Genomic DNA, 121,383 nt, shown 5'->3' with positions numbered 1-121,383 from the left:
TAGGCACTTACACTCACACAGACACTGACACACAGTCACTGACACTCACACAGACACTGACGCTCACACAAACACTGACACTCACACTGACACTCACACTGACACACACAGACACTCACACAGGCACTGACACACACATAGGCACTGACACTCACACATACACTGATGCTCACACAGACACTAACACACCGACACAGACACTCACACAGGCACTGACACACACACAGGCACTGACACTCACACAGACACTGACACTCACACAGACACTAACACTGACACTTACACAGACACTGACACTCACACAGACACTGACACTCACACAGACACTAACACTGACACTTACACAGACACTGACACTCACACAGACACTGACACTCACAGTCACTGACACCGACACTCACGCTGACACTCACATAGGCACTGACACTCACATAGGCACTGACACTCACACAGACACTGACACTCCCACAGACACTGACACACCGACACAGACACTCACACAGGCACTGACACTCACACAGACACTGACACTCCCATCGACACTGACACTGATGCTCACACCAACACAGGCACTCACATAGGCACTGGCACTCACACAGACACTGACACAGACACTGACAAACCGACACAGGCACTCACATAGACACTGACACTCACACAGACACTGACACTTACACTGACACAGACACTGATGCTCACACCAACACAGGCACTCACATAGGCACTGACACTCACACAGACACTGACACTTACACTGACACAGACACTGATGCTCACACTGACACAGGCACTCACATAGGCACTGGCACTCACACAGACACTGACACTTACACTGACACAGACACTGATGCTCACACTGACACAGGCACTCACATAGGCACTGGCACTCACACAGACACTGACACACCGACACAGGCACTCACATAGACACTGGCACTCACACAGACACTGACACACCGACACAGGCACTCACATAGACACTGACAGTTACACTGACACAGACACTGATGCTCACACCAACACAGGCACTCACATAGGCACTGACACTCACACAGACACTGACACTTACACTGACACAGACACTGATGCTCACACACAGGCACTCACATAGGCACTGACACTCACACAGACACTGACACTCACACCAACACAGACACTCACAAATGAACTGACACTCACATGGACATTAACACAGACACTGACACTCACAAAGACACTGAAACTCACACTGACACAGGGACTGACACAGACACTAACACTCACACAGACACAGGAACTGACACTGACAGACACATACACTTACATAGACACTGACACTCACACAGACACTCATACAGACACTCACACCAACACAGACACTCACACAGGCACTGACACTCACACTGACACTCATACCGACACAGACACACCAACACTGACACAGACACTGGAGACTCCTTCCATAAATAAACATATCCTTAAACTAAACAAATCAGAAAAACCTTCCAGATGCAACTTTCTGATGACTTTCTCATAGAATATTCCAGATGCTTCATATGGGTGAACGAGTTCAGGTAACATAATGAACTGAGATGTTATGACTGAGGACTGGAAAAGGATATTTCTAAAAAGAGATGCACTCTGATATAAGAATAATATATTTTATTGATTAGATTTGAAGATTTATTTGAAGCGTAGTTATGAGAATGCTGGGGAGAGAAAAAGTTCTAAGATTGATTAAAATGTCTTTTCTTTACATAGAGTAAGAATTAGACTGTGAGGAAATGTAAAATTTATCCACAACCAAAAGCCTGACTTTTTTTTTTTTTTGTGATGTGATGCGAATAGACAGCCTTAGTTTGGACGGCACGCTCATGCTCTAGGTGGGAGGTGACAGCTTTTGGCCAACAGTGTGACCTCGTCTCTCTCTCTCTCTCTCTCTCTCTCTCTCTCTCTCTCTCCCTCGTATTCTCTGTCCATCCCTGAAATGTACATGGTGGCCTTTTTTCCCTCTGCGGCTTTGAGTCATGCCTCACTCCAGCGTGCCCCAGTGGAGCAAAACCTTTCTAGGAACTAGGCTCTAACTCTGCTTGCCCTGGTAATGAATGTGCCGTGTGTTCGTGAGAGAGCCGAGAGAGCTCATTCCTCCACGGTCAGCCAGACCGACATGGACAAAAACTCAGCCGAGCAGCCAGACAAAGCATCCATCACTCACGCGCAGATGATCCCATGCAAATAAATACTTTTTTCTGTAAGCCCTTTTTCGGGTGCACCTCACATTCAGAGAAGAGAAGAGAAGAGAAGAGAAGAAAAGAGAAGAGAAGAGAAGCGTTTAGGTGAATACCTACATCTCCACCGTTGCATTACCACCTTCACTTTCACCTTCGCTGTGGCGAATTACCATCAACGGTGTTCTCACGGGGTACTGACTCTGAAGAACCAAACTGTACTTCAACAAATCTTTTTGGAGCTTTGGTTAGAGAAAAGCTTTAAAGGTACATCAGCTGTGTACCTTATAAAGGTGTAAAAAAAAATACATGGATCATACTAAAGGAAACAGCACGTGCAATCTTGATGGTTCCATACGCTCGTACTGTACCATAGGCTACAGTTGTACAGTTTGCTAGCTTTATTTATTTATGTATTTATTTATTTATTCATTTATTTATTTTGAAGAGGAACTACACTGAAGCTGTAGAAACAGTCTAAGTGTTCATTCAAAGCCCGAGTGCGAAAATATAAAGCGCGTAAAACAGGTCGAGAATAAACAGACGCGTAAAAACGCACGTCGCGTGACTGTTCAAAACACACACACACACACACACACACACACACACACACACACACACACACAGTGTTTCGTGTGGCACCGTCAAATCCCAAGAAGAGGAAGAAGAATCGAGCGGGATCTTTGGACAGATCAAAATTCAGTCCTGTTCTAAGAAACGGGGAACGGGGGAGGGATGACGTAATTTGAAATCGGGCCCAAAAATCCTCAGCGAATAACTTAGCACACACGAGGTAGCGGGCGAGTGCTGCCCCAGCTGTTTCCTGTTGAAAATGTCTCCGTAATGTAGATAAATGTGAGGGATTTTCTCCACTAAATCCGTCTCCTGTCCGCTAAATCTCACGTCTCCGAATCGAGCCTGCGCAATGGAACAAAGTCGGAATATCGAGACGTGACACCGGCACCGCGTTTCCTCCTCGCAGCTTCTTTTATTGCAGCTTTAAAAAATATATACATATATACATATATACATATATATATTTAATTTTACTTATATTATTTTTATTTTAATGACTTTGGGACAAGTGTTTTCTCCGGACAAACGCTGGGATGTCTAAAGGACATTTGGGTAATGTCCTAAAGGTAACTTCATTTTTTTTAACTATAACAAATTCTTTGCAAACTGATCACTGAAATTTAAAGCACATATCTGTTTGACTGTATTTAGAAAGGATGCTCGAGCACAAGAGCAATGCAGAAACCCACATGGCAGAGTGTTAAATGTTTTTTTTTCTTTGTGTTCATGCACAAATTAAACGTTGCGTGCTGACAAACTTTGGGCACGTTTATTTTTTTTTTAATTATTTTAGGGTAAATAATGATAGTGTTGTAAAAGGCGCATTCGCATGAACGCACAAGTTCTGCTGGAACCCGTATTGCTGAGTGTGCATGATATTAGAAACGCTGTTGAATCCGTAAACGCGCACAAACGTCGATGCGTAAATTACAAGTCTGTTCGTTTGCAGTTTCCTGAGTGTAGGTTTGGGTAATTATTTTATAAACTGAAGCTAATGAAAGAAAGAAAGAAAGAAAGAAAGAAAGAAAGAAAGAAAGAAAGAAAGAAAGAAAGAAGACCAAGGTCAGGTTTTTTTAAATTATTTTTATTTGCCTGTCGGCTGTTTGCAGACATCACGTTTAATACTCTAAACGACTGCGCGTCGTTTTGACACCGAAACTGGTGGATGCACGTGCCAGCATCTTTAAGGTGGGGCGAACAAATAAATAAATAAACAAACAAACAAATAAATACAAACTTTTTCATTGCTATATAACATTTCTGATTTTTCCTCAGTCACTTGTTATGACGCACGAGTCATGAACATTTACAGGGAACATGATTGAGTACATGTGATAACTGAGTGTTAAACAGCGTGTTGTCTGGGGCTGGGTTTCAGTTTGAAGGCTTTCCAAATCAATCTCTCTCACTCTCGTCCCTCTCTCATTCTCTCCCGCTTCCTCTCTCTCTCTCTTTCTCTCCCTCTCTCGTCCCTCTCTCATTCTCTCCCGCTTCCTCTCTCTCTCTCTTTCTCTCCCTCTCTCGTCCCTCTCTCATTCTCTCTTTCTTTCTCTCTCTCTCATTCTCTCCCTCTATCTCTCTCTCTCATTCTATCCCTCTTCCCCTCTCTCTCTCTCTCTTTCTCTCCCTCTCTCGTCCCTCTCTCATTCTCTCACTCTTTCTCTCTCTCTCTCTCTCTCTCTCTCTCTCTCTCTCTCTCTCTCTCTCTCTCTCTTTCTCTCCCTCTCTCGTCCCTCTCTCATTCTCTCACTCTTTCTCTCTCTCTCATTCTAATCCTCTCTCTCTCTCTCTCTCTCTCTCTCTTCTCTCCCTCTCTCGTCCCTCTCTCAATCTCTACACCCTCTCTCTCTCTCTCTCTCTCTCTCTCTCTCTCTCTCTCTCTCTCTCTCTCTCTCTCTTTCTCTCCCTCTCTCGTCCCTCTCTCAATCTCTACACCTCTCTCTCTCTCTCTCTCTCTCTCTCTCTCTCTCTCTCTCTCTCTCTCTCTCTCTCTCTCTCCCTTCCTCTCTCTTTCTGATGCAGTGGACCATGCGCTGTGTGTCTCGGGGCCGCGCGCTCTCCCGGCTGCTGCTGCTGTGCGCGCTCGCGCTGACGCCGGTGGAGTCGAGGGCGGGTCCTGAGACCCTTTGCGGGGCGGAGCTGGTGGACACGCTGCAGTTTGTGTGCGGCGACCGGGGCTTTTATTTCAGTAAGTGCAACTATTTTATTTATTCATAAAGATTTCCTTTGCTGCTGTTCCTGCGTCCGCTGCTGCTGCTCTTCTTCTTCTTCTTCTTCTTCTTCTTCTTCTTCTTCTTCTTCTTCTTCTTCTTCTTCTTCTTCTTCCTCACCTTGCTGCCAGAAGTGCTAATGTGCTGCTCATAAATAAATTAAAATAAAAGAAATGCAAGCTATTGCTTTTCGCTTCAGTTGTGTTTTGTTTTTTTCTCCCTACACAAAGGCTTACAGCTTTCTCCAGGGTTGTTACAGTACTGTCGACTCTGATGCTCTGATACCGGTACCATGTTGTATCACAATATCTGATATCAAAATAACCAAATAGATAAACAAATATGAATGAATAATTAAATAAATAAATAACCCTCAGTAAATAATCTAATATTTATTTATTTATTTATTTATTTATTTATGTATGTATGTATTTATTTATTTAATTATAAACAATATATAGGTGGAGGATCCCAGGTTCGATCCTGGGATGTGTGAGTAAACGAGTGAGTGAATGAGTGAATGAATGACTACATGTGTGAGTGTGTGACTAAATCAGTGTGTAAATGAGTCATCTTTCCTTGGTGCAGTGTTTCCTCTGGGTTGGCTGAATTCCTCGAAGCTCCCAAGAAACAAGCATGAGTATTGAATGAGAATGAATGAGTAAATGAATGTTTGAGTGCATGAATGAATGTGTGGAAATGGTGAGTGAATGAATCTGAGTGTGAGTAAGTGAATGCATGAATGAGTACATGTGTGAATGAATAAGTGTGTGTGAATAAATGAGAATAACTGAATGAATGACAACGTTTGTGAATGAGTGTGTGAGTGAATGAATAAGTGTCTGAGTGAATGATTGTGTGTGAGTGAATGAGTGTGTGAGTGGATGAATGAGTGCATGTGTGAATGAGTGAGTGAATTAATAAATGTGTGAGTGAAGTATTAAATGTGTAAGTGGATGAGTGTGTGAGTGAATGAATAAGTGTCTGAGTGAATGATTGTGTGTGAGTGAATGAGTGCGTGACTGGATGAATGAGTGCATGTGTGAATGAGTGAGTGAATTATTAAATGTGTGAGTGAATGTGTGTGAGTGAATGAATAAGTGTCTGAGTGAATGATTGTGTGTGAGTGGATGAATGAGTGCATGTGTGAATGAGTGAGTGAATTAATAAATGTGTGAGCGAAGTATTAAATGTGTAAGTGGATGAGTGTGTGAGTGAATGAATAAGTGTCTGAGTGAATGATTGTGTGTGAGTGAATGAGTGCGTGACTGGATGAATGAGTGCATGTGTGAATGAGTGAGTGAATTATTAAATGTGTGAGTGAATGTGTGTGAGTGAATGAATAAGTGTCTGAGTGAATGATTGTGTGTGAGTGGATGAATGAGTGCATGTGTGAATGAGTGAGTGAATTAATAAATGTGTGAGCGAAGTATTAAATGCGTAAGTGGATGAGTGTGTGAGTGAATGAATAAGTGTCTGAGTGAATGATTGTGTGTGAGTGAATGAGTGTGTGAGTGGATGAATGAGTGCATGTGTGAATGAGTGAGTGAATTATTAAATGTGTGAGTGAATGAATAAGTGTCTAAGTGAATGATTGTGTGTGAGTGAATGAGTGTGTGAGTGAATGAATGAGTGAATTATTAAATGTGTGAGCGAATTATTAAATGTGTGAGTGAATCAGTGTGTAAGTGAATTAATGTGTATGAGTGAATGACTCAGTGATTGGTCTGGTCTCAGGGTTCTTAATAAATTATCTGGATCCCTCAGATAACAGAATAAAGCATTTACTGAAGAAAAAAAAAACATAAATAAATCCTCATGTATTCTCCACCAGTTGTGTTCAGAGACCAAAGCCAATAAATGTGTGACTTCATCCCTAATGTGTTGTGTAACGTCGAAGGTCATTAAGTCATAGTGTCATTAATCTCAAAAATTATAAGCAGGCTACATAGCAACTAGGGTATATGTAATGAGTCTACTGTATAGAAGCGTGACTATAGTTGTGATTTTGCACTATAACAATATCACGATGTTAGAATTGTACTGCATCTATATACGTATCTATTCCATCTAACTCACCTATAATAATAAAACTCCACTGTAGCATGAGTCTATTTAAATATTTTGGTTTGGATGATGTAGCTGGAGCACTGCGAATGAGAGAAAGGAGGGAGGAACCTAACAGAGAACATGGAGCACCCCTGTAATTTCTCTTCCATCCTGATGCTTAATTCATGTGCTGAAACCAACCCCTCAAGTGTTTTTATGTGGAGAACAAGGTGTTCTCTGACTTGAAGAGATGCTCTTCGTTCGTTAAGTAAGATGCCTTAAATAATTTGTGTGCTGGGGAGACGTGAGTCCGACTAGGGGAAACGTGCCTTGCTGTCTAGCAGAGTACAGGAGGAAAATCCAAATCTACAGTCATGATGAGAAATGAGTGAAATGTTTAAAAAGCTAATCAAGTTCAGTACTTCTGTAAAATCGAGTTTGTCACTCGAAGTCTTACTCAGGATGCAGTCGAGATACAGTAGTTATTTACTCATAATCCTGCTATGTGACGTTAACTTAGCAGTGTTATGCTGATGAACAGATGATCAGAATTTATTCTTTATTTTTGTCCCCCCACAAAGGAGCGGCTTGGGAATCAACTCGCTGTCGAAATTGCAAATATATTAAACTAAGCAATAATATGTTAAGCAAACAAAGCCGTTGTAAATGCTCGTGAATCTACATACAGTATGGGGTTCATGTTAGCAAGCAAGAAAAGGTATTTATTTTCAATGTATGTCCAGTCCACATAAACATCAAAGCGAAATTTAATCTAGTTTAAATTAGCCATTTAATCCTGTTTTTCTATGCAAATTAGGTGTGATGTGCTAAAACGAGGAAAATGCAACCAACCGCCTCTTTGACTAATCCCATGTGTTATCCTTCATTTCTTCAAGAACATAGAAGCCTTTATTTGTATATCCTCACTTGGTGCCATGATGCTGTAACGCCGGGAAACAGAGCGGACCCAAACGCAGGATAGCATAAATCATAATAGGGTTTAATAACTGAAAACATGAAACAGGACGCAGACTAGACAGGACAAATCACAGTAGATGCCGCGCTGCACGAAGCAACGCGGCACAGTTAAATACAAGAAGACAATGACACAATAAGGATCAGGTGTGATGACGGGGAGGAGCAGACGAAGGCGGGGCAGACACGTGACGAGAAACATAAACAGATGCACGTGGCCAGAGTCCGGGCAGAGTCCTTACAGATGCAGCATCCTGGAGCAGTGAGGTTTAAGGGCCTTGCTCAAGGGCCCAGCAGTGGTTGCTTGCTGGTGCCAGAGCTTGAACCTTGATCCTTAACCCGGAGCCTTAAGCTTTGATTGGTTGCAAGGCATGGGTACTTGGTAAGGTGTGGCACTTGCCTATTTCAGGAGAGGCCATTTTACGCTCTCTTAATCACGCAAACTTTACATCAGTTCACATTTAGAGTCGGGACGAATTACTTACAACCCTGTATTCATCTCGTCACTAAATGCGTCCAGAGACATAGCGATGAAAAATAAACCGTTCCTGGAAGCAGCAGATATCGACGTTGCCTCCAGTGAGAGTATTCTTAGCTAGTCTGCCAATGAAGCTATTACTACATCACTTGCTATGAAGCTATTACTACATCATATTACTACATCATCAAACAATCAGGTTTCACACAGCCACGTTTATACGTAATCACAAGTTAATAGTCTAGAGTACTACACCCAGGGGGTGCTGTATGAAGCAGAAAATCTAGAACAAATCTCTCTTTTTTTAATATGCCTTGGAAACAGAAATCAAAATAAAAATATTTTGTTTAATAATTGTATATAATTGTATATAAATAATAATTGTTTTTAGTAGATTTGCTGCGATTTTACAGATCAGAGACAATACACAGGCATTTGCTTTTGTAATTTTCGTTATTCCATGATCAAAGACCAAAATCAAGGTCTTGACAAGATAAAGATAGTTGTATGGAACTGTAATAATCGGCTAATACACGCTTTTAAAGTTGATCCTTGTATAATCAAATATTTACAAATTTTCACAATTTTTTTTCTTTAAATCATCTGTAAACCCTCACAGTTAGCAGGTCAATAATAAAAACAATCATTAAAGGTTTCCTGAGTAGTCGGTCGTCACCGATGAGACTGAATGATCTGAGAAGGTGTAAAAGTCTCAGTCTCGGGTCGGCGCACTTAAAGTACACGCCTTCGGCTTTGCGTCCTGACAAGTGGATGTATGCCGGCATGAAAAAGATTCGTTTCACACACGTTGTGTAAAAAGCCGAACCTGAGTGAAGCTCAAACTGAGAACGGAAAGTTACTTTTCCTGTCAACAGCCACGAGGCTGTTCAGTGGTCAAAAAAAGAGGAGTTGGCCAGATCCTTTATAGCCTTTCGGTGACCGAGGGTTTGTTTTTTCTCAGAGCCACATCCAAAGCAAACACATTTACGGTAATTTGAACTTTCTGTGAAACTGTTGCATCATTACCGCATGCTGAAAGGGGAACAGTACTGGCCGGGTACAGCGCCTAAACCCAGAGGTTTGAGTTGTTAAGTGGAAATTATTAGGACTCAATGTTGAGTTTATTACACAGGAAAGATTATTTTAGTAATCAGCTAATCTCGACAGTAGATTATAGATTCTTTCAGCAGAGGGATTTTTCCAAAGCAAGAATATCAAAGGAGGATTTCTGGCAGTGGTGGGATTTGAACTCACAACATTCTGGTCGCGGCCACAGAGCCTTAAACATCACCACAAATCAGTCGGCCTGCCACGTCACCACTAACGACTCAAGATATCGGATTTTTCTTTTCGTTGGAGCTAATGTTGTTCATCCAGCCTTTACCTTTAGGTCGTTTTCATACTTTCGTGTTTTGTGGCCAAGACTTCGGTTTGTTTGATGAAGTGTGAAAGCTGTTTTCGAGCTTGGGTGAGCTCCAGAGGTCATGTTTCTTTTGAAGATGGTGGTCTGGTGCCTGCTATAACCGAACCAAGACACGTGCTGCGTAGCATGTGAAACGTCTGCGTGGTCTACACTGCATGTGGAGTAACGTGATGTGATTGATTCATTTTGTCACAGTACTTCCTGTATTAGCTTTAATGTGGTGTATAGACTTACAATATGGACTGCAAGTGTGCAATCGAGCCACGCTTAAATATAAATGCAAACCAGTGATTATGAGTCCTGCCCACAAACAAGCCACGAATCACTCTGGAGTGTAGACTTGAGTAATCAGAACAACACTCTTAAATATAAATGTTCCCAGAAGAACCAAAAAGGGTTTTTGCATTAACGATATAGAAGAACCATTTTTGGATCCATAAAGAACTTTTTGGTAAATGGTTCTTAGAAGAATCCCTTGTTTCTGAGTGGCTAAAAGCATTTAAAGTACCTTTTCTGTCAATGGTAAATGCTCCAGTGGTGTTCGGAACCACAAACCCTGACAAAGGACCATTTAAGAACCTTTAAAAGAGTGTAGAAATATAAAGCATGTGAAGAACCATTTTGGGTTCTATACAGATCCATTACTTTTTAAAAGTAACAAAAACTGAGAAAGAACTTAAAAGAACCTTTTTGTAACCTTTTATAGTTCAGAACCCCAGAACACCAGAATCTTATTTTTAAGAGCGAGGTGTGGAAACATCTGGTAGCTGATTAAAGGGAAAGGACAATGCTTTTTGTTTTGACTTAACAACATAATGAAATTTAAAGAGCTCTTTGGTTGCACCTCTGGAGGAACCCTTAAACCGCTGGTACTAGATTGTTTTCTTTGGTACTTCTGCCCTTATAGGAAACCGTTAAACATACCTTTGAAAAATTTACCAAGTTCTCGAGAAAGTTAAATATAACTATTACACCTTGTATTTACAGCTAAACAGAAGATGCCTTATGAAATTAGTGAATTAGTGACGTGACATACGGCTATGTATTATGACCCATACTCAGAATTTGTTCCCTACATTTAACCCATCCAAAGTGCACACACACACACACCGTGAACACACACCCGGAGCAGTGGGCAGCCATTTATGCTGTGGCGCCCGGGGAGCAGTTGGGGGGTTCGGTGCCTTGCTCAAGGGCACCTCAGTCGTGGTATAGCCGGCCCGAGACTCGAACCCACAACCTTAGGGTTAGGAGTCAAACTCTCTAACCATTAGGCCACGACTTCCCCTGTAGATACCATGTAGAACCCCAAAACAGAGATACTCTTAAAAAACATGAACCTTGAAATGTTTGTTTCAAATATGCCCTGTGTTAATACCTGCACTTGTAGATACTTTAATGGTTATTTAAGGGTTTAACGGTTATTAACATCCAAAAAAGTGTTATGCTTGGGAACCATATCTAAAGGGACAACTGACAAACCCTTAAATGTAGATTTTGAAACTGGCCATGACTAAATTAAGACAGAGAGAACATTTACAGCATTTAGCACACACGCTTATCCAGAGTGACTTATATATTTTTATTCCAGCTTATACACCTGAGCAATTGAGGGTTAAGGACCTTGCTCAGGGGAGACTAGCTGGGATTCGAACCACTGACCTTCCAATCAGTAGTTGAACACCTTAACCACTGAGCTACCACATCCCACAATTGAGCAGCACTTGTAGAAGGACCAAGACCAAGAAGAAGGTCATTATCAGAGTTTCTACTGACCACAAGCATTCTTCAAGGGTTCTATTAAGAATCATTGGATAATTAAGGGGGGGGCACGGTGGCTTAGTGGTTAGCACGTTCGCCTCACACCTCCAGGGTTGGGGGATCGATTACCGCCTCCAACTTGTGTGTGCGGCGTTTGCATGTTCTCCCCATGCCTCGGGGGTTTCCTCCGGGTTCTCCGGTTTCCTCCCCCGGTCCAAAGACATGCATGGTAGGTTCATTGGCATCTCTGGAAAATTGTCTGTAGTCTGTAGTGTGTGAGTGTGTGAGTGAGTGAATGAGTGTGTGTGTGTGTGTGTGTGCCCTGTGATGGGTTGGCACTCCGTCCAGGGTGTATCCTGCCTTGATGCCCGATGACGCCTGAGATAGGCACAGGCTCCCAGTGACCCGAGGTAGTTCGGATAAGCTGGAGAGAGTGAGTGGATAATTAAGGGCTCTTAGCATAAAAAAGAGACTGATGTTGGAAACACTCTGTTATGTTATTGTGTTATGGGTTTGTTATGGGAGCTGATCTCACCCTCTATCAATTTCCCCTTGATGGCTAACAGCTGACTGTCACTGGCTGTCCTCAAATGATGGGTGAAGACTTACCACTTCCTGAAACACTTACACTAGTGCTTATGTATTATTACAAAAAACATGTGAAACCTAGTGAAACAGTGTTGATGTATTCATTGACAGAGAGTTCATAGCACCTTTGTACATCGCTCTGGATAAGGGCGTCGCCAAATACTGTAAATGTAAATGTAAATTAGGCTGTGAACTCTTCCAGAAACTTAGAAAACTTAGACAGTTAACCCTTTAGCAAGGGCTTATTGGGTAATTAAGGATCTCTAGCTCCAGAAAAAACTAAAGGGAACCGTTTTTGATAGTGAAACAATGTTATATGGTTCTACAGAGAACCTTTAACGGTTCTGCCAGAGGGACAATCAGAGAACCCTAAAACATTCTACATTTTAAAGAGTCTATAACCTGAAACTATATCGACCGAATATAGGACAAAAACAAGGTTATGTTAGTATTAGCTACCGTAGATCCTAGAGTGCTAGATAAAGTGCTAGATAAAAGCTCCTGGCTGTTTGCTTCTTTGCCAAGACAGTAATAACGAAGTAAACTCAGAAATTCCATTTCAGTTCTCAAGTCTGAAATGTTTCCTGCGAAAGGAAACGTATTTGTAATGCATAATACATGCATGAGAGTTTTCTCAGTGAGCTTATTATACACAGCTAACGATGCTTTCCAATTTTTTCCAGAATTGTATTAATGTGTGTGGAAATTCCATCTTTGCCATAAAGGATATTATTTTCTTTATCTGGGAAGAAAAAAAAGTTGAGATGAAAAGGGAACGTAATAGAAAAAGTAGGTAGTGATGTGTAGCGTTGCTTTATTTGAGGCTTGCATGTTAATTGTTGGAAGCAACCGTAGGAACAGCAAATCAACAACAAACACGCACACACACACATGCATTCACACTCGCTCAGATTTGACTTGGATCCCTGAGCAGCGAAGGATTATGAGGGATTACAGGATGATTAGGATGTTCTTCTTCGGATGGATGCATGCAGATTGCGCACATAACAGCCTCCTGGGTGCATTTTAGTGCCATGATGACAGGTGTTGATTTTTTATTAATGAATGAGATGAAGAGTAAACACTTCAAGTGGTCACCAGACATGACATAAGCCCAGGAGATCACCCAGTTTGTAGAAAATGATAAATGACGTTTTTTCACAGATTTGAACTGAGATGTGCCATGCGACATCGTAACACCCAGTCCTGTGCTTGTAATTTCAACAATATAAATCAAAAAACAAAACAAAAACAATCAAACAAAAAAAGAAAAAAATATGCGAGCATTTTTTGCCGCAATGATCACAAAATAAAAAAACTGTGAAATCCTGGAGGAACTTAGTTATACACGATGCACAATAGTGGCATCTGGTGTTCAGAAACGGAACTGCAGCCATTATTCCACTCTTATCTTGGTACTGTTCTATTAGTCTTGTCAGAATTTTGTTGTAGGTGAATGAATTATGTTGAATAGTTTTCATAAACCAAGCCACAGAGGGTGTTCTAGTGCCACTGAAATACCAATGGGTGTTTTAGAGCTTTTATACCTGCCTCTGTATGTTTTGGACCCCAATATAATACAATAATAAGATGAATTATATCTATGCATCACTGTTTTAAATGCTCTCTCAAGGATATATCGTCGCTGTCAGGCGGAATCCTCGTATCTCCAAAACCGTTATTTTTCAGGAAATTAAAAAAACGCCGTACCTTATCTGCAGTGCACAGGGTTTAGTCCGCGTTGCAGTGGATTGTCTTGCGCTAAATTCCTGTCCTCAGACGAGCACCAGGACTAGCGGGGGTCAAGATTTTTTTTTCTTTCAGCCCAGTGTTTTGAAGACATTTACCTCAGAAGACGTGTTGATTCGTTGCGACTCTTCTTGAGGAGAAATATGCCGTGAAGCTCTCACACGGAGTGAGGAAGAGGTGGACAGTTGAAGTGTCCAATGGAGTTATGAGATTTGCGCTCAAGCTATTTTCAAGACTTTAGATTGGTTAATAACTTGTAAAAATAACAGACCCACGTGGGGACTGACCAATAGCATCGATATGTGAAAAAATATGAAATTGACCAAATTTGGACATATGAGGTTTCCGCCCGACAGCGACGATATATATGTTACACACTCCAAGGCTGTGTCTTTCTCTACAGGTGCCCAGTAATGCTTTTCCCCATATTCAACTAGCTAGCTAGGCTACTTCCAGATTTCAGTGAGGGATGTAGAGGTGTGCTCTAGCTAACAGCTTTTGTGTCTCACAAAAGGAAAGATGTCAAAGTACATAGTCAACTCACAGCTAACAAGTCACAGCATGATGACTGTTATCAGTGGTGTTCTTGGATTTTCTGGGAAGCTTCCCGTCTTCTTCGCCATGTTGAGTGGTACTTTAAAAGTGTCCCTATAAAACTGCATAATGAAAGCTCAATCCAAAAGAAAGTGCAAAGAATTTGGTTTGGCTCTAGGTGTTTGTCATGATAGTGATGAGGTTGTTTCCAGGGCTCAAGCTGCTTTTGTGGTCCCCAATGCTCCGTAAACAATCTGTGTTCTATTGACTGCTCCTGGAGTCTAGAACATGTTTTTTTTTGTAATAACCACAACGAGGCAGTAAAAGTCAGTCCCAAAAGTGCCACTCTAGACGATGTTGCTCTTTGCCGAGCTCCTTGGAGCAGAGGGAGTCTTGCACAGTCAGCTGAACAAGCAGGCTACTGCACATTGGCCACCAGCCGTTATTAGGAGAGTGAAATGTTTCTATCTGAGAAATGATCATCTGAAATGTTTTGGCCGTGAAAAAAATTTCACAAATCATACAGAAAACGCTTTCCCGAGTTCAACCGGAGCCAAATCCCATTTGTAGGTCGGCTGCAGGCGAGCACCACAAATCTGGAAGACTGGAAGATTGCACATATCTTCTCAAGCTGCTCAGTGTTCTTGGAGACCACCTCAGTAACAGATGCCCTTGATTGACTGCTGCACTGGTTACAATGAATCAGCAAACCCTACGCCATACAACACATCTGAAACAACAGTGTGGATCTCAGTGGTGGTGTTCCAGCTCTGATCATCGACGCCAGTGTTTCATCTACAGCATTGTCACATTTTAGTGTTGTCCGTGATCCCAACTCACCTGATTCAACTCTTCAGCAGGACTAAACTGGATGAGTTACACCGAACTCCTGGAGTCGAGTTGAGATTTTTTTGGACAAATGAAAAGAAAGCCAGACTTACTCTGAGGGATGCTGAAAACCAAGCTTCCACATCAGAATCCAGAATTCACCAGAGTTGTTTAAAGTTCTATATCTCTCATCCTGGTGAGTATACACTTAAGGGGGCTTCGTTTGTCCCTCTGGTGGACACTAAGAACCGTTAATTATCCAATGAACCCTTAAAGAATCCTTGTAGATTTCACCAAATACCAAGAATGTTAGATAAATATTATCTGTTCTAGTGTACCTTTAAAGATAACCATAAAACCAAAATACCATGTAGAAGCCCAAAAGAAAGTGTTTCCTGATCTCTATCTCCAAGCAGAAGACATTTAGAAGTTTTGAACCCATAAACCGGGGGCACGGTGGCTTAGTGGTTAGCACGTTAGCCTCACACCTCCAGGGTTGGGGGTTCGATTCCCGCCTCCGCCTTGTGTGTGCGGCGTTTGCATGTTCTCCCCGTGCCTCGGGGGTTTCCTCCGGGTTCTCCGGTTTCCTCCCCCGGTCCAAAGACATGCATAGTAGATTCATTGGCATCTCTGGAAAATTGTCTGTAGTCTGTAGTGTGTGATTGTGTGAGTGAATGAGTGTGTGTGTGCCCTGTGATGGGTTGGCACTCCGTCCAGGGTGTATCCTGCCTTGATGCCCGATGACGCCTGAGATAGGCACAGGCTCCCCGTGACCCGAGGTAGTTCGGATAAGCTGGAGAGAGTGAGTGGATAATTAAGGGCTCTTAGCATAAAAAAGAGACTGATGTTGGAAACACTCTGTTATATTATTGTGTTATGGGTTTGTTATGGGAGCTGATCTCACCCTCTATCAATTTCCCCTTGATGGCTAACAGCTGACTGTCACTGGCTGTCCTCAAATGATGGGTGAAGACTTACCACTTCCTGAAACACTTACACTAGTGCTTATGTATTATTACAAAAAACATGTGAAACCTAGTGAAACAGTGTTGATGTATTCATTGACAGAGAGTTCATAGCACCTTTGTACATCGCTCTGGATAAGGGCGTCGCCAAATACTGTAAATGTAAATGTAAATTAGGCTGTGAACTCTTCCAGAAACTTAGAAAACTTAGACAGTTAACCCTTTAGCAAGGGCTTATTGGGTAATTAAGGATCTCTAGCTCCAGAAAAAACTAAAGGGAACCGTTTTTGATAGTGAAACAATGTTATATGGTTCTACAGAGAACCTTTAACGGTTCTGCCAGAGGGACAATCAGAGAACCCTAAAACATTCTACATTTTAAAGAGTCTATAACCTGAAACTATATCGACCGAATATAGGACAAAAACAAGGTTATGTTAGTATTAGCTACCGTAGATCCTAGAGTGCTAGATAAAGTGCTAGATAAAAGCTCCTGGCTGTTTGCTTCTTTGCCAAGACAGTGCCTCGGGGGTTTCCTCCGGGTACTCCGGTTTCCTCCCCCAGTCCAAAGACATGCATGGTAGGTTGATTGGCATCTCTGGAAAATTGTCCGTAGTGTGTGATTGTGTGAGTGAATGAGAGTGTGTGTGTGCCCTGCGATGGGTTGGCACTCCGTCCAGGTTGTATCCTGCCTTGACGCCTGAGATGACGCCGAGGTAGTTCGGATAAGCGGTAGAAGATGAAAGAATGAACCCATAAACCTTTAAATAAACTTTGAAGAACCTTTGGAGTTTGTTTCAAGTATTCACCCTGGTAATATCTACACATTGGGTACTTCAATGGGTTTTTAAGGGTTTATTATCTAATTAAGGTTTCTTAGCATCCAAGTAAGGGTTCTCAGCTGGTAGCATGTCTGACACTTGAAAGCACTTTCAAAGGAACAACTGAAGAACCCTTAAATGTAGGTTCTGAAATTAGCCATGACTAAATGAAGAGAAAATAGAACCAAGCTTGTTAGAATTAGTTAGAGAAAGCACCCTGTTTTTGCTCAGCATTTAGGCTCTAACAGGTCAGAAAGTGATCTACAGAACATTTGCAATGTTTCACGTCTCTGAGTTCACTTCCCAGCCTTATTCAATCAAGCAGCATGCAATCCATACTAGGATACTCCTAATAAAAAAAACAAAACAAAAAAAAAACACACACAAGTGAAAGGAACACACACAAAAGAAATCTAATGTGACCCACATGTCGGCAACTGAAAACAAGAAAAACATCAAAACAGCTCCATCCAACCATATTGTGTGTCATTACTTCAATTGACTATGATTATAAGCATAAAAGGTTGTTTACTCCTTTTTGTTTATGATGCTTCGGCAATGGCAGGGAAAAACAGCGGATGTTAATTTGGGAGGCCTTTCTTTCTTTTTTTCTTTCTTTCTTTTTTTTTTTTTTTAAATGTTTGGAAAATCATCCAGAAAGCAAATCTGCTGTCTTCTGACAACCTGAGCGAATATGTAATCACAAACTTGGGCTTAAAGTCTCCTTCTTTCGCACGCAAGCAACATCTTCAGTGAGAACAGAGAACTTTGATTTCTAATTCTCAAGCATACGTTAGTGTGAAAGAGCACGTCTGGAGCAGACAACTGGAACGCTTCGGGGATGTTAAGGCAGACGGGACGGCTGTATGATTTTTATGATCTCTGCTGCTTTAGGTCAAACGCACAAAGATCCAGCTAATTATAGGGAGATCCGTTCTTTATACGCGACTGAAGAAACTGAGGAAAATGGAAACGCAGCTACGTACTGCGAGTAAACACAGAGACAAAACAAACTCATGGGAAAGAACAAAAAAGAACAAATGACTACAAATAGCAAGGGGGTGGGGCCAGGGCAGAGGACCAACCAGAAGAGGATGAGCTAGGATTGTTATTTTGCGAAATAAACTACTTACAATTTAAAGACCTGTTTTACATGGACAGTTTCTTTAAAGATTTTTTTTAGAAATTTACTGAACAGTTTTTGAATTTTTATTTATTATTCATTCATTCATTCATTCATCTTCTACCGCTTATCCGAACTACCTCAGGTCACAGGGAGCCTGTGCCTATCTCAGGCGTCATCGGGCATCAAGGCAGGATACACCCTGGATGGAGTGCCAACCCATCGCAGGGCACACACACACTCTCATTCACTCACACACTACGGACAATTTTCCAGAGATGCCAATCAACCTACCATGCATGTCTTTGGACCGGGGGAGGAAACCGGAGTACCTGGAGGAAACCCCCGAGGCACTGGGAGAACATGCAAACTCCACACACACAAGGTGGAGGCGGGAATCGAACCCCGACCCTGGAGGTGTGAGGCGAACGTGCTTTATTTATTAAAGATGTCTTATTTATTTTAGCTACATAGATAGCGGGTTCCCACCATCATCTACATTACAGCAGCTTTGAAATGCACACAAAAAATGCTTGTTACTGAGATGCTGCAAAGAGCAACATCGGTCCTGTAGACTTTAAAGAAGTTACGGCTTTATCTCTGACATGTACAATGGCTTAAAATGGTGACTCCTTCCATGAATGTCTCCTTTCATAGAGCTGCACAATAATAACCTGCTCAGGTTGACAGAGCTGCTGTTATGGAGAAATGGAGAATAAATCAACATCATCTGACCAACCAGAATCATGAGAATAACTCATAACAATGGTGTTATTACACTTAAAAAGCCATTTAGATCTCATTAGGAAACTTTTCAATTAATAATATATCTACACACAATGTAACCATTGTTGTTATTTTCTTGGCGGTTTATAACGTTCTTCTCAAGGGTGCACAAACTTTTGCACTCAACTATGAGTTTTTTCTCAACAGCGTTTTTTATTCAAACCAAGACATTTGAAACAATTTAAGTATCTTCATGGGCAGATTTGTGGAATGGTCTTGTGGCATAACATGTCGCACCCATGGGCTCGGAGGTCTGCAGGGACACATGTGTTTCCTAATGAGATCCCCTCTCTTCCCAAAGCACCGTTGTCAGTGTGGAGAAAATCCAGAGCAGAAGTTAATGCACTCTGTCAGCACTGGCAACCTGGTGAGCCAAGAGCTATTAACTCTGAAAGGGAAAGGCATTTCCTTCTTGTAAATGCCATATTAAATTATTATTATTTTATTTGGTAACAGGGAAAAGCCTATCAGAGCTGTGTTGCTCTAGGTGAGTAAGGAATTGTTAGTGGAGACTAGGAGATGTTATAAACACCACCCAATTTGGGAGATTGGAATTCAGTGTGTGTTGGAAAGAGCCGACTGGAAAAGAAATGGCTACTGCGTCACTCGGGTGCCATAAGGGACCACATACATAAAGCCAATTAACAGATCTGTGTACTATTACAACCGTTTCTAGGAAGTCTGCACAAAAATCTGATAACTTGATGACTGCCACCTTGTAACTCGACGCCCTTGTAAATTTGATAGCCATGAATATTTAATGACAGCTCTTTCAAGTTAATAGAGAGTGTATCATGATGCATGTAACGATAGCACCTGATACAAAGCCAGATCGTTATTAGATGTTTTCTCAGAAGATGTTAGCACAGATCTGGATGCATGAAAGAAGAAGCCTTTATTTGTCACATATACATTATATAAATAAATATTTCAGCTTTGGAAGTTGGGGTCTGAGTGCAGGGTCAATTATGATACAGCAACTGAGGAGAAGGGTTAAGGGCCGTGCTCGAGGGCCCACACTGGCAGTTTGGCAGTGCTGTGGTTTGAGCCTTTGACCTTCCACTCAACAACCCAGAGCTTTAACCATTTTAGCCACCACTAATACAGGAGAAGGAATCAAGGTTGAAGGGAACCTGGAGTCTATCCCAAGGGACTCTGGGCACAAACCAGTTGCAAACCCAGTCACACACTACAGAAAATTTTGAGATGTCTGTCAGGCTTCAACTTGTCTTTGAACTGGGGTGGAGGAACTCGCAGAACCCAGAGGAACCCCCTGAAGCATATAGGAATCTGTAATGCATACTTGTCACAAATCATGATGTCATCATTTTGCACCAATGACCTTTTGTAAAACCTGGAAAGAAGAAGCTTGTAAAGAGAAAGTAGCATACATAGGATGTTCTTTAATTTAAAACAAACGCATAAAAACTATTCATGATTAACCAACACTACTGATGGTTTATTTCTACTCTAACATCAAGTCTTGTAGTCCTAAGATAAGCAGTATCGCAGTAACATGACATTAAGAAAACATTCAAAGTGTTTAGTTCCCTAGCCAAAAATGAGTTGTGTACATATTTTCTTTGATGGCACTTTACCACGCTTTCACTAACTTCCTCTCTAGTGTCCCAGTTATTATCCAGGAATGTGGAAGTTTCCAACGGTGTTGGTTTCAACAAAAGAAGCCCTCAGGATCTGGACAACAAACTGACCATCCGTTTAATCACATAGTCTTTGATTCAGTCATTTGGTCCTCATTTGTTTTTGTTTTTTTTTCTTCATGCACAACAGGCAAGCCAACAGGCTACGGCCCCAATTCACGGCGCTTGCACAACCGCGGCATTGTAGATGAATGCTGTTTCCAGAGCTGTGAGCTAAAACGACTCGAGATGTACTGCGCACCAGCCAAGTCTGGTAAAGCTCCAAGATCCGTACGAGAGCAGCGGCACACAGACACGTCCAAAACACCAAAGGTGAGCTTCAGTTCTACTGCTTCCTGAAATCAAATATAACAAATGGCCGTGTTTTTAATTACTATAACAATTGGTTATAAATTATACACATGTTAAGCCATAATATTAAAACCACTGACAGGGAGAGCGAACATTGGTTTATTTGGTTACACTGGCACCTGTCAGAGGGTGGGATAGATTATACAGCAAGTTGATCTGCTGCAAGCAAGAAAAATGGGCAAGTGCAAGAACTTGGACACGGGTCAGATTGTGATGGTCTATACGACTGGATCAGGGCATCTCCACAACAGCAGGTCTTGTGTGGTGTTCCTGGTGTGTAGTGGTTAGTACCTACTAAAAGTGCTCCAAGGAAGGACAAGCAGTGACCCGGCAACAGGGTCATGGACTCCCAAGGCCCCATCCGATTCCACAGAAGAGCTACTGTAGCACAAACTGGTGAAAAAGTGAATGCTGGCTCTGATAGAAAAGATTCCGTTCACACAGAGCAGCTGTATATGTATGGAGCTGTGTAGCTGCATAGTGTCAGAGTGACCATGCTGACTCCTTTTCACCACTGAAAGACCCTACAATGGTCACGTGACATCAGAACCGGACCACGGCCTAATGGAAGAAGGTCTGGTCTGATGGATCATGGGTGTCACTTACCTGGGGAAGAGATGGCACCTGGATGCACTGAGTGAATAAAGTGAGCTGAAGGAGGCAGTGTGATGCTCTGGACAATGTTCTGCTAGGAAACCTTGAGTCCTGCATTAATGAGGATGATTTGTTGACACATATCATGTACCTAAACATTGTTGCAGACCAAATCCACCTCTTTGTGGTAACAAACCAAGTCAGATCTATGGAAGTTCCACCTAACAACTTACCAGTTACCACAGCACTCTATGCATTGACCCATCAACGCTGTTTTTGGCAGAGCTGTACAATACTGAGCAGGTGGTTTTAATGTTATGGCTGATTGTTATATATCCTTAAGATCAATCAATTCTCATGTGACATCACTGGATCCAGATGTTTGTAATTTTCTTTGCTTTTTACAGAAACCTATATCTGGCCACAGCCAAACATCCTGTAAGGTATGTATTTTAAATTTTTATTATTGTTATTATTACTATTACTATTATGTGGGAAAAGTTTAAAGAGTATTACATAATCACAGAACTGAAATATTAAATATTCATGTTCGCATTCAATAACCAAAATTCAGGAAGTTATTTGATTTATTTCTGGTGCAATTTACCAGTGAAGCTTCACATGACTTCTGCAGCTTATGTTTAATCTTGCTAGTCATCAAAGAAAGGGGGGCACGGTGGCTTAGTGGTTAGCACGTTCGCCTCACACCTCCAGGGTTGGGGGTTCGATTCCCGCCTCCACCTTGTGTGTGTGGAGTTTGCATGTTCTCCCCGTGCCTCTGGGGTTTCCTCCGGGTACTCCGGTTTCCTCCCCCGGTCCAAAGACATGCATGGTAGGTTGATTGGCATCTCTGGAAAATTGTCCGTAGTGTGTGATTGTGTGAGTGAATGAGAGTGTGTGTGCCCTGTGATGGGTTGGCACTCCGTCCAGGTTGTATCCTGTATCCTACCGCTTATCCGAACTACCTCGGGTCACGGGGAGCCTGTGCCTATCTCAGGCGTCATCGGGCATCAAGGCAGGATACACCCTGGACGGAGTGCCAACCCATCGCAGGGCACACACACACTCTCATTCACTCACACAATCAGTGAGTGAGTCATCAAAGAATGTAATGAAATGTAAAGACCCCATGTATGTACCTTACTGCCACCTTATGGACATATTGGCAACGTGTGAAATCAGCAATCGTTAGTTAGGATTCTTTAGAAAAGCTAGCTCTCTCTTCGTCTAGAGATCGAGTTTTTGGAATTAATTGACCTTCCTGATTCTTCCCTGTATTTGACAAGTAAGAAGTAAGATGTTTCTTACAATGTTTATGTTCTTACAATTTTGCTGTACAAACAACTTGGATTTGTCTAGATCAGTGGCGGTTCTAGGATTTTCCTGTAACAGGGGCCATTAAGGGGCGACATGTTACATTCAGGGGCCAAGTACAGGGTACATTCAAGCACACGAAATAATTTATTCAGTACGGTGCAAATACATTTCGGCAGTCGTTCCTTTTTCAAACGCTCGAGTGCCGCCAATTGTTTGGGGGTGGAATTGCATCTGTGATCGTTGTGAAAAATTCTCTGGTTGCTCTTCTCGTCGACGATTGATGGAACGGGGGCCAATCAGATTTCAGCAGGGGCCAGGGCCCCTGTGGCCCCGCCTCTAGAACTGCCCCTGGTCTAGATAATGTACAAAACTTGGATTTTCATGCCACCAGCATTAACACAAAGTGACACAACAAAGACGTCTTTCGTTTTAAATCAAAGCTGGTGATCTACAGCAGGAGGAGGAGGAACGACCCTTAGCTAGCGATATGGATTTATGCAAAAGATCAAACATCAATAGTTCTGAAACTTTTGTTCTGCTGTGAAGCACTGTGCATTTTTGTTATTATTATTATTTTTATTTTTTTTATTCCACAATTTGGTTCCTATCTGCGGTGTCAGAACCATTGTGATTTGTAGCGCTGGTGTGTCGGCTAAGTGCTTGAAGTGTTTCCTTAAATAATAGCCAAATAATAAAGCGGTGAATTCAATCCAAACTCCTCCAGGTTTTTTGTTTTCAATTCATTCTGATGGATATAATTTATACGCAATAAGAGTTTTTGGATTTGTGGAGCAGTATGTAGGAGTGGGATGCTGGTGGGGCAAGGTACAGTAACGTTTTCGTCTCATACCTCAGGGCTTGAGGTTCGATCTCGAGCTTGAGTTAGCTTGTGTCGGTTTCTTCCGGTTTCATGTGTGTGAATATTCCTATTCCCTTGTTCCCAGGAAAGCCATAGTAACCACTACTGAAAAATATTATACAAGGGAGAAAAGGCTTAAGATCTCAGATCCCTTGTTCATCATAATGACATCATCAATAATTTTATATATTTTATTTTTCTAAAGGACAGACTTCCCCTTTAAATGTTTAAAAGTGCATTTTAGTGCCCTATATAAAAAAAAGAAACCATTAGCAGGAGACATGTCTAAGTGGTTTTCGTGGTAGACCTACAGGCTCTCTCTCTCTCTCTCTCTCTCTCTCTCTCTCTCTCTCTGTATCCTGTTCCCATATGTCATATACAGGGATCTCACCAATGTCTGCACGATCCTCACATGCTGGCCTCCTCTTCATAAATTTTACATCCTACTCTCTCAGTTCTGAGTCGATACAGTACAGAAGGAGGTCGCGTTTCTAATCTCCCGTATGACGAAACATCCGTCTGTAACTCGTTTGTTAAAAACGTGCATCACGTGTACAACATTAAACTGTAGTGCTGTTGATTTCTCAAGCCAGAACGAAACATCAAACAGAAAATTGTTGCTGTTAAACAAAGAAAAATGTTTAGCGTTTGACATGGCGAAGTTTTGCGTAAGGGGATGTTTACTTATGTCATATTTCTAGAAGGAGTCTCCAGATTCAGTGCTTGCTTTGTAAAAACTTTACACTTTGTAATTTGACTGTAACGTGACAGGCTGCGTTTTCTTGTCTTCAAGAGAGAGAAAAAAAAGAGGATGGTGAGGGAACATCTGTTAATAGCTGCTAAAACGTAAGTGATAACAGGAACTGACTTTGGTGGATGTTCCACAAATATGCAATGTAACTATAAATGGATAAAAATAAGTATGATGTATCATTTTTTCTTTTTTTTTATCATTTTAAAATTGCTGCGAAGAGGAATAAAACACTTTGGGATGTAGCGTTGTTTTAAAAAAAAAAGAGCTTCGGAGTGCCACTCCGTCGTTCCTAGAAGAGCATGCGCCCCCCCGAGGTGGTTTATTCCTCTGAAGCTTACGTTGCTGTGTTTTTGCATTTCAGGAGGTTCATCAGAAGAACTCAAGCCGAGGGAACACCGGGGGGAGGAACTACCGGATGTAGTTAAGTGAAGGATCGGAGTGGAAATATCGGACAGTGCGACATCGAAAAGCGACGGAAGAGAAAGTAGAACCTTACCTGGTCTTCAAGAGGAAAACAAAACAAACAAACAAAAAAAAAGCAAAACAAAACAAAAAAAAGGAGAATGGACCAGTTCAATGTACATACACCCGAGTCACGACTGACTGTTTTTCGACACTGCACCATTCCACACTGGGGAGGGACAACATCTGTCCAAACAGCAAAATTAATATAGCTGCTAAAATGTGTAATATAATAGCGGCTGCTCCATATTACGGCAGTGGGAAACCTCCTGTATGTATAAGAGAGCCACTGGAAACTTTAATGGACCCAAACTCTTTCACTTCCTGATGGGTGGGATAGAGCCAGTGGGTCACTGGAGGAGAGGTGAAGGTTTTTCTATGCTAATGGGTGAAGTGAACGCTTGCAACGGTCCCTCCCACATATACATCCACACACACACACACACACACACACACACACACACACACACACACATGCCTTCACAATTAATTCCAGATTGCTGCAACCCAGTGCAAAATTCAAGCTGGCAGCATTTCACCACCATTTCTGATTAAGCTTTAGTGGAAAGACAGTACACAAGCTCAAGCACTGATGAGGAATATCTTTGTTTTTTGTTTTGTTTTTTTTTTTCGTACAAAGAAAAAGAAAAAAGAGCTTCATCGGAACGCCATTTAGACAGAACGCTCGTTCAAAACAGACGCTTCACTTTCAGGACGACGAACACGGCTAAAGCAGGAGGACGTCTTATTGTCCATACGTTAAAAGAGGAACAGAAAGTGTCAGGAAAGGGTTTATAAAATGGGCAACCGTGTCTAACGAAGACAGACGAGCTCAACTTCAGAAAGCGTCGCTGCTTTGATGATAATGACATCAGACTGCATGATTGGTTTTGAGAAAAAAAAAAAAAAAGCCAATATTTTTACCAAAGCATGTACATCACATACAACAGTAAGCGTTTTCACCAAAGCCTGGCAATATTATACAATCCCATTAAAACTTTTCACACAACCAACATCTCTGAGAAATACAGGGATGGACAAATTACTAACCTTGAATTGATGTCTGAGGTTTTAAGTTTTTAATTTGTAGTTGCTAAAGAACAAAAAAAATTGCGCATCTGATTCATTTTTAATTTGATACGTAGCTCTTTTTAGATATAACGTACCTCAGTGCTGTCACTATAACACAAGCTTCCGAATACCACCTGCTGCACTACATACATCAGTCAAAGCACCATGTAGCTGTTGGTAGAACGAAACACAATCGTTAGCAGCGTAGCTAAGACTTTTCATCGAGAGGTGCGAACACAAACGTTGCTAGCAGACGATAATAAAAAACTTTGTACGTTACTCTTACTGTGCATTCAAGTCCAACCGGGAAGCTCGTATTTAATATTTACAACTTGGGAAGACGTAATTATGACATCCATGGAATTCGAGTCAAACAATATGAAGGTGTAAAAATACAGCAAGGTTTTAAACGTCTGATTTTAGAAAGCCAAAAATTGTTCATTAGTGTTTTCCTATTTGATGTTTTTAATCAATTCAAGAAGCGACAGTAAATTTTAACGTTGCATATTATATCAAAATCGAACCACTTCTCTTCCACCGTTGGTCAATTTACTTGCTTTTCATTTACTCACCTCATAAACCCCAAATAACTGAAATCAGCTTGAGACGAGTCAACGTTCAATTCCGACAACAGTGATTTCTGACTAACTCGTAAACTGTGAGCTCAAAGAAATTCCCACTCGTAATTCGGAATTTGTGGTGCGTTCAACTAGCTAACACTCCGTGTATCTCAAGCTACATTTTTGCATTATCTTAGCTAACAATATCCCACAACTGGGCTAAACACGGGATTGGGAAGCTTGTTAATGAATTCTCTGATTTGTCCATCCCTTAATAATAACCATAAAATTCCCACAAGATCACCACCTCTGAGGAAACAGGCTGCACATGGAGCCCGATGTTCTTCCGGAGCTTTCTTCTAATCCAGTGGACTGCTTTTGGAAATCCAGACTGTGATGTTAAATGTTTTTTTGCCTAGTTAGAGAATCTTCTATCCAAAGTCCAAAATTTACACCATCACACTGTCCTCTGTCTAGCCGTCTCTGTACTCAATAATCATATTTATGTTAACCATCTCATTTCCTTATTGTTTTTTTTTTTTGTTCATTACTTTATGTGATTTACCATACATGCTGTCATATAACAGAACAATATAAGAATTCTACCCACTATATAATGGTGCTATTTTGTAGTATAGTGTAGTAGTAAGGGTTGGTGAAACGTGATCTGGCCTGGGCGAGGGAGGGATTGGGCTTGCCAGGAATGTGAACTGAAATTTTGGAGGTTTGGATATGGAGGTCTTCCCTTTTTTTTTTGCACAGCCTTGTAGGCACCAGTCTAATAATGCTCTTTTTTAAAAATTTTTAGCTAATGATGTATTCTAGCTAATGTATTTGTGTAACATCTGTAAGCAAATCGAAGAAACACGTTGCGAACCCGAGAATTAGTCTAGGATATTTTATCCAATTTAAGTTATTGATAGTTAGATTTACTCGAGATCCCTATGCCAAATAAGTAAAGAGAAAACACTGTGAACTACAAACTTTTGGTTCTGTTAAAGTTCTAAACAGCAGCTATGTTTACATGCAAGTTTTCCACTTAGTGCGAATGAGTTCAGATTCCGGGTGAACTGTTTATATGTAGCCTAAATAGGGTGGGGCTTTTGTTTATATGCATGTAATATTTTGATCCAAAATTCTGCACATGCGAGGAGGTTGTAGGATAAGTGTCAGCGTTACTATAACAACAAAGTGCATGGGAGTTCAGTCACTTCAGGTTTTTATTTTTTATCATTTTTTCATCTATTCTCTCCCTAATTTCCTCACATTCTAAGTCCCACCCACCAGCCAACTCTCCATCATAAGACAGCTACTGTTCGAGGAGAGTGAAGACTACCATGTGGTTCCTCCAAGACCCGTGAATCCATCCAAGACCCGTGAATCCATCCATCCATCCAAATTTTTTTTTTGAATTGCTGCGTCACAGGGCGACTTAACAAACTCGGAGCAAAGCGCTACAGTATCTGCCCTCTTCCACATATATGTGTGCACAGACATGCACGATTTGCTAGGGTCACTGTGATTGACAGGGGAGGGGAAAGTATGCCACTCCTCCCATCCACTTTCACAATAGATGCTTGGGGAATTCAAGCACACAATCTCCAGATGATGGAGCGAATGCTTTTCTAGTGCGTCACTTGAAAAATGACTTTTTAATGAGTTTGAAATCATTTCCGTCTCTAAAAACGTGGACGGGAGAATTCGGGTTTGTTGTCAAATCCGAGACCAGAATTAGCCGAGATCAAATCAATATAGAATCTTAATGGGGTCAAAGTCAAGTCAAGACCAAGTCCAACAACTGCCATATCTTTATTCATGCATTGCTCTAATGATTAGTTTATTTTTATTTTTTTAGAAAAAAAAAGACATCACACTCTCATTCAGCCTCTTGGCTGAGACCAGGACCCTGTTTTGTGCCCAGGCCCTGAGGCAATTAGGATTGTCAGTATTATTCTAAACTGGAAAACAGATTATTAGACTGCATGTAAACATAGCTAGTGTAGCTTTCCCTTCACTACATTACGCTACATTTCAGAGGTTAAGATTTAAGACTTGCAATAAGAATAATTTTACTATCCAAGCAGCTGAATGTAAGCTATGACATACAGGGACCTTACCCTGTTACTGGGGGATTAATTCTCAGTTCTGGTCCCAAGTCCAGATAAAATGGAAGGTCATCTTGTGTAAAACCTTGTGCCAAATCAAATATGTGGACCAGATGATCTGCTGTGGTGACCCTGAACAGGGAGCAGCTAAAAGAACAACAATGATATTTAAATAATCTCCATGGTTTTTAAACAAAGGTTATCCAGTTCTGGTCCGGTTCTGGTGTTGCTACAGCGCATTATTCTGTCAGATTTTATTTTTGATTCAGCACAGGTTTTTTGCTGGATGACCTTCCTAACACAACCCTCTCATTTTATCTGCGATTGGGTTGCTTCAATGCCTGGGAATCAAATCCCAGGATGTTAAACCCCTTGATGCAGGCTCCTAAGCTGCTGGACCATCAGGGATCAAAATGTTATATAGCTGATGGATAAATTAGCTGCACTTGGCATGCTGTTCTGGTTTGTTACAATGATAAATTACGGTAATTATGCTAGCACAGATAAAATGCTCTATTTAATTCAGCCACAATATCTATATCCATATCCACATCTTGCATACAAATACGTAAATATTTGTCAAAACTTTTGTATAGCCAAATACAAATTCTTAACATTCCAAAGATTTTAAAACGCTACTTGTTTGTTATAAAAAATTTTTATTTCATTCCAGTTTCTGTAATGTTTTTAATGTGTTGTAAACATTGAAGTGAAGATATTTCTCAAGCTGTATGACTCAGATACGATGAAATGTTACGTTGAAGATCAATCCGACGGAAATGAAGAGTTCACAATGATGGAGCTGCTCCAAATTGTACAGTACATTGATATTGTCATCCTCATGCTTTAACACGTCTCACATAAACGTTTTTAGAAAAATACAGAATGGCACAATTGTGGTTTCTTTTTGGGTCCCATTTGATATTCGGTGTCTATTAGCTACAGTATGTAGTTCCACAATCACCATATAAGGCACTGTAATGTAAAATGTAAGTGCTGAGATTGTAATACTACATGTACAAGTGTGACACAGAACTTCAGCAACTGCGCAATATTTCAATTGAGATTTCCTCAATTCTATGCAAATTATCTAAGACAATTTGAACTATACAATTGGCTTGAATCATTCCTCGCATGATTCAACGTTTCATTTTCCTGCTCGCAACTTTAGTTCTTTAGACCTTCAGTTTGTTCTGTTTTACTGCCTCAAAATGGAATTAAAGACTGTGGTTTCATCTTATCTGGTCATATATGAGCTCTCATTAAATGTATAAATACATTATAAATATAATTAATGTTTGGGAGAAACTAGCAGAGATTGTTGTTGCTGCCGGTGAGCTTACGTACTGTAACTAGTGCTTTGCTAATCTGCCAAATGAGCTAGTAAGCAAGGCAAGGACATAAAATATTAATGTAAAAAGAAATAATAATTCTTTATGGTGCTTTTTATTGGATAGCTGTAGGCTGTACATTTGGTCTACTATGTTTTTTTCCCACTGGAATGTGAGAACAGGCCACGCCTCCAAAATGACTTGTACATTTATTCATTGTATGCTGACACTTAAAACGTTATTTTATTGGATTTTCCATCATTTCCAAGCTATAATTAATGTTTATAACATACTTAGCTACCAAAATACCAATTATTATGCTAACAACCCCACCATCAACACTCCTGCTACTTCCTGTTAAGATCTAAATTGGTACAGTGTGTGTATATAAATCTTTTTACTTCGGTAACACTATCGATATCATTGCGAGTTGCCTGTATAGTTTATGTCCAACTCCACAGATAAAATAGATTTAGCGCTAGCGTTAAACTGTTGAAAAATCATTTTCACATGGAGAACTTTTGTAATGAGGCTTCAAGACTGGGGATTTGATGTCTTCTCTAGACAGTATGAAAATAACTGACAGATTGTTCACCATTTCTGCTGAATAAAACACTTGTCAATATTCAAAATTCTCAGTGATTGAGTTACTATCGCGGTGGACGAAAACCAAACAAAAAGGTTTTTAGTGCATCTCAGTTCTCTCTTTAAAATATGCTGCCTGTAAAATAAGAAATAAAAGAAATGAGTTTACCTTCCTTTTTGGGGGGAGGGCACGGTGGCTTAGTGGTTAGCACGTTCGCCTCACACCTCCAGGGTTGGGGGTTCGATTCCCACCTCCACCTTGTGTGTGTGGAGTTTGCATGTTCTCCCCATGCCTCGGGGGTTTCCTCCGGGTACTCCGGTTTCCTCCCGCGGTCCAAAGGCATGCATGGTAGGTTGATTGGCATCTCTGGAAAATTGTCCGTAGTGTGTGTGTGTGAGTGAATGAGAGTGTGTGTGTGCCCCGCGATGGGTTGGCACTCCGTCCAGGGTGTATCCTGCCTTGATGCCCGATGACGCCTGAGATAGGCACAGGCTCCCCGTGACCCGAGGTAGTTCGGATAAGCAGTAGAAAATGAATGAGAGTGAGTGAGTGAGTTAGGAAAAAAAATATGATTACACATTGCTGAAATCCTGGACAGGAATATTTAGATAAATGGATGAATGAACGGTTTCAGAAAACTCCCATAAATATAATGTTTACATTAGAAATGAGCTCAGTTTGTCTAGAAAGCTGATTTGAATCTCGGACCTTTTTAATCAGTATGTTTTAGATTTTATGAATAAAGCGAATAAAAATAACCAAACCAAGAGCTCTGTCCGACCAAGATTTAATGGATACAGCAAAGGTTTACAAGGTGTCTTGTTCTGATAATACTTTACAACAAGAGTAATGATTAATCATTTAGTAGCATCTGAACAAATAATTAGTTTAACATGGTGAATGAAAACATGGAGTAATCAGGAACTAATAAAGGCCTAACCGTAGCTATGTCTGGAGTCGTGTTAATAACATCCATCCTAACTACATTAGCACATCCATGTTAGTCAGGATCTCCACCAATCCACAGTATTAACACTTAACCCGTATACAGAAAGGAACTCGTGAGACGTTTTTCAATCAGTATAAACAAACGACTGATGTTGTGTCTGTGAGTCTGATCTAAAATAAATCAGGACTCTTGTTCTTTCAGTGTGTTTTAGACGTGTGTTTGTCCCTCTGTTGATAATCTTACACTGAATTTTAGTGTTGAAGATAAATCTGAACCGCTTTTTAGATGAACAAACACTCGGAGCGTCTCAGAGAGCAGAAATGGGTTTGATATCAACATTTACAATGAAGATACAAACGTTTGTGTTTTTTTTTCTGGAATTTTTCTATGAATATTTTGTCTCTAAGGGATTTTTAAGAGTCATATTGATAATGTTTACGGTAACACGTGAATCCTCATGAATCCAGCCAATACTATTTACAGAAACCGATTCAAATTCATTCATTCATCCATTTTCTACCGCTTATCCGAACTACCTCGGGTCACGGGGAGCCTGTGCCTATCTCAGGCATCATCGGGCATCAAGGCAGGATACACCCTGGACGGAGTGCCAACCCATCACAGGGCACACACACACTCTCATTCACTCACGCAATCACACACTACGGACAACTTTCCAGAGATGCCAATCAACCTACCATGCATGTCTTTGGACCGGGGGGGGGAGGAAACCGGAGTACCCAGAGGAAACCCCCGAGGCACGGGGAGAACATGCACACAAGGTGGAGGCGGGAATCGAACCCACAACCCTGGAGGTGTGAGGCGAACGTGCTAACCACTAAGCCACCGTGCCCGCCTGATTCAAATTGTGTAGGAAATATCAGGTAGGTACAAAAAAAAAATAATGAGACAGGAGCAATGTAGAATTCATATCCCATGCTGCCATTTCTACATCTGAGTGTGTTTTCTACTGTTTTCTACAGACACTGTAAATGTGGTTCGAATTTCAGTTTAAAATCTGAATACAGATCCATACACAAGTATGCATTGTGGCTTTAATCTGCAGGGGGTCTATACGTTCCTACCCCAAGTCATCCTGAGTACACATCCCCGATGAAGAACGACCTAATTTGACTACGGCTCCCGTGACCATACGCAAACTCTCATGGCATGACAAAGTGATACTTCCTAAAACAGATCCTTCTGAGCCAAATCAAACAAATCAGTATGTGGGTCCACCGAGGAGAAAAGTGCACGTTCAGCTTCTTGGAGAAAGGCTACAGTGACAGGTCAAAGCTCTTGTATGCTGTCAGCACTTTTTAATGGATATATAGTGGAACAACCGAGCCTTTTTAACAGATAAATTGGCCACCTGGCTCAGTTTCAGCAGACATAATGGTTTATAAATGTGGAGCAGGCAGCAGGCAGGAACCTGGTCCAGCTATTCTGAATCTTATTTCATCCATCTTTTCTTGTGACTAATACTAAATCAATTATTAGCTCCAATTAGGCAAATTACAGCCTGAAAGCTGGGAATGGAATTCAGTATTCATGGGTCATATCATGAGCTACACTTCACTATTAATCGATCAAGGTGGTTATTTGTTGATTTTGAAATCGGGTAATGGTGATTAGAAGCAGCGATCTGGGCAAAGCAGCATGCTCCTGAAATACAGGAGACAAAGGCTTCATATAACAGCCTCCCATGTTCCTCTCCAGAGGCAGTCGAGGGTAGTACTGTGAGTGCCGAGTGCATTTGAGGACACTGTTCCTGGACCTAACCCTGAAACTGAAGCTCCAAACCTCTACTACTTACATACACTCTTGTCTTTTAAACAACTTTGTGGTCTATTCAGTGCTCTCTCTCTCTCTCTCTCTCTCTCTCTTTCTCTCTCTCTTTCTCTCTCTCTCTCATTTCCCCACAGTTTTTTCATTTTAGGGGGAAAGGAATTAATGTTACACCAACAAAGTTATATTTTCATTGCTAATGAATGCCAGAGTGCAGATGTACTGCTTCACTGGCACAAGCACAATTCTGTGAATTGGACGTATTGCAAATGATACCTTCATGAATATCGTCTTAAATCCTGACTGCTATACTGTAAATATCATAACCAGAATTTAAAATCTTGACCTCTGTTTTTCTTTTTTCCATCACAAGATCAGATATTAGTGTAAGTTTGAAGGCAATATTCGCACCCCATTCCCCTCTTTCGGTCCCTCTTTCCCCTCAGCAGTGGAAATTCACTGAGTGCTGATTGTGGCAAGAGCGTGTTGGCTCAGCTGTGAGATTTAAGAACCCATGATGTCAGACCCATATTTTCCTTGGAGAGCATCTCATCAGCTGCATTGTTCCTGGAAACCATGGTCTGAGCTCTGGACAACAGAGAATCTAACCCCATCTCAGTCTTAGTGTCCTCTTTGTGCCCCCGATGCCCCTTTTAGCATCGATTCGGTAGAACGGTGGATCTAAAAACGGCTGTTGTACCTCCATGTTTCGTTCTAAATAATCTCCATAACACAGATCCTTTAAAAGGTAGCTTTCTATTTCAGTAATTATGTAAAATATAAATAAGCAAAAAGTTTACATTTCTATGCATACGATCAGCTAATGGTGAGCAATTTGTATGATTATGTATGACAATCAGATTTGATTCCATGTTTAAACACTAATAGAGACTGTACATTTATATCTGCTATTTAGACTTCATTCATTCATTCATTCATCTTCTACCGCTTATCCGAACTACCTCGGGTCACGGGGAGCCTGTGCCTATCTCAGGCGTCATTGGGCATCAAGGCAGGATACACCCTGGACGGAGTGCCAACCCATCGCAGGGCACACACACACACACTCTCATTCACTCACACACTACGGACAATTTCCCAGAGATGCCAATCAACCTACCATGCATGACTTTGGACCGGGGGAGGAAACCGGAGTACCCGGAGGAAACCCCCGAGGCACGGGGAGAACATGCAAACTCCACACACACAAGGTGGAGGCGGGAATCGAACCCCGACCCTGGAGGTGTGAGGCGAACGTGCTAACCACTAAGCCACCGTGCCCCCGCTATTTAGACTTATTAGACTTAATTTAAAACATCTTAAAATGTAATTTATAAGTTTATATAATAATATGAGCAAACGAACAAAGCCTTCTTAAGCCCTCCTACAGCTTAGGACTGACATCATAGCAAAGAAAAGAGAAATTTCAAAATTTCAGAGACATCGAATTGGTACAGCATAAACAATTCAGATAAACACAACGTCTGTGTGACATCTAATGCTGTGTTATATCCTATTTTGTTATTAACAAGCTAGGCTGCTAATTCAGAAGAGAATTCTCAAGCAGCAAACTTCACAGATTTTAGATTTAACAAATGAATATGTCTAAAGCTAACACTTATATACACAGTCTATATACAATTGTTGTTGTTATTGTTGTGTGTCAGCTGCTTCTAGTTCAGGCTCGCCACGTCGGATCCTCCGATCTGCATATTTGGAAGATGGTTAATTTGATTTGGCACAAGGTTTATGCCAGATGCCCTTCCTGATGAAACCCTCCCATTTTTATCCAGGCTTGGGACCAGCTCTGAAAGTTGTCCCAACCCCTTACTAGCTTTCTGGTTTCCTGCCCGGGAATCGTCGGCGAAAGCACTGGATCCTGCCACTGGTCCTCCATGGACATGGATCCAGCAAAAATCTTTAAAAGTAAGAAATTGTGCTGCAGCCATATTGATTTGACGTCACTTCATAAACAAGGAAGGAACTTGGATTTTAGAATAATAAACCAAGTTGATTTCATGTCGTGAAAGACATCGTCTTCGTTTACTTTGTCAAAAAGAAGGTTTCACAGTTAACAGCACCATCTATAACAAGTCGTTCAAACAATTTTAGTTTTTTTTATATCCTATCTTTAAAAAAAACATTGTTTGCACTTTATGCTGTAGATGGTGCTGATACAATTTTGCCCAAGTGCATTCTAATAAATAAATAAATAAATAATACTAAATAAATTGTGTCATTTTTCTGTTTCCTTATATAGGAACGAAAAAAAAAAAAAAAAAGCAATTGTAATTGAGAATCACTTATAAAACCTAAAAAGGTGATTTATTTGTTTATTTTTTTATTTATTTTGCAATATCATCCAGGCCTAAATTGCATTCAGCAAATACACCAAAGATGGTTAACTAGGATCCATGTTAAAAGCTGTAATCGTCATTTATCTAGGCAGCTGTTTACCTCAGCACCGGTTCAGATACTTGTAAGGACGAATTGTAAGGATTTTGTAAGTCACCACTGCCAAAGCTTTGAAAATTGCTGTGGTATAAGTTGAATAAAACACTTTGTGAGTCGGTTCTGTCGGTACAGTTATGATACACGTAAAAAATAAAAGACAGCAGGATTTGCTTTTACAGTGATACCTCGAGATACGAGTTTAATTCGTTCCATGACTTTGCTCGTATCTCAAAACAATTTTCCCCATTTAAATGAATTGAAATCCCATTAATACGTTCCAGCTCGCAAAATTCCACTCCAGTTGTTTTGTTTATGTGTTTTGAATATGAAAAATGTACAGTACCTGTATTTATAAATGACAAATATTGTATAAAAACATACAGTAATAAAAGAGAATGTTAAAAAAAATAAACTGGTTTTACTTTACGGAAGATGCGCACGGAGGTTGAGGGAGGAGTAAACAGGCGGAGGAGTTAGGAGGAGTTACACTTTTCACTTTCGTTCACTTATGCGATTCAGATGCGGTGTAGTCGCACAAGTATAAATTATTTAACGGATCCAACGCTCAAAACGGATCCGAAAATTACGGATCCGCAGATGGTCGGCACCTCACGCAGCGCCTTTGCGACTCTCCATAGGAAATGAATGACTTCCTGTTTATCAGCCGTCGTTTGTCGTGTGCAGTGGAAAGGCGGCTTTAACCGAGTGAGACGCGGGAAGCTGAGGCGGGGGATACAGAGCACACGTGGTTGTCGGGGATCTTTGTTTCGGCGGCGGCGGCTCGGATGTTCGTATCTCAAAAATTTGCTCGTATCTCAAGCCAAAAATTTGGTAGAATCACAGCTCGTATCTCAAAAAAATCGTATGTCAAAGCACTCATATCTCGAGGTATCACTGTATTGGAAAATAAATTCTGGGAGGCATCAGTAACTCTGCTTCTTGTCTGGTTACAGCATTTATATCTGATTCCCTACTTATCATACCTTAGCACAACCCCTATGTCTCGCTATAGTGTTGTTGTAAAGCTATATTCAACATCAGGGATGCTTAGATTTCAAACCTACTTTATCCTCGAAAGATATTCAGTCACATAATATGCTTTTTTTTTTGCTACTGCTGATTCAGTAATTACAGGATATTGTACCGCATCTAACTTCCATCACTTCCATCCAAACCCATAATACAGAAAACGCTCTACTTTTCCATTTCTGTTTATTTTGATCACCATGTAATTGTATAGTTGTAGCAAAAATATGTAAGCAAAAAAAAATCCCACATGAAATATTGAGAGGACATTTTTTTTTTTTTAAAGGGTGACACTTATGTAATGAGATCTCTGTAACTTCGGTTGATGCTGTAACAGAATACGTCTATGGAAAAGTAATCCTCGGTTGACGCACTTGGCCTCCGTCAGCCAAATCACATAAAAATACTAAAGTCATGATCGCAGCAGGACCATCTTGTAGACAAATCAAACAAAATGTAAAATGGGAATTCTCATTAGACATCGGTGGGATAACAATTACTAGCTGAAACGGTTCGCAAAAAATTGTACCATTTCCAAGATTATAAAACACTAGCTGTGAATTCTGCAAAGATTTTAAGCTGTTATTTTACACTAACAGGCTGATCATGGTAGAAGCTAAACAGTAGTTTTTCAGTTAATCGTGGTTCTGTGAGTTCCAGATGAGGTTACACTAAGGACACTAAAAAATTCTATGTACAACTTAATATCTTATATCAATAATCACATACTGACATGACATAATGGAACAAGTTATATGGCTAAGTTCCGGTTACATGGAAAATAACCCCTGAAAATAATAAACATGAATGACAGCTCTGATGTCAGTGAAAATCCGCACAGCAGTTACATGCATAACTAGTGTCCTGTTTCATTCCTACTGACATGCAAGCCTTCACAGAGACAGACTATACACAAAGACTAGGACTGTGGACAAGACATTGGAAACTGACTTGATATGACAAGACTAATTGCTGAAAAAGCATGAAAATGGTCATTCTTTTAACCCGAGAGCTTAATACCTGACAGTCCAGAATCGTGCAAATGTTGCTTACAACTGCAGTTTTGGTGTCAAATTCTGAGAGAGAGTGTTCAGAACGGGAAGTTGGCCGCATATTCACAGATTTGAGTTTCCGGAGTCAATAACTCTTGCACAAATAACACCTCCTTTCTATCGTAGTAATGTAGAGACGCAGCTACAACCGCGTTTTGCTAGTAACAGCGTTTAGCTCAGGAGTTATTGACTCGGGAAACTCCAATCTCTGAATATTCGCTTTCTTTCTTTGTTTTTATCCTCCATGTCAATGTTAAAATTGCTTTCTGCTAATGTCACACATGCGCACTGAACACTCTCTCCGCCGATATTGACAAGACACGCCCCTTTCTGCTCATTGGCTACACGTTTGTTTTGATTTTTGTTTAGTTTGTCGTACCGACTCAGTTTTCTGAAGCATTTCTCAAACATCGGAGACCCCACCTTTAATGGATCCTTGTAGAATCCAAGAAAGGCTTTTTGTTTGTTTGTTTGTTTGTTTTAATAAAAGGTCTCAAGTTAAAAACCATTTAGAACATGAGTAAGCAGTGTTATCCAGAAAGGGCTGGTGTGAGTGCAGGTTTTCATTCCAACCAAACAGAACCCATACCTGATTCTATTTAAAACCAAGGTCAACTGATAACACAGGTGGAATGAAGTGTGGCTCCTGCTAGATTGGGATGAGAACCATCACCCACACCTGTAGCATTTCGAGGATAAAACCACACACCCCTGCTTTAGAAAGCTAGAACCAAGAATAATTTCCCCCTTAGAGTCTAAAAATCATTTCATTAAACTATAACAGTTTTAATATTGGGGTCATGGTGGCTTAGTGGTTAGCCTCACACCTCCAGGGTTGGGGGTTCGATTCCCGCCTCCACCTTGTGTGTTTGGAGTTTGCATGTTCTCCCCGTGCCTCGGGGGTTTCCTCCGGGTACTCCGGTTTCCTCCCCCGGTCCAAAGACATGCATGGTAGGTTGATTGGCATCTCTGGAAAATTGTCCGTAGTGTGTGATTGCGTGTGTGAGTGAATGAGAGTGTGTGTGTGTGCCCTGTGATGGGTTGGCACTCCGTCCAGGGTGTATCCTGCCTTGATGCCCGATGACCCCCGTGACCCGAGGTAGTCTGGATAAGCGGTAGAAAATGAGTGAGTGTGAGTTTTAATATTACCATTATTTATGTTTGAAATGTTACTTTGGGATGTTACCATTTTTTTTTCAAATTATGTAATTAGCCCTTTATATCCAGATGGAGAATGAAAGAACTTTTCAAACAGCTAATTTTATTAAGACATCATAATAGGTATGTATGTACTGTATGCTGAAGCTGGGAAAATGGTTATGGATGCTGCAGTGGAAGAGTGAGAGATCTCGGAGAGAAGAATGGCAACAGAGAAAGTGAGGTTAGAATAACAGAGTGCTCCAAACTCAGTTATACTGCTCCTGGAACACCAATGTCTCCATAGACCAGTTTAGTTCTTCAGTAGAGGCGTTCTCTCTCCAACAAAAATACTCACAAAATAAAGGCTGAGTGTTCCAAGTAAAAACACTTCAGCCGAGTTCAATAACTATTATTTATGTTCTATTTCTTTCCCCCAACGCAATAGCTTCATTGATATTAATATGAAATACCCTGAGGCTTTCCTATGAACTGAAGACCAGAGAAGCATTTTTAATGTCAATGCATCGTTGCTTAGACGTTTAGAGCTTCTTCAAGAATGGAGAACTTGAGGTATCACAGGAAATCACGTGCTATCATTTTTCCAGCCCTTTTGGTATCAAAAGTCCAATCTGCTATAAACTTGCAAGTCATTCGGTTTGAAAAGTGCAAGATTATAGTACGTTATATAATGGAAAGAGTATTTTTCCTGATATAATCGAAGGACATTGTGCCACATCTCATTCCTTTCGCAGCATGTGGTTTCGTCAGCCTTTTCTATCACTACCTTAAGACTTCATCCAGAAGGTGCCACCGGTGCAGGACCCTTGACCCACATTGTCAGACTGAAGAACTTGCTGTGACGTGGAATAAAAGAAAATGGTTGGAAAGGTACATTCTATTTTTAAAAAGAAATGGAAAGCAACAAAATAATCCCACCATTCACAAAGACAAATGGTGTTTACAAAGGCAGAATATAATCGCTTGAATGCACAACGGCGTGCTTTTCTGTTCCATTAGAACGACACCTTTCAGACGCGACAACAGACAGATTTTCTTTTATCGGTTTAAAAGATATAAAAGGCTGCCGAGCGTCGGTTTTGTGGGTTAGAGCAATCTGGTGCAAGCAAATCCAATCATCATGATCAACTCATCCTTGATCGTTTTTGCACTTGCGCTCAACTCGTTTGTTCGTTTATCAACCTTAGCTTTGCCTGCAAGTAGAATCAAAGATGACACAGCAAACCAACATAGCTTTAATTCTGTGATGGACGAAGATGCAGTGAATGTAGCAGGACTTGGTGATTCTGCCCCAAGAAGATTCCCTCTTGTAGAGGGAAGGCTGGCTGATGAAGATGGCACTAAGAGGATCTTTATCTTTTCAGTAAGTGCTGTGTCTAAACGTATTGCCCAATATGTTAGAAGAACGGGTTTCCTCAAGGGGTTTGTAGATGGTTAAAGCTGTTTAAATAAATAAAAAATAAAACATCTGTAGAATCTTTAATACTCGTTCACACAGGGAAAAACTAAATAACACTTTAGGATGCTACAAGGATGCATTTTTTTGGCAAAGAAAGCAAACTTCTCAATAGTTTTAGGAGAAATCAATAGAGACATGCAATAGAGGAACGTTAGCACGGATAGTAGCATTTCCACCTCAGGGCTCCAGTGTCCTGTGCGGGTCTTAAAAGAAGCGTATGTGTGTGAACAAATGGGGTCCCAACCAGAGTGTATTTCCACCTAACAGCCCGTGGGATAGGATCCAAATCTGTGACCGTTACAGGAACGAATCGCTTATTTAAGATTAAGACAGATTAATGTATACTCATGGGGGAAAGTTGGTTCCTCAGCGGCTTTCTTATTGATGGTTACAGCTTAAAGTTTTGGAAAACGTTTTATTGTGGAATTTTCTTGATATAAGCCATTCTTTTGACTGAGAACATAGATTTCTGCAATAGTTCTAGCAGACCTTCAAGGGGTCATACTGTATTTGCCTGCTTTCTGAGTTAAGACACAGCAGATTACGGCGCTCTTCTTCAGACACTTATCGGAAATACAAGTCGTCTTTATACACAGCCTTCCTTAAAAGATGTTACCAGTAAATATTATCGAAGCTGCTACGTTCTTCAGCTTCAGCTACACATGTATTTGTGGATAAATTCGAGACATTTAGCCAGTAGGTGTATCTTTGGCTGAACTTCTCAGGCGTGTGTAGTGGCCTGGAATAGCTTCCTCTCTGCTGGGTGATCATGTTGAAGTAGTTACCAGAGCAATTGAAGGAACAATCGAAAGGAAGGAGAAATACAGCTACAGCTATATGGTGGGAAACTGTGGCCTGCGAATCAACAGAAGGGGAAAAGTGAGACATGGGAAACTTTGGTGTAATTTGAACCAATTCTTCCATGTGGGGTTCCATACTCAACACTAGACATCAGAACACTTCAGGAGCTCTTGGGTGTGTGCCGTTCAAATTATCTTTAAACATCTCCAGGTGTAGGTTGAAGGGAAAAAAAGAGTGAATGAGATTGCTTGTGTAAGGTGGTCAGCAGAGAAGGTCAGCGGCCCACAGACGCCGCTTGGTAATTGTCAATGATCTGTTTCACTCAGGATCTGGGATCAAAAGGGGCTTCTGGGAGTGACGCAAGCTCTGGTTTTGGACGAGCCTTTCCCGTGCTATCACCATGGAGATTTGACCGCGCTCTTGCTGCAACTCAGAAGGATGAGTGGCACAATGCAGATGATCTCATCCCCATGGCCAAGAGAAACACGGACAATAAGAGTAAGTCGTCTCTTTCTCTCTCTTTTGTTTTTTTTTTTTCTTTTTTTTCTTCTGCGTCATTGACTAATGCAATACTAGAACATGGCTCGGCGCCCGACTTGGCTGCGCATGCTGTGTGGTGATGTGTTTCGTCAAGCGAGTGTCTCTTTCCTGTCATTTTGATTCATTTAAAGGAAGGAAAAGATGGGATTTCAAAGTTTTGACAGTTCTCATGACATTGATCCTTTCCAGAGTCTGAATCGGTGCAGTCATCCAAATGTAGTTTCTCACTTTCCTTAATTAAGATTACAATAGCCTAACCCAAGCACAATTCTCACAGAATGCATGATGCTTTGGGGTGGTCTACTGCACTTAGTAAACATTTCTGTGTGAATATGACCTCAGTCTGGGACTAAGAAGATGCACACAGAGCTCATGAGATTGAGTTAAAGGTGGGGTCTCCGATGTTTGAAAGCAAATGTTGACATTTGAAATCACCAAAACAAACACGCCCCTAACCCAAATGGGTCCCACCCCTGTATTGATAGCTCCGCCCACACATACATACGTAACCCAGGCAACTAACGGAAAGAAATGTGTCTTTATCATAGCTGAAGGGAAGAACAATACGATTGTAGATAAACAAACAAGCAAAAATGACACACAAGTATAATCATGTAAAGGACAAAGACATATATTAGTTCTGTGTAACAAAGTAAAACCAACGTTACTCACCTATCGAGAAGGAAAAAAGCGCCTCGGCGTCTTAAGTAAAGTTGGTCACATATTCACAGATTGGAGTTTCCCGAGTCAATAACTCCTGAGCTAAACGCTGTTACTACACAAAACACGGTTGTAGCTGCGTCTCTACATTACTACGATAGAAAAGAGGTGTTATTTGTGTAGTAACAGCGTTTAGCTCAGGAGTTATTGACTCAGGAAACTCCAATCTGTGAATATGTGACCAACTTCCTGCTCCTTCAGTTCTCTCCAGCGCTGGAAAGCTGATCCTATATTAACACGTCCTACTTCTTACCTTATCGTAAGTCTTTCTTCTCTTTCTTTCTTTGTTTTTATCCTCCATGTCAATGTTAAAACCGCTTTCTGCTAATGTCACACACGCGCACTGAACACTCTCTCCGCCCATATTGACAAGCCCCGCCCCTTTCTGCTCATTGGCTACACGTTTGTTTTGTTTTGATTTTTGTTTATTATTCGGCTCGACTCAGTTTTCTGAAGCATTTCTCAAAAATCGGAGACCCTGCCTTTAAATCTCAATCGCGACACTAGCCAACCGTGGGCATCTGTGAACTTGGGTATGCAGAAGACAATAGATAGCCCTTTGCTGTTCAGTGTTGCAAAGTTTGAAAAGATTCTGTTGCTTCATGTATCTTTGAGGAAGCACATGCTAGCTTTTACGCTCGTGAGTGAGAGTTGGTTGATTACAATGTTGGAAGATAAAGAAAGGAAAAGCACTTAAAATTTTCATATTGTTCTACTTACTTATTGTAACGGGTAACTGAAGAAGTATAGTTTTTTTTCCCTTGGTAAATAGTTAATAACAAACACCAACAAGGATTATTAGTTTTATTCAAATGTTGCCTGTTATTTAAGTGAAATCCTTCTTAAACCTTGTTCTTTGCTTCTGTTTAGTGCTTCGGTGCATGATCGGGAGGGTGTACCGTCCCTGCTGGCAGGCTTGAAGATGGAAGGAAAACACAGCCACGACTTACCTTATGACTCGATCTGGTCATATTCATCAAAATACATTCACAGAACAAAAATAAAAAAGGTCAACAGTCAAATAAAACTTTATTAAAACCAGAAATGATATGCTTGTGTGATTAAAAATAAACAGAACAATGAAATACCATTGTGCAATGATTGATGACCAGATCACAAAATGAAACACATAAATTAAAGGTTTTCAGTGCATTGATAAAATACTCAACCTCATTAGAGAGGGGTTTAAGGTTTAAGCAGGAAGCGATCGTACAGTAGAAGTCTTCTAATTTATACACGTTACTCGTTCGGATGGAGGACGTGATTACAGAGGACACGAGATGTCACGATGAAACATAGCATATAAGCTTTAAAATCATAGCCGGAAAAAGCTTGTAAGCTTGCCCTGACCTGCAATGAGCTTCTTTCTAGACATGGTGCTGCTCTTCTTCCCTGGCCCTGAGCTACAAGCTTTGGCAGGAGGTCTCTTCTGAGGCGGCTGGTTCTCATCACCTCCTTGTTCCACACTCTCTCTGTTTGACAGCTTCCTCTTAGAAGTTTTGGTGATGGTTTGGAGTTCTGCCACTGCTTTCCTTGAAACACCTGTCCGGATCGGGCCGTTGGTGCTGCGCTGCTCGAGGGCTGGTTTGGTCCCTGATCCACGCATGGCTTGAATTGCTGCCTGTTGATCTACCTCGGCTGAAGAACATGCGTAAATAAGGAGGGGAATAAAATAAATTAGTGAAGAAAAAAAAGGGTGAGAAAAAAAAAAAAAAAAAAAAAAAAAAGGGCAGGGGGGAATTGTGAAACTGCTGACGTTAGACATGCAGTTTAACAGGCAGTATGTTTATTTTACAGAGCTGAAGCTCGACATTTGTCATGTACTGCAGTGTAAGTTTTTTTTTTTTACAGCACAAGCGAGACCAGCCAGTTTTTATGGAAGGGGAATCATTTAAAAGGTTGATCTTAAGTACCAGTCCCCGAGCAGGAATTAGGCAGAGATTGAGGCTTTGGCTCGGGAGGTGAGTCCGGGCATGATGCCGACAGCGTGGCGTCAGAGGCACCTGGAACAAGCTCATCTGTGTGCGCTTGCGGTGTGTGAGACCCCAATAAACCATGTGTGAAAGTTATGAACTACAGAAAAAGGACTGGAGCTCATCTTGGAAAGGAGTACCTTGTTTTTTGCATTTGTCTGCAGGGTTGCAGTCGTGCTCAGGGGGCGCGTTAACAGCTGAGGGGACCGTCGGCTTAGGAGCTGGATGAACGCAGGTCGGGAGCTGACTCGTGCTGGGAAAGTCTAGCACTCGAATTAGAGGCTCACAGTCATCCATGTACGTGCAGGCAAACTGCGATCGGATGCCCCTCTCCCTTACCTGCAAGAACAAACAGGGCTCTGAGATTAGACAGCCGAGAGATATACAGAGCCGGAGATACAGAGGCCAGAGAAGTCAGAGAACAGACTGCTTTTGAAACCTCAAAAGGCCAAAGAGAAATGCTGATCCAACACTGTTGTGTCTGTTTGATCCACGCCTGCCTGGGATTAGCAGGACTACAGAGTGTTCTGAGCCAACGATCATCAATCAAACTTAAAAAATAAATAAATAAAAAATAAAAGTTGGGTGGGAAATCCAGGCTTGGAAAGAGACAGCAGATCAAAGAGTTCTTTTCAAAGTGATTTCTTAAAAGACCGAAAACAACCGAGAGGCTTAGCACGGAAGAGCAGGCTTCCCTGGATGCATGCTAATAGCGCGAACCCTGAACGCACAGGAATGCAAAACATGTAGGTTTATATAGATCATCCTATGCAAACTTGAACTTGTAATTAATTATAGCTCTCGACCTTTATATGTTCAAAGTACAGAAGAACAAGTAAACAAACGTAGATGCCTTTCTGAAAGCTTATCATTGTTCCATTATTAGCAGTTAGCATTAGCATTATGCAATTAGCATTATTAACTGTTTCATTTAACTCACTGTTTGAGCAGCCATGTTGATATGATGTCATGGGCTGGACTCCAGAGAGTGTTTTCTCTTTTTTTCCCCCCAATCAGATGTTGGACACGTTTTGTTACAAGCTTTAGCTGAATATTTTATATCTAATTAAAATTTACATTTAATATTTAACTGAAGGTCCGTGTATTTTGTACGTGCGTGACGTCCGTGATGTAGAAGTGACCTGTAAATTCATGCAACACACAGTGTAAATCGTTATCCTTCAAAAGTTTTATCCAAGAAAACCCCCCAGGATTTGGATCGAAAGCAGTGCAGAGAGCTCTGCTTTCCTCTCATCGTACTAACTGACGTCAGTCTGGATACAAACCGCGATGGCGCAGCGATCAGCAGACTACAGGAAGCAATAACCTTTTTAAGTTTCCTCCTTGTTAGTCAGGTTATGTGATCGATACGATATCTTCAAAGCGAAGATCTGAAAAGCTTCCGCTCGCCGAGTTCAGGAAGCAGCGAGCTACCCGGGGACCATTACCGCTCACGCACAGGAAGAGTGAAGGCAGCTAAAGTGACATCTGCTAGCACGATCAAATAAAGAAGCCAATTTACAAAACGTGTTTAGCATACGTGCCCAAGGAGAATTGTTTATCTCTACAATGAAATGCCTGTACCTAAAATATTAAAACCTGCACACTTTGAAACATATAATCGAGCCTTGCGTTTTATGTGTATATTAACGTTTTATTTGTTATTAGAACCTAAAGCACTAACAGTAAAAACGTCATGAATTTAGCACCTGTTATGGGAAACAGGAGCCTTAAAGACTTAAAATGTGCTTTCAGACCCCTATTACTCCGTTTATTACTCCAGTCTAAAAAAACAGCTTTAGCTTCATAATGCAAGCAATTAAAAAAAAAAAAGGAAAAATTAGCTGAGAATTAAATAATTAATTCTCTTTGAATAAGAAAAACGTTAATTTTGTATAGAAGCAATTCTGAAAATTAAAAATCAGGCTTATATTAATGCTCTTGTTCAAATACATTATTGTTTGTATTGTAACAGCGTAATATCCAGAATAAAACTGTATTGGTTATTTTACTAATAACAAACAAAAAAACAAAAGGGCGTCATTTAGATGATAACTTTTCTGTAAGGAAACTACGTACGGTTCAAATTTATGGAAGGAGTCTCCAGTGTCAGTGCTTCCTAACCGTCAGAGGTAAAGCTGTAATTTTGACCTTATGTTTGTTGGTAAAACAACAGTATTTGTCTTTGTTTGGTTCCAAATCTACAGACATTTCTGCAGGTTTATATCGCTGTCCTTTGGCTCAAGTTCATTCATTCATTCATCTTCTACCGCTTATCCGAACTACCTCGGGTCACGGGGAGCCTGTGCCTCAGGCGTCATCGGGCATCAAGGCAGGATACACCCTGGACGGAGTGCCAACCCATCGCAGGGCACACACACACACACACACACACTCTCATTCACTCACGCAATCACACACTACAGACAACTTTCCAGAGATGCCAATCAACCTACCATGCATGTCTTTGGACCGGGGGAGGAAACCGGAGTACCCGGAGGAAACCCCCGAGGCACGGGGAGAACATGCAAACTCCACACACACACACAAGGTGGAGGCGGGAATCGAACCCCCAACCCTGAAGGTGTGAGGCGAACGTGCTAACCACTAAGCCACCGTGCCCCCCTTGGCTCAAGTTTAGCAGTAAAAAAAAAAAAAAAAAAAACACTACAAGACCAAAGACATGGTGACGCTGAGTGAGACCCTGGTTTGTTCTTGTTCTCTGTGCAAACACACTAAACACTGTAGAAGCCAGCGTATGATATGATGCTGATTTATTTACACTGCTGAATTTTACACAAAAATGACAAATCTCCCTCCGGCATGTTTGGTTATAGCGACTGCTTTGGAATGCTAGCTGTACCACACATTGACAAACATTATTAGTATAGCAACCAGCTTCAGAAACACCTCCTGATGACTTTAGAGTAAAGCACCTGGTGACTTGTGAACGTGGCTTTAAGCGGTAAGGATCATGACGTAAATCAGTGCCGAGTTTCGTGACACGGTTCTGACGCCTCTTTACCTTAGACTTTACGTGCTCTTGCTGGCTATGGACGCGATTGCGCAGGGGCTTTGGAGAGAGTCCTGTGGGAAGTTCTGGAGATCTGCAGGCATACAAATGAAAGAATGCAGAAGTGAGAAGATGATGAATATATTGTCGTTCTGCCAGTTCCTAAGTTTCCGTTTTTACCTTTAACATAAGACTTAAACAGAATGCATCTTATTTTATCACAGAAATCAGACTTTGCATCTACGCATTAGTGAATAGAAAAGGAAATAAGAAAGGAGCTGTTTCAACTTTTCCAACCTGCAACTATTTTCTCCTTGTTTATTTAATTGTATTGTAGATTTAGGTAGCTACAGTAGTAAACAAACAATACAACGCTAGGTGGACATCAGAGGAAAAGATACAGTTGCATTTAGTAGGGTGCCAAAACTTTTACACAGCCAGGTTTTTGACATTTACCCATGTCTGAATGCACAGAAACAACTGATATTTCTTTTCTTTTATTTTTTTTTGAGAAATATTTATAAACGAGGAGTAAAAAGCATGTTTTCAACCGAAAAGAAAATTAATTAACTTATAACTAATTAACTTAATTATTTAACAACATTTTAGAGATTTTGTATTTTAAATGAGGGAAAAAGTTCCATTGGTTGGTCAAGTGCTGTTAAAACTAAAAACACAAATCGTCACATTAATAGCAAGAAAGAGAAAAGAAACCATATTATATATCGTCGCTGTCGGGCGGAAACCTCGTATGTCCAAATTTGGTCAATTTCATACTTTTTCACATATCGATGCTATTGGTCAGTCCCCACGTGGGTCTGTTATTTTTACAAGTTATTAACCAATCTAAAGTCTTGAAAATAGCTTGAGCACAAATCTCATAACTCCATTGGACACTTCAACTGTCCACCTCTTCCTCACTCCGTGGGAGAGCTTCACGTCACAGGGTTTAGTCCGCGTTGCAGTGGATTGTCTTGCGCTAAATTCCTGTCCTCAGACGAGCACCAGATCTAGCGGGGGTCAAGATTTTTTTTTCTTTGAGCCCAATGTTTTGAAGACATTTACCTCAGAAGACGTGTTGATTCGTTGCGACTCTTCTTGAGGAGAAATATGACGTGAAGCTCTCCCACGGAGTGAGGAAGAGGTGGACAGTTGAAGTGTCCAATGGAGTTATGAGATTTGCGCTCAAGCTATTTTCAAGACTTTAGATTGGTTAATAACTTGTAAAAATAACAGACCCACGATATATTTGAGATATATTTGAGTAAGGTTGAGTAAAGTAAAGCTTGTGCATTGTGTATTAGTCAGCAGAACGTACTTGTAGAGCGTAAGGAGACACAAAGTCTCTGCTTCGTTCAGAGCGATCTGATCATCGGTGAGCAGTTCTGCTTTGTTCCTGCAGGGCGGCGCCAGAGCTTCTTCATCCAACACCGTGATCAGGACTTTAACAGTTTCTCTGCCTGCATAAGCAGTGGCGTGGTTGATGGCGTACATTCTGGGCTGTAAAGGGATCAGATTACACGAGACATAAACATGAAACTGTACTGCTAGATTGGTATCTGATCACATAATTAAAGTTGTGGGGGTATGAATGGAAAATGTACCTTGCTCAGATTTTATTTATTTATTTTTTTTTTTTACTTACAGAATAGGATCCAAAACATGTCTAGAGGATACACAAGACATTGAAGTCTGCTATAAATGTAGCTGTGTAGCAGGTTACAAAAGAAAAGCAGACCGCTTCACAACTGGAATCGTAATACTGATTATTTGACAAGCATGAACCCAAAACATTGACCTGGTCTTAAGGGTGCAAAAATCTTTGCACTCAAGTATCTGAAATGCATCAACATTGAGAAAATCATCTTTACCCTGGCTGGACTGATCCCTGTAACACAAGCAGACTCGTTCTGAAGGTTGTGGATATGTTGGATTCTCTCCTTGAGTTCCTCCACCGTGTCTTCTACGGCAGTGTACACCGGACCGGCGCTGCTGAGACCCTTCAGGACGACCGCTCTGACGCTGGACACGATCCTGCCTCCAGCAACACTGCAAGGTGATGGAAAGGAACAAGCAAATAAACATTAAAATAACCTACAAACATGGTTTTATATCGTTATAGTATTTCCTCTCAAAAGCATGGAAAGGTTATTCGCACCCCAATAAGAAAATTTTCCCATCGTTATAAAGGCCAAAATAAAAAAGGTACGTGTGGGACTTAAAAACATTCATACTTGATCTTGAAGGATTCAAATTCTGCCCAATTTCCCCCCGTTTCATGCAGTCACTCTTTACCAATCCTACACCTGAATAAATTCTGGCTAATCACACCAGGTCCTGCAGACACTCTTAAACTTTCCCACCCACACCAACAAAAGATTTGATCAAGCCTGTCCATTCCTTCAGACTAAACCAATCCCGCCTTCTTCTAGTAGACAGTGCCCAGAAGTTCAACTAATCCATCTCACAAAGTTTGACTAATCCCTTCCACTTTGACAGAAAGCTTGACTAATCCTGTCAAATTTCCACAAAATTCTCGACAGGATTGGTTTTTTAATTTAATTTTTAAATTTTTAACTTTTAGAGAAATCGATGCATTTGTACCGTATTTTCCGGACTATAAGCCGCAACCTTTTTCCCACGCTTTGAACCTTGCGGCTTAAACAATGACGTGGCTAATATATGGTCCATATATATATTTTTCCCGCTTTCAAATTTTTTATTTTTTTTTCAATATGGGCGGAGAGAGTGTTCAGTGCGCATGTGTGACATTAGCAGAAAGCGGTTTTAACATTGACATGGAGGATAAAAACAAAGAAAGAAAGAGAAGAAAGACTTACGATAAGGTAAGAAGTAGGACGTGTTAATATAGGATCAGCTTTCCAGCGCTGGAGAGAACTGAAGGAGCAGGAAGTTGGTCACATATTCACAGATTGGAGTTTCCTGAGTCAATAACTCCTGAGCTAAATGCTGTTACTACACAAATAACACCTCTTTTCTATCGTAGTAATGTAGAGACGCAGCTACAACCATGTTTTGTGTAGTAACAGCGTTTAGCTCAGGAGTTATTGACTCGGGAAACTCCAATCTGTGAATATGTGACCAACTTTACTTAAGACGCCGAGGCGCTTTTTTCCTTCTCGATAGGTGAGTAACGTTGGTTTTGTTTTGTTACACAGAACTAATATATGTCTTTGTCCTTTACATGATTATGCTTGTGTGTCATTTTTGCTTGTTTGTTTATCTACAATCGTATTGTTCTTCACTTCAGCTATGATAAAGACACATTTCTTTCCATTAGTTGCCTGGGTTACGTATGTATGTGTGGGCAGAGCTATCAATACAGGGGTGGGACCTATTTGGGTTAAGGGCGTGTTTGTTTTGGTGATTTCAAATGTCAACATTGGCTTTCAAACAACGGAGACCCTACCTATAATTCTAAAAAATTGTTTAATTTTTTATTTATTTTTTATAAACATATATGCAACAAGGGGGCACGGTGGCTTAGTGGTTAGCACGTTCGCCTCACACCTCCAGGGTTGGGGGTTCGATTCCCGCCTCCGCCTTGTGTGTGTGGAGTTTGCATGTTCTCCCCGTGCCTCGGGGGTTTCCTCCGGGTACTCCGGTTTCCTCCCCCGGTCCAAAGACATGCATGGTAGGTTGATTGGCATCTCTGGAAAATTGTCCCTAGTGTGTGAGTACGTGAGTGAAAGAGTGTGTGTGTGCCCTGCGATGGGTTGGCACTCCGTCCAGGGTGTATCCTGCCTTGATGCCCGATGATGCCTGAGATAGGCACAGGCTCCCCGTGACCCGAGGTAGTTCGGATAAGCGGTAGAAAATGAATGAATGATATATGCAACAAACAAGCAAGGAAGTGCTAGTTAAAGTGTTAATAAGGACTTCAACCGTCGTTTGAAAATAGCCAGTGACTCAGCTGTCCGGACCCCTAGGGGAAGTTCATTCCACCACCTTTGTGCCAGAACAGAAAAAAATCTTGTTGTATAATTGCCTTTACCTTAAGAAATGGTGGAACCAGTTAATTAAGCAGTGCTGGTAGATCTGAGGGTGCAGGGTGCAGATCAAATCAACAATTCATTCATTCTTTCATCAGAGAGAGTTCTATCCTGTTTTGTGAAGGTCACATAGTATTTCGAGCCTGTCTTGGTAATTCTGGGAGAGGAAATACACCCTGGGAGAGAGGATGGGAGGCTGTACTACACACTGCACCATGCAGACACACATTCATGCATTCACACTTTAGCAAAGGCAGTTCAAACCCCGGCATGTTATTAGGAGGTGGGGAGAACCTGGAGAACACGGAGAAACCCACACGAACATTGGTCAGGCATGCTGGGGGTCCTGGAGCTGTTGTACAATAAAGGTTCTACCAAGATGCTCTATAGTAGCACCCTTCAGGAGAGTTGCCCTAATCCTGGACCTTGTCCTGACTACAGCAGCAATACAACAGAAAGAAAAAGGAAAGATTTAAGAAGAGAAAAAGAAGCACTGAACCTGTTGACACCAGTACAGAACAGGTGATGTGGGGGGAAAAAAAGGAAGAAAAGAAAACCAACGCCCTGTCTAATACGAGAGGTTAGCATGAGAGCAGCGATAGAACAGGGCAAGGCATACATGCCTGCGTGAACGTATTAGCGAATGTAAACATTGGGGAGAAGCCGGGAAACGAGCCGGCCCAAATCCCTGACCCAGCTTTTGTGCGAGGGAATTACAGTAACAGAATCATCTGGGAAAACAGATGTTGGACGTACGAGAGGCCCTGATCCAGCAAGAAGGGCTGTTTGTGTGTGGTAATACAGTACTCCATGAGGTGCAGCGGGGAAAATCTAGGAGGGTCAAAGGCTGATGAAAGAACTCTTTTGGCTCGAGACGAATCATACTATCTTCTGGGAGAAGCCCCGAAGCTGTGAAAGGAAACTGCAGGTTCAAGGCACTTGCTTCTCAAGCACAATGATGCACTCGTTAAACTTCGCGAGATCAGAGTTACGTCGTATTCGGGAAGGCATCCTATGGCAGGTTTTTTTTTTGAAGTAAGCACAATCAGGGAAATATTTCCAAGTATGACGTCTAATCAGCCATCAAACCACCGAATTGCCTTTTACTTTTTAGGCTTTGATATTCCACAGATAAACATGCTCGAGCAATTCAAAGTTGGGAAAAGGAGGAAAATAGATTTGCAGATAAATAGTGCAGGTGGATTTTGATAAGGTAAAGGGAACACTGGCTTTGCAGTATGTTCAGATTAAATAAAACGATCTGCAGAGAAAATCAAAGGCTTTAATTACAGAGTTAATGTCAGGTGAGGTCATGGCTTCCACGCCGTATGGTTTGGACGCACGCATCGGTTGATTACAGCCGAGGACGAGGCAAACAGTGCAAGGTCAAACATGCCGTGCTAGAACGTTCTGTGAGGACGAGGAATGATATCATTTAATAGAACAAGTATACTTGTTCGCTAAATTATTGGCACCCCAATAAACGTTTCTGATTTTACGCCATTTTACGGTGCTGATGTTGCGTTTCTTGTTCTTGAAAGAACTTCATCTTTTATAGTATACAGTGTAGTATTTTCACACAGGCATCAACCACGACCCTGATCCTGATGAACCCACGGAGATGACGGCCCTGAACGTACATCCAAATCGATCACAGGAACGATTCCTGACGTTCAATATGTTAGTCAGAAGATTTGCTCATTTTCAGTACGTAAGATTAAGCTTTCCTGGATAGAAATGGAATGTTGTGATTATGGTGACTGCCTGATAATCTATGATAGAGAGAGAGAGAGAGAGAGAGAGAGAGAGAGAGATTATGACTGGTGTTGTTTATTGTAAGTGTTTGTTACCTTTTTGGACCTCTTTATCATTTGTAATGTTGCTCCCATATAAAACAGTTCAGCACAAGCCCAGACATTTTTAGGGTCCTGATTGAGGACAATGTCCCGTCCAGAGACAAACTGTTTCGTGTTGAGGTTTTGTTCAAACCGACCATTAAAAATACCCTCTGTAATGTATATGTTTTTTATTCATTGGTTGTTGCGTTAAATCTTACCCAGATACAATAGTGCTATTTTCTGATTGGCTATTGTGTAGCCTCTTTTTTTGATTGGCTGATACACTGTAAGCGTCAGGCTCGACTAAGAACTGAGACGCGCTTGGTTCCTGCCCGGTTCCATAGAGACAGCGGTGCGGACTGATACATTTTGGGCGCTGCGGCTTATTAAATATATGATAAATAGTCAAACGGTTTTCGGCGTGAGGAATACGATGTGTGGCGGGAGAGCGTGACAAAAGACCAAAATGCGTGACGGTCACTCTCAATGCGTGACGGTCACTCTCAATGCGTGACGGTCACTCTCAATGCGCGACGGTCACTCTCAATGCGCGACGGTCACTCTCAATGCGCGACGGTCACTCTCAATGCGCGACGGTCACTCTCAATGCGCGACACTTGACAGCCCTGTTATCTAAAGTGCTAATTTATACAGGAATTGAGAAAAAAGGTGCAAAACTCTTTCAGGTCTGCCGTTCTACACAACCTTTCTCCATTTCTATTCCACATCTGATTCTTATCATTCTTCAAAAAATGTGAATTTTATCAGTTTCTTTTAACAACTGCTTTCTTTTTGCTTCTGTTCTTCATGATGCTGAACTCATCCCAGAAATCCAGCTGGTCTCGATCAGCTTTACAACTCTTTCTGCATGTAGATCTGATTGCTTACATCTACAACATGCCCCTCGTATCCAGCTCTATTCCAAAGAACGGGAACGGCGCGGTTGTGCATCAATGCTGAATAATCATAGGGCCTTTTTACTCCCGGTCACTTCATGTGTTTTCTCCGATCCGATAGCTATCTGATTTGTTAAAACTGTTCCATTTACATTAGGCCACATAAATGCGTCTCGGCGAATCGGATATCGATCCGATCTTTCTACTCCCGCCCAAAATGCAAATATATTTGACCTCATTTCCTGGGTAATTCCGCGGTTTTCAGAACGCAATCAAAAAGAAGACGAAAAAACTTACGATGTTACGACGTTTATGCTACAAAAAAACAGCGTTTACTGTTTGCTGCGTTTTCGCTGGCGGCAGCAGTGCATTTTAAGATCTGACGAGATGCCTGTGTGAAAGATCACCTGCGAGTGACGTACTTCAGTTTGGGAGGAGTATAGCGCTGACGTATGTGGCTTGAACGACCACATTCATTTACACCTGTACAGTTTCATCTGAATTGCGTCCCAGACCACCTCCTGAAGGGGTTTGAACCATCGGATTTATATCCGTCTCCAAAACGTTTCGGAGGGCATTTAGACCTGGTCTAAATACCATCGGATAGCTATCGGATCACAGAAAACGCATGAAGTGACCAGGTGTAAAAAGCCTGTCACAGAACCAGGATGTGTGCAGAACCCGAGCTTGTGCGACATTAAAAAACAATCTTGCTCGATCTGAATCTGGGTTTAGACCACGATACACACTGAAAAATATACCATAGTTTTACAAAAAACAATTGTAGATTCTTCATAAACTACTCGATCCAGCTTTCGTATCTAGGTTTCGAACATTTCCAGGGTTTATTTAAAATGTCAATTAAACCCTAATTGATGGTTTAGGGCCTTGCTCAAGGGCCCAGAAGTTACAGCTTGGTGGTTCTGGGACTGAACCTTCTCATCAGTAGTCATCTTCAATCACTAAGATACCACTTCCCTACTCCTGGAACACCTTTACATCAAACATGAGAGAACATTTTAATAAAAATCGGTGAATGTGAGCGTGGAATGTTTGTTTGCGATGATGGAAATTGGCTGGAAGAGTTCAGTAATTTGTTTTCCCCAGAAAACCTCAATTCAACAGTAGTTCTGATAAAGGAAACATCTAGTTGATGAGAGAACAACCAGTTTGTATGAGGTATGAGTTAGACACTATTTAAAACCATAGTGAGCAGAAAAGCATCTCAAAAACATGTGGATTCTTGAGGTGGATGGACTACAAACAGCATTAGACCATATCAAGTTCTCACAGGAACTTAAATGCCCCTTTTCCGCCGAGGCAGTTTGAGTGCTGGTTCGGAGCCTAATTTAGAACCAGTTCTTTCTTTTTCGACAGCCAAAGCACCGGCTCTGAACCAGGAAAAGTGCTTCTTAAGTAGCACCAAAACGTTGCTGGTCTAGACTTAAGAACCGCTTGTGTCAGGGGCTGTGGGCGGGGCTACTGTTAGCGCATTTGATAATATACCAATGTTTAATACACTTTTACTTTACCGCAATATGATACATTATCAGCACACATGATAGTAGTTAGCTACATGCTAATGTTAACTTTTTTCTGTGTTAATGATAAAATAATGTTAAGTACTCTCTCAATAACAACCTCCGTTTATACAGATTACATGGAGCTGCACGTACACGTTGGATTCGCCGCTTTTGGGTGTTAATGTAGGTTCACAAAGCCATGAGCATTAACAGTAAAGCAACAGCCGCCATTGTTGATGTTTGTGTTTGTCGCTGCTGCGCTAACGTTGCTGTGTAACGTGACACGTATACAGTGACGTCAGACTCGGCTCTGTGACGTCTCTCTAGCCGGTGGAAAGGCAAACCGGTTCTTAGAAGGTTCGCCAGTGGAACCAACTTTGAACCAGCACCAGCACTAGCTCTGAACCAGCACCCGGTTCTTTTTGGTGGAAAAGGGGTATAAGAGACCAGGTGACTACCGGCTGACTGGATAATCACATGGGTAGAGGTGTTCCTACAGTAATAAACTGTCTAGTAGCTCTGTCTGTAACAAGAAGGATATATGAGGAAGTCAATAACTAGGAAGAGAAAGGTAATACCTGGGGTTTGGAGTTTCTCCTAGGATCTCCTCGAGCTGGTCCATGAAATGGACAAACAGAGACAAACCCTTTAAATGCTTCCTTAAAGGGTCCGATTCTGGAGGGGCGTAACCTTTTCCTCCCAGCTCTATCGCCCGGATAAATGAAGTCGCAGCCTGGAAAATCAAGAGGCGGCTGTTAGGAGTATATTAGTCCATATGGTGTCCGTGTTGACGACTGAACGTCTTCCTCATGTCTCACTCCACAGTGGTGTTAATATGAAGCTCATATGAAAGTAAACACTCGGGACTTTAAGAACTAGTCACGTTTCATCACTATTTCTGTTTCTATCACTGTTTTTTTCTACAATACTAGAGCGAAATATTCATAGAAAAGATCCAGAAAGACTAAATATTTTTTTTCTCCACACAGATGTTTGTATGTTCAGAGTAAATGTTGAGATCAAACCCGTTTCTGCTCTCTGAGACGCTCGGAGTGTTTGTTCATCTAAAAGCAGCTCAGATTTATCTTCAACACTAAAATTCAGTGTAAGATCAACAGACGGAAAAAAAAACATCTAAAACACACTGAAAAACAACCGAGTCCTGATTTATTTTAGATCAGACTGCAATAAATATTAAAATGATTGAACACCAATTTGGATGGATGGATAGATGGAGTCCATGATAGTTAAAAGTGATAATGTGAAGCAAAAACACAACCATTTCTAACTCTAACCTTTTTTTTTTCCTTTTTAATCATTCATTAGTTGCTAAACCAAGGTTCCTGGACTGGAACCTTGAAGTCAGCTCGGTGGATTTGCAATAAATTCAGTGACACATTTACCAGAAATAGAGACGTGGAGCGTTCACGTGCTGCGTGTTTGAGGTCAGTGAATGCTGTGTGCCCGAGACAGCGGTTAGGGGTGTTTAAAGTGTGTGTGAGGGCCAAATCGTCCTTCGTGTTCACCAGCATACACAGATACGAGCAAAAGAGCCTCCGTACTGCTCGCTGCACCTGCGGGAAGAGGAAGTGAGTGTGTGAATAAGCAACAGAGGAACACAATGCACCAAATAAAGATCCTTCGATACAAGAAAGAACTGATGTGTTGAACTGATGCATTTTGGTTAGCTATATTAAAAAAAAAAAAAAAAAAAAGGGGGAGTAAGTATTTACTGCCCTGGTGTCAGTAAAAGCATCTGTAGCTACAATTCCAGCTGCAAGCCTTCTTAAAATGGTCTCCATCAGCTTTGCACATCTGGATCCTGATTTTTTTTTTTTTTTTGCCCAATCTTATTGCCAAAATCGCTAAAGCTCTGTCAGATTCTCAGTCAGACTGACGTCCGAGCTCCGACTGAGTCATTCAGGTAGATTAGAGCTCTCTGAGAAAGTGTGACTTCAGCACGAAAGTATTTTATCCCGAAAAAGTCGCAGTGTTCTTATAGCGAGGGAACAGTAAAGTAAGTAGCGATGTTATTTTACGACGGTGTCAGTTAATATTTTATGACGGTGTCAGACTGCATTAGCCCATAAGCATATAGTATATCTGAGGAGGGTTTTTTTTTTTCTTTCTCCCCTTTCTCCTGCTCTCAGTGCCTTCGGAAACCTCGTCAGTTTCAGTATTACAGAAGCAAATCCCAACATCTAGCCTCATAAATCCGAGGCTGACAGCCGGGAAAAAAAGCATCAGAGAGACTTTCTCTGTATTACACGCTCACTACGTGCAGCAGGATCAGTAACTGAATTCACATTTCTGTCTTAAAACCGAGTGATGTAACGTAACGCTCTCGTTAACGACGATCCAGACACGGTACGAGTCGGGAACCCGAGTAGAGAAGAAGATCTCAGTTGATTTAAATCTGCTTTTAATATGGATTTGAAAGCACGTTGGAAAAAGTCGTGATCTCCGATTAGTCAGGATTTCACAAGAGCAGACATTAATGCCCAATCTGCAATTTTTCAAAATGGCAAATATTTTTTAAAAAAAAGCGGATTTTCCGCAGAAACGTGTCGTGGGACGTCATCAAAACAGATTCGATCAAATCCTTCTTCCAGTCACGTGTGGAACATGAGAACAGCTCTAATAGAAAGTCTTTACATCTGTGTCTTCAATGCTAGGAGTTTAAAAGCAAAATCCTGTGCTTGGATTTCACATAAAAAATAAAAAAATAAAAAAATAAAAATTCTCACAAAGCAAAATGTGTTGGATGTTGTGATGTGATGCATTTTATTCCTCATAGCACAGCGCTTTAATATCAATTTCTATTAAAGGTGCGGTGTACGATATTTGAAAGCCAATGTTGACATTTGAAATCACCAAAACAAACACGCCCCTAACCCAAATGGGTGTCACCCCTGTTTTAGCTCCACCCCACACATACGTAACCCAGGCAACTATTATAACTATTATATCTATAACTATTATAACTATTATAACTATTACCTGTTGGGGCAGCTGGCCGAGTGGATATTTTTATCAGTAAATGAACACAATGAGTAATACTGTGGTAATACACATGTGTTTTTGTAGTACTGTGTGTTGTACCGTGAAAGGTTTAGCTCCGTTTCACGCAGATGACGTTCAGTTCTCTCCAGCTCTGAAAAGCTGATCCTATATTAACACGGGTCCTGCTTCTTGTCTTATCGTAAATCTTTTTTTTGTTTTGTTTGTCGGCCCGACTCGGTTTTCTGAAGCATTTCTCAACATCGTGCACCTCACCTTTAATGTGCCCATGCTAAAAAGGTTGTTGTTACTATATTTCACAGGGTGCTTCATGCTCCACGTTTGTGGAAGGTGTCTCCAGTGTCAGTGATCTGTAACAGACCTGCAAGTTTTATTTTACTGACTCGACCAACAGTAGGTTATTTCGTCGTGTTCATTTTATAAAAAGGGAAAAATACGGAAGGCTTGTTTATACGTAGCTACTATAAGGAGAATCAGTGAGAAGTGACTTGTGTTATATAAAGCACGATGCTTCTTGAGGAATCAGTACACACTGAGTATTGATTACTTCTGTTATATTTTTAGATTTTGGTTGACATGTCGCTTTAAAAACTCGTCCTCCGAGACATCACCTGTGCGCTGCAGGTTCTAACCCGGTTCGATGGGGTCACCGGAACCAGATGGATCGTCTCTGCTTCTTCTGCGTCCTCCGTGCTGCTGCACATTAGGAACTCGAACATCTGTGTCTAAGTGTGAAAAACAATACCTAGGATTTAAACACGTTCCGACTAAAAGCAATCAGAGCCCCAAACTGCCCGGATGCACTCACTGCGGTCAGGGGATCTTCAGGGTCCTCATCCAGCTTTAGCCCCTCGTACATGTTATAGACATCAATCAGATCCACCGTGTTGGTGCGCTTCAGAAAGCTCTGGTACTCTTTCCGGATGAGCTCATAATTCTCAGGGAGCGGGGAGCTGTCGCGGGACAGGTGGAGCTTGTCCAGAAGCAAGCATTTCCAAGCCTCCAGCACGTCACTCAAAGCCACACCGAACTCTCCTTTTTCCTAGAGTAAAACCAGAGACATGCTTTTGTCACATGGAAGAACGCTACAGGCCAAGAAACGGAAAATCTTACAGTAACACACACTGCATTTAAAAAGCTCTCTCTGGGAATATGAAGGCTAAGTCATAGGGCAACGAGAGGAAAATATCATCATCTTCAGCCTTTCGTGATCGTATCCTCGTGTCGTCTGCATTATTAATAACGGATTGAGGAAAGAAAGAGAAAAAAAAAAAAAAAAAAACACGACGATAAACTTATTGAAAAAAATCCTGCTTGTTTTTCTTCCATCTTCACAAATCTTTAAACACTAAACAGAAAGGCCCGAAAATATTTAACAATAACAGCACATCATTTTTATCCAAAAATAAAAAAAGATATATAATTTAAGCTTGATAGTTTTTATTTTGTGCTGGTGTAACTAGGACAAAAGATGTATTTATGGCCAAATGTGTGTTGAGTTAAGCATGATGAGCTGGTAGCTACAAACTTCCAAACCTCTTCAGCGATTGGGCAAGTTTTCATTCCGGGCTGACGTACTTCTCAAATGAACTTCTGATTGCCAGCCGTTGTTGATTTGGGCTCTTGAGCTCTTATTGATCAGCTGTTGTTTCTCAAGGGAAGCGGTTTGACCCTAGAAATACCTCACGTTATCCAGCTGTGTTCTGTGGTGTCACCTGTGATTTGTTTGGTTATTTTATTTGGATGATTTTGCACTTCATGTACATTTTGTGTATCTGTTTACTTCCTGCTCTATTTTCAACCTGAAGGTTAGAAACAGAGCTGTTTCTAGTGGCTATTTAGTCAAGTGAGGAAGCTTTCCACTAGATTGTGGAGCATCCTGTCAGTACTGTAATGTAAGTGTCAGCACTGCAGTGTCAGTACTGTAATGTAAGTGTCAGTACTGTAATGTAAGTGTCAGCACTGCAGTGTCAGTACTGTAATGTAAGTGTCAGTACTGTAATGTAAGTGTCAGCACTGCAGTGTCAGTACTGTAATGTAAGTGTCAGTACTGTAATGTAAGTGTCAGCACTGCAGTGTCAGTACTGTAATGTAAGTGTAATGTGTAATGCAAGTGTCAGCACTGCAGTGTCAGTACTGTAATGTAAGTGTCAGCACTGCAGTGTCAGTACTGTAATGTAAGTGTCAGTACTGTAATGTAAGTGTCAGCACTGCAGTGTCAGTACTGTAATGTAAGTGTAATGTGTAATGTAAGTGTCAGCACTGCAGTGTCAGTACTGTAATGTAAGTGTCAGCACTGCAGTGTCAGTACTGTAATGTAAGTGTCAGTACTGTAATTTAAGTGTCAGTACTGTAATTTAAGTGTCAGTACTGCAGTGTCAGTACTGTAATGTAAGCGTCAGCACTGCAGTGTCAGTACTGTAGTGTAAGTGTCTGTAGTGTAAGTGTCTGTAGTGTAAGTGTCTGTACTGTAGTGTACATGTCAGTAATGTAAGTGTCTGTACTGTAATGTAAGTGTCAGTACTGTAATTTAAGTGTCAGTACTGTAATTTAAGTGTCAGTACTGCAGTGTCAGTACTGTAATGTAAGCGTCAGCACTGCAGTGTCAGTACTGTAGTGTAAGTGTCTGTAGTGTAAGTGTCTGTAGTGTAAGTGTCTGTAGTGTAGTGTACATGTCAGTAATGTAAGTGTCTGTACTGTAATGTAAGTGTCAGTACTGTAATGTAAGTGTCAGTACTGTAATGTAAGTGTCAGCACTACAGTGTCAGCACTACAGTGTCAGTACTGTAATGTAAGTGTCAGTACTGTAATGTAAGTGTCAGCACTAGTGTCAGTACTGTAATGTAAGTGTCAGCACTAGTGTCAGTACTGTAATGTAAGTGTCAGCACTGTAATGTAAGTGTCAGCGCGGCAGTGTCAGTACTGTCATGCAAGTGTCAGCACTGCAGTGTCAGTACTGTCATGTAAGTGTCAGCACTGCAGTGTCAGTACTGTAATGCAAGTGTCAGCGCTGGAGTGTCAGTACTGTAATGTAAGTGTCAGCACTACAGTGTCAGTACTGTAATTTAAGTGTCAGTGCTGCAGTGTCAGTATTGTAATGTAAGTGTCAGTGCTGCAGTGTCAGTACTGTAATGTAAGTGTCAGTACTGTAATGTACTGTCAGTGTCAGCACTGCAGTCAGTACTGTAATGTAAGTGTCAGTACTGTAATGTAAGTGTCAGTACTGTAATGTAAGTGTCAGCACTACAGTGTCAGTACTGTAATGTAAGTGTCAGTACTGTAATGTAAGTGTCAGCACTGTAATGTAAGTGTCAGCACTGTAATGTAAGTGTCAGCACTGCAATGTCAGTACTGTAAGTGTCAATACTGTAATGTAAGTGTCAGTACTGTAATGTAAGTGTCAGCACTGCAGTGTCAGCACTGTAATGTAAGTGTCAGCACTGTAATGTAAGTGTCAGCACTGTAATGTAAGTGTCAGCACTGCAGTGTCAGTACTGTAATGTAAGTGTCAGCACTGCAGTGTCAGTACTGTAATGTAAGTGTCAGCACTGCAGTGTCAGTACTGTAATGTAAGTGTCAGCACTGCAGTGTCAGTACTGTAATGTAAGTGTCAGCACTGCAGTGTCAGTACTGTAATGTAAGTGTCAGCACTGCAGTGTCAGCACTGTAATGTAAGTGTCAGCACTGTAATGTAAGTGTCAGCACTGCAGTGTCAGTACTGTAATGCAAGTGTCAGCACTGCAGTGTCAGTACTGTAATGCAAGTGTCAGCGCTGGAGTGTCAGTACTGTAATTTAAGTGTCAGCACTACAGTGTCAGTACTGTAATGTACTGTAAGTGTCAGCACTGCAGTCAGTACTGTAATGTAAGTGTCAGTACTGTAATGTAAGTGTCAGTGCTGCAGTGTCAGTACAGTAATGTAAGTGTCAGCACTACAGTGTCAGTACTATAATGTAAGTGTCAGTACTGTAATTTAAGTGTCAGTGCTGCAGTGTCAGTACTGTAAGCGTCAGCACTACAGTGTCTGTACTGTAATGTGTCAGTACTGTAGTGTAAGTGTCTGTAGTGTACGTGTCTGTGCTGTAGTGTACGTGTCAGTACTGTAAGTGTCAGTACTGTAATGTAAGTGTCAGCACTGCAGTGTCAGTACTGTAATGTAAGTGTCAGTACTGTAATGTAAGTGTCAGCACTAGTGTCAGTACTGTAATGTAAGTGTCAGCACTACAGTGTCAGTACTGTAAGTGTCAATACTGTAATGTAAGTGTCAGTACTTTAATGTAAGTGTCAGTACTTTAATGTAAGTGTCAGCACTGTAATGTGTCAGCACTACAGTGTCAGTACTGTAATGTAAGTGTCAGTACTGTAATGTAAGTGTCAGCACTGTAATGTAAGTGTCAGCACTGTAATGTAAGTGTCAGCACTGTAATGTAAGTGTCAGCACTGCAGTGTCAGTACTGTAATGTAAGTGTCAGTACTGTAATGTAAGTGTCAGCACTGTAATGTAAGTGTCAGTACTGTAATGTAAGTGTCAGTACTGTAATGTAAGTGTCAGCACTACAGTGTCAGTACTGTAATGTAAGTGTCAGCACTGTAATGTAAGTGTCAGTACTGTAATGTAAGTGTCAGTACTACAGTGTCAGTACTGTAATGTAAGTGTCAGTACTGTAATGTAAGTGTCAGCACTACAGTGTCAGTACTGTAATGTAAGTGTCAGCACTGTAATGTAAGTGTCAGTACTACAGTGTCAGTACTGTAATGTAAGTGTCAGTACTGTAATGTAAGTGTCAGTACTACAGTGTCAGTACTGTAATGTAAGTGTCAGTACTGTAATGTAAGTGTCAGCACTACAGTGTCAGTACTGTAATGTAAGTGTCAGTACTGTAATGTAAGTGTCAGTACTGTAATGTAAGTGTCAGCACTGAACTAGTTGAACATCATCATGTTGCTGTTACCTGCTTATGGACCTCAGCAACAGCCAGCTGGAGGACCATCAGCATGCTGTCTGCTCCATGTATTGTAGTTCTCTCCGAGTCCAAAACTCGGTGACACTCTCTTCTAAAAACTCTGATTAGTGCCTTTAGGTTCCACTGGTAGATCCCCATTGTCCTGAATTAAACCTGTAAGACAAACAGATGATCAGCTAACAGATCTAACACTACAGACATCACACATCAGATGAGAAGTGAACCACATTAACTAGACTGCGAGGGGAAACAAACTTACCAACAGCTCAGTAGGGAGATTTAAGGTCTGGTCCTTAATGCTATGATTTCCAAACTGAATGCTGTCTGAAAATTTAAATCGACATGAAAACACAGATCAGCCAATCACGTTAACTCACGTGACCTTGGTCACGCCCACAGGACAAGTTCGGCATCTGTTTTATGCAAATGAGGCAAGTGATCGTTGAATATGTAATAATTACAAAATTGTGTCACTTTATTATTTTCTTAATTGTCACAAATCGCAGAATAAATGTAAAAAAAAATGCAATTCGATTTTCGTCACATTTTATTCACGTATGAAAATTGACAATTGACAGCAAACCTGGAGCGTATAAACTCAAAACAAGCAATAAAAAATTAAATACTGTGATTAAAATTTTAGACATATTTTCCGACATGTGTGCAATTTATTTATTTTTTAAAATTTTATTATATAAGAATAATATTCGAAGCTCGTTGCTGTTTAAACTTTTTCCCGCCTTAACCCGGAAGAAGAATTTTGCTAAACCGGAAATAAACAATACTAACGCGTTTGAAAGGCGGTTTTTTTCTGAAGCGTGACACGAAAACGGGGAAACCAGATGAATTTGACAAGGTGATGTAAACTGAAAGAGAAAATAATAATAATTCACATGAACAAGTTTAATAAGCCGTTATCTTTAGCCAAGGATGCTAATTCTACGCCGAGCTCACGCGCTACCTCACGCGCTGGCTCACGCGCTGGCGTAAACAGTAAAAAAAAACGATAAACGATATGTGATTTTTGTTCAATTTACCGCTTGTTTTGTGTGAGATGTTTAGCGCTTTGTAACAGTGCGGATTTTCAGTAACATACAAGAAAAAAATAAAAGCTTGTTTGTTTTTAGACGCCTCGTGTATACCATGGGGGCGGGGCTTTGTGGGGTTTATTTAAATGTGTAACTCCCCTGACCAATAAGAGACGTGATCTGGAGTTGGGGCGTGGCTAATCTAATCTAATGAACATAGACGGGGTTTATTTAAATGTATAACTCACCTGACCAATAAGAGACGTGATCTTGAGTGGGGGCGTGGCTAATCTAATCTAATACGTTTGTAACAGCTAGGTGTTCAGTAGTGATGTGTTTTTGGGTTCTAAAGGCTGCAGGAGTTAAATGACCACAGAGACTCTTGTGATTGATGAACATTCTAATCAAGCAGACTGTGTATGGTTGTGTAAGCGTAATGTGACGAGTCGTCTTTGTGATGCAGGTGAAGGTAGACCAGAGATTGAAGAAGCATCATCTGCGTCAAAGGAAGAGCCGACGATGCAGGAGGAGTCGGGACGATCGGCCTCGTACACGCTGCCCTGTGATGACTACGTCCACGTCGTGGAGTTCAGTCCCTACGACTGCGGCTCCGCCTCCTCGCTCCTCGCCTACGCCGAAAACAGGCACGTCGTCGTGGGAACGTGCCGCTTCAAGGTGAGCGAGCTGAGGAGCGTACGGCGCGAGCGTCCGATCGGAGATCAGCTCCGTACCTTGATCAGAGCAGTGGTCGGCAGTCTTAAACACTCAGAGCCATTTGGACCCGTTTCCCACATGAAAAAAAAACAGGGAGCCACAAAACCCTTTTGACATCTAAAATGAAGATAACAGCCGCATATATAGTTTTTTTACCTTTATGGAAAGTATAAAAAAATCTGTAGTGTGTTGCATTTATGAAATCAATTAACTGCTACCGAGTAAACGTAATTTTATTTCTGCAGGCAAACAAAAATAGTTTGAACTAACCTGAACAAAAAAGACGCTGGGTTGAAGGTTACTTTCAAATAAAATGTTCAATGTCTAATTGAGTCCTCTTTGCATTCATGACATCAGAATTTTAACTTGTCGGCTGCAGCAAACCAAAAATGCGTCTGCTTCTGTGTGTCGGGTTTCACAAGTCGGCGGTTATGACGCGTATTTTGAGCGACAAACAAATGAAACACGGTTTATTTAAATGTTACAAGAGCATCATAATTTTAGAATTTAGAATGACGTTTTTTTAAAAAACTAACTAACTAAAATAAAATAAATTTAAATTAAATATTTATTTTCCAAATCTTCTGTCAGTGAAGGTGTCAATAAGCTAAAATATTCAGTGCACAAAAAAAAACCAAAAAGAAAACGTTCAGTAAAATAGTCATAAAAAAGAGAAACGCAAGTGAGTCCTGCGTTCAGCGCCAAAAGTTTCATCGCTCTTCAAATGATCGTAGAAAATAAACCGTCTGTGATTATCTTGATAAATCTTAAAAACGAGTGACGTAATTGTGTAATAGGGCGTTTCGAGCTTGTCATCATGTGCTGGTGTGAATTTGTGTGTGTGTGTGTGCGTGTGTGTAGGAGGAAGATGTGGATGTAGACGGAGTAGAATTCACCGCTCTGCGTGTCTTCATGCACGGGGTTCGTGCTGACGCTCTAGCATGGAGTCCAGAATCCAGACTGGACAAACTGCCTCAGATGATCAGGTACTCGATGGAGTTCATAACAATGTCGCCATGATCCGGAGCTGTGTTACTATGGCAACCGTATTCTGCTTTGACACACTTTATTTATCTGTATAGAAACATCTGTGTAAATATTACACTGACAGCTTTATAGTTAGCTGAAGAAAGGACCCTGAGCTCATGTAGTCCAGTTCGCACATCAGGACGCTTTTTTCGTGTCATGTTCAGAATTTGCACCGATTCTGTTCGCAGGTTTTGCACGGCGTCGGCCGACAGAAAGATCAGACTCTTTACTTCAGATCTTCAGAAGCTTGATGAAATAGAGGTAAGCTGGAGTTATGAGGAGGAGGAGGAGGAGGATGATGATGATGATGATGATGAAAAAGCTGTTCAGACTGAAGAAGTGTAACGTGCCGACGTTAACATTCATTTCACTTTTAAACTTCAGGACACTTTGTGCAGGTGGAGTGTACACTGTATATAAACCTGTGTGATGTAGTGATATCATCATCATCATCATCATCATCTCGTCATATCCGTGCTATTACACTGCCATGACATCCAGTGATGTTTATTCTGATTATATTCCGTTTAATTAGCCACAGTGTAACGTAAGGGTTCTCACTCAAAGCATGCAGTTTGACAGTACAGGGGACGAGCCACGTGTGTATCAGGTGTATAGAATTATTCAGTGTTGACAGGCACATTCTGGAGGCCCCACCCACTTTCTTTCACCTTACATGGTCAAGTTCTTTCATATACAAACTAATTAAGTTCCTTTAGGAAGGTTACCTTAAGTATTAGACATGCCTTCATGGTGTTGGTGGAGCTGATGGTGTTGGTGGAGCTGATGGTGTTGGTGGAGCTGATGGTGTTGGTGGAGTTGATGGAGCTGATGGTGTTGGTGGAGCTGATGGTGTTGGTGGTGCTGATGAAGCTGATGGTGTTGGTGAAGCTAATGGAGTTGGTAGAGCTGATGGTGTTGATGGAGCTGATGGTGTTGATGGAGCTGATAGTGCTGATGGTGATGATGGAGCTGATGGTGTTGATGGAGCTGATGGTGTTGGTGGAGCTGATGGTGTTGGTGGAGCTGATGGTGTTGGTGGAGTTGATGGAGCTGATGGTGTTGGTGGAGCTGATGGAGTTGGTGGAGCTGATGGAGTTGGTAGAGCTGATGGTGCTGATGGTGATGATGGAGCTGATGGTGTTGGTGGAGCTGATGGAGTTGGTGGAGCTGATGGTGTTGGTGGAGCTGATGGAACTGATGGTGTTGGTGGAGCTGATGGAACTGATGGTGTTGGTGGAGCTGATGGAGTTGGTGTTGGTATTAGTTTTTGAAGTGGTTAATGGTGTTGATAGTTTTGAGGTCGATTGTGTTAATAGCATTAAAGGCGTTGATGGTGTTGAAGAGGTTGATCATTGGAATGTGAATTAAAACGCTGCTGATGTTCTGAAATAGTTTTTGTTCTTTTATTCACTGAGATGACTTTTTATTTTCTCCCCAAACTGTTTGCCTTTAACAATCACTTTAAAAACCTCTCACCAGCTCAAGACTTTTTGGGTTGGAGTGAGACCGATTTTTGTCTCAGGGAGTTTTTCATCACCCTCACATGTGGTTTGCTCATTAGGGATAAATCTAAATTTCAATTAAAAAAACGTTAGTTTTTCTTTACATCGTTGAAATGAAGCTGAAGTGCAAAGTGAGAACATTCCCAGGAGAGATTCCCTTAAACACGGGGAAACGTTAAAGCAGGGTTCCCACGCGTCCTGGAAAACCTGGAAAATTAATGACCAATGTTCCAGTCCTGGAAAACACATGGAAAATGAGCGAAAACATAAATTGTCCTGGAAAAAATCTTGTTGTCCTGGAAAATTATTATTTTTAAATGTTCTTGATCATTTAAAGAACAGTTTACAACTCTGGTCGAAACAATTAACGTTAGTAACAGAAAGCGCTCTGTTCAGGGACGCCGAGTTTTGACGGGTTTTTTGTTATGCCAATATGCGGCTCGCATGGCAGTAAATAATACGATGATATGATCATGTGCTTAAAATGTATTTTTCATTTAAATAACATTAAAAACAATCAGGGAAGCATAGAACAACGAATGTGCTCTGTTACAAATAATAATAATATATATTTATATACAATATTTGACTCGTCACTGACTCACTGCGTTCTGCGCAATAGCCAGTTTTAGGCGGCCTGCCAGAAGCTAGTTTGTGTTTCATGCTAATTAACAACTTGTGTTTACTGAACACACACGGACTAAAAAATGGATCGATTTCTTATCAAACAATCCCGCGCACAAAATGAACAGCAACAAAGCAATGTGACAGTGACAAAAGAGGTAACTGATGGAGAGCATGCGTCATCCGCGACTCGAGTAATTATTGTATTGTAATATTGTACATTGTATTTAAGCAGATAAGCTATTTAAGACTGAATAACTTGGCATACTTTGCGGTGAAAGTGGCTCTCATATTGACTTTGTCCTATCAGTGTGGCTCACATGAAAAAAATAGTGAAGCCCACTGTGTTATGCTGTTTAATCTCGCTGTGACGGACGACGCTGTCTTGTGTTGGCGGTTTCAGGTGCTAGGAATGGTTTAAGTGCTCGAATGTTTTCAGGGTAAGCAGGTTATATTAACCTTGTTAATCTGAATATCATGTGCAAGGGGAAGCACAGCAAACTAAAGCATGCATGACCGCATTGGTCTGAGAAAGGAGAGGGTATTAATATGTGCGGTCTTTTTATTTTATAAATGTTGATATTTCATTCACATGAGAAATTGTCTTTAAAAGTATAGTTAAGTAATAGCCATAAAGTGTACGTTGTTTTTAAGACTTCTGGAGAGAAGGACATATTACTTTAGGCTGTGAATCTGTGAGCCTTGTCTTTTTTTGCTAAATTTGAAATGTCCTGGAAAATGATCTCTGAAAAAGAGTGGGAACCCTGTAAAGGCACTACTCAGTGCTGAGATGACCGAGTCATTTAAACTCCTCTCCTGCTCCACCTGATGCTCTCGCACTGCTGAGGAACATACAGCATGCTTTTACTTAAAATCCGATCTCCGCCCGCACTCTGTCTGTCGACCGTGTTTATTTCTTCAGAACGGTTTTCGTACGATGATAGAGGACGACCTCGGGCCGTTTGGTGTCCCATCACAGAAACCGGTGGAATGTTGTTGTTGTTGTTGTTGTTGTTTTTTTTTATTTGCAGTATCGTCGATTAGAGACATTTGTGGAATTTAGCATGTAAAGTCCAAATGCCGAGGGAACACGGGTTTTTAAATCACATCGGACCTCGTTCCCATCAGGCTTTATTAGAATATGATGGAGTGGGAATGTGATGATCTGTGTGGAAAGAACAGGCTATGACTCCTGATACACGCCGTGTATTTAATTTAGTGCGCACTGTGGGAAGCGACGCTGCGAAGGAAAAAAAACAAGTTCAGAGTTCACGTCGAAGGGAGCAAAAGTGAAAGATCAGAGGCATCTGGATGGTTTTAGAAGGCGAATGTTAATATAAAAGTGTGTGTGTGTGTGTGTGTGAGTGCGCATGTGTAATAAGGCATCAGGCTAATCGGCCGCTCGGTTATATCGCGCCTCGGGGGGGGTGTAAAATTTTGAGCAGGATGATCGGTGTGAATTGTTTAAAGATGCTCGTTTAGATTTTATTTTGTACTCCTCTATAGAAGCAACGTAAGACGTTTCTCATACGCCGGCGGGATCGTTTGTGCCGATCGTCCTGCTCAAAATCCCCCCCCCCCCCCCCCCACTACTTCTCAGCCACCAGTAAAAGGAGGTCAGCTACGAAGCTAGAGGATGCTGGAAAAGTTCAAGTTTCTGAAGAGCATTTAACAGCCGAGGGACTCACGATCACAAAAAATAAATAAAAACAGTCGCCGATCATCCAGTTACAGACACGCAGTTTTCCGCACGTGGAAACTTTCACACCGGTTTATTTGCATAAATTCTCGGTCCGTTTGCATTAGACTACATAGTATGTAAAATTTCTTACACTGGATTAAATAAAACCAAACCATTTTTTGTAGATTCCACAAGCTGGGTGTAAAATTATGACCTCAATTGTAGACTGTGTATTTGAATATTAATGAGTGGGCGGAGTTTGTGAAAACCGGACTAAACCTTGTACAGCCTCTCTGAAATAAATCAATAAAAAAAGCTTGAAAGTGTGTGTGTGTGTGTGTGTGGAGAGTAAAATTGCAGATAGACTCGTCAGACCCTGAGATCATTGTTTTTATATCAGGTTTTTTTTGTTAATAGGCAGACGCCGAGTCTGTGCCGTACCTGTGGGTTCTCCGTGTCACCAGGGATCGGCTGGGAAGTGAAATTTCCACGTATATTGTGACGGTCCATATGTGTGCGATTTTTCTGTTTCCTGTGTTGCCTAGGTGATGGAGGGACACACCAGCTACATCAACCAGGTCGTATTTGAGCCCACAGAAGGAAAGCAAATAGCATCAGTCAGTGACGATCACACTTGCAGGTCAGTTGAAGCCTAAAACATGACACTGTGTGTGTGTGTGTGTGTGTGTCCTGTTCTCTGTTAATGGTCCAGAAAGTCCTGACCACGTTTTCCAGCGCGAAACCCGACCCTAAGCACAACACGGCCGCTGTGCGTAAGCGCGAACCCCCGTTTCCTTTCGTAATCGGTTAAACGTGGAAATCCAATCAGCAGCTCAGTGTTTTGTTTTTTCTTCGTCTTCTTTCCTTTAACATTTTCCTCCCGTTTCCTTTGTGACGGTTAACGAGCGGCCCGACTCAAGCGCACCCCAGAGATACAGTGCGGTTTCTCGAGGTAACCTAAGCGAGCTCTCCAGGAGGCTCAGGGCTTCCCTTTTTACGTCAGAGATGCGTAACCGACGCACCTGGACGTCGCCGCGCACTTTTCCGCCTTCTTTTCTAAACCGCAAACCAGGAAATCGAGAAGCAATAATGGCTTCAAGGTGGACAGGAACTGGACCGCTTTCATCCTGTTTTATCCAGAGAGGCATTTTATAAGCGAGGATCTGCAGAGCATCTCTGCTTCCAGGATCCTGGGCTCTATAATCCACTGTAGATCAGCGTTTTCCTTCCAGCTTACAGCAGATCATTTTGATTTATTTATTTATTTATTTATTTATTTATTTATTTATTTATTTTTTAGTTCTAGTAGTATAGTAGAGTTGTATTAGAGTTATAGAAGTGTAGTATAATATAGTAGTGTTATAATAGTTATTATAGTATAGTAGAGTTGTAATAAGGTAGTATAGTAGAATTATAATAGTTACAACAGTATAGTAGAGTTATAATTGTGTAGTAATTATAGTAGAGTCTTAATAGTGTAGTATAATATAGTAGTTATAATAGTGTAGTAGAGTTATAGTGGAGTTATAGAAGTTTAGTATAATATAGTAGTTATAATAGTTATAACAGTATAGTAGAGTTATAATTGTGTAGTAATTATAGTAGAGTCTTAATAGTGTAGTATAATATAGTAGTTATAATAGTTATAATAGTGTAGTAGAGTTATAGTGGAGTTATAGAAGTTTAGTATAATATAATAGTTATAACAGTATAGTAGAGTTATAGAAGTGTAGTATAGTATAATCAGAATAGAGTTATAACAGTAGTGTAGTAGTTATAGTAAGATAAGAGAACTTTATTCGTCCCACAATGGGGAAATTTCTCTGTTACAGCAGCAAAGAATAAGAAATGCAAATATATAAAAAGAATAAAGACATAATATAATAAACAGTATATACAAAACAAAATGTAGAAAGTTAGTAGAGTTATAATAGTGTAGTATAGTATTGCATGTTAAATACTTTGTATTATTGCAGTTAAAAACAGTAATGACTGTGTATAGTAGTCTTAATAGTATAGTAGAGTTATAATAGTGTAGTATAGTAGTCTTAATAGTATAGTAGAGTTATAATAGTGTAGTATAGTAGTCTTAATAGTATAGTAGAGTTATAATAGTGTAGTATAGTAGTCTTAATAGTATAGTAGAGTTATAATAGTGTAGTATAGTAGTCTTAATAGTATAGTAGAGTTATAATAGTATAGTAGAGTTATAATAGTGTAGTATAGTAGTCTTAATAGTATAGTAGAGTTATAATAGTGTAGTAGAGTTATAATAGTGTAGTAGAGTTATAATAGTGTAGTATAGTAGTTATAATAGTATAGTAGAGTTATAATAGTGTAGTAGAGTTGTAATGAGGTAGTATAGTAGAGTTATTATTGTGTAGTAGTTATAGTAGAGTCTTAATAGTATAGTAGAGTTATAATAGTGTAGTATAGTAGTCTTAATAGTATAGTAGAGTTATAATAGTGTAGTAGAGTTATAATAGTATAGTAGAGTTATAATAGTGTAGTATAGTAGTCTTAATAGTATAGTAGAGTTATAATAGTGTAGTATAGTAGTCTTAATAGTATAGTAGAGTTATAATAGTATAGTAGAGTTATAATAGTGTAGTAGAGTTATAATAGTGTAGTATAGTAGTCTTAATAGTGTAGTAGAGTTATAATAGTGTAGTAGAGTTATAATAGTGTAGTATAGTAGTTATAATAGTATAGTAGAGTTATAATAGTGTAGTAGAGTTGTAATGAGGTAGTATAGTAGAGTAATTATTGTGTAGTAGTTATAGTAGAGTCTTAATAGTATAGTAGAGTTATAATAGTGTAGTAGAGTTATAATAGTGTAGTATAGTAGTCTTAATAGTGTAGTAGAGTTATAATAGTGTAGTAGAGTTATAATTGTGTAGTATAGTAGTTATAATAGTATAGTAGAGTTATAATAGTATAGTAGTTATAATAGTGTAGTATAGTAGTCTTAATAGTGTAGTAGAGTTATAATAGTGTAGTAGAGTTATAATAGTGTAGTAGAGTTATAATAGTGTAGTAGAGTTATAATAGTGTAGTAGAGTTATAATAGTGTAGTAGAGTTATAATAGTGTAGTAGAGTTGTAATAGTGTAGTAGAGTTATAATAGTGTAGTAGAGTTATAATAGTGTAGTAGAGTTATAATAGTGTAGTAGAGTTGTAATGAGGTAGTATAGTAGAGTTATTATTGTGTAGTAGTTATAGTAGAGTCTTAATAGTATAGTATAGTTGTAGTAGAGTTATAGAAATGTAGTATAGTAGAATTATAATAGTTATAACAGTATAGTAGAGTTCTAGAAGTTTAGTATAGTGGAATTATAATAGTTATAATAATAGTTATAGTGTAGTATTATAGGTTTTTTACGTAGCAGTGTGCTGCAGACAGGAGTGTAAACCTGGACCTTTTCTGAGCAGGATGTTCTGTATTAACCGTAAGAGAAAATGAAAGTGAGTTATATTGCGTTTATATTCGAGATCAGTTTCATTGGGTTTCTGTGATTTTGCTTGATTTGGAAGCGGTGTGTTTGTTTAATGGAAGATGGATGCAGTTGCTGCACTCGTGTATTTTTTTCCACGCTGATCCCTCTGTGTGTATGTGTGTGTGTGTGTGTGTGTGTGAGAGCGAGAGATCCTTGTGCACTATATGGACCGGCTCTACTGTACGCACGTGTGTGTGTGTTCCTAACCCTGTTTTTGTTATTCCACTCTTCAGGATGCCTGTCTCCTCCACTTCATATCCACTCCAGCATGCGTCTAGACACAGCACTCTTTCTCTCCATAGCACTACACTAATGTTTTACTTCACCCATCACCCCGGTGTGCGTCCTCAGAGCGCCGCGCTCATCCTCCTCGCGGCCGCCCTGTTGGTGTTGGCGCGGGTTCAAACGCGAGGTCGGGATGAAAGAGCGAGTATCTCAGGCTTTATCGCAGTCGGAGGGCGAAACGTTCAGAATTAATGGTGTCGGATAGGAACTGGACGAGCCGCGGGTTTGGAAAAGCCTCTGATCGCTTCTGTGCGATGAGCTTGTGAATGATTAATACCTCGGGCCCCGGCGTGCACACTTTGACAGCTTTTGGTATTCAGCATGTGATCAAGGGCACATCACTATTAGTGCTGACTCTGATGAACGTGTCAGCAGTTTCTGGAACACTCCGAGGGCATCGGAAAGACGCAAACTTTAAACCCCGGCGTGTAGGAGAGGAGACATCCGCATCCTCGGCCTCGGCCTCCGTGTCCCTCTCCGGCCAGAGAAAACATCTCCATCTGCAGAAAGATTTCGCTTCCGTCACGTCGTGGAAACGTAGCAGAGCATGAAAAAGAGCGACAGATGTCTTTTTGAATCCTCCCACACAACCACAGCACACTTTTCATTCACATGGTCTCGTCTGATCAAAGACACGGGCGTGCATTTGCGTCTAGACCAGAAGTAACATGGGAGCAATAAAAGGGGGGAGGGGCGGGTCTGTAAAGGCAAGCTTGATTTGAAGGCGTAAGCAACGAGATATCGCTTTTCCGATCCAAAAACATGACAAAATCGTTCTACACTTAAGTGGTGGTCAAATCCTATATTCATTATGTTCACTCTCCGGCCAAGTCACAGCTCCAACAAGTTTGCCTGGAAGTCCGATTATCCAGCGACTGACGTACGAACAAGCTGATTGTGTGCATTAATACAGACATGCAATGCTTTGTCATCTCAGTCCACTCAGATTCTTACACTTCTGTTGCTGACTGTTCCCTTGCTGTAATTTATCCCACCTCCTGCCAGGTGCCGTTATAAAGAGATAATCAAGAGGTCAGATGTTTCTGCCCTATAATATAGCATCGTGTAGTAGTAATAGTGTAAGTCACGTGTTCAGCAACAAGGAAAAGAACCACGTGTAGAATGCTGGATGCTTCACACACGCCACACTCGAAGCTTTGCTTATGTAGTGGAGGAGGGGCGGGGCTACCAGGCGCTGATGCTGGATAAAAAAAACATTTAAGATGGCAGGCGACACTCCGGTGGACAAGACATCTTACAAATGACTTATAACGAAGCGCACGTTACTTCAGTCATACACTAGACATTATAGTACATAGTGTGTAGTGTGTCAATCAGGACACAGCTATTGTTATTGACTTGACCTATGTGTCGTTGTCGATGTGTGTGTGTGTTTGTATGTGTGTGTATGTTTGTATATGTGTGTATGAGTGTGCGTGCGTGTATGTATGTGTGTATGTGTGTGTATATGTTTGTGTGTGTGTGTGTGTTTGTATGTGTGTGTGTGTGTGTATATATGTGTGTGTGTGTGTGTGTGTATATGTGTGTGTGTCTGTGTATATGTTTGTGTATATGTATGTGTGTTTGTGTATATGTGTGTATATGTTTGTGTGAGTGTGTGTATATGTTTGTGTGAGTGTGTGTGTGTATATATGTTTTTATGTGTGTGTGTTTGTATATGTTTGTGTATGTTTGTGTAAGTGTGTGTGTGTGTGTGTGTGTGTGTGTGTGTGGCGCAGCCCTGGTTCAATCCTAAACGCCGCCGGCAGGCGAGTGATGGAAGTGCAGGTCAGTCCAGGGTATTGCTGGGTTGACGGAGTTCATTATTAAAGTGTTGATCTCACCTGAATGCTGAGTCCTGACTCGCTTTTATTTATTTATTTATTTATTTCATTTGGTCCGGCTTGGATACCGGGGAAAAGAAACAGGAGGAATCTGATCCGATCCTGTAAGAAACGCAGGCTGAAATATCACGACATTTAAGGGTCTTTTTTTATTATTATTTATTTGGAACATATTTCTTTACTTGGAAACGAAATGCCTACTTGGTTGTGTTGTCTGTTTGTATTTACAATTTTATAATCCGTATTACGTACGCAAAAAAAAAACAAATCTGCATTTTTGTGTGTGGTAATATTTTTTATTTCATTTGTAACTGGAGCGTTGAGCGTTTTTATGGACATCAGCTGACGATGGAGGTTTTCGGCGTCAGAAAGCCAGTCGTTATCACAGGACTGGAGAACTGCTGAACACGAGCACGTCATCGTCTTCTGCTTGAGCTGAGACTAAATAATCATCTTGTTGGTGTTCCAGAGAACCGGTCGGTTTTGGTTTGTTTGTGTTTTTTCTTTCTTTCTTTTTCCTTCCACATTCCCACAGCACCGGTTCGAGTGCGCCGTCGGTGGTTTCTGGTGTTGCGTGCGATTGATCTCTTTCGCTTGGCAACAGCAGCGAGCGGAAGCGTTTCAGCCCGTGTTTGTGTGTCGCGGTTTGATATCTCACTTGTGCTGGAGTGTGAAGGTCTGATCAGGTCAAGCGGGTTGTATTGTGGACATGCCGGCTCTCGTGTAGCCCGACTTCTCTTATCCCTTATCTACGTTTTCTTTCTCATGTTTGCTCATCTGGTACACAGGAAGTCGTCGACCGCGCGAATTCACATTCATGACACGTCGCACCGAGCGCTTTCGTGAAGTCTTTACGGCGACCTCATCATTCTGTTTCAGTTCCACGAAACCCCTGCAATCACCTTATCTCTGTCAGAGAGCTGCGAGCTCTGATGGGGCAGAATGGGCTTCCTAATTGTCATTCTTTTTTGTGTTCTCTCTCTCTACCTCTTTCTCTACCTCTGTCTCGGTTTCTTGCTCTGTCTCTCTTGCTCTTTCTCTCTCTCTCTCCTGATCCCCTTTCTCACTCCTCTTTCTCTCGCCCCCTCACCCTTCCCCTCTTTCGTTGTCTCTCTCTCTCTCTACCTCACTCTTGCTCTCTTTCACTTTCTCTCTTGCTCTTTCTCTCTCTACCTCACTCTCTCTCTCTACCTCTCTCTCTCTTTCTTCCTATCCCCTTTTTCTCTTTCTCTCGCCCCCCACCCGTCCCCTCTACCTCACTCTCGCTCTCTCTCTCTGTGTCTCTCTCTTGCTCTCTCTCTCTCTCTCTCTCTCTCTCTCTCTCTCTCTCTCTCTCGCTCTCTCTCTCTTGCTCTCTCTCACTACCTCACTCTTGCTCTCTCTCTCACTCTGTCTCTCTCTTGCTCTTTCTCTCTCTCTCTCTCTCTCTCTCTCGCTCTCTCTCTATCCCCTTTTTCTCTATCACTCCCTTTCTCTCGCCCCCTCACCCATCCCCTCTTTCGCTCTCTCTCTCTACCTCACTCTCGCTCTCTCTCACTACCTCACTCTCACTCTCTCTCGCTCTTTCTCTCTCTCTCTCTCTCTACCTCTCTACCTCTGTCTCTTTCTTCCACTCACTCTATCTGGGTTCAGCATGGCCAGGATGTCTTTGTGGCTTTGCGAGAGGCCAAATTAAAGAGCAAGAAAGCCTGTTTTCCTGGGAAGGGAAACACGGCACTGGCAGTCCCAGTCGTCTCTTGGACTCGAGTCAAGCTGCAAAAGTTCAGGGATTTATGACATGCAAGAACTCCACGCTCTTGTTGGAGAACACAGTCATCTTGATGATACCCCAGAGAGCGGCTTTTATTGCTCGTTCGTCACTGGGTGCTCAGTGGGGCCGCAGCCAAAGAGTCGAACATTTCCTCCAACCCACAAACACACACACATTTTAATCTGAGTTATCAGTCTGTCTGAAAATATTTTTCCCTCCTTCTTCTCGTCATATTTTTCATCCGTGTTTAATAAGGAACTCGTCAGAACCAAAACAACCTCTGAACCCCACATCGGTGCTCAGCGGGTCACCGCTTGCCCAGGATATTTTTGTCACACAATACCTCATCCACTTCCTTTTGAGGCCTTTTTTTGATGTGTGTGTGTGTGTGTGTGTGTGTGGATTTAGAGCACATAAGGACAAAGCTGGCTGTCCCAGTTTTATCTTTTTGTATTTCCTCTCTGTCTGGCTCATGTCCTACTCTTGCTTTGACCTCTGCTGGCACTTGAATGAAACTGAAAGATAGACACAGAGACTTCTACCCAAATGTTAATATCCGTGTGTCCACGTGCATCTCCTGGGGCTTTGTGTGATCCTACAGTCACTGTAGAAGTCACAGGTGTATTTCCAGCTTCCAGCATCACGATTCCACGATTCTCCTTCGCCGTCCAGCTTTCAGCACCGAGCTGAATTAACCGTTAAAGATCATGTACCATGAGTTCAGTCTTTTAAGAGCTGCCTGCTTAACCATCCGCATGCTTCTAGTGCAAATCTTTTAAATATACTGTACACTAACACACAGTCAGGTTGACTGGAAATGTATGTCATCTTAGTATCTGGGAGATGTGGTAGCCTAGTGGTAGCCTAGTAATCCCAGGTCCACCAGGCTGTCACTGTTGGGCCCCTGAGCAAGGCCCTTAACCCTCAATTGCTCAGTTATATAAAATGAAATAAAAATGTAAGTCACTCTGGATAAGGAAGTCTGCTAAATGCCAGAAATGTAAATAATTGGTTTAATATAATTATATAATATATATAATTAAATATAATCTAATTAAATATAATAAATATAATATAATTAAATATAATATTTAATATTTAGTTTACCTTGAAACAAGAGAAAAAATAACCTGTGGCCTTTCTTTATTTCTTTCTTTTTTCCTTCCTTTCTTTCCTTCCTTCCTCCCCCCCCCTCTCTCTCCCTCCCCTCTCTCTCTCTCCCTCTCTCTCTCTCCCTCCCCTCTCATCTCTCTCTCTCTCTCTCTCTCTCTCTCTCTCTCTCTCTCTCTCTCCCTCCCCTCTCTCTCTCTCTCCCTCTCTCTCTCCCTCCCCTCTCTCTCTCTCTCTCTCTCTCTCTCTCTCTCTCTCTCTCTCTCTCTCTCTCTCTCTCTCTCTCTCTCTCTCTCTCTCTCTCTCTCTCTCTCTCTCTCTCTCCCTCCCTCCCTCTCTCTCTCTCTCTCTCTCTCTCTCTCTCTCTCTCTCGTCCCTCAGGGTTTGGGATCTGAAAGGGAATGAATGCGTATCGTTCCGGCTGTGGTCTCCTGGTGTCTCCGTGTGCTGGCATCCCGAGGATGCGTATAAGGTAAGCTGGAGTACTGAGAGTGCCCTCAGTTCAGGCTCAGGATGTTCTCAGCTGAGAGCACACGCCGTCTTCGGCTCGATACGGATCCTGTCCCGAGGCTATAGATGGGATCTGGGGAAAGGATGCTAGTATTACATCATCATAACGAGCTCTTCTTTGCTTCTGTCTCTAATAATTACTGAAAGCTGTTCTGTCACGGATGCTGAGGAGCTTTCTCTTTGCTCCCTCGCAGCTGATGGTGGCTGAGAAAAAGGGCACCATCCGTTTCTACGACCTCGTCACCCAGCGGGCCATTCTGTCTCTGGACAGCGGGCAGATGCCGATCATGTCTGCTGATTGGTGCCTCATGAACACCATTAAAGTGGGCGCTGTGGTGGGGAGCGACTGGGTGATCTGGGACATCACGCGCTCTAGGTACAGACTCCTTCCCATCTCTCTTGTCAGTGTGCCTGACTTATATGCGTCGATATATTCCGCTTGTGTAGATTTTCCTGCGAATCGTTGACGAAACCGTTCTCACAGAAAGAGGGCGTTTGGCTGGCATTAAAAACGAGCAAACAGACCTGTCCTGGAGCAAGTCAACAAATCTGCCACGGTTTCAAATCAAACCAACGCAAATAACTTTGAAGGTCCCGAAAGCCAGAAATTGTTTTTTATCCACTGATTTCTTATATTGTGCTCCAAAAAGCTCAACAGTATTAAAATAAATTAAAATTCTCCTGCCTGATACCAGAACAGACAAATACAAATACATCCTGAGTGATTTCAACCGTCATGATTATGGAGCTCGTGGCCAGAAACGTGGCGTAACGCCGTAAGCTGTAACATGACGTGACATACAGCTAAGTACGGTGACCCATACTTTTTGTTCTCTGCATTTAACCCATCCAAAGTGCACACACACACACACACACACAGCAGTGAACACACACACCGTGAACACACACCCGGAGCAGTGGGCAGCCATTTATGCTGCGGCGCCCGGAGAGCAGTTGGGGGGGGTTTGTTGTGCCTTGCTCAAGGGCACCTCAGTCGTATTGCCAGCCCGAGACTCGAACCCACAACCTTAGGGTTAGGAGTTAAACTCTCTAACCATTAGGCCACGACTTCCCCACCGTGAGCGGAGCGTCTGATCGCGCAGTCATGATCATTCAGCGCCTCCATAATTGCAGGCACTGCTGATGTTTGATGCTTTTTTGGTAAAGTTGCCTCAATTTAAAATACAACAGAGAACACAGCCTAATAGTTCCCTTTCACTTCCTGTATTCTAAGGGGACTGAAGGCTATCGATAAATAATGAATAAAATCATTTCTCTGAGCTGAAAGTCATCACCTGCTTATTAAAGTCACACCATTACTTTTAACATGGCTCTAAATTTAATGAAGAGAAAAGAGAGGGTGTGTCTCCATTTACTGTATTATGGCGGACGCACTTATCCAGACATTCTGTATAAGAGTTAAGGGCCTTGCTCCTGAGAATCTACAGTTCATCCTCTAGAATCTAGTTAAAGCACCTGACACACTTTCTGCCTTGAAAAGTGACACAAAAATCGAAATTGACCCTCCAGTTAAGGCTCATTGGAAAGAAATCCTTTATCGTCATAACACACCAGGAGATAAACACTTCGATCTTTTTGTAATAGTTATCCTCAGGACAAGAGACCAGTGCATTTGGACAAAGCTCGACTCTTCAGGTAAGCCATGATGCTTCATATCAGGTTCTCAGCCACAATTACCATCCTATGTGTGTGTGTGTATACATACGTGTGTGTGTGTGTGTGTGTGTGTGTGTGTGTGCGCTGCATCTCTCAGGTGGTCGAGAGCAAACGAGAATATTTTTGCAACCACCGGCTGTCCGGGAAAGATCAGCAGCCAGTTACTGGTGCATCACCTCAGTCACCCGCAGGTGAGTGTGTGTGAGTGAAAGAGTGTGTGTGCGAGAGAGAGAGTGTGTGCGAGAGAGAGAGAGAGAGTGTGTGCGAGAGAGAGAGAGAGAGTGTGTGCGAGAGAGAGAGAGTGTGTGTGCGAGAGAGAGAGAGAGAGAGTGTGTGTGCGAGAGAGAGAGAGTGTGTGTGCGAGAGAGAGAGAGTGTGTGTGCGAGAGTGAGAGTGTGTGTGCGAGAGAGAGAGAGTGTGTGTGCGAGAGAGAGAGTGTGTGTGCGAGAGAGAGAGAGAGAGTGTGTGTGCGAGAGAGAGGGAGTGCGAGCGAGAGAGAGAGAGGGAGTGCGAGCGAGAGAGAGTGTGAGCGAGCGAGAGAGAGAGAGTGTGAGCGAGCGAGAGAGAGAGTGTGCGTGCGTGCGAGAGAGAGAGTGTGCGTGCGTGCGAGAGAGAGAGTGTGCGTGCGTGCGAGAGTGATAGTGTGCGTGTGAGAGTGATAGTGTGCGTGTGAGAGTGTGTGTAGTATTAATACGTCACGTCTCATTCTGTACTCTATCCCTGCAGCCTGTGATGATCGGTTCATCAGTCGTGGGCTCTGGTCTGTCCTGGCACAGGACGCTCCCCCTGTGTGTGATCGGTGGAGACCGAAAGCTCTCTTTCTGGATGACCGAGATGTGAGGCAGCTTTTTGTCATGACTCTAAAGAATGGGTTTTTTTTTTTGCAGCTTACCTCTTTAATAAATCAAACATTTTTTCAAGAGTTCTGGCTCCATGTTTTCAGTTGTCCCAGTAAGACAATGGTCCTTTTTCCTCTGTGCTTTTGTTTCCGCCCAAAAACCGTCCCCCTACCCCCCACCCTACACCCCCCTCGTCTCTCTGCAACGTGTCATGCCCGTGATGTCCCATTACACTGGAGAGGAGAAGAGAAGAAAACAATGACCTACTTTCTCTCACACACACTGTTTAGGGCAGCGTGATCTGGGTAAATATTACCATTTACGCTGAACTTGGACCGATTACTCTTCATTTTTTTTCTGCAGAAACAGAGATCTCAGAGATTTGTAAAACAGTAACTAGTAGTGACGTAAACTGCTGTTTTCTGTTTCTCATTTAGCACAGAACCAGTGTGTAGCAGGCTGGTTACTAGCTAATCCACCATGTTTACCTTTTTACTCTGTAACCTAAAGCTGCTCCAAGAGAAGCTCAACTACATTAATGAAGCTCTTCTTCTTGACACTTTAGACAAATTTATTTCATTTTTATTTTTTTTTACCTGGGCAGTAATCATTCAGTATGTTCAGTAACAAGAACATCATTGGAAGTTGGGTCAGTAAATGAGTGTGTGTGTGTGTGTGAAAGAGTGTGTGTGAAAGAGTGTGTGTGCGAGAGAGAGTGAGTGTGTGTGAGTGTGTGTGTGAGTGAGTGTGAGAGAGCGAGTGTGAGAGAGCGAGTGTGAGAGAGCGAGTGTGAGAGAGCGAGTGTGCGAGAGCGAGTGTGCGAGAGCGAGCGAGTGTGCAAGAGAGAGAGTGAGCGTGTGCGCGAGAGAGTGAGCGTGTGCGCGAGAGAGTGAGCGTGTGCGCGAGAGAGTGAGCGTGTGCGCGAGAGAGTGAGCGTGTGCGAGAGAGAGTGTGCGTGCGTGCGAGAGAGAGTGTGCGTGCGTGCGAGAGTGAGCGTGCGTGCGTGTGAGAGCGTGCAAGCGTGCGCAAGAGAGCGAGCGTGTGAGTGAATGTGTGCGTGCAAGTGTGCGTCAGTAAATGAATAAAAAAAAAATGAATAAGTAAATAAATAAAATAAAAATAATAAAGAATAAGTAAATGAATAAAAAAAGTATAGTCAGTAAGTTAAAATGTCATTGCATACTTAACTTACTTGGTAAATTCAAGAATAATATAAGTCAGTATGTCAGTACGTGAGTCGGTTAATAAATACTCAAGCTGGTCAAGAAGTTATTCAATAAGTCGGTTCACGAGTCAGTTGTTAATTATGCAAGTCAGTGAGTAAAATACTGACTCAGCATCAGTAAGTCAGTGCATGAGACAGTTAATAGGTTTTTATATAATTCTTAAGTTAGTACAAAAGTCAGTTAAGTTAGTAAGTTCAAATGTCAGTTAAGACAGTTATAAAGTCATTTAAAAAGTCAGTAGCTGTCCATTAATAAGCCAGTAAGTACTTGAGTCATTTAAGTTAGTAAGTTGGTTGATAAGTAATTGTTCATTTCAGTAAGAACTTGTCAGTTAATGAGTTACTAAGTCAGTATGCAAGTCAGCTAATAAGAAAATTCAGTACTTATGTCCGTTAATAAGACAGTAAGCATTTGAGTTAGTTAAGTAAGTTTGCAAGTCATTACTTAAGTCAGTAAATAAGTCAGTACTCGGGTCAGTTAATAATCATGAGCTAAATTATTCAGTCAACTTAGTCTTTTAATCAATCTTTTAGTATTATTTATTTATTTTATTTATTTATTTAATTTGTTTGGTACAAAATTCAGAAGTTTTCCTAATGTTCATAAAGACAGATTGGGGCTTGGACAGAAGGTAAGGATGGGGAAGATGTGGAACTAGAGGTGAGTGATTGTTGATGCTCAGTCTCTTGTAACGTGGCAAGAGAATCATCTCGACAAGACGGTCATCTTAACATAATATGTTTTTATAGTCCTCTTGTCTTGTTTGTGTTGTTTTTACAGGTGTGTGTGAGAGAGATCCGAGTGTAACAATTAGTCATATTGTGCTGAATACACACATGGCTGTGGGTGCTGTTGTACAGCTGAGGTGGCTGGTTACAGGAGGAGGTTTTTGGGGAACCTCGACTCCTTAGTCAGTCCTCTATGTATCTTGGAGCACAGCTACAAAACCACCATCCACAATCATAACACTGTCCTGCTCTCCAGGTTCTCCGGCTTTGTTTGAACAAGTCCAATGTGGTGTGAAACGAGCGCTGGAACATCTGCGTGTGAGAAGTCGACGTCAACCGCCGCCACATCTCTCCACACACACACACACACACACACACACACACACACGTGTCTTTCCAAAGGACATCATAACTCAGAGTGGCTGAAGACTCAGAAACCAGAGTTCTCACAGGAACGTGCAAGCGATACAGAGGCTTGGTGTCATTTTAAGCAAATGCTGCCATCTTGTGGTGCGGTCCGAGTTACAGCTGATCAGATCAGATTTACAGCTTAAAGCTTGCGTCGAACATGAAAGAGGTTCAGATGCTGTTTCAGAAGACGTTTAGATTCTGGGAAACCTTCTCAGTTTGGAAAATTGTTAGCTTAGTCAGGACTCTTTATTTAATTCTGTTTAAAAAGTCAGTACATGAGCTGATTAATAATTTCTTAAGACAGTTCATTAGTATTAAAATATAAGCAAAAGAATTTCTGTTTCGTTTTTTTTTTTTTTTTTTTGTAATTTTCAATGAACTCCATGACCTCCTCGCTGCTGATATCCATGGTAATGCTAAAACACATTTTGTGGCAGTATGATAAGCGCTAGGGGTTTGTGGGTAAAACCAGAAGCCTCAATGCTTATCTTGATGCCATGGCAACGCAGATTTGTTTTGATCCAGGCTGGATTTGGATCCAGGCCTCGGTTTTGCAAAGGGATTTGCTGGCTGGATCGCGTGGCACGTAAGATGAGATACGGGTTGTGATTAATCACTTGTGTGCTTCTGAACTCACTTTCAAATCTTGCATGCATTTCAGGTCCTCCGGGTCTTTATTTACATCCCAGATTTCTTTCAGTTCATGCTAAAGACGGCAGTTATCAGGTCTGACCTTGATGTCACTTCCTCGAAGGAGCTTTTCCAGCAGCTGTGTTTAACGTCAGTGCTGCAGGGTGGTCTTATTTGGACTGGAGAACTGAAGTGAACAGGCAATAAATTCCTCAGGGGTAAAAAGATACTCCAGAAAAACTGCGACCACAAACAATCCATCAACATTAAAACACCTCGATGGAAAGCTAATCATCTGAACTTGATCTGCTGGAGTTTGGTGAATTAGCAGCATGTTTGTAACCAGACGTGTAATGTTTTATTGTCTTTAACAAGTGTATGAGAACAGAGCTGTTAAATAGCTTATACTAGCCCGTGTATTTTTAGAAAAGGTTACACTCATGGGTCTCAATGGATCACTGAATTTGTGGATAAATTTAAATGTAAAGCATTTCGAGTATCGAGAATAGTCAAAAATAAAGATTTATTAAGTGCGTGTTGATCTGTTGGACACACACAAAGTCTACTGAGGATCATTCTGTGTGAGGACAGAAATATTTACACTGTATTTGTGTATTCTGTACATATCTCATGATCTCCGTATTAGTGTGATTGTTGTGTGATTTATGGGTGATATCTAGTGATTGTTGTTCGGTTGGTGTGCAATTGCTGGGTGATTAATAGTAGTTTGGTGTTTGATTGATGGGTGTTTAGTGTGTGATAAGTTTTTGGTGTGTATGTGTTTGGTGTGTGATTGATGGGTGTTTGGTGTGTGGTTGGGTTTTTGGTGTGTGATTGATGGGTGTTTGGTGTGTGGTTGGGTTTTTGGTGTGTGATTGATGGTTGTTTGGTGTGTGTGATTGATGGGTGTTTTGTGTGTGATTGATGGGTGTTTGGTGTGTGATTGATGGGTGTTTGGTGTGTGTGATTGATGGGTGTTTGGTGTGTGATTGGGCTTTTGGTGTGTGTGATTGATGGGTGTTTGTTGTGTGATTGATGGGTGTTTTGAATGTGATTGATGGGTGTTTTGAGTGTGATTGATGGGTGTTTGGTGTGTGTGATTGATGGGTATTTGGTGTGTGATTGATGGGTGTTTGGTGTGTGATTATTGGGTGTTTTATGTGTGATTGATGGGTGTTTTGAGTGTGATTGATGGGTGTTTTGAGTGTGATTGATGGGTGTTTTGAGTGTGATTGATGGGTGTTTTGAGTGTGATTGATGGGTGTTTTGAGTGTGATTGATGGGTGTTTTAAGTGTGATTGATGGGTGTTTGGTGTGTGATTGATGTATGGTTGATAATGACGCAGACTTTCAGGCTCATCTTTAGCCCAGCCTCTCTAACGCACTGTGCAGAATCTTCAGCTCCTTTCTGATTTGGCCCAGAACGTTCTGGATCTTAGCCGCTTCATCCAGGATCTCCATGGAGCAGGTATACGGGTCGTATCTGATGGTGAAAGGCTTCTGGATGGTGGAGGAGTACTGCCTGGAGAACAAAAATCATTAGCAGTTAGAATCAGCAGACACAGTAACATTTTACAACTGCACTTTAATATTTTAATAATTATTTTTTTATAATTGTTATTCATTTTATTAGTAATTTTATTTACATTTTAAAATAAAAATATTTTAGACGTTTGTATTTCTTATTCACTTATTTATATATTTATTGTTTGTAAATACTTAAAGACTGAAACATTTAATCATTTAATAATATATTCTCGTCCCGCTTTAAGGCTTCACCTCATCTTGTTCGTCGCATCCTCAAAGGTCTGGGAGACAAAATAAACGGGCTGGTACGTCTGATCCTGGTACGACTGGACCGCCGTCTCAGCAGGGACGAAGGGCTTGTACTCGGGTCCGTTAGAGAGAGCGTACTAGAGAAACAAACAGAAGCATGAGTTTAAAAGCTAATCCATTGTAATTCCACAATTTAACGACAGAGTCATTTACCAAGTTAGCCAAGTGAGTCATTTACCAAGTGAGTCATTTACCAAGTGAGTCATTTACCAAGTGAGTCAAGTTATCACTCAGAAATAGAAAAAAAAACGAATTTTTCTCTTCAGTAAAACAAGATTTGAATTCTCTGATTATAACTGACACCATCAGGAAACATCGTCCCCTTCCCCCAATTTCATGAACTATGGACTGGACTTGTGGGTGTCCTCACTTTCTTTTTAAATATGATTGACAAGTGTATAGTTTTTTTAATCGTGATTCTGAGTGTAAAGAGGAAAAAAGCAAATATCACACCGCTAATAAGACACTGCTAAATTTTGGGTTAATCCTTGTTCTAAATGTTTTAAATCTGCGTCATTGATTACATCCTATAAATTCCATAATGCTATGTATCGATACCATTATATACTTATATACACAGCCACAATAGATCTGTTCATTTGAAGTATTTTTCATGCAATAAATACAATAACGAACCCATTCTTATGTACAAAGTGAATAGAAGTAAAAACTGGCAATTTACCAAAATACCACTAAATACCATAAAAATTCCACTTCTCACTTCCACTTGTCACTGATGCACAAATTCTTTTTTTGTTGTTGTTAGTGTTGAAATTGCTGCCCTTTAGATAATGTATGAAGTTTTTTCTTACCACAAGTTCTCCATAGGAGGATAACAGCCCCGCACCGTATGCCTTTACTGCCCCGTTCTGCTTGCAGAGCCCAAACTCAACCGTGAACCAGTAGAGCTGTAAAAGAAGTAAGAGCATACACATTAAATAATATATTTCATTACATTCAAATCTCTAATGTAAATTCAGGGTTTTTATAAAGTGCAATTCCCAAACAAACCACTAGATTTCAGTAGATCCGTGTATTTGCTTATCACAGAATATACAGTGTGATAAGTCACATGTACAACTCAAATTTGTTCATAATAGTCAGTAAATGCTCCTTACGGTGGACAGCTTTTCAATGTCCTCATCAGACGCGCCGAGAGAGGCGAGACCAATCTCCTGTGAAGAGAATTTCAAATAGAACTCAGTACATTTGTCTTCTGAACTAAATAAGAAAATTACACCTTAAAACACAACAGCAAGGGTGGGGATTGCTCAGTGATTCTACCTTTGTTAATCATCGACTTTTTTTATTTCAAGATTTGTACTTAAACTGAATAGTTTTATCCAAGTGCATGTAAAAGAGGACAAGAACAATAGGTTTTGTGATATTAGGATAGAAGTATAGAATAAGAACCTTTTATTTTGTCACATATATACATTACAGTACAGCAAAATTCTTTTAAGGTTGGGGTCAGAGCACAGGGTCAGTGCCTATGATGCTCCAAGTGCCCCTGGAGCAGAGAGGGTTAGGGTCCTTGCTCAAGGGCCCAACACTGACAGCTTGCCACTGCTGAGGCTTAAACCCTGATTCACCAACCAACACCCCAGATCCTTAACTGCTTGAGCCACCACTTCCCCTATTTATTACTCCTATTCAAGGATGCGACTCAATTAATTATAACTAATACATAATATTATAACTTGCACAGTCAGGAACTGCTTGGTGGAAAGAAAGTGATGTCATTTCCCCACTTACATTTATATTTTAACCGTAAAAACACCGTAAACCCTTTCAAACACCTTGAGATATTTTTCTTGCCCAATTGTGTTCTTACACAAAAGACATCCGGTCACATTCCCAACAGTGTAAAGTGATTCAGAATAATCAGAAGAAACATGGTGAGGTAAGTTAGCTTTGGTAAATGTGATCCTAGCTAGTTTGGATTTTATTTACTAATGCAACCTCTTTCTTTCCAAGAGGGCTATTAAACGTTAGCTAACCAGGCTACACAAAGCTAGGTTTGTCCAAGTTACCAGAATATTTAAAACTTGTTTATCATGAAAGGAAATAGGAATATAAATCTTCAGAATATAAAAGGATATTAAAAAGGATAATAAAAAATTAATTTTTTAGATACTTTTGCTAGATTTTTAGCCAGATTATGTTTGACTTAGTAAGATTTTGTGTAAGACACTTTCTTTTACTTAATTACAGTTCCTCCATTATAAAATACAAAAATATGTTTATTTTTTAATAACTACCAAAAATTGATGCTGTAAGTGAACAGTAAATACCTGTGAAAACTGAGCGAACTCTTTGTCCGTGAGCATGGGGATGTGTCCGAGAAGTTCATGACAGCAATCCCTAAATAAAATAAAACAGTCCTGGTCAGTTTGTGTTCGCTTTGCGAGAGAATATAGTGAGTGTAGAGCGTGTGAAGGGACGTACGGCTCCGGAGAGTGCATGGGTGATGAAGAGTGTCGAATGTACTGCGTGCACTGGAACACCCTGAACGCAAGACTCGCCAAGAAGTCCCGAGCTGACAGTAAACCCACGACGGGGCGCAGCTGGAATCCTGTCTTTTCTGAAAACACAAATGAAAACCATGAAGTGACTACTAAACTCTCTGGTGTGGAAAAAACCCTGAGACTACATGAGGACAATATTTTGAATCAAAAGGGAACTTTCTTCTCTGTGTCACCAGATTGTCCGGTGCGATTCTAAATCCGTCACTAGATTTCAGTAGATATTGTGCATGATTGTTCTGAGCTCCTCTACACACGCCTTATTATATCCATTTTAAAATAGTAGATTTAGTCTAACTCCTGTCACTGATGTTGGGATGTCGAGGAGCTCTGAGGTGCAGTCGTGTAAGGATGCGTATTTCATTCGGTATAAAGGTTCATTTGGTAGAGGTTCTGGTAGTAATGGGCGAAATAAACGATATGCGATATAAACGATACAAAATTGGCCTACGATAGAGATTTTAATTCTATTGCACTATCGCGATAATGCATGTTGATGACGCAATCTACCCATGAAATTTAGAGCCACGAGCTGCAGCCGGCTGCAACGAATCATCATATTCGTCATCTTGAATAAACATGGCTGAAAGCGTCAGCGAAACAGAGGAGCTCATGAAAAAGACCGGTGCAACATCTATTATTTGGACTTGGTTTGGATTTAAGCCGTCCGACGAGCAGCAGAAAAATATACTCTGTAGAGTGTGTGGGGTAAAAGTTAAGAGCTAACAGCTAAGAGCTAATTCACAGTGTCCGTTCCTTTATTAACAAGACACCAGTTTTAATTTCATTAGGAGAACAAAATGTTTAAAACCAAATGCGTTCCCTCGGCTGCAGGTTTGAAATATGTTTTTATTTAAAGTATCTGTGCATTTACACAAAATAATTTTCTTCGCCTAATTAATACTGGAAGTATTTTCAGTACAGTGTATGTTCCTTAACTAAAAAGACACCAGTTTTTCTGTTCTCTGCAACTTGGGTGGCATTTAAGAACCAAGGACTTAAACTAAGTATAGTGCCTTTTAGAAGGAAAGACTTTTATTTATCTGCAACGTTTTGCTTTTGCACAATAAATGTTCTCAAAACGACATACGTTTCTTTATTTCTTAAAAAAAAAAAAATACATTTAGCAGTTTGGCTTTCCTAAGGGTCTGTAACCTGTTCTGAAATGGCTTTATTATAATTTATATATCGCAATATATATCGTTATCACAAGAGGCTGCAATGTATATCGCAATATGTATTTTAGGCCATATCGCCCATCCCTAGGTTCTGGTACCTTTCAGGAAACTGGACACGTCTCTGAGCTGAGGGATTTTGTGCTCTCCGTAGCCACACTCTCTCTCCAGCTGCTGCAGTCCGTCCAAGAACTGTCTGCAAGCGTGAGTCGGATAGATGGAGGTCAAAGTCCTGTACACTTCTCTCCTGGTGAAATATAAAGCATGTCAGGATCACAAGTGTGCTTGGAATTTGGTACTGCTAATGATATTATTACTATTATGCTACTACTTATACTAGTACTGGTAATACTGCTATTATTAGTATTACTGCTGCTCCTGCTAGTACAACTATTACTACTGCTGCTACTACTACTACTTCTACTGGTACTGCTGCTCCTACTAGTTCTACTATTACTACTACTACTACTACTACTACTACTACTACTACTACTACTGGTACTACTACTGGTACTGCTGCTCCTATTAGTTCTACTATTACTACTGCTACTACTACTACTACTACTACTACTACTGGTACTGCTGCTCCTACTAGTTCTACTATTACTACTACTACTACTACTACTACTACTACTGGTACTACTACTGGTACTGCTGCTCCTACTAGTTCTACTATTACTTGTACTGATGCTGCTAATGATATTATTACTGTCACTGTTATCACTAATGCTGATACTGCTGCTCTTACTACCACTACTATACTAGTAGTACTAATACTGTACTACTGCTATTATTTCTATTGTGCTACTACTAATACTAGTACTGCTGCTCCCACTATTTCTACTTCTACTACTACTACTACTGGTACTTATACTGATATTTATTACTATTATGCTACTACTAATACTGGTACTGCTACTACTGATGTAATTGGTATTACTGCTACTACTAGTATTGGTACTGCTAACGATATTATCACTATTACTGTTACTACTACTGATACTACTACTTCTAATATACTATGAGTACTGGTACGTCTGCTATTAGTATTAATACTGCTACACTAGTTGAGGTTGCACAGCCTCAGGACCAAAGGTTAATATTTATGCTGGTATATGAAACCCACCAAGTGGCAACCTCTTCTGGAGTATATTCGACGTATGGTAACGGGTCGCCCCTGCAAACAATTATAAACATTTCATTAATTCACATATAGGACTGTTTTTTTTTTTTTTTTTACATTTGAAACGATTCCATTTCCAATTTTGCTGCAATGTCCTGAGTTAAATGAACACATCCATTATTCCATGCACTCTTTCAGGGTTCACTTAAGCTATTTCGATATTCTGTAAATGTTCTTTCAACTCTGAAGCTGTAGCTGTGAATGTTATATATTCTATATAAATGATAACTAACGATCCTACTTACTGTTTGAAGTTGAAAGCCAGCTCGGAGATGAACGCTCTCCGCTTTCTGTATTCCGGATCGCTAAATCCCTAGATCGAATAGAAACTTGGATTAATCATTAGGTCAGTATTTACACTGTGTTTGTAATCACGGGAAACAGGTTTATACCACAGCACTATGAATTCTGGATTCTGATTGGTCAGTTGTTACACTAGCTAGCGTTTCTATAGTAACAGCTCATTTACATGGATAAATTAAAGTGTATGCATTTTCCATAAGGAGTTGTTTATTTAACATTTGGAAGGAGTCTCCAGTTTCAACGCTTTGTTCGGCATTAATAGGTTTTCTGATTTCTTCAGAACAACAAGAAATTTTTAGAAATAAAATAAAAAATGTGAGTGAGAACATTCAATTAATTAAAATAATATTTTTTATTATTATAGAAATAATATCAAATTAAATGCAACAGTAAATTGATATGGTATGTGGTAGCTCAGTGGTTAAGGTGTTGGGCTACTGATCGGAAGGTCATGGGTTCGAACCCCAGGTCCTCCAAGCTGCCTCTGCTGGGCCCCTGAGCAAGGCCCTTAACCCTCAGTTGCAAGTCACTCTGGATAAGGGTGTCTGCTAAATGCCGTAAATGTAAATTATAAAATGTTTGACATTATCATGTTCTTTGTGGGGATGAATAAAGCATCTATCTATCTATCTGTCTGATCTGAAAATTGCTGTGGTTTTGACAGAAACACAACACTTCTTATTGGGGAAAACACTAACTCATCATTCATTATACATCTCAGTCGTTGATTATTTTTCCATAACAGTATGACACACAGAGCGTAATTGTTATATGATTATAGGTTGCGTACAGGGTGATCTTGGTCCAGGTCCGGGTCGTACTTCGTAATTACGTTATTGCATTTGTCCAGATCACTGACCTTTCGAGGGAACCATGGAACTAAAATGATAAAAAAGTAAACAAAAATATTATAAGAATAACTACATATAAATTTGCACATGTAAGTCAGGTAGCATTATATTTAAGTAGCATTACATTTATTTATAATTATTAAATTCAGGCTAATTTATTATTATTTTTTACTGGACGTGATATTTAGTTGATATCTATATTGTATTATATTCTCATTGCAAACCTATTCACAGAAATACTGATTTAAAACATAATGCATTATGCATTGAAAACATAATGCATTGAATGTCTGTTCGGTCTGGTTTTAAGGAAATAAAGAGTAATAACATTATGAGATGACAAAGAAAAAACAGGCTTTTAACTGTAACGTCGCCATTGTGACATGTGGGCGGAGCCTCTTAAAAGATTTCAAAATTACTGCTGTCAAAAAAAAGGGAAAAGAAAAAAAAATCTTTCAGAAGGTTAAAGAATCATCTTTAAAGCTATAATAAACTACACCAATCTTCAGTTCCAGCACTCCTACTAAAGGTACAAGGAGTAATACAGTTAGATTTTTTTTCTCCATATATATGTATGTACAGTATATATATATATATATATATATATATATATATATATATATATATATGTGTGTGTGTGTGTGTGTGTGTGTGTGTGTGTGTGTGTGTGTGTGTGTGTGTGTGTGTGTGTGTGTCTGTGTGTGTGTGTGTGTGTGTGTGTGTGTGTGTATGTATGTATGTATGTATGTATGGCATTATCTTTTTTTCTGTATGATTTGAATGTAAGTGTAAAAGTTTACGCACCCCTGTCGTCGTGCAGAAGCCGCACTTCGTCCCCGACTCTTCTAAGCGCGTTAATGAAGGCGTCAGTGTCAGAGCTGTGAACTTCACACTGCATGAAGAACTCCAGCTCATCTGAGGACACTTTCTTACACCTCCGAGATGCTCGAGTCTCCAGGTGGAGCAGCTTCGCCTCGAAGGTCTTCGATTAGACACACACAAAAAAACAGAAGGCAAACTGTAGAAACTCGAACCATCGCATTGGTCCTTTATTTAACAGAAAACATGGTATAGATGTTTCTTCTTTCCACAGCGACACGCATTAATGAGTGAATGCTGTTCGACAAAAGACGTAGTATTTATGGCTGAATTGAAAAATGAACCATTATTAATGGTCCGTTCATTATAACGCTTAAAAAAAACTTCACACCTGATTAATATGTTATGTGTACATTACATAAATAAATAAATAAATGCTCATGTCCTCCATGTTTTTTTTTTTTTTTTGCTATTTTTATTATTGTATTTAATATTAGTTAATGTGATTTTTCTGTAAAGGATATGATATCGGCGTTAGATCTTAGAACAACAACCATAATAATAATAATAATAATAATAATAATAATAATAATAATATGCCATGTTTTTCACATGTTCATTATATACGAGGACAGAAAAGAGATTTTTTTTCTGAAAGTGTTCCTTCAAATGATAAACACACACACACACACACACACACACACACACAATAAAATTGTACTAATTTGTACCTTTCCTTATCGCTTGGATGGTAGCCTAAAAAAGCGCATTTAAAGTGTACCTTTAATTAATATTAAGAAACGAATTGCGATTCAATTATATACATCAGATCATATAATGTACAAAAATATGGAAAGGAAGAACGGAAGTACACTTGATGGAACGATCCCATAAATAAATACATGTGCAGTTTAGTACCCTTTATTATTACCATTTTAGAAGTGATTGACAGCAAATAGGAGGGTTTTCCCCAAGGGTTTAAAGATCCATTATTAAGGATTTGAGATTTATAAGTATAATGACATATATAAGATTTAGTGGCCTATTTATTAAATCAATTTTTTTAGATTTATTGACGATTTTAGAGCGCGCGCTCTGTTACTCACCTCGAAGACTTTCCCAGTTTTGAAGAAGCCTGCGTGTTTGTCATTGTTCTGCGTAAAGAGCAGGTGGAGAGTAACCTTACCGCTTTTCTCTTCAAAAACCAAATTGTCGCCGCTGCGTGATGGACCCGGAGAAGCAGTTGTGCTCTCCCTGTCTCTCTCTCTGTCTCTCTCTCTGTCTCTCTCCCTGTCTCTCTCTCTGTCTCTCTCCCTCTCTCGGTCTCTGCGCGCGTCCTCGATAAGACTCCGCTTTCGGCCACTGAATGGCACAGTCTGCGCCACGCTCTCCGTCTTCATTGTTACGTCTCTGTGATTCTCTCAGCTACGACTTACCTTTAGGCTTCTACCTACGTTTTGTCATGATCCGAGGGATTTATATACACGAGGAAATCGTGAGGTCTTTATGTAAATGCGGTGTAGGAGCGCAACTTTGTATGCGCAGCGCTGCGTCACGCGTCTGCGCTCTCTTCCATTTTAAGAAGCCTGAAAAAAGAAATCGGTTCTTAAATGACGCTCATATGAGCTACGGAGATGAGATTTAGTGCCCGTGACAGTTCACGAGGTCTAGATTCAACAAATGGGAAAAAAAATAAATAGATAAAAACAAGTTCGGAAAGTCTTTTTTTTTCGTGGAAAACCCAGAGGAGATGGAATATGTGGTACTGTTTAAGGTACTGAAATAATAATAATAATAATAATAATAATAATAATAATAATAATAATAATAATAATAATAATAATAATAAAAGGTTTGTGGTTATTATATTGCAATATTAATCTTCTTTTCCCTCCTACTATGTAAAGGTCATAAACATATTATACTCAAAATATCAATAATTAAAACGCTATCGCACAAAGCTCAAGTGCATTCCATACATTATCTCCCAATTTTATTGTAATCACTTCTATAAGGTCAACAGACAAAAGCAGTTATATAAGGTTAAACAAGCATACATGAAAAAGACAAGCTAAAATGAGAATGATTTATATGATGAAGCTTAACATGTTTTAGCTCTCTCTATCTCTCCGTCTATTTCTCAAAAGATTATTAAACAATACAGAGCAGAGACCTTAAATGTAGCCTGTTATCATCACATTGTGGATTATTTTTAGGTAATTACTGGTTACTCGGTTCTATTCTCTGCGTAATGTCGTATGGTTTTACGACTTTAAATGTCATACACGGAAAATACGCGCTTTTTAAGCCAGAGTTCAAATAGAAATGTTTCAAATGATAGCACAACGAATCTGAGATTAAGTATACAAGGCTACTGTTATTTCAGGAAAATAATAATATAGCCTGATTTGCAAGTAAGGGAAATCCCTTTTTTCCTTTTCTAATAGAAAGAACATTTTGGTCAACAGTCGGAAATTATGTTCGCATTTTCACTTCTATTAATGTTCAGCTTTAGCATGTATTTTAAATTAAAGCATGAACATTAAGATGTAGATTTTTTAAAAAAACAATACAAAGGCTAGAATGAATAAGGTTAATACGTGGTTTAAAAGTCTACACAACTAATAAAAATGTATTGAAATCGAGTAAATTAGAATGTAATGTAATGATTTACATTAATATAAATACGAGGATATAAAGATTTGGAAAGTCAGCTGTTCCAATATTTTTGCTTACTTAAATGCATGGTCTGATTCAGAAGGTTTAGGTTTTAAGTTGCCGAACACATCTAGATGTACTAATTCTAAAGTCTCTTCTTATATTTATATTTTGAAAAAAAAAAAAGAAGTCATAATTGGACTTGCTGTTCCAATAAGGGGGTGTAATAAGCTCTTAACTTTCTCTTTATTTTCTAATATCCGTAAGATCTTCTCCATGGTTCTAATGTTCTACTTCATCTTCTGCAGAGCACTGCAAAGGATCCCCATCTCACCTGAAACAGAAATAAAAAGAAGCACTTTATTCAATTTATTCTTCAAACAATTCATTGTTTAAAGCTTCTTGAAGACATTTTCATTTAAGGGTCCAGACGTTTTCCTGTACACATAAGAGTAATGATTGGCATGCTGATGAGGATACACCTTTTTTGTATTTTACTTATTTATTTAATTATTTATTTTACTTTGCTTGGGAGTGCTGCTATGGAGACAGTATTTTCTATTGTAAACTGCTAATCTCATGATTTCTTTAAACAAGACACAAAGCTAAACACATACCACTGATGCTATCAGCCAGGTTGCTCAGTTTTTTTGTGTCGTCTAGAACCTCGATGCTTTGAGTGTAGGCATTATAGCGCAAAGAGAAGGGTCTTGGAATTGTGGCAGCATACTTCCTGTAAAATGTAAAAAACACCGATCAGTGTGAGAAAATAATATAAAGGTTCTTAGCAAAATAGTTGGAGTGAGCCTTAATAGTCACGTGTACCTGACTTTCTCTTTGCCATCCTCAAAGCTCTCGGCTACGTAGTAGACCGGCTGGAATTCGGTGATGGGATAATTCTGCATGCTGGTCTTCTCTGGCTCGAAGGGCAAGAATTTTGGCTTGTCAGTCAAACAGTACTGCAGGAGAGAAATATATTTTTCATGTTAACCATGCTAAACTGTCAGGAATACGTATCATGTCCCTCATAAATTACCAAGAAAAAGCACAGCATAGCTAAAATTACACTGCAATTACATTCAGCATAGCTTTATATAGTTTTTATGTTTATCACAGAAACAATGCAAATATAGATTTGTCGCTAATATCAACATTTTCCTCAGATGTGTTTAAAAATGACTACTAAAACACAGAGTATGAAAATTACACTGTAATTATGCTAATCATAAGTGTTTAAGGCTGTTAATTGTGCTATACAACTAATGAACACTCTGTAATATATTTGAAGATCAACATTTTCCTCAGATGTGTTGATAAATTATAAGAAAATGCACATTATAATGAGAAGTATAATATAATTTTGCTTAGCATATCCATATAAAACCTTTATTTGTGTTATACAGATAATGTAAACATTGAAATGTATTGCTAATGCCAACATTTTCCTCAGATGTGTATATAAACTACTAAGAAAATGCTCAAAAGTATAAAAAATTACACCATAATTACAGTTTGCATCGTTGTACATAGCTTTTATGTTTATTAAACAGATAAACGAATTGTGTTTAGAAATGACTAGGAAAAAAGCATTGTAATTATGCTTAGAATGGCTGTATATTTCTGTTGTTTGTGTTGATCTATCAGGAGTATCAAGAATTTTCTCAGATGTGTTGATAAATTACTAAAAAAGTGCACAGTATTATGAAAACGACACTGTAATTACACTTAGCATAGCTGTACTTAGCTGTACGTAGCTGTTATTTTTGTGATACAGATATTGAAAATGTAAAAATATATCAGCAATGTTTTCCTTAGTTGTGTTAAGAAATAACTAAGAAAATTTAACCTCTGACTAAAAATATACTGTAATTACACTTCATCACAATCAGTTTTATTACACAGATCATGTAGATATAAAAATCTATCAGAATATCAACATTTACCTCAGATATCTTTATAGATTGCTAAGAAAAACACAATATGACTAAAACTATTAAATTAATCAGTGCTTCAGAGTTAGTTATGACCAATACATTTACTGGACAGTAGAAGTAAACTACTATATACACCTTGGCAAACAATGGCCCCAAATGAACACTAGGGTTAGCGAGCTACATGGTACAAGAGGTAATTAATTAGTAACAGGTATTACTTTCTCACCTGTAGTTCCCCAAATGATGAGAGCAGACCTGCTCCATAGGCCTTAATGTCATTTCCTTGCTTACAAAGCCCAAACTCTACAGTAAACCAGTAGACCTACAAAGACAAAAACGAAGCAATTTTACAAACTAATACCAGATTTACAACCAGATTTAGCTACATTAGCTAAGCTAGTCAGCTACATAACTACAACTCTAAGCATTCTGCATTCTCCATCTAAATAGCTAGCTTAGCTAATGGTTACACTCCAACAGCAGCTATTTGACTCACGTTAGGCAAACCTTTTTATGTTAGCATAAGTTTATGTTAGCAAGGGCTAGCACTTATCCTCCAAGGTTAGTGCATAGGGAACTAGACAATTGCTGTGGATGTGATTAAAATAGGTCTAGGAAAAGTCAAACCATTTAGGTCACCAAAATAAAAAAAATAGCATTTTATTTATATCTAGAACTTTAGATTAACTATTTTTTCTTTCACACTGCATAGTGTCTTGATGATGTGCTTATTCATCCCAAAAAAATTAATTAATTGTGGAATGTTGGCTGCTTATATGTAATAAATGAGGCTACCAGGCATTGATTTTCAAGATGGTCGGCGGCATTTTGGTTGACGAGCCCTCTTACGAATGTCTTTTAAAATAGTCCACGTTTTCTGAATATAGCCATAAAATATAGGGCTTCACTATAACAGCGGGTCCCAGATAAAAACTTTAAGACATAAAAATTATTAATAAAATGTGTATTTGTATATGTATTTATTTATTTATATATTCTAAAGAACCCTATAACAGAGTTTTTACCCAGAACACCTATTGGGTATTTGATGGGACCATTAAAAATCCCTTTAATAGAGTTCTCCTGTAGGAAGTTACATAACTTTTCAAGAATAAAGTTTAATAATCATTTCTAGATTAGTCTAGACATTTCTAGCATACGGTTAGCATTTAGTCTTGTGTCTGTGTCAGGTTGTTTTTGATATCACATTACGCTAATTAGGTTCTGTAAACTATAACTGATTATGACTAATTATAACCACAGAATACACACTGTAGCAAGCTTCTCAATGTACTCGTCAGGGGCTCCAAGGGACGCCAGGCCAATTTCCTGTCAAGAAAGGAAAGCATTAAGATATTAATTGTTCAGTGTAAAAGTTCAAAAAAGTTCTTGATTAAATTAAGTTTTGGCACTTTAAAGTGAAGCTATGCATGATGTTGCTCTCAAATGTATTGGCACTTAACATTTTGTCTCTAATAAACTGTAGTATTTATGTAAATGAAGAAGCAAACCTGTGAGAACTGAGCAAAACTTTGATCTGCAAACAGAGGAACGTGTCCCAACAGCTCATGGCAGATATCTCTGAAACCAAGAATATTTATTTGTTACTTTTTTATATATAGTTGAATCAATTTATTAAAATTGCCAACTTTTATGGGACAGTGATGACTTATTGTGTGTGTGTGTGTGTGTGTGTGTGTGTGTGTGTGTGGGGGGGGGGGGGGTTATAGATCTACTCACGGCTCAGGTGTGTACATGGGCTTGGATCCGTGTCGGATGTATTGGGTAGAATGAAACACACGGAAAGCTAAACCGGCGAGAAAGTCTCGAGACGACAGCAGCCCCGCCACTGGGCGCAGGCGGAATCCGGTGCATGCTGGGAAAAATGCAGTACTATTAGCATCTTGTTTCTTTCATGAAGTGAACAGTTTGCTATAATACAATTAATAGGTAGCAGGAACTACCAGCTTCCATAAACATTAAATGGGTGTACTTAGAACTTAGAATGCCCTGCTGTTGATGAATTTCCCATCACATTCTTATTCTAAGTGTTTTATTCCTTAGCTATCGCATCCTGATCTGATGGTCACGATTCACGTTGCTTCTTCTATAGTTGACCTCATTTGATGACAGTCTAAAAACCACTTTTGTTCTTGATAAAATAAATGTCTGTGCAGTTAAATTAAGATTAAATTTGTTCTTGTGTTTCTACACACACTTTATCCCATTATCAGTCTGGCCTGAATGGGTGTCTATTGGTGCAGAGCTTTACACTGCAGGAAGTTGGAGACTTCCTCAAGCTGAGGGATGTTGTCCTCGCGGTAGCCGCAGTACTCCTCGAGCAGAGGGAAGACGCGGTTGTGTTCACGACAGGCATGAGTGGGATACAAGGTCTTCAGCTCCCTGAACACGGTTCCCCATGTGGCCTTCTCCTCCTCCGTGTACTCCACATGTGGGATCGGCTGACCGCTGTAGACAAAAAATAAAGGTGAGATTAAATGGACAATAAACTCACCTCCTAAATCTCCTAATCCCAAGGAGAACTTTAACTAGTTCACACTTCATGTTCTTTTCCAGAAAATTAGCTTTTTCCTCCTTGTTCCTCTAACAGTTAACTTGTATGTTCTTTGAAGTCCCTACAATGAAGGCTTAAGTTTCAGTAGAAAACTACACTTACATAAAAAGGGAAGAATTTGAAACCATAAAGAATTTTAAAAGTACCATTAAAAGTTGTGTTTTAAAAAGAAAAAACAATAAAATAAACATAAAATCTAGAATTATAAAAAGTGTTCTCTTCCTCTGGTAGAACAAAACACATACAACATATAAAGGAACCTTTAAAGGTTCTGTAGGTGGGCACGGTGGCTTAGTGGTTAGCACGTTTGCCTCACACCTCCAGGGTTGGGGGTTCGATTCCCGCCTCCGCCTTGTGTGTGTGGAGTTTGCATGTTCTCCCCGTGCCTCGGGGGTTTCCTCCGGGTACTCCGGTTTCCTCCCCCGGTCCAAAGACATGCATGGTAGGTTGATTGACATCTCTGGAAAATTGTCCGTAGTGTGTGATTGTGTGAGTGAATGAGAGTGTGTGTGTGTGTGTGCCCTGCGATGGGTTGGCACTCCGTCCAGCCATGGCCATCCTGCCATGATGCCCGATGACGCCTGAGATAGGCACAGGCTCCCCGTGACCCGAGGTAGTTCGGATAAGGGGTAGAAAATGAGTGAGTGAGTAAAGGTTCTGTATAGAGCCCTAGATTAGAATCTCTACTTATCTGAGAGAACTCTGAGAGAAATCCTCTGTAATATTGAACAATTTCAGACATGAGTCTAATCTAGAAGCCTTGAGGGTTATCTGTGGACTGTTGAAACACAGTATTTTGTGCCTCCTTTTGAGAATATGTAATAAAATACAACAAGAACCCTTTAACAGAGACTTTCCCTAGAACCCTTAACCCTTAATTTAACCCTTAAGGTTAAATTAGAACCATTTGAAGAAAACTACACTCTTAGATAAAGGGTAAAATATAGAACCCTGTGGAACCTTTAAAGGTTCTTTCTGGGACTCTACAACAAAAGGTTTCCATCAGAGAAGGTTCCAAGTAAATTCCTTCTAAAAACAACAGCATTTTGCCTACAACACTGTTTGGAATAGATCTTTTCTAGGACGCTACACTCCTTAAACACTTTACACTCTTCAAAATAAAGGTTCTTGAATGGTTCTTTGTCAAGGTGTACGGTTCAGTTAAGTACCTTTAACATCCAAGGAATGTTCCTGCTCCAGTGGGAAAAGGATTGTAAGACTATTACAATGTCCTTCATGGAGCTAAGAAAAAAAAGGTTCTTTTAAGAACCATTTACTGAAAGGTTTTTTAGGGAACCAAAAACTGTTCATCGCTGTGAAAAAAAAACACCTTTTAGTTCTAAGAGTGTAAGGTAAAGTTCTAAAATCATTGAAGGTGTTTCGTCCTTGTGGTAGGTTCCTTAAAGTTTCTTTGTAGAACCTTACCACAGAGGCTTTCTCTATCATGAAGGAAATCTTTTTTGGAAACAATTGCACTTCATAAAAATAGTAAAATAAAGAACACGATAAAAGACTCTTTAAAGGCCTTGTTAAAAAAACAAAAAATCAAAACAGCAACATGATGTAAAATTTAAAATGCAGGTCAATTGTTTATGATGTTGTACCTTTAATAGAATTGTTCAAGGTTCTAAACAAAACCTAAATTCAATGAAGAAACAGAAGGTTAAAGAATTTAAGAAATGAAGAATTTCCTAGACAAAAAGGGTGAGAATAAAATATGTATTTAAATAATAAACAATAAGAGCCCTAATAGAGAGACTTTCCCTACAATCCTTATGGTTCAAATATTGTGGTTCCACTGATGTAAAGTTTAAGGGTTCTTTTTATATTTGGGTAACAAAGTACTTCCTGTCAGAGATTTTTTGCTGGAGGAAGCTGAGAAAAAAACTAGGACGAATTAGTGGGCTCATGGTCAGCTGTGTGTGTGTGTGTGTGTGTGTGTGTTTGTATGTGTCCACCCCGCTATGTAAATGCGTGTTTCCATAGTGGGCGTTTCATTGAGCACTCCTGGCCTTTGTAGTGCTCATGTGAATAATGCAACTCTATTATGATTGAAAAGCATCATGCGCACCGGCGCCCTGTAATTTCCCCCCTTTTGTTACCTAGGGGTAATTTTCCATAAAAGGCACACGAAAACACACTCAGGGGAAAGAGCTGGAGCTGGGGTGGATCTGTGTGGCCCTGCACCCGTGTGGGAGGGAGAGAGAAAACAAGAGGAAGAGAAAAGCTTATAGAGACTTTGAGTTTTTTTTTCTTCCATAGGATCAGTAATTACTGTCTGTAGTTGTAGGCGATGTCAGCGAATTCCTTTCTTCGAGCTCTGTAGACCTCGTCCTTAAATCCCTGGCAATGACACAAAACATAAAATAACGTTAAAGCCTCAGGCTCCATGACAACCACATATATGTGTATATAAAATGTATAAATGTATACACACACACACATATATATAGATATATACGCGTCATGTATAAAAGTCGTTGGTGCTCGGCTCGGCTTGGGAGCGCGGTGAAAGACGTATTCAAATGAAGCCTTTGTAGAGTGTTTGCTGCTCATGATGAATGCATTTGGGTTTAATGGTGACTGGAAGGGGTGCAATTATTTATAATTAGAGGGGCTCAATTAAAGTGATGACATCAATTTGAGGCTGTTTCCATTAGAATAGAGGACGAAAGAAGGCGCGTCATCGCTGCTAGCGTCTTTTAGCAACATGTGTGTGAACTACACATCCCTTTAAAACATTCCTCCCACACACACACACACACACACACACATCAAAACAAAAAATAAAAATGACACATAAGCACACAATCTTGTACTTCCACCTCTGTACATCTTTTTTAATTTCACTCCAAAATGAAACTTTTAGTTGTAGTTCTAATTAAATAACAGCTACATTGTACAGAAAAACATTTTTACATAAACTAATAATAAAAAAGTTATAATTTGATCTGTTGACAATTGGTACTGTTTAATTGTTAATATATACTGTACAACATTTATGGACACAACAACACACACAAACACCAGCACACACACGCACACATACAAAGACACACACAAAAACACATGCACACACACTTACAGGGTGATCAGCATCCAGCTCGGACCCGTAGCTCAGGATCTGGTTGGCGAATCGGTCGAGGTCCTGAATGTTTGAGGGAAACCATGGCACTGTTGGGACCACAAGAGACGGGGGTTAGTTAGGGGTTAGTTTGGGATTAGTGTGTTGCTCTTTCACACTGTAGCACCAGCTCCTGTGTGCTGTACAGGCATTTTCTGTTCCTCGAGTGCTTGTGTTGTTTCTGTCAATATGTAATGTAATGATTTGCCCTGAAGATAAACAGAGACTGTTGTTAGAGGAAAATAATCAATGATGGAGGTAAAAGTGGAGACCAAGGTCCAGTATAATGTACGTCCTTTAACCCACGTCCTTTAATATGTACTTTCTTTCTTTCTTTCTTTCTTTCTTGCTTTGCTTGTTCCTTGTTTGTTTGTTTGTTTGTTTGTTTGTTTCTTTCTTTCTTTCTTTCTTACTCACTAAAGCTCATTCTCAGTACAGCAGTATGTTTATTTACATGTACATTTGTGTTAATCTAAAATATGCTTAAATTCAATGCTAGCATGCTAACTCAGCTACTTTTAGTGGTAATCATTGTTTTTTTTTTTAAGTATATAAAAAAATGTACTAACAAATACTGACAAGTTTAAAAAAATAGCTACGTCCTCTACATCGGGAGCATCATTTGTACATAAACCATATTAAACCATATGAAACACTTTATTATTCACACTTTGATCACACGATCTCACTCCCGCACATGTGTCTTTCTGCTTGTTGCGTGACAGCTCGTGTACTTGACCGCTGATTTGGCCGCGCAGGTTGCCGACGACCTCGTCCAGGGCCTGGGAGCAGGCAGTGTCCACGCTGATGAAGAACTCGTACTCATCCTTGTTCAGGCGCGAGGGCCGTGACTCGATGTGCGTCAGGTTGATTCCCTTTTCCTATCGATTACATTAGAATAAAATTAACGTAGATTCATATAATTAATTAATTCATTCATCAGCTACATGATGTCATGATTATGAAAATATAACAAAGGTTAGAATTCATGCACATTACTATATACTTAACATCCTGAACACATCCGTATCTGTTTAGTTTTAAATAATAACATGGCTACAATCTGAATTTATGTTAACTTAATTAATCCACTTAATTTATGACACTGCAATATGTTGAAAACATATTTTCTTTGTTTTTAAAACATTTTCTTTAAATATGCATATTTGCTTATTTATATTGCATATTTGTACATATATATATATCAGGTGTTTATATTGCGTTATAATGTCTTATGTAACGTAACTGCTATAACGCTTGTGCATAACTTCATAAAGACAAGGTACATAATGATATAGATGCTTTACCAGGGCATGTGCTATATGTTATGTGTTAAATCTTTTTTTTTTTTTTTTTTTGCATGAGCGTGCTATACCAGAGCATGTGCTAAGCTTATAGTAATGCTCTATAATGCTTAACATAAACTGACATTATGCAGCCATAAACCTATAAAGGCATTATAAAGACATTATAAAAGCATGTGCTATTGTGAAATATGTAATGTTTACCTACAGTTACATAGTCAGTTACATATATTCGTCATTATGTCGTCCTATGATCGTACTCTGAAGTGTTATACTTCTAACTATAAGGTTGAACAAACCTTTAGAGTTTTTCCAGGCAGTTATAATAATAATAACAATTAAAACTGTGGCATGTATGACACTACCTAAAGCATACATATCACTTCATAATGTCAGAATTGTCAGTTATTACATGATTCCATGCGTGGCACATGCTCGATTTTGGATGGATTACATGATAACTTTTTTTTTAATAGATTTCACACCCATGTTGTTCTTTTTTTGGACACGAGGGGGTGCTGTGGTGTATTGTATCTGTTCTTAGTTATCTGCCTTGATTATAATTTGACGCATGTTTGGCATTAAGCACCAGCACAAAAAGAAAAATGCTATATAAGCTATATATATGTACATATTTATTATTTATAATATATTAGTGTATGATGTATACACAGTATATGTCTCTTAGGGTTGTGTGTGTATGTTGTGATGATAACAGGAATAATCTGAATCTTTCACATAGACAAAAATGCGAAACAGCTGTAGCCGTACACACAGATGGACATATGCTGCATGAGCACATAAAAGGTTTAAAAGCAGATGTGTGTTTTTAATTAACACTTTATTATGCAGAATAGGGCAGGGACACGACTGCTGCCTGATAGGTCCGTACAGGAGGCGGAGCAGAACGCACCACGGGATCCTAATTATTTCTTCCTCATCTGGAAGCAGTTGGACCATATGGATGCTGCATTACTTCACACAACAGCATTTGGACAAAAAATATCTTGTGTATTCTGTTTTTATATAAAAAATGACTTTGTGTGTATTATTTTATTATATATTGTGTTATTATCATCCATATGGCTAGCTGAGCTGTGTGAAGGAAACGAAGACAGAAAGCTGCATTTTCATTTGAATCGAACAGATTTTATATTTTTATTATGTCACTTATCGTTATCATTCTACTTCTGGACTCATTTAATGATGCTGCGTTTGAGTGCAAAAGTTTGTGCCCCCCATCGTGTCTGGGTGAGGAATAAAAAAAGTACAAAAAAACCTTTTCTGTTGTATTCTGTTGAAAGTCTGCATTTATATTATATATAAATACAGAAAACAGATTTTATATAGACTTTTGATGTCTGTGATGAAATCGGAATTTTCCAAAAAGTAGATAAAGTAATAAAAAGTAATAAAATGATGCCACTTTTCAGTATAAAATGCATCCAAATCCATTGATAATCAACAAAGGAAAAATTCCTAATTAGGGATAAACTTTTTTTTCAAAATATAGGAAATGGTTTTAAGGAAAATGGTTTTAAAGCAAACTACACTACTTTCTTACTACCTGATATCCCTTATCTTCTTTATTTTGTCCTAAAAAGAACTTCTGCAGCTTGAATGCTTTTCATTTTTCTCTTTGATCTTGTGCAGAAATTTTTCTCTGTCCCCTCGGAGTGGATTTAAGCCGATGTATCCCTGACCTTTCGGGCCAAATCGTTAACTAAATAAAATGTTTTTAAGAGAAAAGCCATCAAACGGTGTAGTTTGTTAGGGGGCGTCATTTGGGTGGTAGTGGTGGTGGTGGGGGGGGGGAGATAACGCAGCGCCAGTGGAGAATCGTATCAGAGTTTTGGGGGTGGAGTCAGGGGTGGATCGTGTCCTGTGAGATCTCATAGGTTAAGACTAAGCTGTTTACTGCCTCTTCACTACACACGTCCAGGTCTTTTTTATTAGTGTAACTAGTGACTGTACAGTATTTCAAGTGAATACAGATGTTTTCAAAGATGATCCTTTGGAATTGTTCAAACCCTCTGACAGAACCTTTGCTTTGCTTTGATATCTAACTGAAAAGGTGCACTTTGATAAGAGTGGTGTGTTGCCCAGGGAATCTAAGGATGTGTGTGTGTGTGTGTGTGTGTGTGTGTGTGTGTGTGTGTGTGTGTGTGTGAGTGAGAGAGAGAGAGAGAGAGAGAGAGAGAGTTCATGCTTATGTTTGCAATAGACATCAGGTCACCCAAACAGGTCACAAAAAACTTGCAATTTAAACTTATTTCACCCTAAAAAATAAACAACATTTCGGTCAACAAACAGCTTTTAAATTTACTTCAAATCAATTTTGATCAAATATGGACTTTTTTCTCCCTGATAATCTTCTCTCCACAGACACTCTATGATGATACATATGGTCTACTGTTAGATCCTGTATTTAATATTAGTCTAATGGATGCTTGAATTTCCTCCGGGATCAATAAAGTATCTATCTATCTATCTATCTATCTATCTATCTATCTATCTACAGTATCTATCTATCTATCTATCTATCTATCTATCTATCTATCTATCTATCTACATACTCTATCTATCTATCTATCTATCTATCTATCTACATACTCTATCTATCTATCTATCTATCTATCTATCTATCTATCTATCTATCTATCTATCTATCTATCTATCTATCTATATACTGTATCTATCTACAGTATCTGTCTATCTATCTATCTATCTATCTATCTATCTATCTATCTATCTATCTACATACTGTATCTATCTATCTATCTATCTATCTATCTATCTATCTATCTATCTATCTATCTATCTATCTGACACTGAAGCAATTTCGGAGATTAAGTATTTGTATCTTATATAATTCCTGAACACTAATAAGGCAACTTTATTACTCAAACCTTTAAATTAAATTAATAATAATAACCTAGAATGAAAACTTTTGTGGAGGTGACCCCTAACTTTTTTTTCTCATTTTTAGCTGAAGAGTTTCTTTTTAATATCACAACATGAGCTTTTCTAATAATATCTTGCTTTTCTAGAGTTTGGACTAAAGCTCAGTAATGAAGAAGTAATGAAGACGCAAGATGTAGTGCTCACCTCAAACAGCCGGAGGGTACGGACCAGGGCGCCGACTCCCTCTTTCAGAGAGAAAATACACGAGACCACACCTGACTTGTTGACCTGCTCCTCCAGGTAGCTGGAACCCTACAGAGAACCAGACATTAAAGGTTATTCTCACATGAAGGAGGTAAAAGCCTGATATACTCTAATACATTGTGTCTACAGGAACATACTGCATCTGTCATGATACCAAACTGCAAAAAAAACTTATTCATGTCCCAGTGTGTACTTTTGAATTCAGATCCATCCAAGCACACTTTCACACACCAGGCCACATAAAAGATAATAACAAACCCTACAATCTGTAAAATTATGTAACACACTTCACCTGCTGGAGCACAGTGACCTAGTAATCACACAATCCTATTACTACCTGATCACAAGGTGCTGCTGGGGTGTGTATGTGTGTGTGTGTGTGTGGGGGGGGGGGATTTATAAACTCATGACTGTCATCAGTTTCACATTTCTCAAAATGACATTCTTAACCTCACATGAGGAAGAAACTTTCACGTTTATTCCAATGTGACTTAGTGGGATTTTTTAGTGGGATTGTGGAAGGGATTCCTACGCAATCCGAAAACAAGTGTACATCAGTATAAATTACTTCACGCTGAAAGCCAACACAAACACCCAACACCTGACATTACACATAACCAGCTTTTTATAGAAAATACTCTGATTTACATATAAATGGATAGATTAAACATTCAAAAAAATTATCATTTTGAAAAAAGATAGATAGATAGATAGATAGATAGATAGATAGATAGATAGATAGATAGATAGATAGATAACACATTCCAAACATTTATAATAAATAAATAAGATTTTCTACTTCTTTATTAATTATTATTATTATTATGATAGATAGATAGATACTGTAGATAGATAGATAGATAGATAGATAGATAGATAGATAGATAGATAGATAGATAGATACGGTGGCCGGGAAGTGCAAAACAAATTAACAAATCCCAAAACAAATTAACAAATCCGAAAACACATTAACAAGTCAGACAACCCGGAAGCGGTTGGTATAGTTTGTGATTGGACAAGACACCTGTCACTCAAGGTATACATGAAGTTCAACAGTCTGCCGCAGGGAAAAGTTGGAATGGATGGATGGAATGGATTACTGTGGATTAATTCTGTTATTTTCTTATATTTAAACGGAGAACTTTACACATTACACATAAGATCCCATACCTGTATATCTTGAGTGACAGGTGTCTTGTCCAATGATCGGTAAGTTTCCATTCAAAAACGATACACTACCGTTTCTGGGTTGTCTGACTTGTCGTTGTGTTTTCTGATTAGTTAATGTGTATTCTTCGGATAAGCGGTAGAAAGTGAGTGAGTGAGTGAGTGTATTCTGATTTGTTAATGTGTATTCTGATTTGTTAATGTGTATTCAGATTTGTTAATGTGTATTCTGATTTGTTAATGTGTTTTCAGATTTGTTAATGTGTTTTCAGATTTGTTAATGTGTTTTGGGATTTGTTAATTTGTTTTGCACTTCTCGGCCACCGTAATAGATAGATAGAAAATCTATAAAAATAAATTATGCACCATATAAAGCAGACCAAAAAATCTGCATGATAAAATGAATTGTTTTGAAATGATTATTTTAGTCATTGGACAAACTGTCGCATCATGTTAAAGTCCTTCAGCAGGAGCTTTTGTACAGAATTCTGCTGACTCAGCTCCGTAGTTCATTACACAAAAGCCACAAACACAGTCAGCATAGTTACAGAAGCAGGTATCCCATGGTTTTTATTATCATTAGTTTCATGAAATAATAATAATAATAATAATAATAATAATAATAATAATAATAAGAAGAAGAAGAAGAAGAAGAATAAATCACCCTTCTGCTGTTTCCTCCATTCAGCTCAGTGAACATCGAGTCCATCTTCTCTCTCAGTTCCCACTTGCTTCTGTGTTAGAGGATTATTCTAAGCAACTTTCTGCACCTTTGCCAAACTTTAGGGGTTTTAAAAGCCAGTCACGTGACTCCACGCCCCCCAGCCCACCCCTTGCCAGCAGCAATACTATCACGTGATACAGCTTAAAGTTTAGGATTTTGGTGAGTTTGTCTCTCAGTGCTTAAAAACCTGACCTGCTGTGACGACTGTAGCGTGAATTAAATAAATACGTTCCATTTTTTTTTTCCATCTTCCGTCAGTTTAAGGTTTATTTTAAATGGCATTAGGATTAATGACCACTAGGTGGAGACAAACATCATAATTGTGACCTGATTTCAGATTCAGCGCCTTTCTTTACAAAAAGAAAAGAATAAAAATTCAACACATTTTACAGAATGTCAAACAGGATCTCAGAAAAAAAGTGATCTCAGAAAACTGTTAAATACAAGTATGCACATAATGAATGGATTTCAACTGTGTGTGTGTGTGTGTGTTATCTGAGTGGACACATGCCATCTAAGTTGACAGGGATGAATAAAATCAGGTCCTACGCACAGTGGGAAGGGGAGACTATAGGACATCTGCATCCTATTATCTTTTTTTGAAGGGCACCCATTAGGACACTTAAACCTAAGGGTCCGGCAGTGTGTTAAAAAGATGTATGTGACCTTCGTGTAGTAATCATTACTCAGCAATGCTACTGTATGTCCCATGGCATATAAAATATCCAGTATGCCTAGGCTTACTGTACTGTATATCCTAATGACCAGAATTGACTACAAGTAGAAACATGATATAAAGAATATAAAAGATAGATGGCAGCACTAGCAGGGACTACATTTGGAATAACGTGCAGATGAGTGTGTTGTACAAACAAATCCAAAGTCTATTTCTATGTGTCTTTCTGGTTGAGGCTCAGAATGTCCTGTGTTGATCAGAATGTCCTGGCCTTGATTAGCAGTGCTAATGTACATAGACCAAACAAACAAACAAACAAACAAACAAGCAAACAAGCAAATGCATTTGCAGTATATTAATAATATTTTTATATATAATAGTTAATATATATTTATAGTTAGAACAATAATTATTCTTTACTGATACATAAATATTTTCACAAACCAACTCTTGGAAATGGGGGCACGGTGGCTTAGTGGTTAGCACGTTTGCCTCACACCTCCAGGGTTGGGGGTTCGATTCCCGCCTCCTGTGCCTCGGGGGTTTCCTCCGGGTACTCCGGTTTCCTCCCCCGGTCCAAAGACATGCATGGTAGGTTGATTGGCATCTCTGGAAAATTGTCCCTAGTGTGTGATTGCGTGAGTGAATGAGTGTGTGTGTGTGTGTGCCCTGCGATGGGTTGGCACTCCGTCCAGGGTGTATCCTGCCTTGATGCCCGATGACGCCTGAGATAGGCACAGGCTCCCCGTGACCCGAGGTAGTTCGGATAAGCGGTAGAAGATGGATGAATGAATGAACTCTTGGAAACGAATAATCAAACAAAGCCATCATGACGCATTACCTTCACCTGGAGCTTCTCTGACTTTCATCCATCTTCTTCATTATTATGTATCTTGGTCAGAGTTATGGTAGACCTGTGGTCTATCCTCTCAGGAACATGATGGACAATGGACCCTGGACAGGACATCAGTCTCTTACACTTCAGTCTCTTAGAAGAAACCAGAGAACCTGGAAGAGAACCACATGATAACTTCAGTAGTAACACAATGATTTTGATAATGAAGGGTTTTTTTTTTTGTTTGTTTTTTTTTTTATAAAATAATTGTCAGATGTGTGCCCTGCGATGGGTTGGCACTCTGTCCTGGGTGTATCCTGCCTTGATGCCCAATGACGCCTGAGATAGGCACAGGCTCGGATAAGCGGTAGAAAATGAATGAATGAATGAATGAATGAATGAATGAATGAATGAATGAATGAATAACTGTCAGATTTAAGAAGTCAGAAAACACATCTTACACGTTAAATCAATCAAACCACCTCCTGAGGACACAAATTCTCCAATTAACCACTAGATGGCAGTGTTACACAGCTTTATTACACACACCTCCTTCATAGAAATGTCGAGGTTCTGTGCAGCCTTAAAGATCATGGATTGCTGAAGGTTCTGATCTGTCTTGTTGGACTCATACATTTATATCAGATTAGAGGAAAGTACATGTAATGAAAATTTTCCACCACTGAATATAATCTAAAATATCTTCAGAGATCAAATCATACCGAAAAAAGTGACGGTTGAGGTCCAAAATTCCCCTAAAACATCCAGGAATCGACCAAGCCGTATTATGAGTTCTGCATCGAATGACATATTTTTGGCAAACTGGACCGGGAACTTTCTGCATCCAAGAACGGACACGACCCGCGCATGCGTATTGGACAGGGATGCGCGCTCATGTTCGGGAAATTACTCAGCATCTCGGTTATTTGGTCTACTGGATTATTAAGTTTATTAACAATAAAACGCACGTCGTTTGTAACTCTGTTTTTAAGCATGTAGGGCCGGAGGTTTTCCATGAAGCATCATCATGCAGTAGTATAGGAAAGTGTCTATGGAGTAAAACGATATTTGAAAGATAGGTGAAGTTTTGTGCACGCGTGTGCGCACGCTTACGTGTAGACACAAACAACAGTGTTAACAGCAGGCTTTTCACGTATGATACAAAGGTTCGACTCCTCTGTGAATGCGTTATCTCCCGAATGCATCAGGTTAAGTCTGGGTAACGTCGTTAAACGCTCAGGTTCACACCAATGCTCGGGGGCTGTGGATGAGTGCGCGTTTAAGAAGCAACGCTGGACCTTTTTGAATCGCGATCATCAAGGGGTTTTGTTGCTCTACGTTTCTGTTTACCCTTAGCTTCACAAACCTGAGATTCAGAGGGAGATTGCGTATTGCAGCGGATATTTATATGTTTGACTTGTCTGAAGAAAAACTGTTCGAGCAAAGATAGAAGCACACAGTTGTACACAAGTCTCGGTACGTTGTAGCTTTATACAGTATGTCCCTTCACTGGCCTTCCCCAAAAGGCACAGACACTGTTGTCAAGCATGTCAATGCGTCTTTGCACAAAGCGCGCTCCAGGACGATGCTTCATAGTGTGGTTATGGTTGGAGTGGAAGAACTCGAGGGGCTAAAAAAGAATCCTGACTCAACTGATTCAACCACACTGAACACCTTTGGGATGAACTGAGCCTCCTTGTCCATCCCACCATCAGTGTCTGATCCACAGTCCAACATCTAGTAGACAAAGTAGAGACAAAAAAGGAGAATAAATCTGGAATCAACTGTTCAACTGCGAGTTTCTTTAAGTTCAATTTTTAAAATATATATAAATATATTATAATATATATATATATATATAAATATATATATATTTTATAATATTTATATATATAAATATTATATATATATCATCATCCTGAAATCTCAGTTCAGCACTATAGCATGATAGAATACATGGAAAACAAAAGGAAAGAAGCACAGAGTGAATTCTCTATCAGAAATAGTGATCATGCAGTGTGCTCTTGTAATAAGAAGTCAGTTCAGTTTTTAAGATATTTTGTGAAATTTCATGCTTAAATGCGAACATCAACTGTTTCAAGTCTTCAACGCGGGAAAAAAACCATAAAACTGAAACAGCATTAACACCGTGGACGTCGGTTATATGTAATTCAAGCGTAAAAACTTTAACTCTTCATCATTAACCTATTTAAATCCCAAACCAAAGTTACAAAACACGGTGCTTGGAGTGGAGAGGGGAAACATACAGAGGTGTTTGTCACTGTGCACCCGGATGCCATATTAATTATTACAGCCGGCTATGACTGGAAGCGTCCAAACAAGAGGGAGGCACCGGCGGCCGTGCGCACGAAAGAAAAGCTTTCACAAACCGCTAATTGGAGCCTGTGAGCGTCCTGACAGAGCATGGGAGATAGGTTTCAGTGAACTGGGGCTCAGGAGAGAGAGGAGGAGGCTGCGGGGGAGAAATTGAATAGAACCCACGCTTCTTTTCTCAACTCTCTTGCTGTGCTAAAAAGGAGGAAAAAAGGGTGAGAGAGAGAGAGAGAGAGAGAGAGAGAGAGAGAGAGAGAGAGAGAGAGAGTTGGAGGGGGCTGGGTGCTTGAATGTTGGCCCGATCTTGAATGCCACAGCCAAGTAAGAAAAATTACACAATTTATTGCCCCCTCACCCCATCCCTACACACACACACACACACACACACACACACGCGCGCGCGCGCGCAATAATTCAGCACTTGCTGCTGCTGAATGTCGCTTGGTCTCGTTCAGTTTTTTGAATAATAATCATTTAACAAAAAAAAGTTCATTTATTGAAAGAAAGAAGACGGACTAAGTCTCCTGTAACAAAATAGCGTGTAACCAAATCATACACAAAAGCGCACTCGATGCAGTCCTGCTCTCCACCTCTCCTCCCTCCCACATGTCCGAATGCTCCGTCTATTTTCTCCTCGAAGTTCCACTTTCTGACTACAACAGGACAAACTGCAGCCTTTGTGTAAACTATAACTAACGCTTTTGGGCGAAATCTATGTAAAGCTCGTGTGTACGTTCGTCAAACAAACCTACATGGTTTATTATTTTCATTAGTGCAAGTGGTCTGGATTTGTAGAAAATGTGTAAATGATATTTAGGCACCTGTTTGGTGCTGAAGAGATTTTTCTAGGTTAAAATAAAACTCAAAACTCATTTAATGTTAAAATATTCTAAATGTCTATAGGGCCTAGATATCTTCATCACTTGTGGTGTTTAATTTGTGTTGCACTCTTTCACTCTACTTTGTATTTATGTGCACAAAGCAACACTAATATAAGTAACTGAAACGCAATGCAGGGTTTGTAAAAAAAAAAAAAAAAAAAGAAGAGAAGAAAAGAAAAAACCCAAAGGTTTGATATTTACGACTAGTCAGCTTTAAAGTCCCCAAGTTAATAAAAGAACAATTGCAACTTGCAAGCTTGGCGCACGGAGACAAAGGTTTTAAGATAAAAACTCATTTCGGTTCAGGAATCAAGAAGGATCTAAAACACAGGTTACTATTACCGCGGTTCTTTTGTGGAAAAGTTTTGCCATGGCTGAAAAACTCGAGTCGTACTTCACGGCGAGTTGTTTATTCAGCGGCAGGAGCGGCACGCGCCCGGCGTACGCGCTGCAACCGCACCGGCGCCTGAGCGCGAGAGGGGCGTGGCCAGTGGAGGGGGGTTCGGGGAGAGTGGAGCGCGTGGGCCTGCCGGTGTATTGAAAAGGCGCGCTGCCTCACTCTGGTACTTCAGAAGAAGATCGGAGAGCTTTGCAAAGCTCGAAGTTCATACACAGGAATCGTGAGAGCGAGACACACGCGAACGCCACGAGCGCGACGCGCGGCCACCGGACATCTTAAAAAAAAAAGAAAAGAAAAGAGAAGACAAGAAGGTTTCTTTATATATTGTTCGTGTGAAGCATCTCTCCGGTTATGGACATCACAGCCAAGATGGACCTAAGTATGGAGCAAGCTCAGTTTGTGGCGCCCGCGTGCTTCTTCGCTACCGCAGCCTCTCAGAGTCTGAGCCCGAGCGAGAGCACCGGCAAGTCTGCATCCAAGCAGACTAAGAGACAGCGCTCATCCTCGCCGGAGCTGCTGCGCTGCAAGCGGCGCCTGAGCTTCGCGGGTTTCGGCTACAGTCTGCCCCAGCAGCAGCCGCACGCCGTGGCGCGGCGCAACGAGCGAGAGCGCAACCGGGTCAAGCTGGTCAACAACGGCTTCGCGACGCTGCGCGAGCACGTGCCCAACGGCGCGGCCAACAAGAAGATGAGCAAGGTGGAGACGCTGCGCTCCGCGGTCGAGTACATCCGCGCGCTGCAGCAGCTGCTCGACGAGCACGACGCCGTCAGCGCAGCCTTCCAGTCGGGCGTCTTGTCTCCAAGCGTCGCGCACTCCTACTCCAACGACATGAACTCCATGGCCGGGTCACCTATCTCCTCATATTCCTCTGACGAAGGGTCCTACGACCCACTGAGTCCCGAGGAGCAGGAACTCCTAGATTTCACCAGCTGGTTCTGAACATCAGGTTAGATATTTTCTTTTCTTTCTTTCTTTCTTTCTTTCTTTCTTTTTTCTTTTTAATTCCACATCCGCTCAGATATTCCATCATGTTGCACACCCACTCTGCTGTACTCAGAGCTAACTAACGGTTTCGTCGTCATTTTTATTTTATAGGAAGGTCCTGAAGATTGTCAGCACTCACTTTGGAGGTCCAACTGCGTCCTCTGAGAACACAAGGCACTGCGTTTGCGCTCCCGTCAGGTTGGATAGACCCGAGTTCACAAAAATAAAGAGAGACTGGCCCAAGATGAGAGGCCAAAGAGACACGCATCGGCCCCAAGTGTCCCGAGCCAAAGGACTTGTAGAGCAGACAAGTGCAAAAAAAAAAAGAAAGAAAGAAAGAAAGAAAGAAAGTAAGGGAAAAACAAATAAAAGTAAGTGCGCAGGGGTTGGCTATAGCCCAAAGCGTATTGACCCAACAGATCCATTTAAGATGTACTATTTTTCTGCATAAGCGATTCTATTAGTTCTTTAAACTATGCTAAACCCAATCACAGAGCTGTCCTGTCCTGTCCTGCACAACAAAATCCCCCGTGTTGATTTAACACCTTCAGCTGGACACAAATAGCACTGGAAGAGTTGATTCAGCACTGCAGGTGTTCATTCAACACTGGAACAGTTCATTTGAACTGGGGGATTTTGCTGTAACTCTATGCTTCCAACCCGGCGGAATTTATTATAATGAAGTTCTATTTGTATCAAAATCACGTTTTTTCTAAATATATTAAACTATTTTTGTATGTATGTAAGAGATTTATAGATGCTGTTTTTGTACACATTCATTGTAATATGTATATATTTTTGGCTTAAGCCTAAACACCGTATGTTGCTTATTACCTCTTGCCTTTTCAGACGTGTAGTCTAAATGCATCTGTTTACGGTTTTAGGCTTCTTGTTGCTTTTTTTTTGTTTTGTTTGATATTTTTTTCTTATGTCCTGGAGTTTGACACTCCAGAGATTTATTTCAGCACCGACGTGTCTTATTTAACGGGAATTACATGTACTATGACTCGGAGTTCACAGTGATCAAAGGTTATGCAGCTATTGTCCAAACCACGGCGGTCTATTTTCTCTCCATACTGCCTGTTTAACTCTGCCTTTACAATATTCGAAGAGAAAAAAAAAAATGGGTTGAAATGCCTTACATTCATATTTTTTACACTTTAGTCTCATAATAAAAAGTTTCTAAAATACTTGTTTGGCTTCTGTGGCTTTTCATTCATATTAAACCGAATGATTGTTGTATGGGTGAAATATGAAAGTATTTTGAAAGGATGGATGGTGTTGGGAGATGAAGGAGGAGAAGATGAGGGTGGGAGTGATAAGAGAGATCGATGAATTGATGAGGTAGAATGTTGAAATATTGAAAAAGCTCAAGCTTTGATTAAAATCGTGGAGAATTTACATTTATTTGAATAAATTGATCGATTATTCAGGATATAGACTGTGCTGGAGGTTGGATGTGCATGTTCTCCTTACTATAGTTATGGCTCTGAGAGACAGCATGAAAAATCCCTTCTGTGTTTTCTGTGGATAAACAAAACACTATACACGGCAGAAGATGTGTTATAGATCCTGGAGTTCCTGCGTAAGAGACAAACAGCTTAGGAATTTCCTATACACACATTTATCCCTGCAGTAGTGTGTGTTGTGCTGAGTGAAAATTGCTGTAAGGTGTTTATTATGAGTGAAACCTGCTCTGCAGTTTGCACCAAATGAAACATTTACGGCATTTAGGAGAAGCCCTTATCCAGAGTGACTTACATTTTTTATTTCAATTTTATACAACTAGGCAATTGTGGACCTTGGATTCAAACTTACAACCATTCCGATCAGAAGTCCAACACCTTAACCACTAGGCCACCACAACATGCAGAAATTATTGTACTACGTCATTGACAAGTATCATCTCAGTTTGGTGCCATTATTTCTGTGTATAAGAGCAGGATATTTTGTCCAATATAACAGTTTTTTTCTGATCTTTTTTCAGGTTGCATCTTTGGCTACTCATTGCGCATGTGCACAACATGGCGAGCAGCTGATCTTTAAAACTTAATTCACTAATGAGTCACTTGGCTTTGTACTTGTTCTCTGATCAATGACCATACAGGTGAATTTAACCTAATGTAATCTAATCTAAACCAATCTAATCTAAACCAATCTAATCTAAACCAATCTAAGATCACCAAAGGGTTCACATTCTTAGCTCATTTGGAGAGAATCTTCCTCATAATCGGCAGGAGGAAATCGTTATTGACTTTGTGACCTTGGTGACACTACTGAAGGTAACCCGCTCGTGCTCCTTTAGTACAGGGCTTTGACAGGTAGCTCGCGCACGCGCGCTTGTTCCGGGGCGCGTGCCTTGCCTCAACGAGCGCGTGGGTGGAAACCGTGCGCTACGTCACGGCGGAAGGAAAGGCGCGTGCCTTGATGAAAGCACGCGCGACCTAACACCGGCACTCAGCGAACTTTCTTCTCGAGGCAAGTGTTTGCGAGGAGGAAACAAACACACAAACAAACACAAAACAAGCGAACACACAAACAAACAAACGAACAAACAAACACACAAACAAGCAATCACACGAACACACAAAGAAACACATGAACAAACAAACAAACACACGAACAAACAAACGAATGAACAAAGAAACAAACAAACAAACAAACAAACAAATAAACACAAGAACAAACACACGAACACACAAACAAACGAATAAACAAACAAACAAATAAACACATGAACAAACAAATACACAAACACACAAGCAAACACATGAACACACAAACAAACAAACAAACGAATAAACAAACACACAAACAAACACGAACAAACACACAAACACACAAACAAACACACAAACGAACAAACAAACAAACAAGAAATCACACGAACAAACACACAAACAAACAACGCTCAGTTGGAGAATTTTGTTCGCTCTCTCCCCGAGTTCTTGCTCTTATGTTTTTTTTTATCCCACTTAACAGTACAAGATATTCAACACACTGCCAAAGTACATTTTTGTGTTACAAATAAAGCAGCAGAATAAAATATTAGTCTCATTATATCGACGTGTACAATAATATTTTGATTATATATTGAAGTTATAGAGCTTTTAATTGACAAATGTTCCACTCACACAACACATTTTTGGTGTCAATTAAAATGCAAAATTCTTTTCATTTGATCTTTGTGGGTTTTGAAAGGTAAAAGTCTTTACTCAGGAACACAGCAATAACAGCTTCATGACCTTCTGCTCATAGCCCAACACCTTAACCACTGAGCCACCACTTCCACTACCTTCCTCTGTGACCCTGTGTGGGAAAAGCAGTTCAGAAATTAGACAAATGGATGTAATTACGGTGTTATTTTGCAGTAAATATCTCTGTGTAAAAAAATCTAATTGGCTACTTGGACATCCATCATCTACATCCCATGATGAAGATAAGATGAGGATTTCTACATGACTGAGAACGTCCATCTATCACATCTAAACATGCTTGCTGTTTTATACATCAGTGGATCGCTTACAAACGTGTTGACTTGGCACGTGCGAGGGTGTGCGCTTGCGCAGTTGTCTCTTGTTGTGTTTTGAACGTTGCCTCTTTATTATGCCGTAGATCAATGAGGCTGTCCCTCGCTGTCCCTCACACACACAGACACACACACACACACACACACACACACACACATACACACACACACACATACACACACACACACACACACACACACTAATCCTCTCTGATTGGTTTCCCAGCCCTCTGATGTTCCCCCAGTTAAAATTCATGGGGACATGAGGAGGCTCTCGTTATCACTCTGCTCTCGCCTCCTTTTCACTCCCTTTCAAAGTGCTGCCATCGCCGCCTCTCCAAGTTCTCAAACAGACACTGCAGATGCTAAAGACGAGCACACCATTCGACAGCACTCACCTCCTCCCAAGCACCACAAGAGCTTTTCATGGCTCCCAGGTCCCCTGGCAGAGGGCTGTGGCCATTTTCTTTAGGCTAAACTAGAGGGTTTAGTCCCTCTTTTTCTCTCTCTTTTCTCTCCTTTCCTTTTGACATACAAATGCTTCTCTTTTCTGATGGTGAACTACTCATCACAGCTTCCTGTCTGAATCTCTTTCCCAGCAATTATTTTGCAAAGATCTCAATGTCCTCACTTGTTCACTTTAAAAACACATGATTAGTGGTTCTGCAGTGCTCATGAATTATTTATTTTATCACTACAGAAAAGAAAGTGTTCTGATGGAGATGTGGATTAAAGACTCGAGACTCTAACATGTTCAGGACCACAGACAGCACTCGCTCTCCACTGCACACTTCCTGAAGTACAGTGACTCAGATTAGTGTGGATGGAAAATTTCTCCCACCAGCCTGTTTGTGTGTATGGATGTTGTATGAAATCTAGTTTAGCTTGTCTAATTATGATTCTTGAGCTCCTTCGGTTGGTGTTGACATGATGTTTGAGGTCACGATCACCTTTTACAAGCACACGTATTTCATTGCAGATTTTATATTTAACATTTATAATTTTTAGAAATACTTACACTAGAGTATTCCTCAAGAGCCCATGAGGTGGTGAAGGGTTCTAGCTTCTGGGAAATTTAGTTGCTATGGTTATGCATCCATTCCTGCATTCATTCATCTTCAGTTAGTGCTTTTTCTTAGTCAGGGTCATAGAGGATCTGGAAGCAATCTTGGGAATACATGGCCTGAAGTGTGAAAACACCCTGGACATCAGGACACACGTTCACACTGTGTTTTTGGGACAGTGGAGGAAACTGGACAGCATGAAGGAAACCTTCTAGGACATGAGGAGAACATATGACCACATTGGGGCTGTGGTGGCTCAAGTGGTTAAGGCTCTGGGTTAAGGCCCTTAACCACTGGGTATCTTAATAGAGATAGGTCTGGGTATCTTAATAGAG

At 40.3% G+C, this 121,383-nt stretch overlaps 7 protein-coding genes across 9 annotated transcripts; 4 read left to right on the top strand and 3 right to left on the bottom strand.

Moving 5' to 3' along the window:
• The first annotated feature begins 3,012 nt into the window (after window positions 1–3,012).
• igf1 (insulin-like growth factor 1) lies at window positions 3,013–29,693 on the top strand. Of its 3 annotated transcripts, none has more exons than XM_060889660.1 (6): window positions 3,013–3,349; window positions 4,806–4,971; window positions 20,865–21,046; window positions 22,087–22,122; window positions 24,649–24,701; window positions 24,971–29,693. In XM_060889660.1, the coding sequence occupies exons 1-6, from the start codon at window positions 3,317–3,319 to the stop codon at window positions 25,032–25,034; spliced, it is 534 nt and encodes a 177-aa protein (XP_060745643.1). In that variant the 5' UTR covers window positions 3,013–3,316; the 3' UTR covers window positions 25,035–29,693. The 3 variants fall into 3 exon arrangements, with proteins under 3 accessions (XP_060745643.1, XP_060745645.1, XP_060745644.1); XM_060889661.1 differs by lacking the exon at window positions 3,013–3,349 and adding an exon at window positions 3,881–3,971; XM_060889662.1 differs by lacking the exon at window positions 24,649–24,701.
• A 10,578-nt stretch (window positions 29,694–40,271) lies between these two features.
• On the top strand, window positions 40,272–43,743 carry pmch (pro-melanin-concentrating hormone). Its single transcript, XM_060890051.1, has 3 exons — window positions 40,272–40,514; window positions 41,738–41,909; window positions 43,542–43,743. Exons 1-3 carry the CDS (start codon window positions 40,272–40,274, stop codon window positions 43,589–43,591), a joined length of 465 nt encoding a protein of 154 aa, XP_060746034.1. The 3' UTR covers window positions 43,592–43,743.
• parpbp (PARP1 binding protein) lies at window positions 43,712–64,289 on the bottom strand. Its single transcript, XM_060890050.1, has 11 exons — window positions 64,171–64,289; window positions 63,900–64,064; window positions 59,757–59,990; window positions 59,560–59,673; window positions 57,331–57,501; window positions 56,506–56,660; window positions 49,529–49,706; window positions 48,976–49,157; window positions 47,670–47,751; window positions 44,785–44,983; window positions 43,712–44,309 (listed from the first exon to the last, which is right to left on the bottom strand). The coding sequence occupies exons 2-11, from the start codon at window positions 64,047–64,049 to the stop codon at window positions 43,987–43,989; spliced, it is 1,788 nt and encodes a 595-aa protein (XP_060746033.1). The 5' UTR covers window positions 64,050–64,064; window positions 64,171–64,289; the 3' UTR covers window positions 43,712–43,986.
• A 368-nt stretch (window positions 64,290–64,657) lies between these two features.
• On the top strand, window positions 64,658–82,085 carry nup37 (nucleoporin 37). The gene is made up of 10 exons (XM_060889285.1): window positions 64,658–64,767; window positions 65,403–65,614; window positions 66,515–66,639; window positions 66,871–66,943; window positions 71,038–71,132; window positions 79,360–79,450; window positions 79,683–79,864; window positions 81,094–81,144; window positions 81,263–81,356; window positions 81,892–82,085. The coding sequence occupies exons 2-10, from the start codon at window positions 65,459–65,461 to the stop codon at window positions 82,003–82,005; spliced, it is 981 nt and encodes a 326-aa protein (XP_060745268.1). The 5' UTR covers window positions 64,658–64,767; window positions 65,403–65,458; the 3' UTR covers window positions 82,006–82,085.
• Window positions 82,086–84,257: 2,172 nt separating this feature from the next.
• On the bottom strand, window positions 84,258–95,505 carry th2 (tyrosine hydroxylase 2). The gene is made up of 12 exons (XM_060890112.1): window positions 94,798–95,505; window positions 93,677–93,854; window positions 92,812–92,900; window positions 91,964–92,031; window positions 91,662–91,712; window positions 90,637–90,782; window positions 89,284–89,419; window positions 89,130–89,199; window positions 87,954–88,010; window positions 87,648–87,743; window positions 86,779–86,912; window positions 84,258–86,521 (listed from the first exon to the last, which is right to left on the bottom strand). Exons 1-12 carry the CDS (start codon window positions 95,089–95,091, stop codon window positions 86,362–86,364), a joined length of 1,479 nt encoding a protein of 492 aa, XP_060746095.1. The 5' UTR covers window positions 95,092–95,505; the 3' UTR covers window positions 84,258–86,361.
• Window positions 95,506–95,658: 153 nt separating this feature from the next.
• On the bottom strand, window positions 95,659–110,434 carry pah (phenylalanine hydroxylase). The gene is made up of 13 exons (XM_060890113.1): window positions 110,286–110,434; window positions 108,395–108,502; window positions 104,680–104,863; window positions 103,944–104,032; window positions 103,134–103,201; window positions 100,556–100,752; window positions 100,024–100,159; window positions 99,795–99,864; window positions 99,556–99,612; window positions 98,510–98,605; window positions 97,175–97,308; window positions 96,967–97,082; window positions 95,659–96,683 (listed from the first exon to the last, which is right to left on the bottom strand). The coding sequence occupies exons 1-13, from the start codon at window positions 110,328–110,330 to the stop codon at window positions 96,640–96,642; spliced, it is 1,344 nt and encodes a 447-aa protein (XP_060746096.1). The 5' UTR covers window positions 110,331–110,434; the 3' UTR covers window positions 95,659–96,639.
• A 5,222-nt stretch (window positions 110,435–115,656) lies between these two features.
• Window positions 115,657–117,643, top strand: ascl1a (achaete-scute family bHLH transcription factor 1a). Its single transcript, XM_060889615.1, has 2 exons — window positions 115,657–116,417; window positions 116,567–117,643. The coding sequence occupies exon 1, from the start codon at window positions 115,823–115,825 to the stop codon at window positions 116,408–116,410; it is 588 nt and encodes a 195-aa protein (XP_060745598.1). The 5' UTR covers window positions 115,657–115,822; the 3' UTR covers window positions 116,411–116,417; window positions 116,567–117,643.
• Window positions 117,644–121,383: the final 3,740 nt, after the last annotated feature.

Source organism: Tachysurus vachellii, chromosome 16 (genome assembly GCF_030014155.1).
Source record: "Tachysurus vachellii isolate PV-2020 chromosome 16, HZAU_Pvac_v1, whole genome shotgun sequence".
NCBI lineage: Eukaryota > Metazoa > Chordata > Actinopteri > Siluriformes > Bagridae > Tachysurus > Tachysurus vachellii.
This window is presented reverse-complemented; position numbering and strand designations above follow the sequence as displayed.

What these genes read in the sequence shown, in the direction of transcription:
- nup37 (XM_060889285.1), top strand. Translation starts at nt 65,459, where the DNA reads ATGCAGGAGGAGTCGGGACGATCGGCCTCGTACACGCTGCCCTGTGAT. An exon ending in TGGGACATCACGCGCTCTAG is followed by an intron (nt 79,865 to 81,093) that starts GTACAGACTCCT and finishes TTTTTGTAATAG; the next exon opens with TTATCCTCAGGACAAGAGAC. An exon ending in GACAAAGCTCGACTCTTCAG is followed by an intron (nt 81,145 to 81,262) that starts GTAAGCCATGAT and finishes TGCATCTCTCAG; the next exon opens with GTGGTCGAGAGCAAACGAGA.
- pah (XM_060890113.1), bottom strand. Translation starts at nt 110,330, where the DNA reads ATGGACTCGATGTTCACTGAGCTGAATGGAGGAAACAGCAGAAGG. An exon ending in CATCATTTGGGGAACTACAG is followed by an intron (nt 97,309 to 98,509) that starts GTGAGAAAGTAA and finishes TCTCTCCTGCAG; the next exon opens with TACTGTTTGACTGACAAGCC. An exon ending in GATGGCAAAGAGAAAGTCAG is followed by an intron (nt 97,083 to 97,174) that starts GTACACGTGACT and finishes TACATTTTACAG; the next exon opens with GAAGTATGCTGCCACAATTC.
- th2 (XM_060890112.1), bottom strand. Translation starts at nt 95,091, where the DNA reads ATGAAGACGGAGAGCGTGGCGCAGACTGTGCCATTCAGTGGCCGAAAG. An exon ending in AAACTGGGAAAGTCTTCGAG is followed by an intron (nt 93,855 to 94,797) that starts GTGAGTAACAGA and finishes GTCTAATCGAAG; the next exon opens with ACCTTCGAGGCGAAGCTGCT. An exon ending in CCTCCTATGGAGAACTTGTG is followed by an intron (nt 86,913 to 87,647) that starts GTAAGAAAAAAC and finishes TTGTTTCTCTAG; the next exon opens with TACGCTCTCTCTAACGGACC.
- igf1 (XM_060889660.1), top strand. Translation starts at nt 3,317, where the DNA reads ATGTCTAAAGGACATTTGGGTAATGTCCTAAAG. An exon ending in ACAGCCAAACATCCTGTAAG is followed by an intron (nt 22,123 to 24,648) that starts GTATGTATTTTA and finishes CTTGTCTTCAAG; the next exon opens with AGAGAGAAAAAAAAGAGGAT. An exon ending in CTGTTAATAGCTGCTAAAAC is followed by an intron (nt 24,702 to 24,970) that starts GTAAGTGATAAC and finishes TTTGCATTTCAG; the next exon opens with GAGGTTCATCAGAAGAACTC.
- parpbp (XM_060890050.1), bottom strand. Translation starts at nt 64,049, where the DNA reads ATGGGGATCTACCAGTGGAACCTAAAGGCACTAATCAGAGTTTTTAGA. An exon ending in TTAGAACCTGCAGCGCACAG is followed by an intron (nt 57,502 to 59,559) that starts GTGATGTCTCGG and finishes CTCTTCCCGCAG; the next exon opens with GTGCAGCGAGCAGTACGGAG. An exon ending in GCTCCACGTCTCTATTTCTG is followed by an intron (nt 56,661 to 57,330) that starts GTAAATGTGTCA and finishes TTGATTTTCCAG; the next exon opens with GCTGCGACTTCATTTATCCG.
- ascl1a (XM_060889615.1), top strand. Translation starts at nt 115,823, where the DNA reads ATGGACATCACAGCCAAGATGGACCTAAGTATGGAGCAAGCTCAGTTT.
- pmch (XM_060890051.1), top strand. Translation starts at nt 40,272, where the DNA reads ATGATCAACTCATCCTTGATCGTTTTTGCACTTGCGCTCAACTCGTTT. An exon ending in AGAGGATCTTTATCTTTTCA is followed by an intron (nt 40,515 to 41,737) that starts GTAAGTGCTGTG and finishes TGTTTCACTCAG; the next exon opens with GATCTGGGATCAAAAGGGGC. An exon ending in GAGAAACACGGACAATAAGA is followed by an intron (nt 41,910 to 43,541) that starts GTAAGTCGTCTC and finishes GCTTCTGTTTAG; the next exon opens with TGCTTCGGTGCATGATCGGG.